General features: G+C 44.2%; 5 protein-coding genes across 14 annotated transcripts; 1 reads left to right on the forward strand and 4 right to left on the reverse strand.

The window, feature by feature from the left end:
* Positions 1 to 3,387: 3,387 nt before the first annotated feature.
* On the reverse strand, positions 3,388 to 97,583 carry NACA (nascent polypeptide associated complex subunit alpha). Of its 10 annotated transcripts, none has more exons than XM_063293726.1 (11): positions 97,580 to 97,583; positions 25,234 to 25,304; positions 19,839 to 19,964; positions 17,708 to 17,785; positions 13,154 to 16,009; positions 10,720 to 10,805; positions 8,845 to 8,922; positions 6,136 to 6,282; positions 5,689 to 5,817; positions 4,105 to 4,227; positions 3,388 to 3,506 (listed from the first exon to the last, which is right to left on the reverse strand). In XM_063293726.1, the coding sequence occupies exons 2-11, from the start codon at positions 25,301 to 25,303 to the stop codon at positions 3,492 to 3,494; spliced, it is 3,708 nt and encodes a 1,235-aa protein (XP_063149796.1). In that variant the 5' UTR covers position 25,304; positions 97,580 to 97,583; the 3' UTR covers positions 3,388 to 3,491. The 10 variants fall into 10 exon arrangements, with proteins under 10 accessions (XP_063149796.1, XP_063149801.1, XP_063149795.1 ...); XM_063293731.1 differs by lacking the exon at positions 97,580 to 97,583 and adding an exon at positions 26,408 to 26,475 and having other exon boundaries at positions 13,154 to 14,209; positions 25,234 to 25,305; XM_063293725.1 differs by lacking the exon at positions 97,580 to 97,583 and adding an exon at positions 26,408 to 26,475 and having other exon boundaries at positions 13,154 to 16,006; positions 25,234 to 25,305.
* PRIM1 (DNA primase subunit 1) lies at positions 32,582 to 47,881 on the reverse strand. The gene is made up of 12 exons (XM_063293738.1): positions 47,707 to 47,881; positions 46,327 to 46,484; positions 44,769 to 44,875; positions 43,822 to 43,895; positions 41,800 to 41,936; positions 39,927 to 39,988; positions 38,755 to 38,864; positions 37,288 to 37,364; positions 36,435 to 36,555; positions 34,385 to 34,454; positions 33,898 to 33,989; positions 32,582 to 32,713 (listed from the first exon to the last, which is right to left on the reverse strand). The coding sequence occupies exons 1-12, from the start codon at positions 47,807 to 47,809 to the stop codon at positions 32,583 to 32,585; spliced, it is 1,242 nt and encodes a 413-aa protein (XP_063149808.1). The 5' UTR covers positions 47,810 to 47,881; the 3' UTR covers position 32,582.
* Positions 50,300 to 54,230, forward strand: HSD17B6 (hydroxysteroid 17-beta dehydrogenase 6). The gene is made up of 4 exons (XM_063293735.1): positions 50,300 to 51,004; positions 51,423 to 51,681; positions 52,301 to 52,464; positions 53,391 to 54,230. The coding sequence occupies exons 1-4, from the start codon at positions 50,692 to 50,694 to the stop codon at positions 53,609 to 53,611; spliced, it is 957 nt and encodes a 318-aa protein (XP_063149805.1). The 5' UTR covers positions 50,300 to 50,691; the 3' UTR covers positions 53,612 to 54,230.
* LOC134490582 (retinol dehydrogenase 16-like) lies at positions 66,685 to 78,884 on the reverse strand. The gene is made up of 4 exons (XM_063293723.1): positions 78,565 to 78,884; positions 70,420 to 70,678; positions 67,768 to 67,925; positions 66,685 to 67,039 (listed from the first exon to the last, which is right to left on the reverse strand). Exons 1-4 carry the CDS (start codon positions 78,875 to 78,877, stop codon positions 66,822 to 66,824), a joined length of 948 nt encoding a protein of 315 aa, XP_063149793.1. The 5' UTR covers positions 78,878 to 78,884; the 3' UTR covers positions 66,685 to 66,821.
* Positions 97,584 to 97,782: 199 nt separating the features above from the next.
* LOC134490586 (retinol dehydrogenase 16-like) lies at positions 97,783 to 104,573 on the reverse strand. The gene is made up of 4 exons (XM_063293736.1): positions 104,255 to 104,573; positions 103,252 to 103,510; positions 98,708 to 98,865; positions 97,783 to 98,263 (listed from the first exon to the last, which is right to left on the reverse strand). The coding sequence occupies exons 1-4, from the start codon at positions 104,565 to 104,567 to the stop codon at positions 98,040 to 98,042; spliced, it is 954 nt and encodes a 317-aa protein (XP_063149806.1). The 5' UTR covers positions 104,568 to 104,573; the 3' UTR covers positions 97,783 to 98,039.
* Positions 104,574 to 122,187: the final 17,614 nt, after the last annotated feature.

The raw sequence follows: 122,187 nt of genomic DNA on the forward strand, positions 1-122,187 counted from the left end.
ATAAATAAAATAAATAAATAAATAAAAATTCTGTCCACTTCTGGACTATGGAATCAATTGGATTAAGCAATTCAATTTTCTATTAAGGTCCAATCTTATTTGGAAAGAATATTCCAGAAATAGGGATAGGGAAGAACATTCCAGAATACCTAATGTGATTCTGCAGTAGTCACATATTTAAGACTCTTGACAACAATATTCCTATAGTTCATTAGAGGTAAATGTTGGCTATAACCTACATCCATTCAAACATCTTTAAAAATATTCTGTGCAAATGTGAACTTCCTGTTAAAAGCTTGTTTTAATTGTTCTGCCCATCCCCCATTTGCATTAATTCTATTTGCATTATCTATGTTTTACCTCAGGATGCAAAATAGTGATGATTTAAGGCAGTTATAATTTCTGCTATAATATTTCTGTCAATTTCCCAAAGGGTGCAGAACACTCTTATCTGGATGGGCATTGATGCAAAGCAAGAGATCCAAAAAATTATTGTAATCTACTCTTTGGTAGAATGTACATAAGCAATCCAGAATTATTAACAGATAAGGATTCAGGAGGTGGTATGATGCTTTGCTAAGGACCACAAAACAAATGGTAATCCTGAAGAGTTGCTGTCCTACCATTTTTTACCAACAGGAAAACAAATGGAACCCTAAATTTGAAGAACAGTCCCCATCATTGCCAAAACCATTCCATAAGTTGCACACTCGTCTGCTCTGCCAGGTGTTTTTTCTATGCAGAATCTCTCTCCTTTTGTGTGACTGTCTCTGAATTTCTTGCAAGTGAACATATAATCTTGAAATGTTTATACCAGCCTTTCTCAACCTTTTGACCCTGGAGGAACCTTTGAAATATTTTTCAGGCCTCAGGGAACACCTGTACATTCAGGCTCAAATATAGGGCAGAAGTTACAAATGATTGTATTCGTTTCACGGGTAGGCCTGTATATATGCATTGACAGCGTCTTAAACTAAAAATAAAGACTGAAACTTACCTCTTTAATGTGAAGTTGCCCAAATTTGAAATAATTTTTTAAATAAATCATGATCTCCCAGGGAACCCATAGTGACATCTCACAGAACCCTAGGGTTCCATGGAAGCCTGGTTGAGAAACCCTGGTTTACACTGTTTATGCATACTATGAATGAACGAACGAATGAACTGCAGACAGCAAAATACCGAAAGCAGCAAGGTTTTTGAAAGGCCAATATACTATACACAGGCCTGTTTTCTAAGAACAACCTGATTTCTAGGGTTATGTATTATATATGTACAGTTGTCTCAACATTTTATCTTCAGATACTCTGATTCTACTGCTAATAATTATATAAGTTTGCTGATTTGGATTACTCTTACAAATGTAAAATCAGAGTCGGTCTTAATGATATGTTCACTAATACAACCACCAACTTCTATAGTTAAGGGCAATTTTACATCACACCGGTTAGAGTGAGTGTAAGATTTAGCTTCATGTTTCCCACACAATTTTCTCTGCTTCATGTAATACGTTTTACAAATAAAGATATGTGGATCCATAATAGCAGTCTTTTTTATGGACTTGCAGATTCTGTTCAGTAATAAAGATTCTCTGTATTTTCCTTGATTACAAAGTTTGAATCATATGTTGGTTACATGAGCCTACTTCACCATTATGACCAAGAGCATCTGTAACAAGCCACAATTGTGCAATTACTGTATGCAATTAACATATAAGTACCAAAATCATGTAATTTGCATATTGACATCTTGATACATGTGTCATTTGCCACCCTGCTCCCCCATGGATGCCTACGATTGTAAGGGTCTGTGCTCAAGAGACCTGGGAACAAATACTGTGTTTGCAGTTCATTCTATCCCAGAATATTAAAAACATGGTTTGAACAAGCCACAGTGACCAAGTCTGCTTATCATCCTAAAGCATACTGGTTTGCTAGACACATACTAAGTCAGAGATAAACCACATTATTACTTAGCTTGATATGGGAACCTACCCATTATAAAAGGGGCTGCCTTCTAAAACATGACAATTTTCTTCAACCCAATGCCAAAGAAAGGTGTTGAATATAGCTCCATCATTATTCATAGCCAGCACAGGACAATGCATATAAGTCAGTATTTCTTTTTCTACTTTGAGTGATTCATTCAGGTAGTGATACTTTACGAAAAATGTGGGTCATTCAGAACTCTAGAAAATGGGATTAGATTACATGTGTACTGAAGCATCAGCTGTTGGAAAGCTCCACTTATTATTTTTCTATAGAAAAATGGATCAACAATATGCTTATAAGGCAGTTATCCCAAATATCACAAAACCATCATATGCATGATAATCAAAAGCACCAAATGCCATACTCTATGCACAATTCACTTTCTTGAGAACCTCAATTTTTTCTATGAATGTCTGTTTATATTAAAGGTTTTTTTCTATTCTTTTTTTCCTATTCTTTATTGCTGCATTTTCAATGTGCCTGAAACATATGTGCAGTTAGTTGAATTATTTTCCAGTGAGTAAAAAGAGGGCATATCCCTTAGCCCTCCAAAAAGAGTGTAAAATGATAAAATTATGCAGGTTTATTCATAGAGGTGACAAAATCTAGTTTTTCTCACTGAAATTTAATTTTTTGTATGACCGCTCAAACCAATGTATGATAAAGAAATATTCAAGATAGGAAAACAAGTGAAGATGTAACTTCCTGCTTCCTCAGCATGAGGAAAGATAAGCTATCTTATGTTCTCATATTCACTGAACAATTATACTGATTAAATTTTAGTTATTTGTAAAATCAGCAGCAATATAGCGAAGATGCAACCTGACTGCTTAAGAGCGTATCTCCTACCCGCTTTTCTGCAGGATTTATTTTTTGGTTCTCTTACAACTTCTCTCTTCACAAACTGGTTCTGCATAAACAAAGTAGGTAGCATTCGCACATAATAGTGCTATTTGCTGAATTTCTAATGAAATGCTATAACGATAGCTATTGTTCGGTTTGCATTTTAGGTACTTCAAATATGTATTAATCAACAGGGACAAACAATGGAAAGAGTCCAAATTATGAATCAGCATTACTTAAGACCAATTGCAACCACAGAAACTAGCAAAAGCTTCTCGTGGATCGCTGAAACAGACAAAATTTCTCTACTGAGTCTGCTTTTAAGTGAGAACATTAATAGCAACGCTGCGGACACAACCACTGTTTCTATGATTGAACTTGCATCTATACAAAAATGATTCACATCAAGCCAGTTCTTTGGCACCCCAGTGAATTTTCAAGGGATTAGTAGAATCTTTCCAGCAAATAATGAATTCAAACCAGAATCATTAACCACTACTATTTTTTCCAATTGGAGGATTCTAACATGTTGTGGAAAGCAAAGATATGTAAAATCTTTTAAACCACAACTTTTATTAACTGATAGAAATAGTACAAATATTCAATTCAGATGCAATTTACTCTTCTCTGTAACACCAAAAAGTCCTTTCTGGATGGCTACATCGTCAATTCCTGGAAAGAAACAGAAAAGAGCGTATTAGAAACAATCTTTTTGTTTGTTCCCTTAGGTGGTGGGATGGGAATGTTCATAGCAAATTGTTTAGCTACCCAGCACAGCCAGGTGACCTTGAGGGCTATTGTTATGACTGTCTGTGAGGTCAAGGAACAGCAAGGGTGCAATTGTAGCTGTGATAAAGGCACAGGCAAAGATACAGTGCCTAGCTCCTGAAGAGTTGCCTAGGATATAACATTGAGCACTAATGCATTCATGTAGCCCCCAAGGAAACAATATTGCTGTATTTGTATTAGAAGCTTAAAGAGGTTTAACTGGACTACTCTCTCCACACTGGAAATGGGAGTTTCTCCTACAAGACACTTCTCTGCTTCACTGTAAAGTTAATCTATAGCAGTTAACCTAATACGGCATCTTGACATCCTTTTCCCTTGTTACTCAAACATACTAAATAAAAACAGAGCATTATTCTTGCCAATGAGTTGGTTAGTCAAGTGAGATAACCATTTAAAATGCCCATGGTCAATTCTCCCAACTATTCTCTAGATTTTGGGGTACAGCAGCCTAGTCACATATGGCTCTCAATTAGGCACTTACCATAATTGCATTTACGATATCGTTACTGTTATTCTTCAGGGCACGAACGGCTTTAGCCCGGGAAACATTTGCTTGGGACATAACTAACTCGATGTCTTTCACCTCAACGCCAGTCTCGTCAACCTGGAAGGAAAAGATGGATAATCTCTCAAGGCATCTGTCAAGTTTTCCTGTCAATCAGGAAAGAAGAGATGCTCTACCAAAGAGGACTCTGTAATACTTGCCTGTTCACAGTAACTATAAGGACTTCCTAAGATGCAAAAAAGATTGCCTAATGAAACCCTATGGATTGCTACAGACATTTTGGTGAACTTAAAAGACTCATCTGTTTCCATTTTTTATCTCATGAGCAGCACTGAATGATGGGCTTTCCTGACACGGGGAAAGGAGAAAAACAAACCAAAATGGAGAGCTTGTTATAAAATCCAGGGAAAACAAAGTAACTATGAGAACGAAATGGAGAACCATTATATCACATACATCTAGGAACTCCAAATATAAACAATGTAATGAACAAAACGCAACAGCTTGGGTAGAATGAATTCTGTGCTATCACATACATAAGAGTGCATTGTTTGATTCTAAGAGAAAAAAGGGTTATTACAGAGTGTTATTACAGTGAGTGTGCTATCTATACATGCTCAAAATTCCAAAGCACTTCCTGGTCTGGGCCTTGCTACAGGCCAGGCCATCCTAGGCATCTGCTACCAATGGCAGAGAAGAGGCCTATGTGCACTGCAGTGATCAGGGCAATCACATAGCTGGTAGCATACAAGCTGTTATCTACATGTCAGGCAGCTCAGTGAATGGCAGCTTGTTCCACAAGAGAAGAAGCCCAAGCACAATTATAGTTATTAGGGATTATGCATGACATGCAAGATCGCTAAGAAATGGATGCCTGTACTGAAAATTCACCCACTGAACCTGTCACTCTCCAGTCAATTACTACCTGAAACTAGAGATAACAACTGGCTCTGTTTTTTTAAAAAAGATACAGTGCTTCATACAATTGCTGGGAGGGAGATACTGAAGGAGATATTCATCAGTAAACAGGTTCGGTTTCTCTCTCCCTGCTGCTTAAACAGAAGAAAATGTTTTTTGAAAATTCAAGAAGCATGTTGAGAAACTGGCAAGGAGCCAGGGGCATGGCACCCCCCTGGTTGCAGGAACCAGAGGTACACGTACACTGTATTTTGAGATACTATCATGACGTAACCATGACAGAAACCTCGAATGAAATATACCACCTGCCTGTTGTAGACCTAGGGACATAAAGGAAACTGGATGTTTACAAGAGATGACAGAGATCAGCACAGGCTGGCCAGCAGACATAAACAGGATACAAAGCAGTACTAGGCTCAGTACTAGGCTGTACTTCTCAGTGCCATTTCAGTTTTACACCTCTTTCTAGCCTGATACTAGGCTAAGCCCCAGTAAGTAACTTTATATCTGCAGGGAGGTCCTTCTGACCGTACATGTCTCAAGCAGACAAGATCAGCAGCACAGATTTAGCAGAGCCTACTAGCTGCATGCCTTAAGCTTCCTGGAAGGTCCAGCTCACACATTTGTAAGAGCAAAGCTTACCTCCTCCTCTTCGCTTTCTTCTTGTACAGTAGGAGTCTGTGTGTTTTCCTGAATGTTTGAAATAGCTTCTCCTTGCACTTTGAATTTCTCAGCAGCAGCCAGCTGTGCTTGCTGAGAGAGATCTTCAATCTGGTAGAAATGGATGAGGGGGAAAAAAAAAACCAGTCAGTTAATTTACAACTGACCAGATTAACGGTAAGCAAAGAAAGCAGACCAGAGAACTTTACAAATACTACTACGACAGGTGCTGCAGCTTTAGAAAGAACTCTTGCCTTTCATGAAAATTTTAATCTCTCCCCACGAAACAAACCACGTTCAGGGAAGTTCTGCAGAGCGTTCTTTGTTTGAATTGTAAGCCCGAAGTTCTAACTGGTAGCAAATCTACTGACTGTTGCAAAAATAAATGGTTAAGATTCCCTTGCTGGGGATTCTCTAAATTCAACTTACCTTTGCTTCTCCAAATACTATATAGGTATCTGATGCAGGACTTTTATATACATCTGGCTTGGTGATGACAAAGAGAATGTTTTTGGATTTCCTGATGGTAACTCTGGTTACACCTGTGACCTGACGAAGGCCAAGTTTGGACATTGCCTTAAAAACAAAACATAATTGTTTGGGGGGAAAGGTTAAATACCAAGCACCTGAGCTAGACTAGTAAATGCATTGCAGAAGTGAGCATAGTGAGATCAGAACACTGGACTTACCGTGAAGGTTCCTTTTCTATAGTGGGTGACCCAGTTTTCAGAATTCCTTTCTCCATGTGGGAAAAAGTCTAATTCATGGCAAAATCGCACCAAGTATCTTATTTTATTATTTATTTGACTTACATAGCCGCCTATCTCACATACACGACTCTGGGCGGCTTACAATAAAACGGATAAAAACAAACTACTAACATAAAAATAAAAACACATGGCAGCTGAGCTTCATAAAATAACCATCAACAAAGCCAAGAGATAGGCTCTATCACACTCCTGGGGTCCCAGGCCTGGGCAGAAAACCAAGGGCCTTGCAAAAGGCCAACAGGGTCAAAGCTAACCCAATCTCAGGGGGAGCACTGTTGCACACAGCAGGCACCCTGGCAAAAAAGGCCCTCCACCTGGGCCCCACCAGCCAACACTCCTTGGTTGATGGCACCTGGAGCATGCCCCTCCTTCAGACCGGGTGGGATGGGTAGAAACAATTGGGGAAAGACGGCCCCATAAGTAGCCAAGTCCCAGGTTATGGCTTTAAAGGTAACTATCCGGGACATTAACATCTCTGGTTCTGGATGGGGTTGCACTGCCCCAGACCCGGTGCGTAACTTGGGGGTCCTCCTGGACTCACGGCTCCTGCTCGAAGAGCAGGTGGCAGCCGTGGCCAGGAGAGCCTTTGTGCAGCTACGTGCTGTGGACCAGTTACGCCCCTTCCTGGACCAGGAGGCCCTTCGAACAGTCACTCATGCCCTTGTTATCTCTCATATAGACTATTGCAATGCGCTCTACATGGGGCTACCCTTGAAAAGTATCCGGAAGCTTCAGCTGGTCCAGAATGCAGCTGCGCGAGCTGTTTTTGGTGCCCCCAGAAGGGCACATGTAACACCACTGCTGCGCGAGCTGCATTGGGTACCAGTTTGCTTCCGGGTCCAATTCAAGGTGTTGGTTATCACCTTTAAAGCCCTACATGGCATGGGACCAGGTTACCTGAGGGACCGCCTCTTCCCCATTACATCAACCCGTCCCACCCGATCGTGCAGAGAGGACATGCTACGGACCCCGTCTGTAAAAGAATTTCATCTGGCGGGGTCCAGGAAGTGGGCCTTCTCCGCAGTAGCTCCCGCCCTGTGGACCATGCTGCCCCCGGGGGTGAGATTGGCCCCATCGCTCCTGGCCTTTTGGCAGAGTCTGAAGACCTGGCTCTGCTGCCTCGCTTGGGGTGGAGAGGGGAATAGAGTTACATGGGGATGGTTGTTATAGACCACTCCTCCCACACTTGGACTGTTTTAGATGTTTAATCGCTTGGATTTTTTATTTTTTATTTCTATTTATAGTATTTTTACTGTATTTTATTTTTTGTATTATTGTGATGGTTTTAATCACTTGTTGTAAACCGCCCAGAGGCCTCCGACAGGAGGAGATGGGCGGGGATAAATTAGATAGATAGATAGATAGATAGATAGATAGATAGATAGATAGATAGATAGATAGATAGATAAACTACCAGCACCTTGAATTGTGCTCAGAAGCCAATGCAGCTCACGGAGCAGTGGTGTCACATGCGTCAAAAAACAAAACAAAACAAAACAAAACAAAACAAAACAAAACAAAACAAAACAAAACAAAACAAAACAAAACAAAACAAAACAACCCACGCCATTAGCTGCCCGCGCCACTGCATTCTATACCACTTGAAGCTTCCGAATGCTGCTCAAGGGCAGCCCCACGTAGGGTGCGTTGCAGTAGTCCAATCTGGAGGTCACAAGGGCTATAAGATGGCCTATGTAATGCAAGACACATTCTTTCTATTTGATGAACGTAGAACAACCTATGCAATCTTTTTCTGAAAGGGAAGTGGCACCCCCCGCAAAACCCAACCCGGAGTTTCAAGTCTGTGCCAATGATGCTGTCAACTATGGGTTATCTCTTCTTCGGCTTCTTCTGTAAAACAATGACTGCACTTCTGGAACAGCGAACAGAACAGAGCTTGACTCTTCTTAGAGTAAAACTTCTCTGGACACAAAAACATCTCTGATGGGAAGCCAACAGGCTCATCAGACCCAAATATTTATTCCAATATATTCTTTTCTGTGATATTATGCAGTTTCAGGATTTTTGACAAGTTGACTGTAAAAGCTTATCTCCATACCCTACATTTCCCAGTAGGACAAGCAGGATCTTTGTGGAAAGAAAAAAAAGGAACGGGTTCATTTCTGACTTTGTTAACTTTCCCTACGCCCTCTCTTTCCTTCAACAGCTTTTGCAAAATGAGGATGTGCTGTAAGAAATGACTTGCAAAAACAGCAACAAAAAATCAAATCAAACTTTTGCTGGTTGCAGTAGAACAGGTGTTGCAAGACAACCCTAAGTGGTATGTTCACTTGATTAAAGATTCAAGGACGATGACTTTTGCTGGCTGAATCAAGCAAGCCACCAGGAATTGTTAAATTGGTCTTACCTTTCGTGCTTTCTTTTCACTCCGGCTCTGTTTTGCTTTGCTAACTGGTTCTTCATCTATCTCAGCTGCTGCTGCAAGCTGCCAAGAACACCACATACAGGCCTATTTAAAAACTGTAGCAATCAAGAAAAACAGAACTGCAATATGCACATTTAAAATACAGGGCCAGAGTTTTGCCAGACAGCTCCCAGCTTGCTTAATTACTCCCATCTTCTTGCATGACTTCAAATACCGAACGGGGACACTCAAATGTTATTTTTGTACCAACTCAGGATCACAATGATCTGTGGAGAAGCATTTTTAGTAGTTACTGTCCCCTGACTTTGGAATTTCTCCTGTGTGCCCTTCAGAAGAGAAACATTCTTAGTGAAACTGAGTGATGGTCAGAGATAGGATAACAAACATTACAATCCACAGCAGGGAAATTCCTTATTTAGCTCTACAATTACAACATTCAAACTCTCTTCTTCAGGTCAAATGTTAAACAAAGCAAAACAAGGAAAAAGTGAATGGAAGGGAAAGGAAGCAGGGCATGATGAAAAACCCGCAGAAGTCTCTCAGCAAGAGCTGGCCCTCTGTATTTTGGAAAAAAATGTATCTTGCAGAAACTGATTCAAGAAACTGCTCAGTTTAATTCTGAAAATGTAAATGAGCATCTACTGTAGCTTCTCTAACTCCTGAATGTTCTGTTCTTAGCATGATTTATCGCAAGTATATCCAAACTCTGGATGTTTTGGATTGTAAACCCCATAATCTTTGCTCCATGCTAGTTGTGACCCAAGGAATGCAGATATTTCATCATATTATACTTCCTCCTGCTTTATTATTTTACTATTACTTTATTAACTATCTACCTTGCAGAAAATTCAAAAGGTAAGCAACCCCCTTTTCAAAATGTATTACATTTACAGGATATTTTCCCCCTAGTTTTATGTTTGGAAATTGTAGTATACCAATTTCAGATACCATATGCATCATATCTACCATTTCTCTATCTGGTATACACAAGGACATGGATGAAAAATCATCTTATAACCAAGGCACAAGTTGGAATGTACACTGATGTGCAAAACTAATGTTGCAAATCAGGGTGCTCAACTTTTTTTTAAACCGAGGGCTGCACATCGCCTTTGAGGGCTATGCCTTTGAGTGCAATGTTGGGGGATGGGTACAACAAAAGCTAGGGAGGTCCAGGACAAAAACTCAGATGCTTCACTGGGCTGTTCATGGCTCACTTTTCATAATACCCATCATCATGCTAGGGCAGGAGGTAAACTGTGAGAAGAATGGAGATGTAGAATGAGTAAGCATTTCCCAAACCTGCTGGTGATATTGTTGATCCTGACTGGGTAGCTATGCAATTCGCTTTATATTTCACAGTATTTTTAAAAAGTAGCAGAAAGCGTCAGCATCTCAGCAGCTAGGGGTCCATCAAAGATGGCCACCTCCCATCTGACCAGGATATCTATGAACATCTATTGCTGAAGTAGGGGATCAATGTTTACCCTCAGCTAGAAGCACAACTGCACTTGTGTCATGGTTAACAGTATCATCTCCTTATGTATTCAATATTTTTCTCCTTCTATCGTGATAAAAATTACAATATGGTGGCAATTTCTGGAGGGTGCCAGGGCTACATTCCAGGATTTAGGGAGTGGTGGTCATATGCAGTCTAGATCTCAAGTTGTGATCACCAGTTGTAAATGATGTCTTGAATATTGTGGTGTCAGATCTTCGCTGCTCTAAATTATGTATTTACTATTGCTGTGTGAGATTTTTGAAGTTTAAATATACTTACTTCAAGACTTCAATGTTTTACAGCCCTGCCCAAGCACATTAAATATAGTGCATGGTGTTCTTCTTTCCATTTCTCACCTGTGCCTGCTGTGTAGTGGCCTGCGTGGAGTCCTGTTCTTCAAGTTCTGGCACTGATTCATCACTGTCGGATTCCGTCCCAGAACCTACAGAAATCAACATGCATAATTCAACTTGGCCTATCTTGGGAGTGGCAGGCAGGCCCAGGCAAAACATGCTGAGCTTTGCTGCTTGGTCAGAAACTTTCATTCTTTTATTGTGCCAATGTTGTTAAAAAATAATTACAAGCCAACAAACTTCAGAAATATCTGGTAGTAAAGGAATATATTCCCAACATTCTCAACAGACGCAGAAAAAAATTAATTTACAGACAACAAAATTCTGAAATGGCAGGGATTTAATGTAATAGTGGTTTAACTTATGTGGCAATATGACAGGTGGTTTATGTTTGTTCAATCAAGGCTAGTCTAAATCACGGGTTCCCAGGAAGAACAAGTTTCCTCAGAGCAAAGTTTTGATCACATTCTCAGGATTAGGATGTCATCTGATTTGAATAGTATTTTTTAAAGACAGAACATAGCAGTTTCATTCCAGCATAATTTAGCCCATGACTGGAGACTAGGAATATGCTATGGATCTGAACACCTTTCCCCATTTTATGCGGATTCTGTTCCCTTTCACAATTTGTGAGAGCTAAGGTTTAACATGATGTCTACACAGGGTAAACAATAGCTAGCACTAATTAAGACTGCTTCAAAGTGGATTCAGAACCACACTAATCCATGTTTTAATTATGAGTTATTGTTCATAGTGGCCTGAAGCAGCTGGGTACAAACATGGTAAGCCAAAGGAAATAACATTATTGTTTTGTATAATATGTGAACCAGAAGCATGGTTTAAATTTTTTTGTCAAACTAGTAATCCTGCATCATGGAACAAAGGATGCTGAGCAAGAGAGAGAAAGATAAAGAAAGACTGCTCAAGTTCATGGCACATTCCCAAGGTTTTAAAACAACCAAATGTGAGAAAGATGTTTGCAAGGACTAAGTGCACACTAAACAATCCCTCACTTATAAAGTAATAGAAAGGCATAAGTTTAAAAAGTACTTCCTGTATCATAGCTTGTCTTTGCGTCTTTCGGAGAGATAATCACAAGACAATCCTCCCCACCACCACATGACTGCCATCTCTGGATGCAGGTTTCAGTGGACTGCTAGCTCACATGCCTGCCTGCTGTAACATTGGTGTGATTGCAATGCAAGAAGGGAACATATGTGACTACTGTCAAGAAAGCATATCTAGGGCACAGTTTTTCTGGAACAAGCACAACTGACGTCCCTGTCTGTCTCGCTAATAATACATTAATCCAGCTGATGCAAAATCCTGACACCTCTCCCTCAAACTGCACATGCATGAGACTACATCTAAGTGACTAGTAACTGGACAGAAACACTAGACTGCTCATTTCTACTCTCTGGCAGACACCCAAATTTAATGTACAGTATATAGAAGTATGTCATAGAGAGCTTCATTCATACACACCCACACACCTTCCAAATGCAGTTGCAAATACAGACACTGCACAATAAACTGGAGAGGGACATTAACATTACATCACAAACTCTCCTTCTAGAATGAGGGTAAAATATTACCTCGTTACACAGAACATTTCATTAAATGCAACTGCAATTAACAACATCTACTAGATACAGGTAGTCCTTGCTTAATGACCACTCATTTAATGACAGTCTGAAGTTATGACAGCCTTGGAAAAGGTGCTTTATGACCTGTACTCACACTTAAGACCATCACATCACCCCCGTGGCCAAGTGATTGCAATTTGGGCACTTGGCAGTCGGCTCACATTTACAACCAGTTGCAGCATCCTGTGGTCACGTGATCGCAATTTGAGACCTTTTTTTGCCAGTTCCTAGGAAAAAGAAGGTCCATTGGGGAAGCTGGATTTGCTTAATGGCTGTCGTAAAAATGGTCATAAAATCGGATCTGGTCATGTGGTGACTCACTTAATGACCGCACTGCTCAGCAACCAATTTCCAGTCCCATTGTGGTCGTTAAGTGAGGACTACCCATCTGCAACCACAAGCAAAATGCTAGAAATAAAGAAAGCAGGCTGAAAGGACAGTAAGTGCTCGGATTACAGTTTCTAGGTTAGTTCTCTTCCAGAAATAGCTCAGGCAAGGCTTATGCCACATCCTCTATTAAAACACACACATCATGCTCAGTGATTCAACTCTCTCATTAGTAGCATATATTCTTATACATAAATCATGAGTCACAGTGTGCACAATGAGTTCAACTATGACAGCTTAACCTAGATTTATTTTGACTTAGTGAATCTTAAATTCTAAATGGTGTTTTTCTAGTCTAACAGTTAAAGCAGAGGGAATTCACACACCCTGCCTGTGTAGCTAAGTTAGTATTCCGTGAGTGGCCTTTGATATCCATGCACACAGCAAACTGAAGAGGCAAATACCCTTGTCATTCTTCGGGGAAGGCTGTTTGGCAGGAGGAGGAGGTAAAGGAGCAGTTGCTGGAACCTCAGCAAGGGGCACAGCTGGTTTAGGAGAGAAGTCCACCAGGACTGGTTGCAGGGGTGACTCCTCAACATGTGCCTCTGGAGGGATCAAAGGTGGCAGCTCATCGTCTTCAAGGGTAGTAGAGATAGGGCTGGGAGTCACTTCAGGTGCTAAACCAGGTGCAACTGGGGATGGCTTGGGAAGCACAGAGGAAGGATCTAGCTTTTTCACAGGGGTAGAAGGGGAGGGTGCAGGAGAAGCAGGCTGAGTGAGACTGCTTGCAACAGGAGGAATAGAAACAGAGAGATCGGCAGGTGCAAGAGGCAAAGGTGCCATTTTCTGGGAAGGCATCACATCGCCAGCTGAAATGGAAACCTGGGTCATGTCCAAGGCTGAGATAGTGGAACTAACAGGGACAGCTGGCAATTTGGGGCTAGAGACAGAACTAAGTGTCACTGGAACAGAAAACACTGCTGCAGATGAAATGGGAGAAGCCAATGGGGAAGACAGAGCTGCAATGCCAGGAGGAGGGATGACAGAGGCTACTGGGTCAGGAGAGGCAAATTGTTTAACAGAAGCAGCAGGGGTTCCAGGAAGGGTCACTGGTGCAGACACCACAGAAGGCACTGTAGAGGGTGCAGGGTGAGAAACTGGCATTGCTGGGCCCACAGGAAAAGTTGTGGGGGCAGCAGCAGCAGGTGTCACTGGAGTAGAAGCAGTCTCTGCTACAACCATAGGTGATGCCTGATATTCAGAAAGAGGTTCCTGAGCAGCTGCTGCTGGATGGGAGGCAGGTACCAATGAGCTAGGAGTAACCCCTGCTGAGGCCACAGGAAGGGTGGTAGATCCAGAAACAGGTGCAGGAGTATGGGCAGCAGATGTTACAGGACTAGAAACAGGCTCTGTCATAGCCAAAGAGCCAGAAGCAAGTTCAGAAGTTGGAAATGATTTCACAGCAGGTGCCAATGAGACAAGAGCAGACTCTACTGCAGCCACGGGGCCGGAAACAGCTGAAGGTTGGGAAACAGGTACCCCTGGAATTACACACCCAGAAGCAGATACTGAAGGAGCAGGAGCTAGTTCCAAAACAGATGGACCCACCGTGGAAACAGTGGGTGAAGGGCCAGTGGGAGGGATTATTGGACTAGAAACAGATGCTGAAAGGGAAGCAGGTTCCACAGGGGGTCTTGTAGGAGCCACAGGACTAGAAACAGTTTTCACAGGGTGCCCTTCAGGTAGCAGTGGGGCAGAGATAAGTGCTGCTGGTGTTGCAGAAGTGACGATGGGCTCAGGGAGAGGCACTGAAGAAGTAGATTTCATGGGGGGCACTGGAGGTAGAGGAACAGAACCTGTTGAGGACACATCAGAAACAGGTTCTGAAGGGGAAGCAGGTTTCACAGAGGAAAGTACTGTACCCAGTTCTTTAGGTTTAGACACTGCCGTGCCTAGAGAAGTAGAGCCAGAAATAGGAGTTGAAAAAGGACTCTCTGGCTCTGAAGAAAGTGGCACAAAACTAGAAACAAGGCCTACTGGGACTCCAGAAGGGGATACAGACTCAGAAGCGGGCTTCATTATTGGACCTGCTGTGGCTATAGGACTAGCAGCACATTCTGAAGGAGGAGGAGGAGGTTTCACAGGGGATTTCGCAGGGGCCACTTGTTTAGAAGCTGGCACTGCTTTGTCTAGAGAAGTAGTCACAGAGTTGGAAACAGGTGCCAAAACAGGAGTCTCTGGCTGGGAAGAAAGAGATAGTGGACCAGACACAGGGCATAATTCTGGGGCTGCAGGAGCAGAAGCCAATTTCACAGGTGGTAGAAGACCGGAAACAGGTGCAATAAGTTTGCCAGGAGGACCTTCAGGTAACAATGGTGTAGAAGCAGGCCTTGCTGGGGCCATGAGATTGGATTCAGGACTGGAAATAGACTTTACAGGTTGTACTGCAGGAGCAAGCTCTACTAGAGACAAAGGATCAGCCCCAGAAACTTTAGGGAAGGAAGCGGGGATCTCAGAGTTGGAAATAGGTGCCAAAGGAGTCACAGGATGACAAACAGATTCTGTAGGTGACCCTGCAGGGTATACAGGAATTGATACAGGCATTGGAGAAATGATGGGACTTTGAGTGGTCATGGAGTCAGGAAGAGGAGGAAGAGATGTGGGTATGGAAGAAACTGACTGATGAGAGGGAATAGAGGATGAAGCGTCAGCCACTGGACCAAGAGCAGGGGTTGCCGTGTTAAGGACAGAAAGTGCTGGTGAAAAGGCAGGAGCACTTGCAGAATTTAGGGGGGAAGGAGTGGTAGTAGAAGGTGAGGCCAGAGTGGCAGGACCTGGCACTTCAGCAGTAACAGAGGCAACAATGGGAGCTGTAGCCATAGAAGGAGAAACAGGAGCAACTGGGAGAATGAAAGGAGCTGGGACAGAAGGAGATGATGGAATTGGAGAAACTGAGGCTGCAGAAGTTGTCCCTACTGAGCTTATAGGGGATGGTGATGAAGCAGAAGTAAGAGATTCAGAGGAGATTACTGGGACTGGGGGAGAAGCTACAGGCTCTAAAGAAATGCTCGGAGATGGGGATGAATCAACAGGTACTGTATCAGCCAAAACTGGTGGTTTCAAGGGAGAAAGGGTCTGAGGCAACATAACTGAGTCAGCAGAAGACAAGGCAGCACCAGGAGTGGCTAGCACTGAAGAGACAGAAGGAACCAGTTCCGGTGGGGTAGTAAAAGGACAGACGCCAGCAAGGGGAGAGTTAGCATCATGGCATGAAGAGGAAGGGTGGACACTGTTATTAATAGAGGAGCTGGAAACAGCTGCTAAAGGAGAAAAAGTAAATCAGCATTGGAAAAAGAACATGGAGGAAGAAAAAACAAGTTATCTATAAAGCCTCCCACATGGAAGTGCTGTTACTTGTAGGGGAGAAATGATTACAACTGCTGCCAAAAATATCAAATTGTTCCCCACTCCTGAGCATCTTTACTTGGATACTTATTTATTTTTAGCCATTATATCATTGGTTTGCTCTTGTGTACTGTACTGTGTTACTCTTTATTCATTATGTAGAACGTTATTGTACTTTAGTGTGTTCTAAGCTGCCTAAAAGTCTAGAGAATTTGGCAGCATACACATTTGATTAATAAAACAAAATTATGTCTTTGCACCCACAATGCTTCAGAAAGAGTCAACATTTCCCATGAGGATGCATGCAGAATTAAGCCACTTGAAAGGCAAAAGTATAGTCTTTGAGTTGAACTCATTTCCTAAACTCATGTCCTAGTGATTTTATGGACATATCCATGTAATTCTTGGCAACAATACAGAAATAGTTTTCCACTCCTTTTTTCCAAGGTATTATTTTCTCATTCTAGCCATTTCCCATGATCTCCCACCCAACCCTACTTAGCTTTTTGAGATCAGACTAGGTCAGCTAATGCTGCCAAATAGCTGGCCAAGCCACCACATGATAGGTGGTCCTTCGGTTAACAACTGCCCCATTCAGCATCTGTTCAAACTTACGATGGTGCTGAAACAGAAGATTTACAACCAACCCTCGAACTTATGGCTGTTGCAGGATCCCCACAGTCATGTGATCATGATTCAGGCATTTTGCAACTGGCACACATTTACAATGGTCGCAGCATCCCATGACTGCCATTTGTGACCTTCACAGCTGGCTTCCAACAAGCAAAGTCAATAGGGAAGCTAGCAGTAAGTTGCAAGTCGTGTTCATGTGATGTCACACTTAACTACTGTGGGTGATTCGCTTAATGACCACAGCAGAAATGCGCAAGTTGTAAGTCGGGTGCAGTCACATGTTTCACTTAACAACCATGCTGCCAGGCCCAACTGCGGTCATTAAGTGAGAACTATCTGTAGTTATTACTATTGGCCAAGTGAGTCTTACCATAAATCCAACTATGTTATCCAAACATCTATTTCTCCTTTAAGTCCTTTAAACTAATAATCTTTTCTTTCTCCCTCCCTCATTTCAAGATGGCAAAGCTGCTAGTTCAGGAAACAAGTTGCTGCATTTTAAACTTGAAGCATCCCGTCCTCTGTGGTGCACTGGAATGTCTTGTTTGGCAATTTGCTCCATAGACCAGTAGAGATTCCATCTGTAATACCAAAGGATCATACTCCAGTTGGCTACAGGAATGAAATTGGGAAAACTGGTTTGCCATCTATTTTAATGAGGGAAACCTCTGTGTGCCCTTAAATGAAGTTTATTGCAGAGATGCTTACAGCAAAAGCCTCAAGCAAGTCAAATCATACTGTATCAATGTGATGCAACCACACTTCAGGCAAACCATTTAATATATGAACCCAAGCATTTCATAACCTAAACTTACCAAGGTCAGCACTTGAACATAGTTCTGGAGCCTGGCCTTCAAGTGCAGTGATAACTACTACTATCCACCCCCAGCTGATTGTATGCCATATTGATGTAATTGCATCAATCCAACACTGCAAAAATCCTGTTTGAGATGACGCATGCTAAGATTAAGAACAAATACCTGATGCTAGAATGGGAGGCTGAGGACAGACTGGAGGTGCTTCAGTAGCACCAGGGGAAGAAGCAGGAATGGCTGATGCTAAATGAGCAAAATCAACAGTTATTAAACAGCAGATCAAAATAACAGGCGCTAGAATAATCCAGAAAACTCCATTCTTGTGGCTTGATCAAGACAACCAATAAGACCTTCACAATTAAAGGACTTCGTTATTATTCACACTTAGATGGAACTTGAATTAAACCTACTTAAAGAAGATGCAATTTTCATCTTTTATTTTCACTGCATCAACACATGGTGTGTGGTTTGAGGCGCCCCAGCATGCCCCCTTCAATCTGAATTGATGTGGACAGCATCAACTGCTGATTCTAAGAGTTATTCCAACGATCTCTTTAGAGGGCAGTTTGATTAACCTTACAATATTTCATAAAGTGGACAAGGAAAAGCTATTTTCCCTTTCCCAAAATATTAGAACCAGAGGTCCCCCAATGAAATTGAATACTAGAAGAATCAGGACAAATGCATAATTAAACTTGGGAATTCACTATCACAAGATGTGGTGCTGACTTCGAGTACAGGTCAGATCAGTTCATGGAAGTCACGGATCCAGGGCTATTAGCTTTGATGGCAGTGTAAATGCCTCTGAAGGCCATCTGCTGAGAGACTAGTGGGCTTCCTTGTGCAACTGGTTGGCCGCTGTGAGAACAGACTGCTGGACTAGCTGGGCCAGGGTCTGATCCAACAGGGCACTGCCTATGTTCTTATGTACTGCATATGCCTCAGAAAAGCAAATAGCTGCGTTAGAAGGACCTGCCATTCTCCTGGGATGAAGTCAACTATTTAGAGAAAGCCAGAGGCAGAAGCTCAGAGGGGTCATATAGAAGGAAGATATATTTGTCTGATTGCCTGGGACAAGGAATCTCATGCAACCTAAGTGGTTTGACCGGTTCAAATCTTCCTCTAGTTTATACATTACATTGGATTGACTTTCCCAAACTAAGGCAGAAAAAAACTGAGAGAAAATGATGTTGCAATATGGACTTGCAATGTATTTTGATACAATCAAGAGTCTTTTACTCCTTCATCTGGACTAATGGGTAAGTTGGGTAAAACCTTTTGCTAGCGTAGTAACTCGAACAGTGGGCTGTTGACAGCAGGACTGGGATGACATCCAGAATTCAAGGCAAATATAGCAAAAAGGTGATGTAAAAGCTAGATTAAGCAAGTGCTCAGACCACACCGATCCTGTCTGCAGTATGGAAACCAAATCTGTGAAACTCAATCCTACTCCATTTTAAAGTTTATGCCTTTCTGCTGCTTGCACTTAAAGCTCATGTCTTAATTCAAAGTATTCCAGAAAAAAATGCTGGAACCCATGGACTGGAGGGGATTAATCTCAATCCTGTCATAATTGGCTGTTTTATGAACTAGGAACTGACCTGGCTGCAATCCAATATTTTCCATTAGGCAAATGTAAGAGAGAAGGCAAAGGAACATTTAACTCCTGCTTAAAAGCCCACTTAATAAGGAAAACAGTCACATTAAAAGATTAGTGCTTCATGTCAATTCCTGTACATCAAATCTTGGCAAAACTGGAGATGCAGTTGTAACACATGACTGTAGGAGAGAACTGAACATACGATCCAAAATAAGAGTTAAAAAAAAAGGTTCTAGAAGAAGGTAGAGAAACAGCCCAGGATACAGTCAGAAAGTGATAAGGTTCATGCTAAGGAAGCAGAACCATTTCTCTGTGGAAGACTGTACACAACCATTAGTCTAACATTAATTTGAAAGGATTATTGTTGCTTCCATCACCAGAAACATTTTAGAAAGATTACTAAGATGCAACATTTCACCTGACTTTCCAAATAAAATACATATCGGGAATGAGAAAGCAAACCTAGTAATGCTTTAGGAAAGCTAAGAGGAAAGGGTTAAACACATCACTGGCCAGCTGAAGAGAGTCTACTTGTTTTTCAAATTTCTGCTGTTTAAGAGAGGGAATCAAACCTAAGGCCTCAGATTAAACAGAGCTGGCACTTCAGAAACACCGGTGTGTTGCAACGCTCTTCTTTATTTTTAAATCAGACATATGCATGGCAATTCCAGCCTGCTGTTTCAACCTCAGACCTACCTGAACATTCTAAAGCGGTCCCAGCCTGAGAATCCTTGCCTGCTACCTCAGGATTCTTGGTGTCAACTGGTCTGGACTCCTCAACTGCCAGCATCGCTTCCACCGGGGCCCCAGGAGCTGGAGCTACTGCAATAGTTTCAACATTCAGAAACCCTACAAGGCCTGTACACCCCCCTTGAGGTGGTCAGCAGTTCAAGAGGAAATACATCCGATCAGGCAGAAAAATGTGAGTTATCCTCAGTAGCCACAGACAAACAGCACAGGAATACAAAAGCATTAGAGCAAATGTCAATTTCGTTTATATTTGAAATGCAATTGACAAATCAAATCATCCTCCTGGCCAAATTGGTATCATCACACTGGCAAATTTGATTGAAATGCCTACTTTCGTGGCTCCTTCGGATTGTGGCACCACGTTCATCTGCACTCATTTGAACTCCATTAACGGCAGCTGCTGAATGCTGGTAACGGTGCACCAAAAGCCAATCTAGGTGAATTCATGGTGCATTAGCAGTCATGAATACAACCACCTCACCATAGGGTAAAAGCCAGTAAAGAATAACTTTTAAAAAATGGAGCTGTCAAAAACCGCTTACTGTAATAAATACTGAAAACCAAAGTAGATGTGCTTAGATTTAAATTGTCAGCAAGAATTGCATTTTGGATTTATCATGAGGTTTCCCCCCCCCCTATACTGGAGACAGGGCATTCTAAAATGGGTCTCTCTCTCCCACTACTCCAGAGATAGGGCTAGACAGATTTCTTTCCCAGTTTCAGAATTACAAGCCAGCTTACAAGCTTAGATAAATAAAACCTGAAGCAATTGGAATATGGTAGAGGCAGGTTAGACTCCATAGTTGTGAATACAGGTAGTGCTTGTCTAGGAGACTGCCTTGTTTAGCGACTGTTCACAGTTACGATGGTGATAAAAAGTAACTTTGTGACCAATCCTTAAATTTATCTTTGCAGGTCTGTAAAGCAAAGGAAAGCTGAAGTAAGATCATAACAACAGTTGCAGTTTCACTTAGCAACTGCTTCACTTAATGGCTGAGTTACTGGTCCCAACTGTGGTAGCTAAAAGAGGACTGCCTGTACTGGCAGGTCAGGTCCCCTGATCGCTCTCTCCCCCACTCCCAATACTTGGGTGTTCTGGACACCCTGTCTCCATTATAGAAAAAGGTAAGTCCAATGCGCCATTTTCCTATACTGGGGTCAGGACATTTTGAAGAGTGACAAACAGAGGTGTTCTGGGGTGGGAGTGGGGGATAGAAGCCCATCTGTGGGGAAGGGGTGGGAAAAAATCCTTGCTGGGAACTATTTTCCGCAGTTACTCTTTTGCTAAACCAAGCTTTTGATAAACGGTAAGAATTAACAGTTCTTTACAAAGGAAGACCTGGAGGAACACGTGGAACACTAATCCTCCTAGCGGGGCTTAGCGTAGGGTGGCTTGATGGCTACAGCCTTATTGGAGTGAGCTATCATTTCCTGTGAGGCTGGCTTATTCTGAGTTTCACAGGCTAGTTTGATGTAGATCCTGATCCACCTAGAGATGATGGTTGGGAAGACTTTGGAGTGCTTGTTGAAAGGAAACTAGGAGACTGCTGAGAATGCGGAATCCCTCTATTCTCTAAAGGTAGAGCTTGATGACCTGCCATTCAATTTGTGCCAGTTCTTCTCTAACTTGGATTTAGGGCAGAAGGGAGGATTGTTTCCTGGCTCCAGTCGAAACACATTTATTCCATTTAAAGAGGTGGATCTAAGCGTACAGCAATTATGTCTGGCGGGATGATGCAGAACTCCTTTTTGGCCGAGAGTACATCTGGGTCTGATTTCCACTGGACAGACATTATAACCTTTAGGAACATCATTTTCCAAGTCAAATGATGCAGGGATGATTTGCACAAGAGTCTGAATAAGGCTTGGGTGAATATTTGTAGTATTAGCCGAAGTTCTGATCATGGACATTCATAGATAGCCAGTGGTCTTAGTAGAGAAAACCTCCTTAAAAATATCTTGATGTGAGGTGGGCAAAAAACTCTTCACTGCCCCTCAGTGCTAGAACTGAGGAGAGGGACAATTCCTATATGTAGAGGGCTTGGTTACTGTTTGTTGCCCAGTGCAAGACTGTGCCTTCTTCATCAGCTTTGATCTGCTACGCTTTGGTGGTCATGTTGTCTGTTAAGAGGGAGAGCTGCTACCTTTTTAGAAGGCTCTGGAACTTGCTCACATATAGAGTCCCAGAAGATCTATGCTGCTTTGTGATTCTTCTTTTTCCAGACTTCATGGGCTATTTATCAAGGGCAGTACAGCCCCCATCCTGAGGCTGGTGTCTATGATTAGCAAAACTTGGTCAGAGAGCCACATTTTCCTTTTCCAAGAGACACAACTTGAGGGATATCCTCACCTTCACTGGAATTTCCAAGTGTCTTTTTGAATATTTGGGCTATTAGGTTCTCGAAGGGAGAAGCGCTTACTTCAGGGAAAGGAACTCCCAATAATACTAAGCTGATGCAGGCAATCATCTAGCCCTGGAGACTGGTGAAGATCATGATTTCCAGGCAGCTGGTCTGAAGGAGTTACATGACAAGCTGTTGGATGGTCTCTTTTCTCTTCTGTGCCAGGGAGATCAGGTCTCTGGTGTCCGAGATGATGCCCAGGTGCTGTAGGGCATGGGCTGGCTGAAGTATGCTCTTGCCTCTGTAAGGGTCATGATCCATACATCCCTCTTTCCCTGTTTAGTCAAAGGGAACCTGAGAAACAGGTTATTTACATAGAGGTACACATGTACTCCCTATGATTTGAAGTGGACTATGATAGTTACTATTTCCTTCATGTATATTCTGGGAGCTGACAGGCTAAATGGGAACACCTTAAATTCCCTGATGCTCAAACCTGAGGAAAGTCCTGTGGGATGGATAGATTGGACTATGTAAATAGGCCACCTGAAAGTCTAGCAAGCTAATGGCATTTTTTTTCTGAACACATACTCACTGGATACCAGGGTTTCCATCTGGAACATGCAGTATTTGATATGGTTCCAGAGGTCCAAGATAGCATGCTATTCCCTATTCTTTTTGGATATTATTAATATGGAGTAGGAACCGCAGATTCTCTCACCCATGTGACCTCTAAGACCATTGAAGAGGTCACATGGATGAGAGTGCCTGAGGCTTGAAGATAGCTTATAGCTAATGTTTGGGTTCTGTGTGACCAGGAAGAGGTGACACACTCTTGCAAGGAGAGGGCCCGGTAAATGTGATGGCATAACTGTGAGAGACCATCTTTAGGATCCATGTTACGTGAATTCAAAGGTAGGCCAGTGTACAGGCAATCTCGTTCCCTAAAGGAACAATGATGAATTCTCTGGCTGCTAAGAGGCATATGGCTAGGGAGTTGAGCTGAATCCTCTTGAAAAATTTACAACATGGAGGTGAGGGTGTGCAATGCTGCAGTTAGAAGAAAGTAAACCACTTGTCTGGCCTCATCATAGAAAGTTCCAAGGAATCTCCAGACAGTATGTTGCTGTCCATTAGATTGCTGACTAGTAGGTTAAGGGCTCCCAAAAAGGAAGGTGAAAGCCAAGAAAGTTAAAGGAAGTAAAAGGAAAAACTGTGATCAGGGTGATTCTAGCCATGCTGGCTTGCAGGCTTGTGTACTCTCCAGAGCAAGCCAGGACCAGACCTGGGGTACTCCTGCTTCCAAAGGAAGGGACATCAGAACCCTTTCTAGATCTGCTTCTGGAATCCGTGGGAAGGATATATCCATTTCAGAATGCCCTGGCTCTGGTGTAGGAGTAGAAACAGGCACTTGCTAGCTGCCTGGACGAACACCACCTCTGCTGCCCAGAGCACTCTTCACAGAACACCCAGTGGAGCCCACAGTCTCCCTGAGTTTTCAAATCACATCTGTCCACCCTTGGGACAGAAGTCACTGTATTAGCAATCCAGCAGTGGACAATAAAATAATGCATTTTAGGTTTTATGATGATTGTAAATCCTATGTTTATTTATTGGTATTTTACTCTATCCACTAGGTCTCTTTCTATCTTTTGTAGCTATTGGTTTCTTAAACGATTTAACAAATAAATTATTAATTAAAAAAAAGAAAAGAAATAACAATCCAGCAGTGGACAACAGCCCCATGCATATGTGTGTATAGGGAAAACCAAGTCATAAAGTCATGCAGTATCCCCTAAGCTTCCAGATAGAAATGTGGCAAATAATGACATCTAATTATTTGCTATCCAACATCCAAAATGCCCTCAGGACAGACCACTGGAAACGTAACAGGTAGTAGAGCTGAAAGTTAGTAAATCCAATGTAGAAAGGTATGCACGCATACAATGCACATAACACACCCAAATGCACTCTAAAACACAACCAGGGTTTTTAAAAGCATAACAGCTCACAATTCTAATCCATCAAAATGAGGCACACTCACTGCCAATCTCATGTGTAGCCAGGCACAGCATGCTTAATAAATGCCAATCTCAGATGCAACTCTTTGAAGTGGAGTTACTAGAACCCCTGATTTCTTAAAGGTTTAAGAATATGATGGTTATATCCTCCAAAACTAATATTCTTCTTTCCTGAAAAAAATCTCAGACAAATTTACTAGTAATATTACTTCAAAGCACCCCAATTATTCTGTAAGTTTACTCTGATATAAAAGCCAAAATATTAACCAAGTATCTAGTATCTCATTGTGTTACAACACCTAAGAGCAACAGCTCTAATATTTCATCTGATAACCTCAACAAATAAATACATTAAGGAAAAAATCCAGTAGCTTAGTTATTAGTATTGTCAGTACAACATACTTTAAAACAGCCTAATGTCTTCCTGATGTTCTTTCTGAATTATAGCACAAATTAACACTCAGCCAACAAATAAACGTATTAAGGAAAAAATCCAGTAGCTTAATTATTGGTATTGTCAGTACAACCATACTTTAAAACAGCCTAATGTCTTCCTGATGTTCTTCCTGAATTACAGCACAAATTAACACTCAGCCAGCACATCTGAGTGTGAGGAAAGCTGCTCCAGAATCTCAACAAAGCTGAGCATTTACAGTAGTTCCAGTCTTTGGTTTACTGCAATCATACAGTTGCTCACTCTAAAACATTGTATTTTATTCCCAAAACATTTATAGTCATTCCTAAAATCCCAGATTGTTTCCTGTAAATTCTTATTTAACCATACAACAGCCCTACAAGGTAGATCCGTATTTTTAATACCGATACTACAGATAGGGGGATGAAGATAACAGATGATGATTTCCTTAAGGCTACTGGGCAAACTCATGGCAGACAGTATGGAACTCCCTCCAGAGAAGACTTCCATGGGTTTCCATGCTGATGTATTCTAAAAGTATATAAATCACCCAAAACACTAACCTGTCTCAGCCTGAGGCTGGGGCAGCTCCTGTTCTGTTGCTGGGACTGTTTCTGTGGCTTCTCCAGGCATTCCTGACAGAAGACGGGAAAAAAAAGTAAGACAGGTGTTTTTTTCCTATATTGGTCTACTTTAACATTGCAGAATACTTTACTAAAGTCTTGATCTGTTACAGTCACACTACCCAGGCAATACTTCTACCCTTACCTAATAACACTTGGTTCTGATTTAGCAAAGCTTGTTTATATTTTATCACACCTCCATCAATGTGGACCTTCCGTATACCTTTGACAAAGCCAACATCCCTTCACGTGTCGCTTCATTAGAGGCATGAACCGAATGAAGGGACAGACTTCAGCACTCTTCCTTCCACTAAATATATTATGCCTGTCTGCTGACACTACCACCATCGCTATTCCACTTATCGTCTTGAAAGTTTTATTATTAATCTTTGCTCAGTGCCTTGATTTTACGGAAGATTCTTCCAAGAACAACGTTTGTATGTGCGGGGAGCAAGGATTTCACCCTCCTGCCAAATCCTGTTGCTGTACGTGACCACATGGAGTCGACCCCGACTTGATGGCACATAATAATATTAATTATAATTAGGAAGCTCTGGCGTGGGCTGGTCCATGAAGTCACGAAGAGTCGGAAGCGACTAAACGAATAAACAACAATAATATTAATAATACCTGACCACAGCCCCTTCATTTCCTTATATCACAGTATCCAGGGAAAACGAGGGAACGTTTAGCCGAGATCGTCCAGCCACCTACCACGATTAACAAAACACAAGGGCCAATCCAAATACATCAGGTCTCCTGTTTCTGAGGAGACCTCCTGCCTTACTACGGAACAGCGGAGTCCTCCTCCTAAGCGACGTCCTTCTCCCTGTGCGTTCATTACCGAACATCATCTTCCGTCCCCAAACTCCAGTGATCCTCTCCTCTTGAACCGAAGACTTTCCAAGGCCGCCCTGACGCCGCATAACCCAGAGCAAATGGCCCAAGCGGCCTATTGGCAGCCCCCGCTGAATCTAACCGTCCCAGGTCGCCCCACCGCCAGCGGCGCATCCCCTTGAGCGACTCCAGCTTTTCCCACTTGGGCGGCTTTCCGCCAGCCGGGCTACAAAGCGATCAGTGGCAGATGCCGGCGGATAGAAACGATGAAACTTACTGTACAAGATCATTCGGGCGCAAGATGGCGGAAGAAAAAGACAGAGAGGTGAAAAGAAGCTGACTTCCGGTATGCGTCAGAACAGCTTCCGGTTTCTAAGGTGCTTTTCCACCACGTGCTGCTTAGGGAGTGCTTCCTGATTCTTTAGAAGGTTGCTTCTTAAAACTTTGGATGCGGCATGCAAAGGTTGGTAGGGGTTTCCTGACCCACCGAGGGAGGAAAAAAAACCTCAGTCATCGACAGTAGGAAAAATAAAGACGAATGCCTTTAGTGAATTTCTTTACGAATAGATGGTTCTTAATATTTGCTTTATTGTGTGGTATTTCGAACATGGTCAGTTACAGCGGTGATGAGTGCACCGTTGGGAGGCTTGAAAGACGAGGTTAGGGATAGATCGTTGTGGAGAAAATCTAGGTGGTTGTTAGGAGTCGAAAACGACTTGATGGCACATAATCAACCAATCAATTTCCAAGATTGAGGCTGTCCCTTGTTCTGGCTGGGAATGATGAAAAGTTGTAGCTCACCATCTCTGGTGGCGTCCTAGTTGGCGGAAGCTGGGCTAGGGCGTCTAGAAGATGTGCTTAGCTCGAGAAGATCGGCAGGGATAGTAGCTGGATCGGCGGAGAAAATCCTAATTTATTTTACAATGCGGCTGAGAGGATAGGAAAAAAAAGCGGGAAGACGTAATACATCGCTCCCCTACGCTTGAAGTACAGCCGTAAGACTTCAGCAAGAGTTGCTATCAATTTCAGGGCGGAAAGGCTTGTTTCAGTTACGACCGAACCAGCCTCAGGGATCTAAGTGGGAGAGCCCTAAAGTGGGCCCTGCTGCACCTTAAGCGAAATTTGGCACCCGGGAGAACTGTACAGGAGGGGCTAGGGGATGCTGCCATGTTGGCTCTCCTGATACTAAAGAAATGTGTTTGCATTACTTTATTAGAGACTTTTGTGTGTGAGCCGTCCGCCTCAGTCACTTGATCTCACAAATTCTCACCCCCCCCTTTAAAAGCTTTTGTTTTAAACACAACCTTGGAGTAAGGGGATGTGTGTGAGATCTAGATTGGAAGTGTTACAGCCGACAAGATTGTATGTAGAGATCAAACAGCAATATGGAGGAAATAGTGGGCAAGAGGTTTTAAATTTTGGCCTCTGATATATTTTATCTTGCTGCTGCTTTTAACTCCAGGTCTAGCAGCAAAGTGGGTAGAAAAAGAAAAAGTTAAAGATGTAAGATAGATGGGGCAATATTGGTGGAAGATGTCCTTTTTTTGCTTTACACGTGAACAAGACTGTTAAAATCATACAATTACCTTAATTGTCTAATTTAGTTCCCAGACATTTAAAAACAATTTAATGTAAGCCTACAGTCTGAAACCTGTATTTTGACCCGCCCCTTAATTTTTTTTTTAGTCCAAAACACACAATATAACAAGTTCTTTGAATCAATGGAGACCTGTATTGGACTTGATAGGACACAAGTCCTATCAAGAGTAATGATATAGATAACGTGTGCTGTAAGTGTTGTATTCTTGAACTCAGTGGGAATTAATTCCAAGTAAACATGCATAGGATTAAGTTGCAAGTAAGACCCTTTTCAATAGGCTGGCATGGCATGACCTATCCCTGTTTTACACATTACTCTGTGTGAAACTTTTCCATGTGTGCTAACCATGGCACATATCAATAGTAGTGTAAGAACTGACACCATTAGTCCCAAAATATAACCTGACTCATGCACAATTGAAAAATGCAGAATTCAGATTTATTGAGAACCAGTGTACAGAACAAGGAAAAAGCTGATTGAAAGAAAGTGTGCCAAAAGCCGTTCATTAAAATATTCCAGTACCCGGTACTCCCCCCTCATAAACCTTCTCATCCTTCTCTCAATGGTCAGCCATGCCAGCTGCAGACATCTCTGAAGATAGGACCTTGGCTCTCCCCGCTTAGTCCAAACAACTTGGATTTGCACTCCTTGCAAGTCCCCCCTCCCATCTCCTGGCTCGACATGCGTTGACTCAATCATGGCAGATGAACACGATCAGATGATTGAGCGATCTTTTGATCGTTGAGTCTGACAAATAGCTTCCATAATCTTGAGTGTCCTACACCTATGGATAATGTACTGCTCTTCCATTCTTCCAAAATAGGATGTTTTTGTTGTGTTCTAAACCACAGTGAAAATACAAGCATTATTTCCCCAACTTGCTGTCCCCTAGGTGTGTTGGGGACTGTAACTCCCAGAATATTAAGCAGGCATGGCTAATGCCTAAATATGGTGGGACCACTGGGAACTAAGGCACTTGGCTTGTGAGGGGAGCACCTCCCTATATCATCACACAAAGCAGTGCAGCTGTTCAAAGGCTTAGTGTGGCTGCTTCATGGTCATCCTGAGGTCTTCTGTGCACACACAGATGTTTCCATTGGGATAGCTGGTGAAGCAGCTGCTTTGGCCAACTATCCTAGCGGACAGTGTTCTCTATGTGCAGATACACAAGCTGAACCTTTCAGTGGCTGTGGCTGCTTTGCATGGTGGTGTCCGAAGAATCTGCACAGGCCTTGTATCTAATGCTTATTGCCCCAAAGCCCCAACTACACACAGCTGAGGCAATCAGGCAAGAAATTGTTGGTCAACTAGATCCCTTCCAGGTACATGCTTCAGACTGTTGTATAATCTACAAGCAACTCCTATGGGTATGTAAGGGTTAAGCCAGCTCATCATTTTTCAAAACTTTCATTTTTTAATGAAACATTTTATTTTTATAAATTTTAAAGACTGTTGCTGCTTAAATATAAAAGAAAACAAAGCCGACGAAACAAAATGAATTAAAGTGAAAGAAAAGGAAATTAATGTAAGAATGCAGCAGGGACAGGACATAGTTTTTACAGACATTTAGAGAACCACCTTTTACAGCAGCCGTCTCTAGCAGAGAAGGGAACACTTCAGGGCGTCAGGCCAATTCTCATCTGGCTAGCGGATTACAAAGCTAAAGGACAAGCTGCGCTAGAGGTTAGGGAGGGTTGCTTTATTGGCAGTAAAATGGAGCTGAAAAGACCAAGTTTTGTCTATTTAATTAGCGGACTGCATTCTACTCTTGTATTGTACTTGATTTTAAACCATGGACAGGTTTTATACTATACCATGGTTATGTGCCATCCCAGCAAAGACTGCCTCTGTGTTTGTGGGCATGTGGATATAATTTTTTAAAGACAGTGTTTAGTTTTTACTGTGAACCTCCAGTTTTTTTCCCCCCTTCTGGAGTATAGTATATATAAAAACTGTCAATGAATAAAATTACATCTGACTTTATGTGTAAAGAATCCTGCATAGGTGGGTTTCATACAGTATATATGCATGCAATGCATCCTTCTCAACAGTTTCCTGAGTTCTCCCAGAGGCTTATCGGTCCTCCTCCTGCTTTATGATAATCACTGGAATTACAGGACAGAATGTCCAAATTTAATTTTTTCCTTATTAGTAACTGCATTTGAGTATCATTTCATCTTAATTGCCACATAACATCACATTCAGCTTAAAAGCTATTCAATAACCAGGTAAAAGGTAACAGACTCACTCAACCAATTACAACAAGGATGGTATCACCTGAAAGCCATAGCTTGCAATACTTGTATGTTTTGGTTTTAGAAATCCCTGACAGTTTTACTTTGAAAAAGTGAAAGCCACACAGCAAAGAGGTAAAACCCATCTAAAAGTGGGCTGCTTTAGCTTTTCAGTAAGGTAGTAAAGGTAAAGGTTTCCCTTGACATTAAGTCCAGTCGTGTCCGACTCTAGGGGGCGGTACTCATCATTTCAAAGCCGAAGAGCCAGCGTTTCTCCGTAGACACTTCCGTGGTCATGTGGCTGGCATGACTAAACAGAACGCCGTTATCTGCCCGCCAAAGCAGTACCTATTAATCTACTCACATTTGCATGTTTTTGAACTGCTAGGTTGGCAGGAGCTGGGACTAGCAGCGGGAGCTCACCCCGTCACGCGGATTCGAACCACTGACCTTCTGATTGGCCAGCTCAGCAGTTTAACCCACAGCGCCACCGCGTCCCTATTTTCAGTAAGGTACTGGATGGTAAAAATCAAGGTCTATAGGTAGTCCTCAATCTATGACCATTTGTTCAGTGACCGTTCAACGGTACGATGGCACTGAACAAATGGTGGTTATGACCAGTCCTTGGAGTTCCAGCTGTCCCAGCACCCCATGTTAATGCGATCGTGATCTGGGTGCTTGGCAACCGGTTCGCACTTACAACCGGTTGCAGCTCCCCATGACCACCATTTGCAACCTTCCCTGCCAGAAAGTCAGTGGGGAAGCCAGCAGGGAAGGCCATAAGTCTCTGGGGTAAGTCTCCCCCACCTGCACACCCTCCTCCAGCCCCTCTGCGCTTGCACCTCGTGCACCCCCTCCCCAACGCTTGCTGCATCTCCTCGTGCACCCTCCCCGACCCATATCTCTTGCACATCCCCATGCACCCTCCCCAACCCGCATCATGCCTCTTGCGCATCCATGTGCACCCACTCGCTCCCTTCCCCCCCCCCACCTGGCAGCAGCCACTTACCTGCCTGCCAGCCTGGGACTTGCAACTTGGGAAGCCGGCAGGAAGTTGCCTTGCCTAGTGACCATGGGATTCAGTTAATGACAACAAGCGGGACTGCAGGGATTGCTGGGGCAACTGGCAACCAGGACTGCAGGGGTCGCACTTTATGACCCCTTAGTGACGGAAACTGCTGTAAGTTGAGGACTACCTGTAATCCTTAAAAACCATAGGCACTAGTCAAAGCTACCTGTTATTTCTTTGGAACTTCATGTCAAATAAAGCATACACGTGTACGTTAACGTAATATGCAATATAAACCCTTCTTGTCTCCTGTCTGACAAATATGTATCCCACTGATTTCACTCCTGTGTTATGCAAAATCAAATATTTATTGTATGTTGTGCTCAATTGTTGGTATCTGAATGGCCATTACTCTTTTATCACCTCTTCTTCAGCAAGGAAAGCCAGTTTTGACTGTGTTTGTAAATGGCTGCTTTGTGCACAAATCTAGCAAAGCAGTCAAAAAAGTTCTGCTGCAGTTCAACTCAATTATATGGCCACATGAAATTGCACTGTGACAATGCATCATGTCTTCAAAACTTCAGAAATCCATCTGTATGTCTTTAAAAAAAAAAAAAAAGGAAAATCAATTTTAAGCACTTTTAAGATGTACTGTGAAGATACTTCATATGTTGTACAACAGATTATATCAGGCATCCCCAATCTGCAGATGTGTTAACTACAATTCCTTTCCTGTATGGAAATACAAGTGGCTGCTGATGGGAGTTATAGTCCAACATATCTAGAAAGGCTGTTTCAGATGGTCGTTAATATGGAAGGCAGTGGGGGAGGGGAGGAATGTTCTGCAAAAGACTTTTCTTTAAACTTGAAAACACAAATGATTTGAAGATGTCTACAATTTCCTCACAATAGGCAATAAGTGGCAACCAGAGTGTATTTAGGCCCTGGGTGTAAGTGCTTGTCACTTGAAGCCAAAATATATACACAATGACTGTACAATGCTTTGGATTAAATTCCAAAAATGTGCTTTAGTGTGTGCAGGGTTGGAAATATAGCACCAGTTTGCAACTCTTTAAAGCAGATCCACCCTTTCCTGAGATTATACAGCTGCCCTCTCTTGATTTATTTAATTATCCAAATGTTCTGAGCTAACATAACACTGAACCATAAACTGATCATATGATTTACACAACCCACACAGCTACAAAGTTGACTATTTGTGATTCAGCATGTCTTGCATACACAAGCTATGAGTTTCTACCCCAAATAACCTCAAGGTACCATTCTTGCTCTGTAATACATAATCCAGTGTTTCCTGACATTGCTACACAGCTACCCAGTTCACACCTTGAAGTAAGTCCTAGACTGCTTAACCAAGTTTCATTACAGAAGCCACAGTTGCTGGATTCCCACATCATACCGTTTACAAAGTACAATGCCGAGTTCAAAAAAGCTACTTCATACTTATTGCAATGTGTGAATGCAGCCTATCTCTCCATTAGCAATAGCTAATAATGAAGAGAAAAGCAGTTTATTTACTTACTGTGTCAATTTATATATCCCTATCACAACCCTGATGCTACTGAAACCATCTGGAGGGGGGGGGGAGTTAACATCCTTCTGACTCAAGCAAGCCCTTACCGTTACCTTTCAGACGTTGTCCTTTGTAAGATTTCTCCATTTCTTCCACGAACTGTTCAAAGACTTTCACGTACGGAGCGAGACTGGTTTTCTTATAATCTACTTTTTTAAAAAAAGGGGGGAGACAAAAGACTCACCTTATTTTATTTTCAATTCTTTTAAACCTCATCTATTTAAGCAGACCAATGGATGGCTCTGCTTGCTCCATTCAGTGTAAAAAGATTAACCTCATTCCCAGATCAGATACTTTATGCGTACCTGGTTTGACCCCTCGGGTGTGCAGGCTTTAATCCTGATTGTGTGCCTGTTGCATTTTTCTATTTGTAAACATTCCAGAAATCTGATCTCTGTTCCATCTCAAGAAACCATCTGCCTTGCTATGCTGCTTATTACTATTACTATTTCATTTTTATACTGCCTTATTACCATGCCCCTCAAAGAGTTCACAAAATAAAGAGACTGGAAATGGCGAGGTGATAAGCCTTTGCATCTGTCTGAGAATTACAGTCATCCTTACTTCTGTTAACCTGAAAAAAATCCCTGATTTTTTTGTAGAAACAACTTATGAGTTGTTTCTACAAGAAAAACAAGTGGGATTCCCTTCATCAAATGTCTACCCTTTACTCTTCCCAGAAAAGCAAACTTCTTTTCTTCACACAAGGAATGCTTGCTTCCCCTTCAATCCAACATCTGGATACACAGGAGAGGAAACCGACCATGGTATTCCTTATACCGAATCAAGGGTGGGTGCCCCTGGACCTCCTGCTCTTCTTTTTTTGCAGTGAAACTGCACTGCTGATACTCAGCCGCTAATCACCAAATAATGACAGCATGATGTTCTACCAGCTTGGGGCAGGAGAAAGGAAGTGCGTTAAAACCCAAGTAGGCTTGATGCACTTAAAAAGCTTGGCTTTATTTGCTCCTTATGCAGAGGGGAAAACCATCTAAAAATCACAGTTCCAATGACATACGGTATTATCAATAATTTGCTGATTGGAGCCCTTGGCAATCTGAAAATAAATTTAGTAAGTGCTGCAGTTTGCTTCAAAAAGCTCTGCACTAAAAGCATCTCCAGACTGCAATTTTGCAGGGTCTATGATTTATTTTATACAGCGGTGTAAAATAAGACAAATGAGGTACAACTGCAGAATTTAGTGGGACCAATGCAGCATCTCGACCTGTTCCTCCCCATGTGTACCCATGCATCATTGTCCCCAGTGACAACAGAACAGGACTGCAGTTGGCTGAAGATTTGTCTGGCTGTCTTCCACTACAGTACTCACCTCTGCTTTTACGAGAGCTTTCCTGCGGGCCTTCAGTTTCCTTTCCATTCCCTTCACCTTTCCCAATCATATCCAGCTCATGACAGAGGTGGCTAAGGAATAGAGCAAAAACACTGGAAATCCCACAGAATTTGGCCAGCCTGAATTGATCATGATTATTTCATTCTGAGTTTGGGTCCAGTGAATTGACAATTTCTGCAGTAGAGGTGATCAGACTGTTCTTGATTTGTGTTTGAAGAGACTGGCTGGGCACACCTATCACAATAAGTGATACTGTGCTGGGTTTTATGTTGCTTGAACCACTGAGCAAACTTAGCCACTGTGATGTGTAAACCAGAGGTATGGTTTAATCCAGCCAACTGATTATTCAACAAACTGTGGATAAGGAAACCATAGCTTAATGTGTGATGTGTGAACCTAGGCACTATACAATTCCTACATCTTCTAGATGCAAATTTGTTATTGCCCCCAGTGAGATGACCCATACCTTACAGTGGGAACAGCAAATGGATCGAAGTCATCCAATTTCTTCAGGTCAATTGGAACTGAAATGCGTCCTGAAAGAGGACAAAAGCAGCATCACTACAGCTCCCCTTAAAGGCTACTGGTGGGAAGCAAAAAAGCCTGCAGCAAGGGACTGTTTCTGAACAGTTCCATGGACTGGTCAAATCTCCACATGGAAACTTCTCTAGAACTTGGAAAGCTGGCCATACTTTCAGTATCCTTGGTGTCTAAATGTCTCTATTTTCCTGCCACAGGTATTCAAAGTAAACCCTGGGCATCAGTGGGGAGAAGGCAGGACTCCACAACCCTTTCCTATTAATACAAGAAGATGACTCGTCGAGTCTTCCGTGTTGGAGACAGCATTAGAATTAGTTATAATTGGAAAATGTAATAGTATCAAATTTAAAAAAAACACATGACCTTTGATCTCTGTCTTTCACTGAAGATTCCCTGCCTATTAATCCATCTTTTCAATCAATTTAGAACCTAGTAATTAAGAGAGCAATCTTGGCCTTTGGAGCTTTTTCCGGTAGTGTCACAGTACCACTTGCTTATAAAAAAGGATTTCAAGGACATGTGAAGCTTAAAACTACCCAAACCAAAATCCCCTGGTTTCTCCAAAATGCTCCCAGAAAGGTGAAAAACATTCCACTTTGGCTTGGTCAATGGGAGGGAATATACTTAAAAGGCCAGACCTAGAAATGAGGGGAATGAGATGGGGAGATCGGAAAATCTGCCTTATTTTCTGCTTTTGGTGGTACAAGTTAACAAAACTTAATAAGTGGCTAGCAGTAAGATTGCTCTGTAACTCTATTGCTCCACTAAGAATTCCAGCTCTGTTCCTTATCATGAATAAATCTGTCTCCTCATCCAGACAAATAATTGAACTATCAGGCATATGGAGACATTGGTAGCAGCTGTACTTGAAGGATGGTTGGAGGTGATATTTTAATATTGTACTATACCCAAAGCACAAGCTAAAGCATCACTCCAGAGCATTTTGGGAAACTCAAAACAGCAGCTCCAAGATCTAGCCTCTTAACATCAAAGAGCCAAAACGTGCTTAAGCCCATGGATTCTGACTGCTCTTCCTAAGATGACATGCTAATATTAGGACTTACTAAATGCCTAATAGGATTCTCACTTTAAAGTATTGTTTTATATTTATTAAAACTCATGAACCCCCACACAGACAGCTTGCCCATTCTATAGTTATCATTATATCTTATCATATATGCAGGACCATAGACAATTTTTCCACAAAATGGCACTTTTAGGTATCAAACCACATTTGATTATTTCAGCATTATTTCTTCCAACTGCTCATGACTGAAAACACAAACAGGGAAATGAACATTTCAGAAGTAGCAGAAGGAATAACCGGTACGTTGGACAAAGCAATATATTGCTACTAATGATGCTTAAATCCTCCCTGTTTTCTGTGCTCAGGATTGCATAGATAGCATTACCTTATTTTATCTTCCAATAAGCCTAAAAGTAAGCCAGGCTGAGAGAGAACTTGCAGAGATGGCTAAATTGACTTTTTGATTAGAGAAAAGACAGTATCTACATTTATGGCTAACTGGAAACCCCTTAACAGACTTTTTGCATGAAATAGAAAAAAATGCACTTATGACTTATGGATGACTTGATTAGGAAAAAAAAAGACAATAGAAAAAAGTGAGCTTTTTTTGTAATCATAATGTAAGAGATAACTTTGAAATCACACTTATATTTGCTACATAGGAAATCAGAAGCTTTTTCTATTTATCTTCTCTTTTTGCACTTTTGTCTTTTTCTTTGGTTTCTTTATTCTGTATTAGTTTGTGTTAGTTTTTATGTTCTCTCTAAAACTTTCAATAACATTTATTAAAAACAAAACAAAACAAGAGGCTCCGTATCAAGCAGTGATCTTCATGGGCAAAATTAATTCCCTGAATATCCACATCCAGCTTCAACATTCCCTGTCATTATATGCCCCTACTGGATTCCCATCGAAAGGAAATACGCAGGAGAATGGATCAGCAACTGACCTGTCTTTGGGTGGACGCTAAAAGGACTCTTCAACAAATGATTGATGCCTTTGCTAACATTCATATCCAGGCGGGGAAAGCAGTACTGCAGCATAATCTCCCTTTCAGTGTGGACCATTTTCTTCAGAATGAGAGAGAGAGAAAGGGGTTAATGCAGAGGAAACTGCCCTAGATCAAGACACCGCCTGGTCTAGCTAACTCAGTAATGCCCAGGCAAACCAGCTTGCTGCCTTTCTAGGAACTCAAGTCTGAGTCTTTCTCGTCTCATCTGCCTGGAGACCCTGCAGACTGAACCTTTTGTGTTTTGCATACCAAGCAACAACTTCCTGTACTAGGACATATAATAATAATTTTACCTATTTATACATCATCATCATTTATTAAATTTATATACTGCCCGACTCCCAATGACTCTTCTCCAATCACCTTTTGTAATTCAGCAGCCAAAAGGCTTTCTGAATAACTGCAGCTCCCTCTTCAGGTGCCCCATTTTCAATAAACTACAAATAAACTTAGCAGTTTTATGGTAGAAGAGAGTGGAGTAGGAAGGGAGAATCAGCATTCCAAAAACAGAAAATGTAAGTTTTTCTTCTGAATATGCCAACTTTGTTTTACCTACTCTCATTTTATCTTCACTTATTGGTTTCCAAAGGCCCACATGTGCCCCTTGACTCAAAAAGTCTGCACCCAAAATCCAGGGCACCTTCACAAGGCAGAAGCACCACGGTTTAATAGCAAAGCATTCCCTGGTCTTGAGTTACTGGCCTTTTCAGCACTACAACTAAAGTTGGAGTTTCACCTATTAACAAAGCTCTACCCCCACTGTCAATTAAGTATATACTGTTTTCCTCACCTTTTTTTGCAGAACTTCCCAGCGCTGTACTGAATTGGTCTTTTTACAGAATTCCATCCGAAGAAAATCTCGATCTGGTGGCAGAATTGCTAAGGACTTTCAAGGTTAGGCTCTGAAGCAAAATAGCTAATGTGTGCCCTCCCCCAGAGGAACAGCTCTGCCTTCTTTCAAAAAGACCCACACGTAAGTCTTCCGTGCTTTAGGTAGGTCAGATGTGCCCACTTCAGAAGCCAATTGGTTTTCTCTAATTGGTCAGTTATCAGGACAAGACGATGCATGTCAGGTGTCCTTCGGATATGACCGTGACATGCTCGTTCCAACACCCCTCTAGCGGACGTGCAAATACTTCCACCTAAGCAGAACCTGCCTGCAAGTGCAGTAAGATTCCTCACTGCAGACCACCACGCTGTAAGTGTGGAGATTATTTCTTCACTTTAAGAGGATGGGCTGCTCACTGATCCTTGAGTTTTTGGCTAAACAGACAAAGGTCGTGCTTAAACAGGTCTCATGATGCATCTGGATCCTCATGCCCATTTCCATGGGACTTCCTTGCAGTTACCTCCCCTTTGAACTGATGCTTTAAACTGTACAGAAACCTTCTCTACTTGTGTTACTGAAGAACAAGATGGGAAGAATAAGGCAGAGTGCTGAGGTGGCAGAACAGACTGTGCTATTTCCTGTGCAAGTGGGTATGTCTCATTTTGGAGCAGCCCCCCTGGAAAAACTCTCTTCAGGAAGAAAATTCAACCAGCAGGAAAAGGACAGGCCTGATTATTCCTGACCCTTTCTATTTGAACATTCTGTTCTACTGCCACAAATAATTTGGGAAAAGGTTATCTTAGGAGCTGATTCCTTCTAGGACACGGGTAGGGAACCATCAGTCCCCCAGTCGTCGCCAAAATACAATTCCCAGCATCTCTCACCACTGGCTATGCCAGCTTGCGGCTGCTGGGAGTTGTAGTTCGTCATATGGAAGGTAACAGGTTTCCCGACCTATTGCAACTGAACCTTTGTCTATCCTCTTTTCAAGCACTGATGAGTTCTCACTATGCATCCTCCTTCCATCTTAACCTTCCCTGCTGCCTCTCAGAAATGATGTCACAACCAACCTGGCATTATCTATTTGGGGGAGGGGGAGGAGGAGGAGGAGAAGTAGCAGCCCAAGAAGCTTGCTTTGTCCTGCCTGGCCTGCCGGAAAGAAGCCTTGGCCAGGGATTAATAGTTAATGGGTTCTGTGTTGATGAGGATTTTTTGAGGAAGTGGGGGTTTATTACACTCTGTTAGAAATCATTCTACTTCCTGGTTACTGCAGCAACCCAGATGCTGGTCTGTAGATATCTGGGTTACGTTTTACCCATTGTCTTGACTGTTTACGGGTAGTGCGGCCAGATGGTCATACAAAACTGCTGTTTGCCTATTTTTCTACAACCTGTACTCCTTAGGTCTTTCACTGTCCCAAAAAGATATCCTCTGGAATCAAAGCTAACACTTTTTCACACTTGTCTTTATCCCCCAGTATGTCCTGACCAACGAGAGCATATTCCTTGAAGTAACGTGTCACCACATCCAATGAGGCTCTGAAAAAGAAGAGAGGAGACCATCAAAGAGGCAAATGGCTCCTGAATGTTTTAAGACTTTGTAAGAGAGGGAACTTCAGGCAGATGCAACTTTCTCATGCAGAGAAAAACAAAACAGCTTCCGCTGAAATCCCCTCATTAGCGTTTAGTCTGCTCCTGCTTGAAACTGGAGACTTTATAGCATTTCAGGGTCTACAGAGTAGCATGGCCTCTCTACAGCAAAACGGCCTTCAGATATGAGGGCGAGAAGGCATGGAAAGAGCAAGACTTCCTTCTGCAGATTTTGCCAGTATGCTAAGCACTTCTTTCAGGGCCTGCGTGCATATGCAATGAAGTGACGTAAGTAGTGCTAAACAGTACATATGATCTGAAAATCCAAAATGTAAGTCTAAGGGGAAGGGCTAGTTTCTTCATCTCAGCACTGGGAAAATTAGAAGATTTTAACCAGCACATTCATATCCTTGCCTGGAGACCTGTATCGACCTGCTCATTCAAATCAGGGTTATCATCAGGACAGCATTAAGTCAGTCACCCTTTTTGGTTACTAGGAATAGCCAACAAACTTTCCTGTGGTTAAAGACTTCAGAATCTACCCTAAGCTTTGTCAGTGCTTCCTCTAGAAAGCAGAAGCTGAGTCGGAAAACAGACCGCCGCAGTAGGTGGTCTGTTCTTTAGCCACATCAAGAATCGCGCCTGTCCTTCTTCATGCAGCCACAATGCAGTTCTTTCTTTCTTTCTATTTATTTATTCGGTTTGATGCCACTGGACTCCAAACAAGACTAAGCTCCTGCTTAGGCCACACTTCCTTATCCCTTAGTGACTCTCGGTTCAGTTCAAAACTGCTTCAGCCTGGAGTGGGGCATCAACAGCCTCTCAGCATTCTTGAACAATACCAGGTATCATTGCCCCAACAGAGGAAGTTGTAATTCACCCACATCTGGAAGGCTTGTGGCTCCCCACTCCTAGTGTCGTTAAATAGCTTTTAATTGGAAGCTGGAAGGCACAAAGTTCCACTTCATAGCACTTGCACACGACGCAAACCCAAACGTTACGTTAACTGACCTGATGAAAGGGTGAACGTGGTTATCCGAAAGGGTCACCTTCTTGATGGTTCCTTCACCACCCTAGAAATGTTGGAGGAGCAAGGTTAGAGCCTGTTTATGCCTGCCTTCCTCTCCTTTGGAGGTGAGACTCTCAACGGCTCTTCTGGCTACGCATGTCACAGAATTGGGACACCGTGCTGAATCTTCTGCCTCACTTGCCTCTCTTCCCAACATTTCAGTTGCCCCTCCTGGCACCACCAACCTAGTCCAGCATCAGGATCAACATTAAAAAACCTTCACACTGGCCTGGAGGAAGAGCTGAGGGTAAACTTCAGCCAGCCAGCATTTCCTTAGTTTGGAAACTGATTCCTGAATAGAGAGAACACATTGAACGGACTCATATTGCTTCCCCCTAGGAAGATCAAGAAACGGCAGCCCCAGGCACCAGATTAACAATGATCAATGCACTTAATTATTTGCTGGTGGGGTGAGTAGTACTGGAAGCATCTGTTGGAGTCCTGTACCTTTAACAGGGACAGGGAAGACGAAATATTTAAAATGCATCCTTTCTGATTTGTGCAAGTGCTGAGAATGCCCTGCTCCGCCCCATTATTGAAAATACTGGAGCTTCATCTTCCTGAGCATCTGGTCAGCCTGACAGGGCACGCAACTGCCTTTCATTTAAAGGGTAGCACTAAGAGCTAAGCAAACTGTGTTTTGCACTGAGAAATCTAAACAACCTATGCAGGGAGTGGGAGCAAACAGGAAAGACCTACATTGGTTCCTGAACATGGAGAGCACACTGAACTGGTTCATACATTGTGCTAAGCCTTGATTCGTTGAATAAACTGGCCGGAGTCACACACTGCCCTGTATAGAACTATACCAGTGGTTTCCAAACTAGACTTGGCTAGATTCACACTGTGCTAAGGCAAAACTAAACAAACCACATTGGCCTAGCACGTTCCGTGCTATTTCTCTATGTCTTGGAGGGGGGGGGGAGAAAAAAAGGCTTACACGACAGCCGTATAAGCAAGCACCCAAGCTGTGCAACTGCGCTCACACAGGCAGCTGCTTCGCAATCTTATCGCCCCTTCTCGAGGTTCTCGCATTTTCTATTGACTTTTTATTGTTCTGCCAACGCCCCAGGATTTCAAGAGGTCATTTCTGGCTCCATTTTACTGATTCTCTGCTTCTCCCTTTGAACAACCGAAGAGGCAGAAAACCTCTCCTTGGATGATTTCCATCCTAAGCAGCTGTGATAGGAACACCAGCCAACGCGTGCCTTATTGCAGCAGGCAATTATGTTGCAACGTTGCTATCTTAAGAATTCTCTTCTCTCGTTTTCTCTCCTCTCCCACTTTTTGTGCGCTTTCTTTTCAGTTTGAAAGAGTGAGGACAGGAAGTGCATGGTTTTCGCAGCTCCACGATCCACTCTGGGAATCTTTGTGGCTGAACAGTGGATTAAAAATAACGTAAGGAAAGCCATGGCATTTCCACTCGCTGTCTTTTCTCTTTCCAGATGCACACCCTGATATAACAGCATGTTACCAAGATTATACTCACAGGTGATGAATTCCCCTACCCTTTCAGCAAGGAAAACCTACCTAGTTCCCTCTGTAAATGGTGGATGGGTAATCTGGGCCCCAAAGCCACAGGTAGCTCCCAGGCTGCTGTTCCGTGCCTCCTGGCACCCACTCTATTTGCACTGACAAAAATTGGTGCCAGTCGGAAATCGACAGTGCAGATGGTAAAACCTGCCACTTCAGAGCCGGGGAACTGACTTTCTGAGCTGGGGAGGTTTTGCCCCGCCCCGCCCCAGTGCAGATCTCACTGCCAGGGTCAGCCACGCTCTGTGCCAAGAGGACGTCCCCCTGGCTACAGGGTCACACCTTGACCAGGAAGAGATATTCCACCACTGCAGAGCGGAGAGTCGAAGACCACTTCCTGACGGGATCGTCACACGCCCAGCAGTGGACCCCTCTGCGCCCTGAGTACACCCACAGTCTATGCTGAATGCCAAAGTCCTCTGCAGGGGCAGAAGAAAAGCAAAAAACACACCATTTAGGTTACCAAAGGAAAAATTCAATCAAAACTTAAGAGCTATAAACATTTACTGTACATCTATTTTGTTCAGTACAATCTGTGAATTTGTAAACTATGACTTATGATGGGATGAGTTGCATAGCCCGACAATTATGGCTTATTCATGGTTACAACCATGGCTTAGTGCAGCGTATAAGAGCAGGTCAAGGAAAACAGCGGCTGGCTTACAACGACAGCAACGAGGCTGTATCTCTGGCCCAAAACAATGCTGGATTCCTAATAGCAGAAATGAACACAAATGCTAGCAGCCGGCTTACCATTTATTTACAGCCTGTCTGATTTTGTATATTGCTGCAACATTTTACTGTGTATTTTATCTTCTGTTTTAATTGTCTGAGTTTTATTATAAACTGCTGCAAGATTTTTTTTAAAAATGGGAAGCAGTAGAAAAATGCCTGAATAAATAAAATTAAGACTCAGTATTAATGATGATTACCAGACCACTAAATATGGCTATCTAAAAGAATACCTGCTTTGTTCTCTGCTGTGAAACCTGTGAGGAGAGTCAATGGGAGGACACTACACAGCTCTTTATAAATCTGAAAGGTAGCAGCACCTAACTGACTCTGGCTGAACCTGAAAACCTAAGCAGAGTTGGACCTTATTAGTACTTGGATGGGAGGCCACCAGGAAATCCTGCAACTAATCTGGGAAGACAAAATAGTCCTAGAAGGTGGCAATGAAATATTGTTGCCAAGCGAATTATGTACACTGACATTTTCACATAGTCACCACTCAAAAACAGGCAGAAGCATTTTCCTTCAGATGGGAGCTAAGATTATATGATCTGAAGGATACAACAGCTGAGAACTGCAAAGAAAACTCAGGGAACACACCAAACTGAAGACTACTTGGCACATGTCTACTAAACTAAAGAGGAATGGACCCATCCATCTTTCCTATTGTAAAGCGATAGATTAGGTCAACCCTACTCAACCTGGTGCACTCCAGATATTTTAGGCCTTCTCCAATATTCTCCAGCCAGCATGACTACAGAAGCTGAAATCCCACAGTTCCAAAGAGTGCCAACCTAGGGAAACGCAGATTAGCCACTCTCCAAGAACATCATGCCAGTTCATGATGACTCTGATGGCCATGAGCCAAAACCTATTCTTACTTATTTTATTTACTTATACTTCAAATTTCATCACCGCCCATCTCACATGAAGCGACTCTTCCTTTCTCATATATAATGGGCATGTAACTTTCTATAGGTTTCTCCTAAAATTGTGCAGGACCAAGATTAAGGAGTGGGAGGCTAGGAATAAATTAACCTTGATCTAATTTTACAATAGATTAAAGAAACACAGTTCATCAGATTACTCCCCTTGCAGTTAATAATTTTCCTACCATATTAAAAATTGCACTTGGACAGTAACATGTTTTGGAGGGATGTCTGGGGGAGACCAGGTCATCCATTGCTGCAATACGTAAGGGGACGATAGTACCAGTATACTTTATTGATTAGTCAATTGACTGTATCAAAGTAAGTGAACTATAGAGCGTAGCATCTGTGCATCCATCAATAATCTCCGACGTTTCCATGACTCACCATTGATGTCAACTTGCAGCATGGAACACAGTTTAAAATGTTTACCATAGATATATTTAATTTTCCCCATCTTCTCTCTTTAGGATGGGAATTTCTTGAGACAAAGACACATCTTCTTTTTTCCTTAGGCTAAGCACCTTCAGCAAACAAGAGAGCTGAAGAAATCAAATAATTTCTGAAATACTTCTAGGCTTCCCATAGGCAGGCATGCTCTAACTTTGGTACCATAGTGGTTAGATGGCTATAAGTCACTTACCTACGAGGGTTCGGTCTATGATGTGGATGGCCATTGTCATGAGAGTCCAGCACTTGGAGCAGATTTCTGCAGAGCTGAAGAAGATAAGATGATTCCTAGTTGTGTCATAAAGGGAACTTCCAAGATCATGTAAACATTACAGACAGTACAGTCTTGAATTCTCCTCCAGCCTGTCAGTATGGCCCATGTTGAGGATGGGATTTGCAGTGCCACGTTATAGTTTAGGCAATTCATGCTATACTGTTAGGCACGCTTACCTACAAGTGCACTAATTAGAACGAGCTTTATTTCCAAGTACGCATGCACTGGTTTGGGTTGCATATGTTGCTTAAAACATGTTGCTTAAAAAAAAAAAAGAAAAGCAGAAAAAGAATGTCTTCACACAAATTCCAATTAATCACAGCATTACGATTTTTTTGGAATTACAGACAAATACTTCCATTATTTTCAAGCTGCCTTGGACAATGTGGGGCAGAATTGTTACCTTGAGATTTTAAAAATAAACACGGATAAACGTAGCTGGGGATGAGAACGCTCTGTTCAGAACGGGAAGATCTGAGATTCCTAGGTGCTACTGGCAATACAGGCAGTCATTTTTATCTTGCCCTCTGGAAATCTTCCCTGTGTGTTATCATAAAATTAAAATAAATCATAAAATTTGGAATCAGATACATCAATCCCTTTTAGGTTTGCTTGAAAATAAGGCCCATTATGTGCAGTGGGGCCTACTTTTGAGAAGTATTTACAAGACTGTGGCCCAGAGGACTCTTTACTGTTCAGAGAACCAACCTTCTTGTAGCTCAGAGGAATAGACACTTTGCTAGGAAGGGCCATTTCAAAGATCTGTAGACCCAAGTACAGTACATCACACTCTTTGTGTACAACACTCTCCCCATTACAAACTGGCTAATGAATATCAAATCATTATCTCCAAAAAGCAAAGGTACCTGCAGCATTGCCTAACATCATCATAATCTGTCAGGTCTATATCAAACACCAGTTCTTTCTCCTGGGCTTGAAAAGCACCCATGTGCACAGTGTTATGCTGGATAGGCTGCAAAGAAGCAACTAGAATTAGCTCAAGTAATAGCGTCTTACTGTAATTTATAATCTAAATGTCACTGCTTCGTAACACTTCAGGCTTCTGCAACTTTTTGTCAAATAATGCTTGGCCACTGGTATGCTCTCAAGTCATTTTTAGCCACTCAAATAGCAAATCTCAGAGGAAAGGCTTGAGGTCTGGATAGGCAGCATTCAGGAATGGCTGCAAGGTTTTTTCAGAGCCATTGGCTCATTGGATAGCAGTTGTTTGAGAAAACTGTTCCCTCCAACTGAAATAGAGGAATAAATTGTCATAAGGAATGATAAATATTGCAAGATTACACATGATAGCTGCAAAGCCTTTTCTAAATTCTTGTATTAAGATTATAAAAGTTTAATTAGGGGACTATCAAATGCCTGCATTCTCTGTGTCCTAATAGATTTGTAAGTTATACACACACAGCTGTTCTGGCAACACACAGGGACAGCGTTCATCTTTTAATCACCACAGATTTAACATATTAGTAACGTCAACAAAGGAAGTAAAAGGCAAGAACTGTAAGGTTAATTCTGTGGTTTGTTCTGGTTTAGCATTATGTTCAAATGGGCTTCCTGAATGGCTTACTTTAGGATAGTAAATCACAGTTTATTGCTGGCTACTAATACAACTGTGGTTTAATGTGATGAACTCATTATGGTAGTTTTTGATTTTCTGATTTGTCTTGATCCATCCAAATCTCAAAATAATCCATAAGAAGTACAAGAGTGGAGCAAAAATAAAGCCAGAATTGGTTAAACAAGCATTGCTACACCAAGACTTAATGTGATGCTTGAATATAACAAAGAAATCTGTCAGAAACACCATATATTGTATACTCATTATAAAGCCATCCGCAGATAAGCCAGCTCTCAAAATTTTCTTAAGTTTAATTTTCACAATTGGCTTATCCACAGATGGCACATTTTTCATGGTATTTGCTCTCTGAGTGAGATGGGTGGTGACTAAATTTGATAAATAAATAAATAACAAAATTTTGGTTAAAAATTCGAGGGTCTGCTTATCCGCAGATGGGCTTATCTGGGAGTACATACAGTATGTACCGGTACTTTTAAAAAGCTGAGGGACAAACCTACCATATATAATAATGGATAAGACATCTGTGGATAAGCCAAACCCAAGTGTTTGGGTGTATTTTGGCACCTAAAATTCTTAGCTTATCTGCGAGAATATATGGTAGTTTCAAAATAGTACTGATAGCACCTGAGGAACAGACAAAGTCTGTTGGTGTTAAATATCCTTTACAGACCATCAATAACTCTATTGTGCAACAACAGCCTTCCTTAAATGCTACCCTTCAGATACACTGGGATGCTCTAGGGACTTCTGGGAGTCATAGTCTGAATAGATTTTGTAGGCATCAGGCTGACGACTGTTTTGTATCAGACTAGTATTCCATTCCATACCTTGTGTGAATACACGGCTCCAATGTCAATTTTATATGGACATGTGTTTTGGATCTCTTTCTCCAATTCCTGTGGAGAGTTGAAAGACTGGTACCGCACATAGATATCATCATGGAGTGTGAATGAGAACTCCCGTCGCTGAAAATAGTTCTTTGACACTACAAAAGGAAAACAAACACTCCCATCTTGGTTTCATGGTAGAACATAATAGAGTTCTTGCTTACATCTCAGTTCTTCCACAAATCCATGAGATGGTGAGTCACTAAGCATGAGACTGACTACATCAAACCTTCTTTAGAGGGCTGTTTTAAGAATACAGGCCAATACATATGAAGCATAGCGAATGCTCTGAAAAATGCTATGTATCTTAATTATCCCAGGTTAGCCCTTTGAGATTGGCCAAGTCAGGAAACAGACTCTACAGGAAATACTAGAACTCTACGTTACTGATATACCTGTAGACTATAATAACAGAACCTTGAAATCCTGACAGCGCTTACACCAAAGAGTCCAGTGGGGCAAGTTTCTTTCTCATGCTTTCTTATTGTTCAGACCGAGCTCACATTTTGTTAATGGTCTCCGTATATCTTCTCCAAAGTCATCTCTGTACTCCTCTACATGCTGGCTGATAATGATAAAGAAGGCACACTGGAAAAGCTGTATTACAGTAGAGGAGAACTGATCATACCTGTACTTTAAACTCAGCTGAGAGACCAGATTGTTTGGGTTCCTGTTTCTGAGTTGCTTCCAATCCAGCCTTACAACTTTTCAAAGTTACAAAAACCCTTGTAAAACGCTTTACAATTGCTGACCAACTTTGCTTCCCCCTCACATTTGATTTTTCTTTTGCAGCATATGCGTTTAAATGTTCTTCCTAAATAGTGTCTGTAAAATCCAGCTTAAATGGCATGCCTTTCTATCTGGTGTGCATCCAGTACCTGGTAGTCAAAAGATACAGTGCCTCCAAATCTGGAGGATACTTCGTTCCTGCTTCATGACTCAATTTAAGTATTTTGGAAAAAGCCACCAGCATATCTTGCAGTACTGAATTCATCCACCGTGTAAAGAAATCTGGTCTGTACTTGTTGCAAAACACCCTCATTCCTAGACCCACTAGCCTGCTGCTCCAACATCAACGCCCATGTCCCCATCCTTACCATAAAAGATGACAAAAAGAGTATTAATGCCCCTTGGCCTTCCTAAACCTCGAGCCCTAAAGCTCCTCCCTCCCAATCTCACAGCAGTAGCCGAATTCTGCCCATGCACAGAGGCTCGCGTGCTCCAAGCGGTCGAGCAGCTTCCCGCGGACCTTCCCTTTGGCTCCTCCTCCGCCTCGCACGCCCTCCCATGGGGTCCCGAAGCGCCTCGCCCCTTCCTCACCGTCGCCGTAGCGCAGCCACCGGCCGTAAAGGCCGAAGGGGAAGAGGCGGCGGTAATAAAGGCGCAGCAAGTCAGGCAAGGAGCCGGGATCGAAACCTGCCATGGTCACAGCGAGCGGGAGAGCGCGGGAGAAATTAGGCACCACCCCTTGCCGCTCCAGAGCCAATCCGAACGGCGGACGCCTGTCGTCACGGGACGTCTTGGTGCTTCTGGGAGTTGTGGTTCCAGAGAAAAGTCGGACGGGAGGAGCTTGCTGAGTGTAAAGTGGCCTCTGACGACCTCTAGTGGCTTCTTTTCCTTTTTTCCAGTGTTATCGTGGATTTTGCACGAGAGCTTATTTATTCATTTATACCCTGTCTACTTCAGCAAGTACGCAGATAGGTAGGGTAGCAATAAGTAAAATAAAGAACATGTTTAGATACACATACATTTATAGAAAAAGAAAAGATACACATTTATAGAAAAGGAACCGTGGTTTATTCGAGGACTTTAGAAATGTAGCCGGAAGGAAGAGTACGCGCAGGACCGCCGCACTTTCCTTCTATGTGTGACAGAGCCTCCCCAATGCCAGCATGATTTGCTGTATACTCTAGCTCAGCAGTCCCCAACCTTGGCAACTTTATGATGTCTGGACTTCAACTCCCGGAATTCCCCAGCCAGCATGGCTGGCTGGGGAATTCTGGGAGTTGAAATTCACTTATCTTAGCGTTGCCAAGTTTGAGAAATACCGCTCTAGCTGATCTCTACTCTGCCTTGATACAAGGCTGGCTGGCAGCACATGTTAAAGTGCAGTGATAGGTGGATTTTTTCTGGTGGGAAAATCATCCACCCATCCCTCTTCCCCTCCTTAAGCAATTCTGACAGAGAGAAATAAAATCACTGGCATTTTTTAAAAAAGACCTTTGCTGTATTCTATGGGCATTTTCCTGCTTGCACCTAATCACAGCACAAACATTCTCTGGCAACTTTTTTTTGCTTTGTCCCTCTGGCACTGCCTTCATCTCATTCCCAGCCAATGAGTGAGTCAGGCTGAAGTCATCCTAACCCAAATACCTTCAATGTTAGCTATTCTTGACTTAAGGATGATTGTTTTTGCACATGGTAACTGCAGCAAGATTATTATATGCACAAAGATGGAAAGACTTTTAAATTCCCACAATGGAGGAATGGTTGGTGAAGATAAAAAAAACCCCAAACTTGTGATATATGGATTTGATGATTAGAAAGAGTAGAATATGGAAAGAAGGGAATCATGATGTAAGCTTAGAGAGAGAGAGAATAAAACACAAGTGTGTTTATAACTGCTGTAAAGAAGATCAGAAGCCACTCCTTTATATCTTTTTCTTTTTTTCTTTTTTGTCCTTTTTCCATTTCTTTCCTACTTCCTTATCACTTTTTCTTTACTTACTTTTTTCTTTAAATCTGCATTGTTTGTACTTTGTAAAAAAGTCTTTAATGAAAATTAGTTTAAAAAATGTTAGCTATTCTTACAGTATGTAGATTAGACTATTGGCACAACAGGATTATTTTAATTTTAGTACTGAATGTAAATGAGTTGGTCATTGACCAAAGTAGATGATGATGATGATGATGATGATGACGACGACGACAACGACAACGACGACATTTGAATACCAGGTACCTGTTAAAGTGATGTTTTCCTCTTTTATTCTGCTACCACCCAAGTGAAGCCTCAAGGTGTGTATTAATTTGCTGAGCATTGTCCCACATTGCTTTGGAGAGAAGTTGAGGGATTGCAGTGACTTGAAACAAAAGCAGAATAGGGATTAGCAAGGGGTCAGCAAATCCTATGCAGGTATGGTTTTTTGCCAGCTCAAGGATGACTTAGCTATTGGGAAAGGTTCAAAGTCTGGTGGCAGATTGTTGAGGCTTTCTGCCAAAACTGGACTTTCAGAGCTACTGTACAATGAGGCAGCAGGGAAAACCAAACTGGCAAATTTCCATCCACATTGAAAAAGTACATGGGATTATGAAACTGGAAAGAATGAGTTGTGAAATGTACTACTGATGTAATTGGAATCTACTTAAGTAAGCTTAAGAACCAGGATGTAGAGTTTGATAGAGTAAAACAACTAGCCATAAAAAGGGTGACTTGTGCATTTTTGCTAAGTGCACAAATTCTGAAGTGTAAATTGTCTTTTTCTAACCCACCTTTCTACTCTAGCAAGCATTCAGGCCCCAGACAAAGTTTAAAAACAAAATAATATAAAAAGTTAAAAATATAGGTTAAATATAAAAATAAAATGAATACTAAAGTCATATAACAGTGAAAGTCAGATTGCAGAGATGCCTATTTACAGATCTCCTAAATACTGAGAAAGTGCTGGCCAAACACGGTTCTTGAGGAAGTCTGCTCCATGGCTTGGGAGCAATGCCAGAGAACCTCTCCAAGTGCCAGAGTGACATGTCTCTGACAGCGCAGTCATCTTCAAGGGGGTTATTTCTGCTGAGCTAAACATCCAGATTGGTATCAGGAGAGGCAGAGCATGGGGTGGTGTGTTTCTTCTTTAGCTACAACCTGCGCATTATGAAGATGGATAATAGTGAGATCTACACACCTACAAAAGTACCAAATTTCCTGACATGGGATGGTCGTTCATTTCTAGCAGGGAGACAGTGAAAATTCACCTCTAGAAATTTTTCAACCTTAACTGTGCTGGTTTATTCCAGCCAAAGTTAGAGAGACAGAATTGGCCTCACTGCTGAGGAGATAATTTGCTAAAGGAAAGGTGCAATGAACTGCTAAGCAGCTATAGTAAACATGACTTCATTAACTATTAATCCATGGTGTGTTTCTTAACCAGTTGGATGTTCCAGACAATTCTCCTGGAGATGCATTGCTGCCCATCAACATCAGAAGGACGGTAGATAGAAGAAATAAAACCAGGAAAATTGGCTTAAAAAAAAAAGAACAGGAAACCCAAGCACCCTAAATCTTGCCTTTCATTTTAATACACAGCAAGCATGTGGTTCTATCTGGCATTGGCAGTTCTGCTGTACTTTGTGATACGATACTATCGGGAAAGACAGGAAGTGGAGAACCTGACAGAGAAATACATCTTCATCACGGGCTGCGATTCTGGTTTTGGGAACCAGCTGGCCAGGCAGCTGGACACCCAGGGTCTGCGGGTGCTGGCCGCTTGCCTCACCCAGAAGGGAGCACAGCAACTGGAGAAACTCACATCTGATCGTTTGAAAACCACCCTGCTGGATGTCACCAGCAGCGAGAGCATTGAGGCAGCAACCGAGTGGGTGAAAGAATGTGTGGGGAATAAAGGTACAGTGGCTTAGTTGTAAACAGTCTTCTCAGTAAACTGGGACAGATTATAATTTGACTATGAAGTTCTCTGTATTTGTGCATGGGACATTTAATCCTTGATCAAGAGTTTATGTAGCTAGTGCTGGTTAAACCAATGTTCCTCCAAATTGAAAGCAGAGTGACGTGGCTGCCTTCCTAGGTGTGTTTTGGCTCTTGGTTGAATTTGTATTCAAGGAAATTTCCCCTTAGCCTACAAAACAAGCACACTAGACTTTTGAGAACTCCCAGTTAAACTAAAGGTATTGATATGACAGGGGAAAATAAATCTGCTTTTATATTAACTGATTCCTTCCCAGCTCTGCTCAGCCTGGGCCAGGTTTTCAGTCCCCCTTTTTCTTATGTAAAGTTTTGCATACTTGCTGTCTTTTCTCTGCAGGACTCTGGGGCTTGGTAAATAATGCTGGAATTGTGCACCCGGGATCCCCCAATGAATGGTTGACCAAAGACGATTATGTGAAAGTGCTGAACGTCAATCTAATTGGGCTGATCGATGTGACACTGCATATGTTGCCCTTGGTGAAGAAGGCCAGGGGAAGAGTGGTCAACATGTCCAGCATCATGGGTCGACTGAGTACCCTTGGAGGTGGCTACTGTCTCTCAAAGTATGGAGTGGAGGCTTTCTCTGACAGCCTCAGGTAAACTCATACCACTTCAACAGATGGCTGAAAAGGAGCAAATGTTTTCAAGTTCCTGGTCTAGATAAATCAGGAGGAGGAAAGTGGAACTCAATCAAGGGCTTTGCTAGCTGTTTCTATTATCACATCTGATATAACACAGGAAAAATGGGCCAAGTTAAACTTATTATTTGGTTAAACTGATGAGGAAAAGAGTTTATCCTCTGAAAACCAATCTGGTTTGAAAAGTTTAGCAATATATTTTATGTATTTATTTACTCATCTTTTGAACATATAACTTGTCTTTCCTCCAGGAACTTAAACTGGTATATGTAGTACCCCAATATTATCATCGTAATGACTCTATGAGATAGGCAAAGCTGAGAAAGATATAGTGGGTGGCTTTAGCTCAGTATCTGCTTGCCGAAATAGCAGAACGTCTGCCATTAAATCCCATGGAGAGAGCAATAATTTATTAGTACTCATTAATAATCAAGTGAAACAAAAGGTGGGAATTGCTTAAGTGGCAAAGAGAGCATTTCCAGGATTGACATGGAAATGGAATTTTCTCACAGACTGAAAACGATCAGATTTCTTGAAATCTCTCATGATCTGCTTTGAACCCATCATTTCTTTCTAGGCGTGAGATCCACCCATTTGGAGTGAAAGTAGCCATCATCGAGCCAGGCTACTTCCGCACGTCCATGACTGATATCCAAAACAACCTTGAGAGTGTGGAACAGCAATGGATCAAAGCCCCAGAAGAAGTCAGAGAAAGCTACGGCCAGCCTTATTTTGACAAGTGTGAGTCTTTAAGTGGTTTGCGGGGTAATTGGGAGAACTTTACCAGGGGGCAGAAGCTGGGAGGGACCATTGATTTGCTCAGCATCCACCATGGGGGTGATTGAAACCCCGCCCCTTTTGTCACATGCGTTGGAGTCCGTTTTTTGGACCTCCTGGTGAGTGTCACTGCTCAGCTGTATCAACTTCACTGATCTACGGCTGTCCTGTTTTCCACCAGTTCTGAAAGGATCTGCCCTGCCCACAGAATGGAAAGCAGTTGGCCCTTATTTTCCTGATATACAGTAGGTGTGCATGTAGGGGAAGAAGCAGGGGAATCCACCAATCAGGGGCCATGTTAACTCAGAGCTGGACAGAAGCCCTAGACTTCATGGTGGCCAAAGTAGGTGAATGGGTTGAAATCTGGAGGGGATTTCTCATACTGTCTTAATTTCCAGATGCTCTATAAGGCTGCAGTGGGGAGAATTCCTGTTGGCCAGTGGGTGAGGCAGCAATGCAGCCTGGGAGAGGCAGCCAAGAATGACTTGAATTGCTCAATGTCTTGACCCTTGTTGCTAAGGCAAGGCACAGCTGGATCACGCATGGGCTGGACTTTTGTCCTGGCCTGAAAGTCTTCTAAAACCCACTCCTGCTTTTCTATGCAGGGCTGTAGAAACAGAGCTCATGGAGCTTATCTGTGCTTTGATTTTTCTAATAACTCAGGGGAGAGGCTGACTTTTCCCATCTCAGAATCTTCTTCTGAGAGTGAGAGAAAACTGTGCATAGATTGACAGTAAAAGCGGTTATTGCTTCACTCATGTAGTAAGAGGGGAACTATTTTATTTCTTGACATTCTCTCTGGTATTTTGGATCATGCATCTCCATACTGACTTCCTTCCTTTCCCTCCTACCTGCACTCTCTCTCTCTCTCTCTCTCTCTCTCTCTTCAGTTTACAAGAAGTTCAAAGACACTCTTGCAACACATTGCTGCCCAGACCTCTACATGGTGACAGACTGCATGGCGCATGCTTTGATATCCAGGCACCCCCGTACACGCTATTCTGCCGGCTGGGATTCCCAGTTCATCTTCATTCCTATCTCTTACTTGCCCACTTCCATGATAGATTTTTTGCTGACTCGATCTTGGCCTAAACCTGCCCAGGCTTTGTAAAAGGAGTGAGAGGAAAGAGGTCTATGAATAGAAGTTCCAGCTGCCATGTTTTGTCAACACACACGCAGTGTGCCAATGCCAGGCTTTGCCCATTGTAAGAGTGCTTCCAGAGCAAGGGGACTTAGCTCTTCCAATCCAGTGACACTGAGGTCTGTCACATCTTCCTATTGACCAATCATTCACAAGACCGGTCTTCACCATTTGCAGATCCCCAGTGCTTTAAACATAGCGGCATCCATAGACATGTGTGTCTGGTCTGGAGCCTGCTGAGAATATCTTCAGGCAACTGTAGCTCTCACTTTCTCCATCCAAACTAGCCAAGGTCAGAGAATGCCAGCTAATCAATGTTTGAAGTTTGTCTTCTAATATTCAGTCCCTGAGATCCTGCCCCTGAGCTTCCAGTGGTCCATGAATTAACAAATATCCCTTTCTCCTTCCTTCACAAAAAAGAGAAACAGGTAAAATTTCTGGCATCTTTCCTTACACACAAATGCTGTCCATGTATTTCTGCATGTACATTTATATGGTTTGCAGAACATACGTTCTAATAGCCTGATATGAGAGTGGCTGCAAGGCAAGACTGATTGTTAAAAGTGCTAATAAACAACACTGAAAAGTATGTCTTTCCTGACTCTTTAAACCTTCTTATGCAATCCTATGTGTCTGTTCAAAGTACATCCCATCAAGTTCAGTAGGGCTTATTCCCAAATAAATAACTATAGGATTGCCACCTTTACTTGTATCTGTTACCATTACTTAATCAATGAATATATTCCTGAAAAAAGTATTTTCTTCTGTTTATCCTTCCAGCCATTTCCAGCTCCACTGCATTGCCTCATATTAGATTGCAAATACTTTATATAGAGATGGTGTGGCAGAGATGATACTGTACAAATACTTAGTAATACCTCAACCACACCTAAACTAGTTACCCTACTTAACCCTGGCAACAGATTTCTAAGGTTCATAAGGCTCAGAGATAACAACTTATACAAGACTTCATACACCCTCATGATAATATGGAATTAAATATAGAGAAACCAGCTATCTCTAGCCCAAGTTCATAGATAAACTAAGTTCCCACATTGCATTAAGCCCAAATGTAGTTTGTTTGGCTTTTTCCTTATACTATGGGATATGTGTGTGTTTGGTGATCAGCTGAGCAGTGGGGGGTGTTTGTGTTAGACTGCTTTCGCTCCCACTCTGCCTGTGCTGCACAGGGATACGGGGAGTATGGGCTTAGCTATGGGTCAAAAGTCACTCCTGTTTAGGCAAAGCCGGGAAGAAGTTTTGACACACGGCTAAAGCTATCGATCTAGCCAACCGTCAGAACTATTACCCACAGAGAGGACTTAGCCAATAGGTTTGCTTAATATACGCTGCACACCCAAAATCAATATGCCACCATTCAGTGGCAAGCCAGACCAGAGAAGCAAGGGATATGCAATTTATTCAAATTTGAGATTTGAAAGCAGCAAATTTTGACTTGAAACTTCAGATGCATTTTGATGAAAGATTTAACCATAGACTATAATGGAAAGTATCAAAATCCCAGCACTTGCTTCATTTTTTGGCAGAATAAGATGAAAATAGTAGGGATAGTGGTCCTTAAGAGGTTATCCAATTAAATGCTGCCATCTTGCAGGATTGAAGAAACATGCCTTCTCTGTTGCAGCCCCCCACTCTCTGGAACCACTCCCTCCCCCCAAGATTTGGACAGCACCCTCTCTCCTGGGATTCTGGAAAGTCCTTAAGACCTGGATCTGTTCCCGGGCCTGGGGTTAATGTGGGTGTAATTTATTGGTTGAGCCCCTGTTGTATGGTTTTTTGGTACTATTTTTTGTTTTAGTTGTTAGTTTTGTTTTTTGTTTTTGTTTTAGACTCTGGGCTACCTGTTTTTGTGAGTTTAAAATGTTTTTAATTATTTTTGGATTTTTAAGGGATTTTGTAAGCTGCCCAGAGTCTGCTGGAGTGGGCAGCCATATTAAATTAAATACATTAAATTAAATATTAACTCCGGCAATTTTTCTAGATACGTGTAAGGTTGGAGAACCCAGAAGCAATAGCTAATTGCGACTGGGTGCTCCAACATTACACATCAAGGGGAATGAAAGAGAGAGGAGAAACAATGGAGGGGCGAGGGATGAGAAGAGAGCAGCTAGCAACAACCCCAGTCACAACTGAGAGACTGCGAAGCCACCATCACGCAAGCTGTCAACGCAGAGGAAGGGGTGGGACAAAGAAAAGGCAGGAGGCTTAAGAAGGGAGGTGGGAGGAAGTGGGGCCAGTCGTGGCTTTGACAGACTGAGAGAAAGACCTAATAAAGAACTTCACATATCCATTGTGCTTGTGCTGCCAATATGGAGACCTTACTGGAGGGAACGGAATGCCCCAACAATGACATGGGGTAACGACATGGGGAGGTAACAACATGGGGAGACATCACAGACAACCCGGAAGGCCGGCCATCACAACTGTGGGGAGAATGGGGGAGGCTAGCTGACAGAATTACAGCAGCCTACCCAGAGCAACCCCTGAGGCAACTAGAAGCCTCTCACATGCCGCTGAGTGAAGCGTGGATCCCAAGCAACCTGCAGACCCCGGAAACACCATGGCGGGCGAGTGGAGAGGGGGAAAAGGCAGAAAACCCCAGCCCTAGAATGAGAGATTCACCCACAAGATTGGAGAGCAGAGTGGCAAGGCTGGAACGGGACATGTCTGTCCTATGCGAGGCAGTAGAATGCCTGCTCTGGAGGTTTGACCCTGGAACTGGGAACCAAGCAGCAAGGAAGGAAAAACAGCGTGAGTGGCTACTGCAGGCATGACAGGGGGGTAAGTGATGGGGGAAAGGGTGGCAGTAGACCCCTGGAAGCAATGGATCCCGAGCCCTGAACAGCAGAGCATGCGAGACGGGAGGGCCCCAAGCCTCAGAGAGAGCACTTGAGCGAGCGGAATGCAGGAGAGGGCAGAACTACCCAAAGGTGGCAGATCTAAATCAGGGAACAGAGCTGACATGAACAGCGCTGCAGCAATAGGGAGAGGGGTGTGACCCAGCCAGGCATTTAGGGAAGAGGCACTTAGAAGAGGAGGACTACCCACCTGGGGGGAGACTACATGGGGTTCTGAGGAAGCAACAGACCTGACCCTAAGAGAGGTGTGTAGAGCGCGTGCAGAGAGAGAGCTGGCTGAAGTCAGAACACCCGACAATCGAAATGAGACAGCAGTGGCCATTGCTGCATTACAAGGGAGATGGGCACCCTCTACAGAGGAAAACGAAATAAGCCCCAACACAGCAAAGAGGCGCACAGGCTGGGAAGGTGTCACACAGATCACCTGGCAGTTAGAACCACCAGTCACTATGGGGCTGAGTAGCCCAAGAATGAGGGAGGAGTTTTTTGGGGACAGAGGCCTCAGTGTCAAATTCACTGGAGACCCCAAGCAACTTGCATGTTTCCTAACACATGTCAGGGGGTTTATGAGTGAATTTGAAGGAACATTCCGATCAGAGGACGCCAAAGTGCACTATGTATCGGGGCGCCTCAGGGCAGAAACAGCTGAATGGCTTGAGGGACTACATGAGGCAGCAGTCCCTGAACTCCAAAACTTCCAGGACTTCATGAAGGCACTAAAAGAATGCTTCGAGGACTCGCTGGCAACAATGAGAGCCAGAGCCAGCATGCAAACCATAAGGCAAGGGAGCAAGTCGGTATCTGACTATGCTATAGAGTTTAAAACCCTAGCTGGAAGGCTAACTGAGTGGCCTGAATCCTTAAAGATTGAATATTTCAAGGGAGGCTTGCGCCCTGAAATCCTAGAGTGGTCTCTAGTGCGAGGAAACCCTAAGTCGCTAAGGGACTGGATATGCCTAGCGGGAGAGGTAGAGGAAGTACGGGCCCAAGTGAGGCACCAACAATGATCATACACCACGGGACGGCATCACACTATGACAAAGGACCCCAACGGACAATGGACAGCGGATCGGCCATGGGTCAAAGAAAGAGAACGAAGAGTACATAGAAGATTGTGCTTTCAATGTGGGAAAGAGGGACACCGAGCAGCCACCTGTCCAGGCTCCACAAAGCAGAGGCAATCCAAGACCAATACGAGCAACCCAAAGGCCCCGGCTAAAAAACTCAAAGTACCGGCAGCGGCTGCCTCAGAGAAGAGTCATCACAAGTCATATGAGGACTTGGAGGCATCTACCGAAGATGAACTCCCCCTGCCAGGAAACAATGTGAGCCTGCTCTGAACAGCGCTGAAGGGCAGGCATGGAAGGATGGGTGCAAGGATCCCATGGTAAGTGGGAAGTACCCAGTAGTGACGGTGTGCACACAATTGAAAACACTAAGTGGTGGGGGCCCCATTCCAATAGCTGGATCACTAGACTCAGGGTGCACGTGCAACTTACTACACCCCGCCATAGTGGCCAGGCTGAAGCTATGGGTGGATAAACTAGACGACCCCATCATCTTCACCCAGCTTGATGGGGGGAGGGATATGAAAGGGGGCCCTGTCAAATACTATACCGAGCCAGTACTTATGCAGGTGGGGAAGCATAAGGAAGTCCTGAGATTCCTTGTAACCCCAATCGCCCACCACCCCATGGTCCTCGGGCTCGCCTGGCTCTGAGAACACAATCTCCAAGTAGATTGGAGGTCAGGCCAAATCTATTTCCCCAATGGGGGCCACAACCAATTATCCATAGTGCCACTGAACACACAATCTGAACTCACAGGAGCACACGAGGAATTGGCAAAAAGGGAAACCATGAAAGAGGAACCCCGCATTCCCAGACAATACAGACACCTGAAAGATGTCTTCGGTGAAACTGAGTCGGACCAGCTACCCCCCCAATGGAAGTCAGATTGTGCCATAGAATGTATCCCAGGGGCGGAGCTCCCCAAGGCAAAACTATGACTAGAGAACTCGAAGTTCTTCAGGAGTTCATCAATAAAAACTTACAACGGGGCTTCATCTGCCCTGCTACTTCATCTATGGCCGCACCCATACTATTCAGAACTAAAAAGGACGGGTCCTTATGGCTCTGCATGGACTATAGGGGCTTAAACACAGTCTGTACTTCAAACAGATACCCTCTCCCCCTAATGAGGGACATGCTGACCCATCTCTCGAAGGGCAAGATTTTCACCAAACTTGACCTACGGGAGGCATATTACAGGGTGCGTATAAGAGAGGGGGACAAGTGGAAGACCGCCTTCAACTGCCAGCTAGGGTCATTCAAATATCTGGTGATGCCATTTGGACTGCAGGGGGTGCCGGGCACCGGGGCATCCTCGTGTATCTAGACAATATCCTCTTCTATTCTGAAACAATGAAGGACCATGTGGTGCTTGTTAAAGAAGTCCTAATGCGACTGCTGAACAATCACTTGTATGTCAAGCTCTTGAAATGCAAATTTCATAAGATGCAGTTGGGATACAGAATCTCCAGTGACGGGGTTGGATGGACCCGGCTAAAGTCAGAGACATTATTGCCTGGGAACCCCCTCGAACCAGAAGACAACCGCAGACCTTCTTAGGATTCGCTAACCTCTATAGACACTTCATCCCACATTTTGCGTGGGTGGCTTTGCCGCTCACCAATTTACTGAAGACGAAGGAGGGAGGGAATTTGAAGGCAGCAAAAAGGCCTGGAGCTCTGATCCAATGGACTGCTGAGTGCCAGAATGCATTCGACCATCTAAAAGTGTTGTTCATGTCCGAACCGATTCTGCATCATCCCGACCCTGCATGCCCCCTAATAGTCCAGGCGGATGCTTCGGATGTAGCAATTGGTGCCATCTTGCTACAGAAGGATGATGCTGGTGAATTGAAACCATGTGCTTACCTCTCACGAAAATTTTCAGACACTGAATGATGCTGGCACATTTGAGAGAAGGAAGCATTTGCAGTTCGATGGGCACTGGTTACCTGGTGACACCTGCTAGAAGGGGGTCCTCACCTGTTCAAGGTTTGGACAGACCACAAGAACCTAAAGGCTCTGAAATCCCCACAGAAACTTAACCCCATGCAGGTATGTTGGGCACAATTTTTCTGACGTTTTAACTTCACGCTGAAATACTTACTGGGAGGCAGGAACTTCTTGGCGGATGCCCTGTCTCGCCTAACTCAGCACAACAGCCTACGGGAAGAGGTAGTAATCATCCTACCTACCCAATTTGGGCTGATGGCTATGACGTGGAGTCAAACAGCAGCAACAAAAGTGGACAAGAACTTGAAAGCCAAGCTCCAGTTCATCTCTCAACAAGATACCTGGTTGAGGTCCAACAAAACTTTCCTTGTTGGAAGAATGGGACTGTGGTGAAAGGGGGAGAAATTGTACATCCCAGAGACCCTGCAAAAGAACATTCTAGAGCGTTGCCATGATGCCAAAGTGGCGGGACATTTCGGGTTTGTGAAAACCCTCCATCTAGTAAGAAGACAATTTTGGTGGCTGACCTTGAGAAAAGACGTGGAGGAGTACACAGCATCTTGCACTATCTGTGCCACAGCGAAATGCATCAGAAGCAAACCTAGGGGCGTCTTACAAAATGTAGTGAGTCCAAACCGTCCATGGAAACAAATTGCCATGGACTTCATCACTGAACTCTCAGAGAGCAAGAGGAAAACAGTCATATGGGTAGTCACCGACTTTTTCTCAAAACAGACTCATTTCATCCCACGTGCCGGACTTCCCACAGCCAGTCAACTGGCCAAAGTGTTCATTCATCACATCTATTGCCTTCACGGAGCCCCTGAATGTATAATAAGTGATCGAGGAACTCAATTCACTTCCAGATTCTGGAAGCAATTTCTCAAGTTGATCAGTGTCGACCAAGGGCTAAGCTCTGCCCACCAGCCAGAAACTGACGGGGCAAGTGAACGGAGGAATCAGGTCCTCGAGCAATACTTGCAGTGTTACATCAGCCACCAACAAGACAATTGGGTTGATTTACTCCTGTTCGCCAAGGTAGCATACAACAATGCGGTACATGTGAGCACAGGATTTACTCCCTTTCAGGTTGCTAACGGGCAAGACTTCGTGGCTATCTTGGAACTCCCATGAACTCACACCAAAATACTCTCTTTGGATGACTGGATTGCACAACTACGTGACAGCTGGCCAGCGATTGTTAAGGCCCTGGATGACGCCAAGGCCGATTACAAAAAGTATGCTGATCGGAAGAGGTCCATTCAGTGGCCCTTAAAAGTGGGAGACATGGTTTATCTCTCTACTAAATATTTGAAATCCAATCACCCATCAAAGAAACTTGGCCCAAAGTATGTCAGCCCCTTTCCAATCACACGACTTATAAATGATGTCACTGTACAACTTCAGCTTCCAAAAACATTACGCAATATTCACCTGGTCTCCCATTGCTGTCTACTTAAGCCAGCACAAACTTCAGCATGATGGCACCCCAAACCACCTCCACCCACCCCCACTCTAATTGAGGGTGAACAACACTTCGAAATCCAGGAAATCTTAGACTCCAGACTAAGATGGGGGAAATTACAATACTTAGTACACTGGAAACACCTACCAGCGGCTGAGTGGGTGGTGAGCCACCATGTCCACATGCCCCAACTGGCCAGGGCATTCCATAAACAATATCCCACTAAGCCTAATGTAGGATACACTGGTTGCCTTCTCATATTTATCTCCTAATTGGTTTTTTTTCTTCTAGGTACCTCCCGGTCCAGGGGATGGAACGGGGGGGAGGCCATCTTTCCAAAGGAGGGCGGCATGTAAGGTTGGAGAACCCAGAAGCAATAGCTAATTGCAACTGGGTGCTCCAACCTTACATATCAAGGGGAATGAAAGAGAGAGCAGAAACAATGGAGGGGCGAGGGATGAGAAGAGAGCAGCTAGCAACAACCCCAGTCACAACTGAGAGACTGCGAAGCCACCATCATGCAAGCTGTCAATGCAGAGGAAGGGGTGGGACAAAGAAAAGGCAGGAGGCTTAAGAAGGGAGGCGGGAGGAAGTGGGGGCAGTCGTGGCTTTGACAGACTGAGAGAAAGACCTAATAAAGAACTTTGTGTATCCATTGTGCTTGTGCTGTGAGTTTCTAAAATTAGGCCTTAAAATCAAAATCCTCACAATATGTTCAAGAATATCATCACAATAAACATTGAAACTATTCCCCCTGTATCTGTTTTAAGGATGAGACAGTGAGAATGAGGAAAGGATTATCCAAACTGCCCTCCAAATTATCCAGCAGAGCCTATACACATTGTGCTGAACCAATGCAGAAAGCATCCATCTATCTATATACTACCAAAACTCTCTTGCTTGTCTGTTTGTAACCTTCAATTAGGAGAAATGGTGCATCATAGGGCAACAATTTTTGAATCAACATACTTCAAATGGGCTAACTTAAAGAATCCCAAAATTTGGGATCCCTTACTCATGTGGAATTGAAATTTAGAAAAGTTGCGGCTGCTTCAGTGCCGCGCATGCTGCCTTGCTACTGCAGTCAGCCGTGGTCATGTGATTGTCATTTGCAATGCTTCTCACCAGCTTCCAGCAAGTCATGGGGAAGCCAGCAGGAAGTGTGAACTCTTCTGAGGTGATGACAGCACCGTACAGCATTGTGGTAAAAAACAAAACAAAACAAAACAAAACAAAACAAAACAAAACATAAAATAAAAATAATAAAAATAATAAAAATAATAAAAATAATAAAAGTAAAATTAAAAAATATCATCAGCCTAATTATGCCACATGGAAAGAGGGAGGATGTCATGGTCAACAGATGTCACCAAACATCATTGGGAAGCAGCAAGGAGGAGGAGAGAACAAGAATTGGATGAGGCCAGGGTTGCAAGACTCCAGGATTAAACAGTCAGGATGAATAACATGAGAGAAGCAGAGACAGAGGAGGAGAGGCATGCACATCTCCAGAATGACAACAAGAGGCACAGAAGAAGAGAGGAAGAGACAAAGGAACAGAGAAATGTATGTCTCCAGATCAGAGACAAATAGCAAAAGATATGAACAAGTGGAGGATGAAAGGGCTGTGCATCTCCAGAATGACAACGAAAGCCACAGAATGAGACAAGAAGAGATAGAGGAGGAAAGGGAAGATCAAGTCAAGAATATGTCACAAACAGCAATTACTGTGAGAGCTCCTCAACATGACAATACCTGCCTTCGACGACAAGACCCCAACAGAGAAAGAGCAAGGGAAAATGCATGACTCGCACAGCGTAATGTTTCTGCTGATGTTGGCACGATGGCCAAAGTCTGCCCTCACTGTCATGCTTTCCTGTTCCCTGGAGAAACCACCAATTCCTGCTGTATGAAGGGAGAGGTCAGGATAGGCAGTGTGCAACCTCTACCTAATTAACTCCTCAATTTCTACAGCAATGATTAACCTAACAAGTTCAGGAAGAACTTCAGACAATACAACTGCCTCTTCCAAATGACATCCTTTGGTGCCAAAGAAGTCCTTCCAAGATATTCCAACATAGTCAGCTGTATGTTGCTTTAAGCTGGGGAGAAAGAAGTGAAAACATTAGAGTATTCTTAAAGGATGACAGATCAACCAGAGATGTCATCAAAAGCAAACCAAAAAAATCTATATTTCTCTTGCTATGCATCTTTCTTCTTTAATAAACTGATGTTTTCTTCTTTAATTTTTCAAACCAAACCAATAGCAATCTGCCCGTGGTCATTCTGTATCTCTGTTTAGGTAAGGAATATTTCTGAAATGATGACCCAACGAGTCACGGGTTGTTTAGTTCCAAATTAAAAACAAAACTTTTTAAAGAACTGTTTTTTAAAAAAACAACTCATTTACCTCTGACTACCTGTATTCTGATTTGACAGGCTTATTGGTATGGATCATTGGCAAAGTTAACCTCTTCTGAGGATGACATGTTGTTTGCTGTTTGTGCAACAGTTGAAAACAACCTTAGAATTATATATGGTGCCACTATTGTGATAATACACAGAAGGAGTGTCCATTACATGCAGTAATCTAACAGCAACCACAATATCCCAGATCCTCTCATGCATGAAGAAAACTCACTTGGTATAGGCAAGACAGATAAATAAACATCAAACAGGCTTTTAAAATTATTATTTTGGGAGAATGAAAAGAGCTGAAGAACTGTATACAGGCTGGATTCAGTGAATAACAGTACTACAGGTAGTCCTTGACTTACGACCACAATTGGGACTGGAACTTCTGTTGCTAAGTGAGGTGGTTGTTAAGTGAGTCACACCCAATTTTACGACCTTTTTTGCTGCAGTCATTAAGCAACTCACTGTGATCGTTAAGTGAATCACTGCAGTCATTAAGCAAATTGGGCTTCCCACATTGACTTTGCTTGTCAGAAGCCAGCTGGGAAGGTTACAAATGGCGATCATGTGACCCCGGAGTGCAAACGTCATAAGTGTCAGATCCCCCCGATCAAAGGTTTCACAGAAACCCTTATTGGAGCATCTCCCATCATTTCCTTCTCCCATGTTGCCAGATGGGAGGGGGTGTGAAGCTGGAGTGTGAAGTGGTTTATTATGGCTATAGAGCACATCAAGGACACAGGGTTGAGATATGCCAGGAATACCATCTGGAGGGGGAGTGACATAGTTTCATGGGAAAGGGGACTAAGGGAATGTAGTTTTATGTTAGGTTTGAGCAGGAAATCTTTATTCGCAGCTTGCCTTCTGTACTGTTCATTACGCTTCATTAAAACAGTTAAAGGAATCCCAGCCTCCTGACTGTGATTGTGTGAATGCCTGAATGATCAGGTGCTGACAATAAGTGTGAGCTGGTTGCCAAACACCTGAATTTTGATCATATGACTGCAGGGTTTCTGTGATGGTAATAAGTGTGAGGACTGGTCACAAGTCACTATTTTCAGCACTGTCATAACTTTGAACGGTCGCTAAACAAATGGTCGTAAGTTGAGGACTACCTGTACACTATAGGTCAGATAAACAGACTGACAGTTGAGGAAGAATAAGGATAAAAGGGTGTAGATTTGGGGAAACAGAATCACACACACACACACACACACAAGAGGAGCTGAACCTCCAAATGAATCTGCCTAAACAAACTCTAGCAGAAAACTGATACACTTAATCCTCCGATAGGCAGAATTAATGTAGGTAAAACTCACTGTCTGGTTATTCTTGTCAATATCAGAGAGCACCCTATAGCACTTATCTACCAGACAACTTTGCTGACATATAGAAGGAAAGCCTTGAAGATGAATAGCATGAAAGTCCATTAAATCTCTGAATCACCCTTGAGTCTTTTTGAAGCAATCCCAGGTCACCTGATTCAATCCAAAGATTTGAAATAATGATTTGTACAAATACAAGAGGCTAAAAGTAGGTAGAGGCTAAAAGGAATTACTGAGCAAAGCAAAGCAAAATAATAATTTTAACTGCAAAGCATAATACAGACAGGAAATATACACAGGCAAGGTAATATTCTATGATGGAAATACAAAACAGAATCTCACATAGCTCTATTCTTTTCAAAGGCAACAGCAACAATCCTCCAGTTTATCCTGATTAATGCATAACAACTGTTCCTAAAATGGCCTATGCTGAAGATCATCCCTACAAGGGGTTTCAGAATTTATCTGGCATTCTGTTGCAATTATTCATCCTTCCAATTAAGCACACTTATTGTTTATATTGTTTATATTCTCTCAGCTAGCAAAAGTTTATGTAAAACAAAACCCTTCTTGCCACAGGGAGTATGGATGACTTCAATAAAGCATTTCTAAAAAGAAGAGGTAACACTCTTGATCCAGGTTGCATCAGAAGATGAGAAAACAATTAGATAGTCCTCAATTTACGACCACAATAGGGACTGGAAAATTCATTGTTAAGCAGTGTGGTAGTTAAGTGAGGCATCACATGACCACACTCAATTTTATGACCGTTTTTGCCCTGGTTGTTAAGCAAATCACCTGTAGTCGTTAAGCAAGATATTAATCAAAGAGAATATCTGTAGCTCAGCGTTGAACTGTGGAATCCTTGGTACTCTCTGAGCCTTGTTGTTTTCTTGCAGACATTTTGTTGCCTGACTAGGCAACATCTTCAGTGCTAGAAGGAAGTGGGGTTTGCTCTCTGTTTATATACAGTAGCTTGCCCTGACAGTGTTGGGGGGGGGTTGTTCTTTCCTTAATTAGGCTGTTGTTTACTGCTTGATTGTTTGACTGAATTGGTCATTCCTTGATTAGGGTATTGTATTCTGCTTGATTGTTCATCTGTTGTTAATCCTGGTGTTAATCTTTGCTTATCTGGGTGTTGACTGCTGGCAAGGAGGTCTTTTTGTTTCCTTTTTAGCTTTTTTGTTGTCTCTTTTGAATGGTATGTAAATGTTGTTTACCTCTATGTGCCTGTTGATGGCTGACTTCAGCAGACAGCACTTTTGCTCTGTCCGCTTAACGACCCGGGAGATTGCTTAATGACTGCAACTGGGAGTGCTGGGATTGCGGTCACTGAGCGAAGCAGTCACATGGGCATCCTGCTTAACGATCACTTTGCTCAATGACCAGCATTCCAGTCCCAATTGTGGTTGTTAATCAAAGACTACCTGTAATGTGGTTTATCCCACCTCAGCCTCCCAATTAGGTCTGCGGTATTCCCAGAAAAATAAAGAAACTGAAGGGAAGGGGAAGAAAATTTTGCCAAGGTCATTCAGAGCTGTAAAATAGACTGCAGCCCAAATGGTTTGGGAGACTAATTTAGCCATTAAACTGCTGTCATGCAGCCTCTGCCTGCCCCATGCTTTCCTGCTTGATCAGTTCAAATATTTTATCTCACTACATACCCACTTGGCCTCTGGGTAAATGGGCTTGTTTTCTCAGGCTGTTCATGGCCTTGTTGATGATCATCCCATGTACTAGTCTGGCATGTTTGCAAATGTACCTCACTTCCTAGAATCACATGGGCCATTCAGGCCATCTATTCCAACAACCACTCTGTCCAGAAATCCAAATGACAGCATACGAGATAGATGGCTTCCTGGCCTCTGGTTTTACAAGGAATAAACAAACATAACTTTTTGCAAATCTTTCTGCTCCTTTACTTCAAAGATTGAAGACTTTTAAGCTCTTGAACAATCAGTTGGAAGTATGTATTATTCCTGTATTGGTGAAACGGTCTTACCAGTTTTCACTATAATTGAAATTAGTTTGTTTGCACATTTGGACAACTGTAATACTTTTTTTGTAATGGAATCTACACTGCTTGTGCAGGCTTTGGAAAAAGGCAGCCCAATATGTAATCTGTTACTGCAGCTGGCAAATAAGAGACAGGCAGGAAGAAGAGTTTTGCTTCCCAGCCAGCAGAGTAGCGAGTACGAGGATGGTGGGATGTCAAAGCATGTTCTATGCAATCGGTAACCAAGCAGAGGTTCTTGCTGCTTTTTTTCACCAAGCTACAAATAAATCTGTAATCTAAGAAAAAGGAAGCAAAGGAAAAATCAGTCAATGGATTACCTACCTATAGTAGTTTTATATTTTATATAGAAAAAACTATGAGGATTCCAACACTCTGTTCTTGAAGAAGGGCACAGTGGGGGATAGGTAGCCTTGTTTTGTGCAAACAATGAAGAGCAACAGAGAAGCTCTCCCCGGTACTCAACCCAAACAGGTAGCTGGAAATATTTATGATGCTTCAAAAGGGGAATGGCTATGGCAGTGTTTCTCAATCTCATCAACTTTAAAACATGTGGACTTCAACTCCCATGCTGGCTGGGGAAATTTTGGGAGTTGTAGTCCACACGTCTTAAAGTTGATGAGGTTGAGAAACACTGGACTATAAGATTGGTGGGGACTCTCAACCCAAGTGTCAGCCCTGTCATGAGGTAAACTGAGGTAGCTGCTTCAAGCAGGATGCATTAAGCACCATGAAAGGTAGCAAATGATTAATTATTTACTGTGTTATTTTATTTGTACTATCCCAAGATGGAGAAACATGGGATTTTCTACCTGATGTGGGAAAATAACTTGGCTAGTTTGCATCTTGACCACCAGTGAGGGGATGAAGGGCAACCCTTGCAGATTTACTTCAAGCAGCAAAATGTCTTGTGATGGTTTTGGTAACCTTTTTGGTTCCTCCCCCTGCTGCTTCTGGATAACTCATACACAGAAAAAATCCCTTCTATGGTTCTCCTTTTACTCACAGGCATCCAAATATAGTTGTCCATAACATTCTTTGACGTGCGGAGGTATTTGGTTGAACACATCCTGTAAGTGCTTTTCTGGGTCATTGAGCATATATGTGGCAAAGCCCCCAGGCTCAATGATGCTGGTTCGGATTCCAAAAGGAGAAAGCTCTCGCCTGTATTGGAACAAAAGGATTGGAGCCTTTGCACATGGAGACCCAGTGAGGTGGAGTGATTAAGGTTGCTTATTCCCTCTTACCCAGCCTACCCAATATTGGAAGTCCTGGCAAATCCAGCATGCCTCATTAGCATGTGAATTAGCATGTAAATTGAGTTGTCCCACAATGCAACTCTGAGGAAGCTGTTTGTTGCCACTCCCACTTCCTGTCTCTTTTTTTCCCTCCTTCTTCCACCCAGGGAGAAGCAAGCATGCTGCTCTGCTCACCGTTCATCAGGGCCATGTGCTCGGGCCTTGATGAAGGATTCTGCCCCTTTCTTCCACACAGCACTTGGCAGCAAATAGGGCTGAGGGTTTAGGGCAAACTAAGTATTTAGAAAGAAAAGAAGAACAAAGGAACTTCATCTTTTCCACCAAGATGGATGTAGCAGAAGCAACAATAAAGTTAGTAAGAAATTCTTTTACTTCTTAACCTAATCTAAGCATGTGATTCTTTATGCTTGGGAGGGCTGAGTGTGTAAGATCAATAATCTGTGTTTCTCTGGCATGCTCACTGAAACTATCTAAGATAATTTTCTGTGCCAGCTTCTCCACTGTGTTACAAGCTCTGCTCCATTTCAGTGGTTCTAGAAGGCCACTAAACTGGTTTCACCCAACCTACGAGCCAAGGTTGTTGTTGTGGGAAAAATAGGAGGATGAAGCAATATGTACTCTGCCTTGAGCTCTTGAATGAGCAGTAGGAAAGGAAGGAAGGAAGGAAAAAAAGGTTAAAAGTTACAAAATGGAATGGGTCCATACAAAGAGGATGCAAGAGACCAAAATGTGACAGGAAACCCCAACTGTTTAGACAAAAGATTCCCTTCAGACTTAATCAGAGACCTTGTGAGACAAAAGGTTGCTCCTTCACAGGGATTAGCAGAGCCCATCCAGGTAGACCTTCTCCCCCAGCCAAACAGATCTCCACAATCCAATCACAAAAGATCCCTCCCAAGGTGAACATTCCAGGCTAGTAGACAAAGCCACGGCCCCACAGGGAACCCGGACCACCAGAACAGAGGCACAAAGGGCGGGGAGCCTGACCACGGAGCGCCTCCTCTCTGAACTCCGGTAAACTGCACTTTCCTAGAATTCCTAGAGAGCGCCCCCTGCCAAGCAACCGGCTAAGTGCGCCTTCTCAGAAGTTCCTAGAGGGCGGGAACACTTTTGCACTAACAATGGCCAAGCTCCCCTGTATAAAGAGCTTGTGGGGAAAATACAAGCATGGCCAGCTCCGACAGCTGATTCCTTTGTACTTCATGCTATCAGACAATAAAACTTATCTCTGTTCAAGCAATTGCCTAAGAACTTTCATTCCTGGCTCTGAACAGACCTGATAAGATTTCCTTCCAATGAAAGAAAGAAAGAGGGAAGGGGAAGGGGAAGATGAGATGGAAATCCCACTTCTTTCATCTGAGAAACATGCATATAGGATTGCAAATGTCATAATTTCTACCTTCCCACAGTATACCTAATTCTGTCATCTTCACCAGCCATTCCTCCACTGTGGATATTTCAGAGTCTTTCCATCTTTGTGCATATAATAATCTCATAGCAGTTATCATATATAAAAACTATCTTCCATAACTCTTTTCTAATTGTCTATCCATTAGTCCCAACAAGAAAAAGTTATGGTTTCAATTGAATATTAATCTTTAAAATTCTTTGTATCACTGTGTGTATTTGAACCAAAATTTTCTGGCTTTTTTGTAAGTCCACCAGGCATGATAAATTGACATTTCATGTTTTCCACATTTCCACCATAGATTTCAAGTACCTTTATCCATTCTAGTTAATTTTTCTGGAGATATATACCAACAGTACATCCTTTCATAAAAATTCTCTTTTAACTTGTAACATAAGGTAAATTTCAGTCCTTTCAGCTACATATTTTCCCATTGTTCCATCAGTCCAAAGTTCTTGGCCCATTTTATCATACGCTCCTTCACATGTTCTTCTTCCATTTCAAATTTCAACAAAAGTTTTTACATTTTAGCAATTACATGTTCATAATTTGTACATAGTTCAATTTCAAATTCTGTCTTGTGATGATCAATGCGAAATGTCCTGTTATCTACCATGAATCTTTCTCTTAACTGTGCATATGCAACTGCTTGAATGTTTTGAGAGCTGCTGGCAGGCCTGCAACTAGGGTCTGTGTCACCGGGGGCAAACATGGATTCCATGCCCATTTTGGCACCCCCCCGCTCTCATTTTGGCGCCCCCCCCAGGCGCGGCGCCCGGGGCACATGCCCCACTTGCACCCCCGCCCCCCAGTTGCAGCCCTGGCTGCTGGTAGTCAGAGTGTAAGGCAGGACTGCACCAGATGGGCCAAGGGTCTATCTCAAACTTGTTCCCACTAAATGCAGGCCAGAAAGACTAAGTGCCTCAAATGTAGTGGGGGGAAAAACATTTGCTCCTAAACAAGTAAAATAGCTACTAAGTTTGCATTTTACCTCAGAGTGTCTGAGAAGGCTTCCACAGCAAACTTGGATAGGCAATACCCACCTCCGGGGACTGGCAGTCTTCCCACCACACTGGACAAGTTGACCACCCTCCCTCTGGCTCTCCTCACCAGGGGCAGCATGTGCAGCGTCACGTCAATCAGCCCAAGCAGGTTGACGTTCAGCACCTTGGCAAAGTCCTCCTTGGTCAGCCACTCATTGGGAGCAACTGGATGATTAATGCCTGCGTTGTTTACTAGCCCCCAAAGTCCTGGGAGGGAAAAAAAAGTGGTATTTAGGTAACTTTATATTATAACAATATTTATATTATAACTTTATATTCTAAAAATATTTATATTTTTCTATTTATGTTTTATTGTAAACCTCTCAGAGTCTCTTTTGGGAGATGAGATAAATTTGATTAATAAACAAACAGACAAACAAACAAACTTGTTCAAAACACGGAGTACTCAAAATAACTGTTCTCAAAACCATTAACATTCAGAATGCATTTCCCCTGGGAAATGGCCCTGAATGAATAAAATAGGTGTACATAGAAAAAACAAAAAAGCATAGAGAACTTGCATTGGTAATTTAGATTACTGGATCTAAAGATACAATACAGTATATTGGAAAAGCTTTGCATAATAATACTGAAGGCAAAAGGAAGAGGGGCCGACCAAGGGCAAGAGGGATGGATGACATTCTAGAGGTGACGGACTCATCCTTGGGGGAGCTGGGGGTGGTGACGACTGACAGGAAGCTCTGGCGTGGGCTGATCCATGAAGTCACTAAACAAATAAACAACAAACTGTTTTTACTACTGTATGTAAAAGGTGAAAGGTCCCCTGTGCAAGCACCGAGTCACGTCTGACCCTTTGGGGGGATGCCGCTTTCGCGATGTCTTCTTGGCAGACTATAGCGGGGTGGTTTGCCATTGCCTTCCCCAGTCGTCACCTTCCCCACAAGGTGGGTACTCGTTTTACCGACCTCGGAAGGATGGAAGACGGAGTCGACCTGAGTCGGCTACCTGAGAGAGAATGCAGCTTCCACTGGGATCGAACTTGGGTCATGGGGAGAGTTTCGGTTGCAATACTGCCGCCTACCACTCTGCGCCACACGAGGCTCTTTTACTACTGTATATTTTAATGAAATATTTATGGTGGCATAGGCACTTTTATTTAAATATCGAAGGATTTATTGCTTTCTTAGATAGGAAAAAAGAAGAATAACACTTTATGACAAAACTATCCAATGCAGAAAATTTACAGTGTTTTTTGTTATTCCTATTTGAATTGAATTTATGGTAGCATTACCATAATTTATGGAATTATTAAAGACTAATACTAGTGTTTAGGTGGCTAATAATTTATACAAATTACTAAGCAAAGAAATGTCAGTAACTTTTCTGGGTACAGGAGGCAGGGCTGGGGATGACAACTTGACACCAGAGTGAGTCAGGCAATAATAAACAGGCTTGTGGGGGGGTGTTAAAGGACAAAATAGGTTTCTAAAGCCCTGCAGAGGCTTTTTTTTTAATTTGTTCAATTGTGTCTGATTCTCACAGACTGCCTGGACAAGTCCCTGCAATTTTCTTGACAAGGTTTTTAGAAGTGGTTTGCCATTGCCTCCTTCTTAGGGCTGAGAGAGAGAGACTGCCTAAGGTTGGACTAGAAGTAGGTTTCTAGCCTGGTGCTTAATCACTACATCATACTAGCTCTCTAAAGCCCTGCAGAGGCTTATTGTACCTTTATTTATTTATTTATATTTATATTGCTACCCATCTCACAAAGACATGACTCTGGGCAGTGTACAAACATAGCAACAGTTAAAAGCTACATAACAATCTAAAGACAGTCAAACATAAATAATCATATAAAAAACCCAATATTGTGGGAGAACAAACATCACGTAATCTCACGCAGCCACCTTGCAGGGTCCCCATGGGATCCCCAATGCTGATGGAAAAAACCCTGTTTTATGGCCTTCCGGAAGGCTAACGGAGATGGGGCTAACCTCACCTTGGCGGGACTGATGTTCCAGGGGGCAGGGGCCATAGCAGGAAAGGCACGCTGCCTGGGTCCTGCCAGATGTTGCTCCTTTGGAGATGGGACCTGCAGCATACCCCTCCTGCCTGACTTGGTGGGACAGGTACTGTAGGAGTAACCAGGAGAGGCGGTCCCTCAAATATCCTGGCCCATGCCATGTAGGGCTTTGAAGGTCAAAAACAGCACCTTGAATTGCACCCAGAAGCAAACCAAAAAAAAAAAAAAGCCTCCTAGGGCCCTCTAAAACTGGAAAATTAACCCCAAATCTTTGTGGATTGGGCTTTTTAAAACAGCTGAAATCGGCTCTTTCCACTTCTGCAAGGCTTAAGGCACATATTTCTCCTCTTAACCCTCCCACCCACAAGTCCCCACGGAGCTAAACAGAACTCTCCAAATGTCACTGAATTTGCCCAGCTCAGTCGGATGGGGGTGGGCACTGTTAACAGGAAATGTACCAAAAGTGGTGTTAGAGGAAATGGATCTCTTTGCAAAGGAAATGGAATTCTTACAGGTGATGGAAACTCTCTCGCTTGACCTGTTGGCTGGCTTTGTACAATACGTTAGACTAGATTAGTATATTGGTCTATTAGATTAAAAATAGCATTGTTTATTTGTTTGGTTATAGTGTGTTATATGAAAAGGTTTGTTTCTTGAACCTGGTTCAGGTGGAGCACTGAGATGGACAAAGCTGAGTCAGGTCAAATTCAACCAACTCATCCATCCAGGCTGCAGGAATGTTCACCTGGTGGGCTTCCTCACCCCAAACAGGTCACTGCTTTGGTATGGATTTGCCTGGAATTCATCAGGCCACCCACAGAGCAAAAAGAAAATTGTCAGGATGACCAAGATGTTTAGAACTGAAGGAAGGATGAAAACACAAGATAGACGGTGCTGGTGGTGAACGGCGAATCTGATGTTCTAAGGATCAACACACCATTGGAACCTGGAATGTCAGATCTATGAGCCAGAGCAAATTGGATGTGCTTATTGGTGAGATGTCAAGATTAAAGATAGACATTTTGGGCGTCAGATAAACTGAAATGGACTGGAATGGGCCACTTCACATCAAATGACAACCAGATCTACTACTGTGGACAAGAGGACCACAGAAGAAATGGAGTAGCCTTCATAATTAATAGTAAAGTGACTAAAGCAGTGCTTGGATACAACCCAAAAAACGAAAGAATGATCTCAATTCGAATTCAGGACAAGCCATCTAACATCACAGTGATCCAAATATATGCCCCAACCACAGATGCTGAAGAAGCTGAAGTAGAGCAGTTCTATGAGGATCTGCAGCACCTACTGGACAACATGCCTAAAAGAGATGTTATTTTCATCACAGGAGACTGGAATGCTAAGGTGGGCAGTCAAATGACACCTGGAATTACAGGTAAGTATGGCCTGGGAGAACAAAACGAAGCAGGACATAGGCTGATAGAATTTTGCCAAGACAACTCACTCTGCATAACAAACACTCTCTTCCAACAACCTAAGAGACGGCTTTATACATGGACTTCACCAGATGGACGACACCGAAATCAGATTGATTACATCCTTTGCAGCCAAAGGTGGCGGACATCTGTACAGTCGGTAAAAACAAGGCCTGGAGCTGACTGTAGTTCAGATCACGAACTTCTTCTTGCACAATTTAGGATCAGACTAAAGAGATTAGGGAAGACCCACAGATCAGCTAGATATGAGCTCACTAATATTCCTAAGGAATATGCAGTGGAGGTGAAGAATAGATTTAAGGGACTGGACTTAGTAGATAGGGTCCCGGAAGAACTATGGACAGAAGTTGGCAGCATTGTTCAGGAGGCGGCAACAAAATACATCCCAAAGAAAGAGAAAACCAAGAAGGCAAAGTGGTTGTCTGCTGAGACACTAGAAGTAGCCCAAGAAAGAAGGAAAGCAAAAGGCAACAGTGATAGGGGGAGATATGCCCAATTAAATGCAAAATTCCAGAGGTTAGCCAGAAGAGATAAGGAATTATTTTTAAACAAGCAATGCGCGGAAGTGGAAGAAGACAATAGAATAGGAAGGACAAGAGACCTCTTCCAGAAAATTAGAAACATCGGAGGTAAATTCCAGGCAAAAATGGGTATGATCAAAAAGAAAGATGGCAAGGACCTAACAGAAGAAGAAGAGATCAAGAAAAGGTGGCAAGAATATACGGAAGACCTGTATAGGAAGGATAACAATATCGGGGATAGCTTTGACGGTGTGGTCAGTGAGCTAGAGCCAGACATCCTGAAGAGTGAGGTTGAATGGGCCTTAAGAAGCATTGCTAATAACAAGGCAGCAGGAGACGACAGCATCCCAGCTGAACTGTTCAAAATCTTGCAAGATGATGCTGTCAAGGTAATGCATGCTATATGCCAGCAAATTTGGAAAACACAAGAATGGCCATCAGATTGGAAAAAATCAACTTATATCCCCATACCAAAAAAAGGAAACACTAAAGAATGTTCAAACTATCGAACAGTGGCACTCATTTCACATGCCAGTAAGGTAATGTTCAAGATTCTGCAAGGTAGACTTCAGCAACTCATGGAGCGAGAATTGCCAGATGTACAAGCTGGGTTTAGAAAAGGCAGAGGAAGTAGAGACCAAATTGCCAATATCCGCTGGATAATGGAAAAAGCCAGGGAGTTTCAGAAAAACATCTATTTCTGTTTTATTGACTATTCTAAAGCCTTTGACTGTGTGGACCATAACAAATTGTGGCAAGTTCTTAGCGGTATGGGGATACCAAGTCATCTTGTATGCCTCCTGAAGAATCTGTATAACGACCAAGTAGCAACAGTAAGAACAGACCACGGAACAACGGACTGGTTTAAGATTGGGAAAGGAGTACGGCAGGGCTGTATACTCTCACCCTACCTATTCAACTTGTACGCAGAACACATCATGCGACAAGCTGGGCTTGAGGAATCCAAGGCTGGAGTTAAAATCTCTGGAAGAAACATTAACAATCTCAGATATGCAGATGACACCACTTTGATGGCTGAAAGTGAAGAGGAACTGAGGAGCCTTATGATGAAGGTGAAAGAAGAAAGTGCAAAAGTTGGTTTGCAGCTAAACCTCAAAAAAACCAAGATTATGGCAACCAGCTTGATTGATAACTGGCAAATAGAGGGAGAAAATGTAGAAGCAGTGAAAGACTTTGTATTCCTAGGTGCAAAGATTACTGCAGATGCTGACTGCAGTCAGGAAATCAGAAGACGCTTAATCCTTGGGAGAAGAGCAATGACAAATCTCAATAAAATCATTAAGAGCAGAGACATCACACTGACAACAAAGGCCCGCATAGTTAAAGCAATGGTGTTCCCTGTAGTAACATATGGCTGCGAGAGCTGGACCATAAGGAAGGCTGAGCGAAGGAAGATCGATGCTTTTGAACTGGGGTGTTGGAGGAAAATTCTGAGAGTGCCTTGGACTGCAAGAAGATCAAACCAGTCCATCCTCCAGGAAATAAAGCCAGACTGCTCACTTGAGGGAATGATATTAAAGGCCAAACTGAAATACTTTGGCCACATAATGAGAAGACAGGACACCCTGGAGAAGATGCTGATGCTAGGGAGAGTGGAAGGCAAAAGGAAGAGGGGCCAACCAAGGGCAAGATGAATGGATGATATTCTAGAGGTGACGGACTCGTTCCTGGGGGAGCTGGGGGTGTTGACGACCGACAGGAAGCTCTGGCGTGGGCTGGTCCATGAAGTCACGAAGAGTTGGAAGCAACTAGACGAATAAACAACAAATCCTCTCTTATTCTCACTTGTCAAGCCCTCTTTTCATCCCTTCTTGGCACATAATCAGTCAATCTGCCCAAGATTACACCAGCAGAGGCATCTCAGTATCTCCTCTCCCCTTGTCATCTCCCAGAAACATACACCAGCATGCTGTATGCAAGGCCAGTGGCAGAGTCCAAATTTATATATGCCAGCTTTAACTAGCATATATAAAAAGACAAGATGTAAATTGCAAGCGCAGAGTGCTGGACCCATTCTATGGGACAGCTTCATAAATCTGGCAGTAACAACTGGGAACAGCTTAAACAGCTTAAACAGTCTCAAAGAACAGAGCATCAGTAAGGCCATCACCCAGTAGAAGCATTTATTCAACCCTTTCTCCTGAAATCAAGGTACTCAGATTTACCCAAATATCTCCCAAAGTTATTCCTTCCAGTCTCTAATTTCAGCAGAGATTTTTTAGACATAATCACTAGTATTTTCTCCCATCTACATATCACTGTAGGTGGTGGTATTATCCACCCAACAGCCTTTGAAGGGGCTGTAACCCGCAACTTCTCCTATAGTCATGAACCCCCATGACTTTCCTACTCACTTCAGGTCACAGCTTTGTAGCTGAGGTTAATTGGCTCTGCTTTTCTCTTCCCCATCCCTGAATAATGAACGAAAAGATGTAAGAGAATCCAACAGATCTTAATTCTTCAGTGCTGAAGATTTGCAAGCCATCAGTTCAGTAAGAAGGAATAGCCCTCTGGGTCAAAATCTGATTTCTCCTAAAGTGGGCACAATAATCATTTCACCTCTATAGCTTTGTTTGTAATAGAGCTATTAGATAATGCATACTTCAAATTCCATGAAATGCTTCATTTGCAAATGTGTCAGATCAAGCTGTTGTAAAGAGCCAGCTGAGGTGCTTTTCTCTTCATTTCTTTTGTTAGCATTTTTTGGCTGCCAGTCGCAAATCATGCCCATTTGGCTTTAAAATCCCTCTTTTCTGTTTTCATGTGTTTTGCACACTCTGGACACCTTGCTGAGTCATTCTTAACTTAAATCCTTAAGTGGAATGTTGTCCATATCCCATAGGATACATTGAAAAATAGGAGATACAAGTGTGATCCACTTTTACAACCTGTTGTTTCTGCCCTTTTCTCTTTATGGTTTGTTTCCTGTAATCTCATGATCAGTTACACGCCATTTTAATTATCTAGCATATATTTATATTATTGTAGAGTAACTATGGGGGCACAAAAGAGATTCAACCTGCCCTCTAGGTCCTTCATTTCTAAAACTTTCCTCCAGCTCCTTCATTTCTCTGCTTCCAACACAGGGAAGTTAGAACCTTATTTTGTTGGTGCTATGAGGGGTTTCTTTTTTTATATATATATTTCATTCAGATTGGCTGTGTTCCCATGATACATTTCATCAGGTTTTGGGCAATGTTAATAGGACATGAGAACACATAAATCTAGTCAGCTGTGTGATTAGGGAAATGCTGTTTTAACCCAAAATATCTCCAAGTTTAGGGGCATAAAAAGCCCTATTTTGGTCAGTTGGGTTATAATTAGTTGCCCAGCTTCACCTAATCAATCTTCCAAGAAAATAAAAAGCTGGGTCTAGAAAGAAGTTGGGAAAAACAGTCTAGAGCATCATCTCATTGTTAGCCCATCCCTGAGGCAGTTAATGTCATGCTTTCAAATCATGCTATCCCTCTTACCCTGACATATTTTTACTTTTTCTTCCTTTTGTAACTAATATTTAATGTTGACAATTAACATATCTTCAATTCAAATGTACAATTTCAGCTTCCACATACTGTAACCAAAAAATGGTATCCTGCTACAGAAGGCTAGACATAATATTATACTACTATTGCTACACAGTAGGATGAAGCAACTGACTTGGATTGTTCTTGCCTTAAAAAATACAATTTATTCTATTAATTTTATGAACTCATCATTATATACAACAGCACAATACATTTAGAACTATAAAGAAATAATACAGGAAAGATGTAGCAATCGCACCATTAAAAATAGCTTGTCTTGCAAAGAAATGATGTACAGAAAGAAAAAGAATACACCTACTCACATTCATAAGATAATCTAAAAACTAAAATTAATTATTTTCCATTGTCTAATTGAGAGGCATATACTGGGGTACCCAACTCCAATTTAAATGATTAATAAATCAATAGTGTGCCTTAATAAATCCACTTAATTAATGAAATTAATAATACATAATGAGAAAATGTATTATTTCTCCTAGACAGGTAAACCTGATGGCCTGAAACAAGCGTTTTCAGCTCTGCAACCCACAAAATGCACTCTGGATAGTAAATAGAGAGAGTCAACCACCTTTGTTCCCCACGCATGTTTTCACCCACTCAGCGGCTGCTGCCACTCTCTCAGTGCTGGTGACATCCAACAGGGTGGTTTTTAACCGGTCAGAAGTGACTTTTTCCAGACGCTCTGCCCCTTCCGGAGTGAAGCAAGCAGCCAGCACCCGCAGACCCCGAGCATCCAGCTGCCTGGCCAGCTGGTTCCCAAAGCCAGTGTCGCAGCCGGTGATGAAGACGTATTTCTCCGTCAGGCTCTCCACCGTCTGTCTCTCCCGGTACCAGCGACGAAGGAGGTAAAGCCCCACCAGGACAGCCAGGTAGAGCCACATAGCTGTAACCTGTCAGGAAGAATGAGATAGAATGGAGGAACTAGATGTCCTTAAATCCAGGAGCAGATCATAAAATAACCTATCCTCATCCAGAGTAGAACATCAGATAATATTTCATCAAAACAGGCTTATCTCAAGATGATTTGTTATTCAGTCTTAGAAGATTGTGATATCCTTATTGCCCAATTTTTTAGCCACTGGTATTTAACTCTACTGAAGAAGACTAAGACTACATGACTAAGATTTCTTGTGAGTCTTAGAAACCAGTTTGGTAGGCTTATAAATCTGGAAGAGGCCATTTATGTCATGAAGTCTAGCCCTTTCTTCCGTGAAGGACTCCAAATTAAATCAGTTAAAAAACGAGCAACCACCAAATTTAAGCTAATGTTTAAACCTATGCTATTCATTTCTTTAAATATTAGTGTGGTAAATACTAAAGTTTTATAAATCTGTACAACATCATTTACAACTTTCCCTTACATCATTTGTCTTCATCTGCAGGTCTTGGCCAATACATTAAGTGGGTACTAGATTATCTTACCTGCTTAACTTCTTAAAAAGTTTTGTCAGGTCTCTTCCTCAGAGCCCACTAACTATGGCACAGTGATACCTCCCTAACCATTGTTAAGAAACATCTTCTCTTGACTTTGCCCTCTTTTCATCTCCAGCCCACCACAGAGGCAGCCTAAAGTTGCATTCAGGTCTTGGTTAAATGACTGTTTTTCCTGTTCTCATGACACAGCTCTTGCTTAGAAACAAACCATGATGCTTCCCTAATACTGCTGGGGATGATGGTCAGGGCTTAGGGTCTGTTCAGCTCATATTGACCCCCTTAGGCTGCTGCAGACAGGCCCTCTCCCCCTGGTAGTGCAGCACTGTCCCTGTTAACTTAGTCTGGGCTACAGGGGAGACCAGACATCTAACTTCAAATTCCTGGGTTTCAAGTTGCCAGCTCCACATCTGTCTCCTGTTTTGAGTCTGGCAGGAGAAATGGATGATGCTACTTTTAAACATGGATCCTGTAGTCTTCCAGAAAACTGAGAAGATACTTAAAACAACCATTATTGCCTAAGTAGTAGTGGGTCAGCATTCCACGAGAAAACGAAACTATGGCCAACCTTATTTTGATGAGTGTGAGTTCTATACAAACTTTGCCAAAGGTAGATGCAGATCTGTGTATATATGCTATTTGCAAGGTAAACCTAGAGTGACTGTATCTTGGTGAACCTGCTCAGCTGTGAATATTAGTTTCACAAATCTACTTGGCATTAGGAATAGCTCTGCCAACACCACCTCCTTGTCCAGTTGAGTGCTGGATATGTGTTCTTGGGTTGGTTAAGAGCAGCTCAGTAACTCATGCTGGCAGATGGGTAACAGAACAACAAAAAGAGATATATGTAACAAAGAAGGAGGATTGCTTCTGGCTTTCACAATGCAAAGGCAATCCTCCATACGTGCTCTGCATGTGGCAAGGCATCAGATAGTGTAGATACACCCATCAGTCCACTTCTGATTTACCATTCTGGAGAGGCAGGATCTGGCTTACAATGCCTCACCGTCCCCCGCATATATCTCAGAGGACTTGCAGTGGCTTGTAATGCATCCATGCCTACAGTGTTGGAATACATCTCTCACCAAACCCACATTTCCCCCCAGCTCCCCTGTATGGCACCTTCAGGATCGTCTTATGCTCGTACAGTATTTTCACCCTTTAATTGCAGGTATACATGCTGTTTCAGAGCTCACCACGTTCTGGAGCTCTGGCATCCAGACTGGCATTGCTCCTGGTGTACCCCTGAAGGGAGGCCAGGAGCAACATCCAGATAAATTATTCTGTGGCAAGCATGGCAGAGACTCATTCAGGACTCCATGTCAGGCATCAGGCCCAACACCCAACATGGATGAAATGCAAAGACCAGGAAGCTGCTGCTCGTCAGATGAGCCAGTATTGATCCCAAGCATGGAGACAGGCCACTATCTATGTGGGGCATGCCTACATGAACCCCAATGATAGTTTCTCACAGCGTACATATCAGCTGAGTCTACAGGACTGAATTCATTCATGGGGGAGTTTTCAGGGTCAGACGTGGGGCAGGAGAACGAGCACAGGGATCCCAGGACTAGTACCAGTACCTCTTGAGCGAGAGGCTGACCATCCTCCATCAAAGACAGCAAGGACCATGTCTGCAGGCAAGAAGCAGAGCAGAAACCAGGGTGACTTGCTAAATGATGCTCCTGAATTCAGAGGGCCACAGGAACACAGGGCGGGAGGTTGTATAGACAGCACAATCTCATCACCACCAAGTGCACACAAAGCAGTAGGGCAGGCTTCAGTGTGACTACAGGCTACTGTTCTACCCACATAAAGATGTGGATTGGCCTTTGCCTCTGCTGACTTGGCTTGCCAGCCCAGAACAGCTGCCTCATAACCATGCCTACCCCACTGCGCTATGAACACTCAGGTATCCGAGAGGAGGGGGGTGGAATTAGCCCTGGACACACAACAGGCCTGTTCCAGGCTACCTCTTTTCCCCTTGGGGGGAAGCAAAGGAATGTGAGGGTGGAACCCGGGAAGTGATGCATACCTGATCCTCCCCGGCTCCCCTGGACTCTTGCTTCCTCGGCCAGGTGAGGACTCACTAGCAGAAGCAGACCTGTTCCTGCCAGAGAGTCAGCCCGTCCTGCCTTGTGTGAGCCTTCCAGTAGCACTGTGTGTTGGCCATGGAATCTCCTCTGCTTCTGGGCCAGAGCACCTGACAGGTGTTCTCATGGATGCTAATATAGCCAAGAAAAGGCTGCTTGATACCATTCAGCTACAAATATTTTTCAGCCCCGACTCATGACATCTAAACCTAGAGGACAGCTGGGCCGTAGGGGATGTTACTTTGACTTTCTGGATCAGGGTTTCTCAACCAGGGAGCCATCGAACCCTCGCGTTCCAAAAGAGGTTACTAAGGGTTCCCTGGGATATCACGATTTAATTCTTTTTTTCAAATTTGGGCAACTTCACATTAAAGAGGTCCGTTTCATCCTTCATTTTTAGTTTAAGAACACTGTTAATGTATATATACAGGCCTACACATGAAACGAATATAACGATTTTGTAACTTCCAGCCTATTTTGAGCCTGAATGTGCAGAGATTCTCCGAGGCCTTAAAATTATTTCAGAATGGTCAAAAAGTTGAGAAAGGCTGACTTTCAGTGGCAGATTGACAACCTGAGATGTGTTTCTGCAAGCTCCGTGGTTGACCTGGCAATATGGACTTTTTTGGGCTCAGGCAGGATTTTCTAGAGCCCAGAAGCATTCTCTGGATTAAGGAGAACCCCAGGAATTACCCCATTTGTCCCCTGGACGGCTGGAAGAAGCCAGAAGACCGCAAAGCAGCGTTTTGCAATCGACTGGTAACCTAGCAGCTGGGAGGCAGGGATTGCCATCATTTCCTAAGCTGTGTTGAAGCCTTAAACAGACTCAAAAGCTATTTCTAAAATACCAAGTTTTTTCTTTTTAAATTATTATTAAGGAGAGGCTCTTTGCAACAAAGAAATGCAGAATCTCTTGGTGGTTTTCATTATTTTTGGAAGTTACTAATTTGTTAATTTGGCTTTTTTTTCTAAATATATTTTTTCTCTCCTTTTTCTTTTTAAATTGTATTGTTGGATTTAAAGACTTTCGCCTGTTTAGTGTTACTTTTTTCAAAGTCTGAAGGATTACAAAAGAATTACCCACTTCATTGAATTTGCGGAGCTGAGCTTTGATCTATCTGCTTTCCCGTGAGAGACGGCTTTGTTCACCTTTATTTTTCCACCCCCGCTGATTAACACTTTCTTTCTGAAAGACAGCCTTTTGTCTAATATCCTCAGGCAGTAGAGGGCGCCATAACGTTCCGTGGAGGGATATGGAAGATTTTAAAGATGTTTTTAAGCAGCTGTACCTGAAGGTTCCTTATGCTTTGAACCATCTCTTAGAGAGTTACTTGGAAAATAAAGTCCCGGTCTCAAAGAAAAAAAGTGAGGAGTAACGTCCCAAAGCCAAAAAGTGAAGGGAAGAAGATTCACCTCTGGAATGTAAATTTTAAAGCAGGAAAAGCTGTGGGTGTAAAAGGAACAGAAATGGCTGCATTTTTAGAATATTGAGATCAAAGACAAGATTTAAGCCTCAAGGGACGGAAGGTCCTTGGAGATGAGTTGCACTTTACAAGGCAAGTCGAGGACTGCAAGGAGAAAGCCTGGTGTGTAACGGTGAGATACATCAATGCCTAAGTTTACTCTGAAGTGGGTTTACTGTTTAATTGTGCTTATTAGGGTGGTCTTTTAAAGGTTTAGACTGATGTTTTTGCTTTTGGGATAATGAGCTTACCTTGGGTAAAAGGATATTAGTAAGGTTATTGTTTAAATTTGTAATGGTGGAGATATAATGTTTAACTATATAAATATTTTGGTTAGGAGTAAAATTGCAATGAGGAAGGATAATATTTATTTATCTGTCTATTAAGGGGGGACTTTTTATGTTATAAAATGTTTTTTATATATATACCCATTTCAAGGGGAAAATAGTGTTTTAGAGGAAACGTTATATTGAGAACGGAAATGTTTTATAGAAGTAATGCTCATTCCGGTTTGAACTAGAGGAGGAGATTGATATTCACCTACTCATATCTTTGCTGTAGGAAGTTGGAGGTTAGTATGGATGTAGTATGTAGTAGTCTTTTTTTGTATTTTCATGCTTTTTAGTTCTTTTTTTCTTGTAGTATACTTTATTTCAACTCTTGTAGTTTTATGTATTTGTTGAACAACTTAATAACGAAGTTATGAGAGGCTGTTCTGGATGCTTGCCAGGCTCAAGTAAAAGCCACATCTTCTATAGTATTATCATGGGAATGGAGACAAAAGTCATCATCCATCCAGCAGAACTCAAAAAGCCAAGGAGGACTGATAGTCCACAGTTCCCCAGACGATTTTTTTGACATCCCCAGGAGAGTTCTCTATCCATTTTTTCCCATGGAGGTCTTGGGGCTCAGTAACAATCTGGAAGAGCAATCAGAGTAAGAGTTGAGCAATGGCAGCGAGAACTTGGTACTGCCTCTGAATGTGGGTGGTTTCCCGGTTTCACTGCTCTTAATCTAGGTTAGCAACCACGCCAAAAGCCAACAGGAGAGATTAGCTGCATCTGGGAACCAGCCCATATCTCATACCTGATTTACCCCAGATAGTGCAACTACTTCGTCTTGCTGCATCCAATATTAGAGAAGCACTGCTGAGGCTTCTGGGGGAGGTGGGGTGAACTGAAGATGGCTCTGTGGAAGTGGAGTCAACGACAGTGGCAAAGACCAAGGAATCAGTGAGTTAGACCAGTTTCTTGGAACCTCCCTGGATAAGGGGAGATGGGAAATCGCCCACATGTACTCCAGACAGCTGCTCCCCACAAGGAGACGGCTCACTTTCTAATCACTTTCAGAAATTGCTCATTAAGTACTTTTTAAATTAATTTTATTTAAGTTTTTAATAAACATAGGAAAAACTAATATAAACTAAACTAGAAGAAAAAAGAAAAAGAAAAGTTCACAAGGTGCAGGAAAAAGAAAAGAAAAAGGCAAAAAAGACAATATTAAAGAAGTGGCTTCCAACCTTCATCACACTGAGCATAAGCTAACGTATTACCTTTTCACTTTCTTTTAAAGTTACAAATAAAAAAAAAACTCTTCTCCCCATAGCCTAACGTTTATCTATATGCAATCCAGAAATCATCATCTTTTCAGCAAAAAGTCCATTAGGAGTTATCAGAAATATCAAACAAATAGTTTGTCCCTGGTCAAATAGTCCAACTTTATATTCCTTGTTTTTGCTCTGCACAATCTTGACCTTTAAATCATTCCAATGGCATTGCAGGATTTGATCTTTCATCACTCTTTGATACTTAAAAGAAGTCTTCAAAGCTTTCACCAACCTACTTTGTAAATTCCATAAAGAGGCATTGACCAGGATTTCTTGTTGCAGCTGTTTCGTATCCATATCCATTTCTTTCCATAAAGAAGCATCATCCAGAATTTCTTGTCACAGCTATTTCATGTCCAGATCCTTTTCTTAATTTGTCTTTTGTATTCCCATTTTGGTAATCTCAATTTTATTGTCTTCCATGCCTTCAAATTATGTAATGTCTATGTCAGGCAAAATTTTTAAAAAGTTTTTCTTGTCTTCTAAAAGTTCATCCACTGAAATCTGTATCCCTTCTGAGATGTTAGTTATTAATATTTCAGCCCATGTAAAAAACTCTTTCAGGTAAGAAAAAATTATAGCTGGCACCCATTTTAACTCTTTTCTGCCTGGTCTGTTCGTTCCCTCTAGTGTCCATTTGTGTCAGGGCCAGCCTCGCTTCACAATAAGACACAGACTCACTTAATGGGTATTAAGGATTTCTGGTTTATTGGAATGATAGCTGACAGAACGAAAAACGGGAACGGGGTAGGTAGTGTGGGGGCGCCCCTTTTATACCCTCCTGTATTGCCCCGGGCTTCCCCATCCCTCAATGCCCCGATCCCTCTTGACGGGACCCTTGATGGCTGCTTGGGCGTTTTCCCCGGGGTCTTCTTTGTCTCCCTGCGACGGTTGTGTCCTCCGGGGCACCATGTGCGTCTTATCTTCATTCCTCTGACGTCTCTCTTTTCAGTTGCTTATGGGTCCATGGGTGTGGGTGCCTTTGGGTGCTTGTGTTAATCCCTGGTTTGATTATCTCCTTCCCCTTTTCCTTAATGATCATGATCCACGTTGTGAGGCTCTTTATGCCTTGCAACGAGGTCATGACATGCTGCCCCCCCAAAGATGTTCTATGGTGCTGGTTTCTCCGGGTATGCCTCATGGAACTGTCTTGTTAGTTGTCTAGCCATGACGTGTCATGCCTGGACCCACTCTGGGTGTGAGAAATGTTTCCATTTCACGAGGTATTGTAGTGTTCCTCTTTGCTTTCTTGAGTCCAGTATTTCTTTTACTTCAAAATGTTGTTGGTTGTCTATCATTATGGGTGGGGGTGGAGGTTCTTCCGTATGCCATTTGGATGTGCTCGTTGGCTTCAGTAGTGCACAGTGAAACACTGGGTGGACCCGTCTCAAATTGTAAGGCAGTTCCAGTTTGAAAGTAACTGGGTTGATTACCTGTATGATTTTAAAAGGTCCAATGAATTTCGGTGCCAATTTCTTCGAGGGTTGCGAGGTCTTTATGAACTTAGTGGAGAGGTAGACCCTATCTCCCACTTTGTAGTTCGGTGCCTCCGCCCTGTGGTTGTCCGCATATTTTTTGTACGTTGTTTGTGCGTCTGCTAGGGCCGTTTGGATGATTGGCCAGGTTGTTGCCAGCTGTGCCGCCCAATCGTCTGGTGAGCAGGGCAGGGTTTCAGGTTGCGGCAATTCTGGTATCGGTACAAAGTCCCTTCCGTAGTCCACCTTAAATGGAGTGTGGCCAGTGCTCTGGTGTACCGCGTTATTATAGGCCACCTCTGCAAAAGGTAGTAGGTCTACCCAGTTGTCCTGTTGATAATTTATGAATGCCCTCAGGAACTGTTCAAGTGTTGAGTTTAGGATCTCTGTAGATCCGTCCGTGTGTGGATGCCACGCAGTGGACAGTGCTTGCTTGGTTCCGATTAGTTTTAAAAATTCCCACCAAAACTTTGACGTGAATTGTGTTCCTCTGTCGGTCACCAACCTGTAGGGGGCGCCGTGGATCCTGTATATGTGTGTTAGAAACAAACGTGCCAGCTGTTGTGCGGAGGGGATAGTTGCGCACGGGATGAAGTGTGCCTGTTTTGAGAAATAGTCTTTTACCACCCATATCACAGTTTTTCTTTGGCTGGGTGGGAGGTCCACAATGAAATCCATGGAAATTTCTTCCCATGGCCGGGAGGGGCTGGCTACCGCCTGTAGCAGCCCGTGGGGTTTCCCTCCTTTCCATTTGGTGGTGGCACATATGGGGCAGTTGGCTACGTAGTCTTTTATGTCCTTTCTGAGGTTTGGCCACCAAAATTGCCTCCTCGTTAGGTGGAGGGTTTTTACAAACCCAAAATGCCCTGCAGATTTGTCATCGTGCGCTCTATGTAAGATTTCCCCCCGCAGTGATTCGGGCACGTACAAGGCTTTCTCTTTCCAGGCGATGTTGTCTTTGAAAGATACATGTTGTCGGTTATTCTGCAACCATGTATCTTGCTGTAGTGCTTGTGTGAGTCTTTGTTGCCAGTTCGGTGAAATTGAGCGCCGGCTCCGATCGCTCCCCGCCGTTCGTGCTGGCGTGCGCTGATTCCTTGTCTGGCTCCGCGTGACAGCTGGGCAGCCGAGCTGTTTCTCAGTCCATACTGTCCCCACGATGTCGGAGGCTTGCGTGTCGTCCTGTGGCCGTCGGGAAAGGGTGTCTGCCAAGAAGTTTTTCTTGCCCGGTATGAATTTCAGCGTGAAATTGAACCGGCTGAAAAACTGAGCCCATCGCACCTGCTTCGGGCTGAGCCGTTTTGGCGTGCTGAGTGCCTCCAGGTTCTTGTGGTCCGTCCAGACCTCGAAGGGGCAGGAGGCCCCCTCCAGCAGGTGCCGCCATGTTCCCAAGGCTGTCTTTACTGCAAACGCCTCCTTTTCCCATACGTGCCATCTCTGCTCCGTTTCGGAGAATTTGCGGGAAAGGTAGGCGCAGGGCTTTAGGTGGTTGTCGGAGCCCTTTTGGAGCAGGATGGCTCCGATGGAAAAGTCGGAGGCATCTGCCTGCACCACAAAAGGCTTGGTGGGGTTGGGGTGTTGTAGCACTGGTTCAGCTGTGAAGAGAGTTTTCAGTCTCTCGAATGCCGTTTGACAGTCAGCTGTCCAATTCAGTAGCGCCCCCGGGTTCCTCGATTTGCGCGTGTCCCCCAAGCCCTTAGTCTTTAGCAGGTTAGTTAGGGGCAAAATAGTCTCTGCCAGCCTGGGCGTGAACCCCCTGTAGAAATTAGTGAATCCCAGGAGGCTTTGCAGCTGTCTCCTCGTGCGTGGGCGTTCCCACGCCAGGATGGCTTGGACCTTGCTGGGGTCCATTTCTATCCCTTTTGCTGAAATCCTATACCCTAGGTAGTCAATTTGTTTTTTGTGAAACTCGCACTTGGAGAGCTTAACGAACAGCTCTGCCTTGCGAAGTTTCTTGAGCACGTCCTTTACCAAGCGTTCGTGCTCACGTTCTGTTTCTGTGTAGATCAATACATCATCCAGGTAAACCAAACCCCCCTTAAAAAGGTGGTCACGCAGGACCTCATTAATTAACTGCATGAATACCCCCGGTGCTCCTGCCAGTCCGAATGGGAGTACTTTATATTGAAACGCCCCCAATGGGCAATTGAAAGCAGTCTTCCACTCATCCCCCTCCCGTATCCGTATGCGGTAGTAGGCTTCCCTTATGTCCAGTTTGGAGAATACCTTACCCTTTACCAGGTGGGACAAAATGTCCTTTATTAAGGGTAAAGGGTATTTATTTGAAATGCTTGCTGTGTTTAATCCGCGGTAGTCCGTACAGAGCCGCAATGACCCATCCTTTTTCTCGCAAAAGAGGACTGGCGCTCCCACTGGAGAGTTTGCTGGCTCGATAAAACCTCTCGCCAGGTTTTTATCTATGAAGTCCCTTAATGCTGCTAGCTCTCGCTGGGTCATAGCATATATTTTTGGTTTGGGTAGGGGTACCCCCGGGACCAGTTCAATGGTGCAGTCCGTCTTTCTGTGGGGGGGGGGAGTTTGTCCGCCTCTTTCTCACCGAAAATGTCGGCAAAATCCCCGTATTTGGTTGGCAGTCCCTCTGGCAGTGCTGTCTCTCTGTGTTCCGCAGTCGTCGTCACCCCCCCCATGGCTGCTCGGGGAACCCTGTTCCCTGAAGGTGCTTGGTAACGCCCGTCAGCAAACTTAATCTCTCTGGTTCTCCAGTTGATGACTGGGTTTTGCTGCACGAGCCATGGGATCCCCAGTATGAGTCGGGGTTGCCCCACCGGTGCCACGATGAAAGTCAATTTTTCCTCGTGGCTGCCGAGCCGTAGCGCGGTTTCTCTGGTGTATTGGGTGACCGGGCCCCCTCCCGCTGCAGATCCATCGAGCTGCGAGAACACCAGGTGGTGCTGAAGTGGATAGCAGCGGAGGTCGAGTGCGGCTGCCAGGTCAGGGTGCATCAGGCTTTTGGAGCAACCCGAATCAATGAGTGCCCAGACCTTTTCGGTTTTATTTTGATGGGTGAGGGTGACATGGATGTAGAGGGTGGGGCATTCCTCACTCACCCCTTTGTCGAAGCGCCTGTCAGTGTCCTCCACCTGTCCTTCGGCGCCCCTTAGGCCAGGTGGTTGTCGTTTCCCGCCGCCTCATCGGGGTTGCTTTCCTCCTCCTCTGAACTGTAGGGGACGTGTCTGCGTCGGTACTCCCCCTTCGCCGCTGGTCGCTTTCTTGGCGCTGGGGTTGGTGCTGTTTGTGCCCTCCTCGTGCTCTCTCTGGGCGTCGTTTTGGGGCATGCGGCTGCTTTGTGATCTTCCCTGCCGCACGTGAAGCATTGCCCTTTTGCGAAGCGTCTGTCCCGTTCCTCCTTCCAGGGTTGGGGTCTCGCCCTCACCTGCCTTGCGCTGGTGCGTGGGGGTCTCGCTGTCTCCATCTGCTGCGTTTCCCTCCTTGTGTGGAGGAACGTGTCGTGGGCATTCTCCGCTTCTGCTGCCAGCTGGATCCAACCCGTGAGGGAGCTGGGGTTGTCACGGCCGAGTGCCCACCGGAGGACGTTTAAGTTGAGTCCGTGTTTGAACTTCTCAATCAGTGTCGATTGAGACCAAGTGTCCACTTTTCCGGCTAGGGCTTGGAACTCCATGGCATACTCTGCCACGGAGTGCGGGCTTTGTCTGAGTGTCTCTAGCGCCCTTTTCGCCTTTTCTTGCTCCAGGGGGTCCCTGAAGTGCCGTTCCAGCGCCTGCAGGAATTCAGTGCTGTCCTGCAGCGCCCGGGTGCCTGATTGGCACAATTGGACGTACCAATCGGCAGCCCGCCCTTTTAATTTTATGGCCAGGGCATTGATTTTGCCCCGCTCAGTTCTGAAGCAGGGACCCCATTCTTCGAGGTAGTACCTCGCGTTAGTCAAAAAAGAGAGTTTCGAGGGGTCCCCGTCAAACTTTATGCCAAAGTCCTTGGCGGGTGTCCTGGTCTGGCTCCTGGCCCCCTCTACGTCGTTCCTCAGGCTCTGCGGGAGCTGCTGCGGGTCGGGGTGTCTCCAGTTCTCTTGCGGCATTGGTGCCTCTCTCTGGGTCTCCTCGCAAGGTCATCGTCCCGTCGCTCGGGGAGGGCGGGGTGTTCTCCCTCGGTCGGGCTCCTGGATCCAGGCTCCGCCGTCGCCGTCGCCGCCCGCCGGGTCGTCCCTCCGCCTCTCAGCCTGGCGCGTCTCCTGTCGTGGGGTGGGCTCCTGGGACTGGGCACCGCCGCTGCCGAGGTTGTCCCGCCGTCTCACGTCCGGGCGCGCCTCCGATTGTTGGGTGGTCTCCTGGGGTCGGGTCCCGCCGTGGTCGCCGCCGTCCACTGGGTCTCCACCCCGTCTCTCGTCCCGGTGCGCCTCCGATCGTTGGGTGGGCTCCTTGGGCCGGGTTCCGCAGTCACCGCCGCCCCGCTCGCCCCGCCGCCTTTCGTCCGGGGGTGCCTCTGCGCCGCCTCCACCGCGGAGTCCCTGCGCCGCCGTCAGCTGTTGGAGCATCTGCCGCACCGCCTGCATCCCTTCCTCCAACGCGTCGAGCCTCTCCGCCATCCCCGGCTTCCCGCCGAGGTGTTCGCTGCTCTGCTCGCCCTCGCCGTTGGCCGTGGTGGAGGACGGATCGTCCCTCGTTCCCGCCGCGGTGCCAGGTGCGCCCTCGCCTTTGGGTGCCCAGGGTGGCGGTTCGCCTCGCGCTTCCTCCGGGGTTGCCTGCGGGCCTGGAGAGGGTCCCCTTATCTCGCCCCCGGTGCCTCGCGAGCTCCAGGGCTCCAGGGCGCCAGGGTGGGTCCCTCCCCCGCCGCTTCCCCCCAGCTGGGTCCCATACTTACCGGGGCGTTGCATTGCCCGGACCTCAGCTGCATCCCGCCCTGCGAGAGCGGGGCTTCGTCGCCGGGCGCTGAAGGGTTGCGCCTCCTCGGTTCCTGGTTCTCCATGCCTGGCTGGGTCCCTCACAAGCTTGTTGGATAGGTACCAGGTGGAAAAAAAAATTTGGGGGTTCCCGTTTTTATGTCAGGGCCAGCCTCGCTTCACAATAAGACACAGACTCACTTAATGGGTATTAAGGATTTCTGGTTTATTGGAATGATAGCTGACAGAACGAAAAACGGGAACGGGGTAGGTAGTGTGGGGGCGCCCCTTTTATACCCTCCTGTATTGCCCCGGGCTTCCCCACCCCTCAATGCCCCGATCCCTCTTGACGGGACCCTTGATGGCTGCCTGGGCGTTTTCCCCGGGGTCTTCTTTGTCTCCCTGCGACGGTTGTGTCCTCCGGGGCACCATGTGTGTCTTATCTTCATTCCTCTGATGTCTCTCTTTTCAGTTGCTTATGGGTCCATGGGTGTGGGTGCCTTTGGGTGCTTGTGTTAATCCCTGGTTTGATTATCTCCTTCCCCTTTTCCTTAATGATCATGATCCACGTTGTGAGGCTCTTTATGCCTTGCAACGAGGTCATGACAATTTGCGACCTTCATCAAGCCTCAATTCCTAATACGGGTTTTGTTCTGTTTCAGTCATTTCCCACGGGTATATTATTTAATTATATACTTGTTTTTTAAACCTTACAGCAAAGATAACCAATATTCTAAATCTCTCTGGTCTCCCAATCTGTTTAAAACGTTCTTAAATCAAAATCCTTCTCTTTTTTTTGCTTTTTGCCAACTGTGTATTATTTTAAATTCTTAAGGCTCTATTTAAAATTCCTTAAACCCCAAGAAGTTAAAACTCACCAGATGTTAAGCTTGCTGCTGTTTTGAAGGTCTCCAATATCCATGAGGTGGTTAAATTGAACATTACCAAGAAGTGATTAGAAAGTGAGTTCAGGTGGCTTATGAAATGCGGTGCTGCTGCTGAGAGCAAAGGTGAGTTCTCCCTTGACGCCTTGTGCTCAGACTCTTGAGAGACTGCTGCTGCTTCATGGTCTCCTCATGAGGAGCTGCCAAGCAGAGCACTTGTGGGTAATCTCCCAATCTCTCCTTCTCGGGAAAAACTCAAAGGACTGGTCTACTTGCTGGTCTTTCATTCTTCACAGTGGTTGTCATCTCCACTTGTTCAGAGACGTCTTCAGCCAGCCATGACTCACACCAGAAGCCCCGCTCATAACTACTTCTAAGCTCTTAGAGACCTTTGGAATGACAAGTTGGAAAACAGCAGTGAATCTGTCTGTGCGAGTCAGCCTGCTCAGGTGGGTTCAAAGGGGAGAAAACTGTATCAAGTGGCCTTTAATAGCAGGGGAAGAGGAAGGCGCCAAAGACCTGCTAAATAAGCAGAGATATTCAATAACACATAAAGATTCCAGTGCATGCAAACAAGTATTGACTTCATCTCCATCTACCAAATTGTTTCCTTCATGGTGCAGAATAGAGGCGGCATCACCCGGTGTCCTCCTTTCCATCTGCATTCCACTGTGGTTATGTACATATAAGGGGTAAGGTTGGAATAAACACAGGCCATTCCCTTTGGGGCTGTCCATGTTAATTACCCACAGCCTGGTTTCCAGTGGCTCTGGACAGCTCTGTGCCTTTTGATAGAGGTATCTAGTGAGACTGTAGAGTCCTCGGCTCGTTTACTGTCTATCTTGCCTGTTATTCATGTTTCTTTCTCTCATTTCTGCCTTCCTTTTATCTCCTTTTGCCAGTTAACTTTTGTTAATATGTGCTGGTCTTTAATAAGCAAACATCAAACTATCTTTTTTGCTAACTGCACTGAGCAGCAAGTGTGCTCGCTCAGACCTGGATACAGGGATTGCCTGGGAATGTGCTGGATGCAAACCGATCTGGAAATAACCCACAACAATGTCCAACAAGAGTGTCATTACTTCTCCATGACAAACAGGAGCGGATAGAAGTTCTGGCCTGCTGTTTTGAGGACTCTGCTGAGGTACTTTACAGAAGTGCTCCTGAGCTGCAGACCGAGGTCACCAATGGAAACTGGTTGGGTGACACTTCTGAACCTCTCTCGTGACAGTGTGCCTATAAAACTGGAAAGAGATTAACTGCCGTAAGTTACCCAGGAATCGCATTTTGATCGGAGGAGGGACTGAGGTACCCACGAGTTTTTTCTCCAACAGAGCTCAACCATGAAGTGCTGCACAGCCCTGTGGCTGCTTTTGGGGAGCAGGTGCTGCTTGAACACACAGTTGTGTTCTGTTCCTTTAACGTGTGCAAATCCAGCATTTGTGTCACCTCCTCTTGCCCTTACCAAAAAAACAAAAACAACGGGAGCAAAACCCAGTGTAAGCCTGTGCCCTCTGCCCAGGTGCCGGCATCCACGGGTCATTGTCCATTTCCTCAGATTTCTGTAGTGTGGCTGCTGCACTTCAAGGCAAGAGCAGCAGCTGTTGGAATCCAGCAATGGGGCACTGTGGAGCAGGTTTTGGCTGCACGAATCTGGGATGCACTGCAGGAAAGGCTCAGGTAGCAGCAGCAGCGGCAGCAGCGAGATTTCACCCCCGTTTGTCTCTGCTGTTCCCAGGGTGTAGCTGGTCAGGTACGATTGTGAGAGGTGCGTCTTCTCTCGAATGGAGCAACCTGTTCCAGCAAAGGCCAATGCCTCTTCAAGCCACAAGATTATCCCAAGACAACAGGATCAGATATGGTTCTTCAGTAATGCTGTTGGAGATCTGAAATTAGCAGGAGCCCTTGTGCTCCTGAGCATATGCAGAGTGCTGCAAGAATCCCAGGTAATTAAGTCACAGCAGGTCCCATTCAGAAAGGAAAATGATCATAATACTGTTGCCGTGGATGCAGCAAAGAGGCTCAGCTCATCTATTAGTGAACGCTGAGACATTCGTTCTATTTAACATTTAAAAAAACAGGTTTATTAAGAGATGACTGACAGGAAAGACTCACATCTATATTTAGACTACAACTTGAAGAGAGAATTGGGGGGAGGCTTGGTTTTGGCTCTTCAACACACCTCCCACTTAACTAGCAAGCACCTAGGTGAGAGACAGACACCAGGACAGCCTGTGAAGGCCCTTCCTTCCTCTGCTGTCTTTGCTGTCTTGTTCTAGTGGTCAAAGGCTTGTGCATCCCTATGCCGCCACCCACAAAGCCTTCTTTTTCTTCAGTACTTTCCCCTTTCAACTTTCCACCCAGGGTTTCTGTACAAAAGCCATGCAAATCAGGGTGCACTGCTCATCCCAACCAATCGTCCCCCACCATGTCTCCTTTAGCTTTACACCACACTATATAAATGCAGGCAGTGAGGAGACATTTTCACATCTGTGTCACATTGACCTATCTGAGGACAGGAACAGGGGATTTAAGTAACACTGCCACAATGGCAACAGAAAAGCAACTCTTCGAAGGCCTTGAAGCAGTGGGTTAGCCTCTTTGCAGAACTTTGTAATTGGCAGGTTTAACTTCTCTAGATACATTTGCAGGTGTTGCTTGCCTCCATTTTCCCCTCTCTGATGCCTGACTTGATTCAGTTGATCAGCCTTAGGATAAAACAACATTCTGCTCTTTGTTACAGGCTGTTTCTGCTTGCTGTACTTCCTTTTGTTGAGTCCGGATGCGCTCCTGGATGTATCTGTACCAGTACTAGCTCAGAAGTAAATCTGAAATAAATCCATCATCACCAGTGCTTTATTTTGCCTAATTTGTACATAACTTATACATAAAACATTTAGTCAGTAACTATTAGTTACTGACCAGCACAGATGGACACAAGAACAGAAATTTAATTCTTAACAATGTTACAGGAGAGCTACAAAGAAATACATTTACGAACTTAAAGAAACCCATAGTAGCACTCCAGTTATAAGCATAATCTCAACATTGCTAAGTCCGAGATTCTACTCTAACTCGCCATGTAACGATACCCTCTAGAGCTGTTGCATGTCCCAACAAGTATTAAATCAAGTTAACCTTATGTAATATTTCACCATGCTGTGCCCCATACTATAAATGGTGTTATATGCATAAAAAGGACTAGCTATGGAAGCTGGATTGCGTAAGCAGAATGAAAGAACCCTTTTAAGCAAATCCTATGAAAGCCACCATCACTGCCTTTCTTTCACAGCCACATCCACAGCAAACCATGATGATGCAAAAATAATGACATGAGCACAAAGACATTACCATGCAAATGTCACCCTTAGATACTTGTGTCCCAGTATCTGACACAAGTACAGCATTGTAGCACTCAGGCAACGATACAGTCATGCACACCATGTGTTCCCCTCTTCCCCCTGTGGATACTCCTGGGCCATGAGCACGGTGTAAATACTGTTACTTGAGCATTTGTGTCAACCGTTGGGACTCAAGTATGAAAGGATGGCATTCTTTTATGACTTCGACTTGTAGACTTTAATGAAGAGATTCATGTTTAAGCTTTTAAACAGAAAATGTTATCTGGTAGATTAGATTGAAGGTCTGCTGCCATCCTTGCTACTTAGGATTACAGTATCTTATACAAATACAACTCATTTTTACCATTTCAAATATAGTTTTATTCCTGAAAATATTTCTCCCAAGTTCCCTTTAAATCCATTTTAGCAGACAGAAACACTGATCATAAATGTTTTGCGGGAAATCTTTGGTGGTTTCTTGCTTTTCTAACAGCTGCTGCTAGGATTCTGGTATAATTTATGACCCTTTCTAGGCCAGACCATACAACTGCAGAAACGGGTAAAAATGCATCTCCTGTTGCAATTTCTAGGAGACCCACTGAGTTCAGTACAGCAAGACAGCTTAAGCTATCTGACCCAACAGTTCAGAGCTGATGAAATACTACTGGCTCTCTTTCCAGATATTGATGATTAGGGCAAAGGTTTCTATGACCTAAAAATGTTAGAAATATGCAAGCATTTATGACCTTCAAACCGTTTAAATATGACCAATTAAAGCAAAAATATGACTTTTAAAGCAAAAATATGACTTTACAATTTTTCTGAAATTAGCACCCAATTTTTAAAAATCTGTGCTTACACACACACACACACACACACACTAAAAGGTTTATTCTTCTTCACTTCCAGTGCAGAAGTGCTAGTATTGAAGGAATCAGATGAACATTTTGAGAGTAAAATGGTCATCCCTGGATTAGTTTTCATTAACAGCAGAATTGCATTGGATGACCACGTGCATCTTGAGGTTACCAAACTCAAAACTCCTCCTGTTGTCCACCAGTATGTTCTTGTATCTGGAGAAACTGTTCGACATCACAAGAGGTTATAGGAACAAATTTGAAAAAAGCAAACTCATCTGGGGAAAATTCTGGCTCGAAGTCTTCAAATTTTGCTTCGAGTCCATTTAGAATGTTATTTATTTTGCAAAGTGTTGAGCAACCCAGATTAGATTGCAGCACTCTTTGCAGTTTATCACTATTTTTTTCAGCCACTTTCCCCTTGGCTTGCTTTAAATCACTCTCAGTTTGCTTTACAATCTTCAGTGCATCACTGAGTTCCATTCCTACGGTTTCAAGGTGGGTGATTGCTCTTGTAATCCACTGAAGTGAGATCCTATATATGCTAAGTTTACAGCCAAGGTTTCAGAAAAGGAATCTTGCACAATCTTGATGGAGGAAGATTCACAACAGTCAAAGTCTTTAACTATCCGCTGCAAGGAAGCACAATTCGCGAAATAATACATAGGCGCATCCAGCCAAGTCCCCCAATGTGTCACGACAGGTTGGGGAGGGAAAGCCAAAGTAGGAGCAATTTCTCTGAACTTTTGTACTCAAAGTGGAGCTTTAATGAACATTTTTTTCCCATTCAAAATTATCTTATCTACATCAGGATAGTTGCTTCGAATCTCTTCAGCCATTCTGTGTAAACCATGTGCAAGGCATGTGATGTGGATCATTTCTGGATAAAGAAGTTTAAGTCCCTTGGCTGCTTTAGTTATGTATGAAGCAGTATCTGTTACAAAGAGAAGGATATTTCCCCTTTTTACACCATCTGGCCAGAGTAGTTTCATAGAATCATCAAAGAGCGTAGCAATAGTGGAATTGTTTACTTTTTGTAGAGTTTCACATGTTAGAAGAAATACTTCACCAGGCTTGTCACATTTCAGAGTGCCAATAATAACACTGGCTACATATATTCCATTTACATCACTCGTTTCATCTATCGAAACCCATATCTTATTGTTGTCAACAGCAGATCTTATCTTTTCTAACTCAACTTCATAGCAGGCGGAGATGTAATTTTTCTTTATAGTTAATTCATTTGGAATCGGGTGACTGGTGTACTTCTCCAAAAAAATGCCTGAGGCTACCACTACTTAATTTCCTGAAGGGAATATTTGAAGTAACCATCATTGTACAGAGATCCTTACAAAGTTCTGACTGGGTATTTGATGAACCTGCAGTCGAAGAAGAAGCTCTCTCGAAAAGGAGACGTTGCCTGTTCTCAGTGAAGGTAAATCTTGCTAAACAACTCTTGTGTTTCACGGTGTCACAATGGTGTTGAATATTAAAATGCTTTTGGGCCGATACCTTAATTTCACACAATTTACAAAACAAAATATCACCAACGCTACTGAAAATCTGCTCCCCAAATTCTCGAACAAGACGCCGTAATTTCACACTCGCTGAACATCTACTTTTAGGCATGTTGAAATCAGATTGCAACTCTCATGGGATTCCACCACCTTGAACACACACACACCTGAGTTGGGGAGCAAATGAGAAAAAGAAAAAAAAATAGGCAAATTCTCACTTTCTTTGCTGGCTTGAACTTGCTGGCTTATCAGGAGGGTTGCCAATGACCAAAATATGATGTTTATTACAAATTAAGCAGAAATATGACATACACCTTTAAAAAGTCATAATATGACTTTTCAGGCAAAATAAAAAGCATCTAATTCTTACCAGATTACTCTAAAACATGTTTTAACTTACTTATAAATTCAAATAAAGGTTCCAGAAAAAATATGACATGTCATAGAAATCCTCGCCCTATTGATGATTCTGCATTATATCAGGATATTAATCCCTGAACAGGAAGCAATGGCTTGTTGGTTCATCCTGACACTGCTTGTGCTGGTTTTGGCCAAAAGTAGGCCACTATGTAGTCTGCTACTGAGGTTGGCAAGTAGGACAATGGAAGGTAGAAGAACTTGGCATCCCAGCCGCCACTGTAGCGAGCGCGAGGGTAGCAGGAAGTCAGGGCATGTTCTATGCAATCAGTGACCAAGCAGAGGTTCTTGTTTCTAAATTTCATGAGGCTCTGCAAGGTCTTCAAAACTGTGCAAAAAACATAGGAAGAAAAGAAAAAGTTAATTCTACAACTACTTACTAGCAACTTGAACCTGTTGATAGTTCAAGGAACCAGCTACTCCTTGACAGCCAGCCTCTAACCAAGCATTTGCTGACCTGGTGCCATTTCTATCCACAATTATTCAAGAAGGGCGTTTTGACTGAACAGATGGGGACAACCCTGGGTTGTAAAAGACCACTATAAACCATGGTCACATGTCAATGCCTTATAATTACAAATATGGAGTCAGATTTCACATTACTGTCTTATTTTCTCATTTAAGGCAGGCAATATGCTTCTTATCTAGTCTTCTGACACAGATATCTTCTTCCATGATTGTTGAGCTGTTGTGGGTTCTGCATTTCTGGGACACCCAACCCCAACTAAGCATATATGCAATCTGCAACCCAGTTTCCCAAATTTCAACTCACAGTTGTCAAAGAACAGCTGCCCATAGGCTTTTTTGGTTTCAGAAAGGGTTTTGTTCCATGAAGTCTGGAAGCTGTCTAATGTACGTTGGAGAATGCATGTGTTGAAAGCACCAGGCTCAACAATGCTGACCTTTATCCCAAATGGAGAAAGTTCACGTCTGGATGGAACAAAAAGGAAGAATAAGGAGATGCAGAACTAAGAATGTACAGGTTTGCACAAATCTGCTTTGAATGCTAGACTCTAAATGTAGACTTTCTGCCTATGAGGAAATAGCAAAAAAATCATTACGCAACATAGAATAAATCTACACCTTAGTTGCAGTACAATTACATTGTGTTGCTCAACTTCTGGATTTTTTTCAATAAGGGGGCAAGGAAGAGGACGTTCAAGCAAGTAGGTCACATTTTTTGGAACAGCTTTTTTCTTTTTCTCTTTAACTATAATGTTACAACATGTTGGTATCAGTTTTGTGTCTGTATGTGTGCATGTCTGTACGTACATTTGTTTGACCAAGTAAGACATCTACCTACTTACCTATTTCAGTCTCCTTTCCAAGGCAGTACAGGACTTTTTGTGTCCCAAAAAAAGTCCAAAGGTAACTTTTCCAAAACTAGACAGCAAATGCACGTACTTTTGAAATATGTATAGAACAGCCAAGGAATGGCATCCAGTTTACAGCAGCACCAAGCTCCTCTTCCCCTGATGCGTCTTGGAATGACCATGTGACGAAATGCAGTCAGCTTTTTTCAATATTGAAAAAAAAGAAAGCTAGAAGAGCTCCCTTGGTCATCTGCTACTTTAAAAAAATGGTTTAGTGTAACATGCCAGATTCTCTGTGGATTTGTTAGCTGGATCTTCCTCATGGCTGCTGTTGGTCCCAAAATTAATCCCTCTGAGGATGAACGCCCTGCCCAATTATTCCAACAGGCAGGAAGCAGGGAATGCAGCATTTGTGGAAACCCAATGCCCAGGGAAGGCAGGAGGGAAGGAGCCTGTGGTGTGCATGGCAGGGGTTCAAATAGAGAGGAGAGGCCCAGTGTCCTCTGAGATCTGGGAGGAGGGTATGGTGCCAAGTTCACCACTTTGGGTAGGCACTGGTAAAAACAGCAGGCTCACCTGGCCACTGTGAGACAGCTGTTGCAGTTCATGGACTGTAGTGAGCACAGAGGATGGCCCTGAAGGACAGAGGGAAGTCTGTTACTAAGTCAACAATCGGATAAACGAGGCTTGAGCCAGACCCAGAAAGGGGTTTACAAAAACCCCTCAAACAGCAACCCCCACCCCACCCCAGTTCACATGAAAAGAGGAAGAAAGGAAGCACATTCTGACTTGCAAGATTCTGCTGCTATAGCTGTTCTAATAAAAGTAGCTTTAGGCCTATACGTCTGTTTCTTGGTCTGGGCTCCAGCCTCCTATATCCAACTGTTGCCATAGTAACAGATCTTCCCTCTCTCCTTCAAGACTATCCTCTACACTCACTATATGGACCCACCCTGAAGGATAGAAACCCTCTCTCCTCCCTGTGTCTCAAGGGCGTTTGCATCCTTTGGGAATCCTTTGCCCGCTGCCACACCACTGGAGGTGGCTGGCCTTTTCAGCTGTGAGAGAATGCTGTAGCTTTCCTACAAATTGGGTTACTTTCTGGAGGGAGGGGTCCAGATTGCATTGTCCCCAACCAGCTGATTGAGGGAGATGGGAATTGGGGGTCTAACTGGAGCAGGACAGGACAAACATTAGCAGGCAGAGATGAAAAACAAAGAACTCTTGATGTTTTGATTTGGTATTGATGGCTTCAGTGACATGAGATGGAGATACAAAATGGGGATCTAGTTAAATATTTGTGTCTTCAAATTCAACACAACCAGAAAATTCCTCCAGCAGCTACTGATCTCCACTTCTGTTTACTTAGTATTCAGGGGATCATGACACTGCCAAATTGGTAAGAACCTCTGGTCCAGGTTCTCTCTGCTACTCATTAAAGCAGCCTGCCATCTTCCAGGCTTTTATGTCAGCTGGAAAAAGGTTGTGGCTGCTTTAAATGGCATCTTGACTAAGAAGAGGGCAACAAAGAGATTGTTAAGTTTGAAGCTGGTAATCAGCTTCTTTTCTCAAAGGCACATTATGCATTGTTCTGAACAAAAATATTCTGAATTTAATCAAAGCTCTCAGCATTGTATAAGGATGAGACAGGGATAGAAGCAGCATTAAAAGCAGCAGCTTTCTTTATGGATTTTTTCCAGTTTGCTATAAAAGTAGTTGTAGAGCTGTTAAGGCTCCTCTTTTCAGAAAGAGACGATATGAAACCAACATTTCATGGGGAAGCAGTATTAAGGATTCTGCCTTTTAGTTTTAACATATAGCTATGAAGGCTATATAGGGACGCGGTGGCGCTGCGGGTTAAACCGCTGAGCTGTCGATCGGAAGGTCGGCGGTTCAAAACCGCACAGCGGGGTGAGCTCCCGTTGTTAATCCCAGCTCCTGCTCACCTAGCAGTTCGAAAACATGCAAATGTGAGTAGATCAATAGGTACCGCTTCGGCGGGAAGGTAACAGCGTTCCGTGTCGTCATGCTGGCCACATGACCTGGAAGTGTCCTATGGACAACGCCGGCTCCAAGGCTTAGAAACGGAGAGGCTTCCCTAGAGTCGGACTCGACTGGACTTTACGTCAAGGGAAACCTTTACCTTTACCTATGAAGGCTATAATAATGTGCAGCTTATTTTATTATTAAAATCCGTTGTCACACTGGGGAATGTTTACTTCATATTCTGAACCTCCCCAAAGTCTGGCTGAGGAAATGTGGAAGAGGACCTCCATTAGAAAGCTCCAAAGTTTGCAGGACACACACAGGAGGCTCTGCATGTGTTCTGCTGGCACTGATTGTCAAGGAATGGGATGCTTTTATTGATCTATTTAACAATACTTGTAACCTGCCCCAACTATCAGACTTTGGGCAAGATACAACAAACATAAAATCAACAGGAATACAATGAAAAACAACATCAATATAATAGCGTAATACTCAGTTTAACCTTTTCCAGAACCACTGGGAATGGTCTCCGTATAGGTGTATCTCCTTTCCTCCTGTGTGTCTTGATCCCTAGCACCTGATTTGAAGCTTCTCACAATTTATTTTGGTTTTCAACAAGCACAACCAAAATAGAAAAGCCCCCAAGTGTAGGGATAACAGCTCCAGATTGCAAAAATCAGGATGACCATTATGTGGCAGCATGGAGATATAAAACTCAAATTATCTGCTTGCGTCTAACTGTTATCAGATAACATAGCTTGTTTATTTTGGCTTAACATCTTCCACGAACCAAGCTATTCCTGTTTACAATAAATAGAATAGAATAGGAATAGAATAGAATAGAATAGAATAAGCTTTTATTGTCATTCCACTATACACCAAGGTGCACATTAAAATGAAATTTCATTGCAATTGGCTCACAAAAAATAATTTCTATAATCTATAATCTATATTCTTTACCATTGTACTCCCCTAATCATTATCCCTAATAAATATCACGGTCCTACATACAACATGTACTCCTATGAAGTAAGAGGGGATTATTAAGAGTCCAGGAGTCTAATAGCCCAGGGGACAAAACTATTACCTAATCTAGCTGTTCTGCATTGAAACCTCTTCCAGAGGGTAACAAGGAAAACAAGCCACAATGAGGGTGGGAGGGGTCCCTGACAATATTTTGGGCCCTAGACAGACATCGTGTATGCGCTATATCCTGAGTGGGAGGAAGTGAAATCCCAGTTATCCTCTCTGCTACCCTCACCACCCTCTGCACAGACTTCTTATTCTTAATGTATAGCTTATTCAACAAACCACAGCACACAAACCATGGTTTAGGGCAGAAGTGCAGAAGGGGAGGCCCTAAGTCACACACAGTATGAAAGTCTTAACCGTGGTCCCCAGGGACTGGCTGACTGACTGCCTGATTTATTTATTTATTTATACTTCAAAATTAGTCACTGCCCACCTCTCTCAGGGAGCGACTCTGGGACTTCCCCAAATCAGTGCTAAATTATGATTTTGATATAACAGGCGAAAATACTAAAGGCATGCCTGAATAGTAGTCATCTTTCTATATTTCATTTTAATTAGCTTTATTTACCTTAGATAAAGTAAAACACATCTAATTTTTCTATCAGTCCCGTCTATTACTATTTGGACAGTACGCTATTCAAATGTTGAGACTGGGCCATGCCTAGATAACTTGTCCATTCCTGTCTGGCCTACCCATCCATTTCTTTGTAAATTGTTCCTATTTATTATTGCACATAATATTGCTAGCTACTGAGACATTCCCTGGCCACCAAAAGATTGTCACTCCAGCACCGCTTTTATCTCAAGCAAAGTTAAGTGTGCGTTCAGATCTTTGGGACAGTCCTTAATAGCCACAACCATATTTCACAGCATCTGCTAGAAATCACTGCAGCTCAGACTATCTGTGTATCTATTTGCTCCAGATTAAAGTGGAAAAGGATCCATGGACCTTAACTAATTAATAGAGAAAGTTAAAGTTTACCTCAGAGTGTCTGAGAAGGCTTCCACAGCGTACTTGGATGGGCAATACCCTCCTCCAAAGCATGCCAGTCTTCCCATCACACTGCTCACATTGACCACCCTCCCTTTGGCTTTCCTCACCAGGGGCAACGTGTGCAACGTCACATCAATCAGCCCAAGCAGGTTGATGTTCAGCACCTTGGCGAAGTCCTCCTTAGTCAGCCATTCATTGATAGCTACAGGGTCAGCTGTACCTGCGTTGTTGACCAAGCCCCAGAGCCCTGAGTAAGGAGAAAGAATACATGTTTATGATGTCCCTGTCATTCTAGGTCTCCACTTCTGTTCAAAACTGGAGGATTACCACTGCTTCAAGGGTTGCATGAAGTATATTTGTTGTTACAACCCAAATAGCCCATCTTCCCAAGACAGAAAGAAGGAGGGAGAAAAGTAGGAAAAACAATATAGGCTTTGGGGGTATCTGCTTGCGGGGAGGGAAGTGATGACACATATGTCATGACAACAGCAGAGGAAGGACAAGGATTACATATTGCACTGCTTATTTGCACCAGTATCATGAAGAACGCTTTATCATTTTGACAACATTGTGGGGTCTATCAGATACCTATGTTGGTCCTCCACTGGCTGAAACAGCTTTAGAGAATTATTGAGGACGAAAATATTGCATGGGTGGGATAAATGGTTTACTCCTGTTCTCCAGAACTGCTTAGATTAAAGTAGAATTTCCCAACAACTGCTTTTAAAGTACAATTAAATGAGGGAAGTCTATCTTCACTGTATCTTCACATCTATCTCTTTAGCTCCATACATACTTTAATCATGACTTGGTAAGAAAATGCTGAATTCTCATGCCATGGAAAACTCCACTTTCTGCCAAAGACATAAAACACTTTATCCTAGTCTACTGGTAATCCTAGCTGCTAATATTTGAAGTGAAGTGTCCAAGTCCCTTGACCCACATACACAGGTATGGCCAGTGCATACTATAAACAGAAGGAGTTGCTTACCTTTGTTCCCCACGCATGTTTTCACCCACTCAGCGGCTGCTGCCACTCTCTCAGTGCTGGTGACATCCAGCAGGGTGGTTTTTAACCGGTCGGAAGTGACTTTTTCCAGATGCTCTGCCCCTTCCGGAGTGAGGCAAGCGGCCAGCACCCGCAGACCCCGAGCATCCAGCTGCCTGGCCAGCTGGTTCCCAAAGCCAGTGTCGCAGCCGGTGATGAAGACGTATTTCTCCGTCAGGCTCTCCACTGTCTGTCTCTCCCGGTACCAGCGACGAAGGAGGTAAAGCCCCACCAGGACAGCCAGGTAGAGCCACATAGCTGTAACCTGTCAGGAAGAATGAGATAGAATGGAGGAACTAGATGTCCTTAAATCCAGGAGCAGATCATAAAATAACCTATCCTCATCCAGAATAGAACATCAGATAATATTTCATCAAAACAGGCTTATCTCAAGATGATTTGTTATTCAGTCTTAGAAGATTGTGATATCCTTATTGCCCAATTTTTTAGCCACTGGTATTTAACTCTACTGAAGAAGACTAAGACTACATGACTAAGATTTCTTGTGAGTCTTAGAAACCAGTTTGGTAGGCTTATAAATCTGGAAGAGGCCATTTATGTCATGAAGTCTAGCCCTTTCTTCCATGAAGGACTCCAAATTAAATCAGTTAAAAAATGAGCAACCACCAAATTTAAGCTAATGTTTAAACCTATGCTATTCATTTCTTTAAATATTAGTGTGGTAAATACTAAAGTTTTATAAATCTGTACAACATCATTTACAACTTTCCCTTACATCATTCGTCTTCATCTGCAGGTCTTGGCCAATACATTAAGTGGGTACTAGATTATCGTACCTGCTTAACTTCTTAAAAAGTTTTGTCAGGTCTCTTCCTCAGAGCCCACTAACTATGGCACAGTGATACCTCCCTAACCATTGTTAAGAAACATTTTCTCTTGACTTTGCCCTCTTTTCATCTCCAGCCCACCACAGAGGCAGTGTCATGCGCTGCCTACCGCTGAGTAAAACACAGACGCTGATTCAGAGAAGAGCAGGTTCAGGTTTATTCAAACTTAGAGTTGCGCGAAAAAAGCTGAGGGTGAAGGGAGCGTGCCGGTGCGGGGTTTAAATACCCCGCGCCGGTCAGCACCCCCTCACCTTGGGTTGCGTCATCCCCCCTTTGTCCTGCCTGCTTTCGTGCCGGTAGGTGAAGGGTTGCGGGGCCCCAGCTGGTGCCCCGGGATTGCCCATAATCGGTTTCCTCCTTCAGCCGGTGATTGCTGTCAGCTGGGCGATCTCCGTTGCGCTTTTGCTAACAGCTTGGGTGTGCCTCGTGATCCGCCTTGTCTTTGTCTTTCCTTCTTCCTCTTTTGTGTCCTGATGGCTGAATCATCCGGCCGGGGTCTGTGTCTGTTGTTGTGCGTGCTATGCTTATCTTAAGTCCCTTCCTCTGCTTCCTCATTATTGTCATGTGTGCCGTTGTGCTGATGTCTTCAGCTCAACGGCACTCATGACATACTGACCCCTGTCCAATAGTGCCCCCCCCCGGCCTTCCGGTTTTCTCCAGGAGAGCTGTCAAAAATGGTTTTTTTTTTTTTTTTAAATTTCCCGCCGGAGTGTTTTCGCCCCTCCCTCTGTTCCGCCTTCTACCTCGTGTCCATCTTTAGGGTGTGTTCCAGGTGCGCATGCCCCGACCACACCCTGGGCGTGCACATGCCCCGGCCACACCCTGCTTGTTTGGCTCAGTTCGTCGAGGGAAGAGGCATGGCTGGTCGGGTGCTTTTCAGCTCCAGGTAGGAACCTTATCTTTATGTGTTGTGCGAATGCCATTGTATGTGTGCATCCTGGGCATTGCCCCCAGGCATGCACTGGTGACCAATCGTCGCTCTCTTGTGGGCTCGGGGCGGGGGGAGGGTGAGTCCCGGGGGGGAGGAGGTCTACTCAAGTCGCGGGCTTGGGGGGCCCTTTCCCCTGGGGGCATGGTGGGTGGGGGGGGGGCGGCCCGCGGGGGAAAGGGTGTTCAGGGGCCGGTTCGGCTTGGCGACCCTTCGGCTTGTCGGGGTACGTCCTGTGGAATGCCCGGGCCAGGTCTGGCGCCTTAACGTGTTGCGCCGCCACCCATTCTGGGTGGGGGAAGTGTTTCCACCTTACTAGGTAGTGTAGTGTTCCCCGTTGACGGTGAGAGTCGAGTATGTCTCTTAGTTCAAAATGTTGTTGGCCGTCGATCATCACTGGGGAGGGCAGTGCCGTGCTTGGGTGCCATCGAGAGGTGGTTGCAGGTTTCAGGAGGCTGGTGTGAAATACCGGGTGGAGTCTCCATAGATTGTGCAGCAGGTCCAGGCGTATTGCCACCGGGTTCACTACCTGTGTCTCTCGAAGCGGCCCGATATACTTAGGCCCCAGTTTTTTCGAGGGTTGCGGTGACTTCAGGAATTTGGTGGATAGGTAGACCATATCCCCTGCCTGGAACGTCGGTTGCTGGCGCCGGTGCTTGTCGGCCTGCTCTTTGTAGGCCGCCTGTGCTTCCTTCAGTGCTGCCGTGATTATTGGCCACGATTCCACTATCTTCCGTCCCCAGTCACTAGCGTCCACTTGGGGTCCCGGGGGTTGCGGTAGCTCCGGTATGGGTACGAAGTCGCGCCCAGAGACTACTTCGAACGGGGTTTTCCCTGTGCTCGTGTGGACGGCGTTATTGTATGCGAATTCTGCGAACGGGAGCAGTTCGACCCAGTCGTCTTGGTGGTAGTTGGTGTATGAGCGTATGAATTGTTCCAGGGTGGCATTGAGGACCTCTGTGGCTCCGTCCGTCTGGGGGTGCCAGGCCGTGGATAGGGCTTGTTGGGTCCCCGTCAGCTTTAGGAAGGCCCGCCAGAATTTCGAGGTGAATTGTGTGCCCCTGTCGGTCACCACACGTGCGGGACATCCGTGTAGCCTGTACACGTGTATAAGGAAGAGTTTGGCTAGTTGTTGGGCGGACGGGACCGATGAGCAGGGGATGAAGTGGGCCTGTTTCGAAAAGTAGTCTTTCACCACCCAAATGGCCGTTTTCTTCTGGCTGGGTGGGAGATCTACTATGAAATCCATGGAGATTTCCTCCCATGGGTGGGAGGGCTCCGCCACCGTTTGTAAAAGTCCCGGGGGCTTACCTGGTGCCCGTTTGGCCCTGGCGCATGTCGGGCAGGATGCTACATAGGCTTTCACGTCCCGTCTCAGCGCGGGCCACCAGAATTGACGTCGTGTTAGGTGCAGGGTCTTTAGGAACCCGAAGTGTCCCGCTTGCTTGGTGTCGTGGGATCTGCGCAAGATCGCCTGGCGTTGCGAGTCCGGGACATATATTCTGCCTTCCCCCCATGCCAGGTCCTGTGCCATCGTCACCTTGTCGGGGTTTGCTAGTAGCCAAGGGTCGGCTTTGAGGGCGGCGGTGAGGTCTGCGCGTATCCCCCCTGGCAGTTGTGGTTGGCGCCGTCTGGTCACTGGTTGCCCCACCGTCGGTTGCGCCGTGGGGTTGGGCTGCCTCCGAGCGCTGCTCCGGGTGGTCACAGTCATCCCCAGCTGGGAAGCGGATAGGACCGTCCCGATCATGTCTGGGGCGGGCTCCTCGTCTTGGGGCAGTCGGGAGAGGGCGTCAGCCAGGAAGTTCTTTTTACCCAGCGTGAACTTCAGCTGAAAGTTGAAGCGGCTGAAGAATTGGGCCCATCTGACCTGTTTTGGGCTGAGGCGCCTGGGCGTCCGGAGGGCCTCGAGGTTCCGGTGGTCTGTCCAGACCTCGAATGGTTGGGTGGCTCCTTCCAGTAGGTGCCTCCATGTTTCCAACGCTGATTTTACTGCGAAGGCTTCCTTCTCCCAGACGTGCCAACGCCTTTCTGTCTCAGAGAATTTCCTCGACAGGTAGGCGCATGGTTTCAGGAGTCCCGTGGGGTCCTTTTGGAGTAGGATGGCCCCCAGGGAGAAGTCTGAGGCGCTGGCTTGGACCACGAACGGCCGTTCTGGGTCCGGGTGCGCAAGGATTGGCTCCGTGGTGAACAGCGCTTTCAGCCTGTTGAATGCGGTTTGGCACGCGGGAGTCCAATTTAGTACTGTCCCCGGGTTCTTGGCTCGTCGTGTGTCCCCCACCCCTTTAGTTTTGAGGAGGTCTGTTAGGGGGAGGGCTATCTCCGCGAACCCCCGTGCGAATGACCTGTAAAAATTCGCGAAGCCGAGGAAGCTCTGGAGTTGGCGCCTGTTACGGGGGCGTTCCCAATTCACCACCGCCTCGACTTTTGCAGGGTCCATCTCTATGCCTTCTCCGGAGATTAGGTACCCCAGGTAGTCTAGGCGTGCTTTATGGAATTCGCACTTTGAGGGTTTGGCATAGAGTTTCGCCCTTTTTAGCTTATCGAGGACTTGTCTGACTAGGGTCACGTGTTCCTCGTGCGTTTTGGAGTAGATAAGGACGTCGTCTATGTAGACCAGGACCCCTTTGAACAGGTGTTCATGCAGAACCTCATTGATGAGCTGCATGAACACCCCCGGGGCCCCTGCTAGTCCGAAGGGCAGCACTTTGTACTGAAAGGTGCCTAGGGGGCAGTTGAAAGCAGTTTTCCATTCGTCCCCCTCCCTGATTTGGATTCGGTAGTACGCCTCGCGAAGGTCCAGCTTGGAGAATACTCTGCCCGTGGACAGGTGGGCGAGCATGTCTTTCACGAGGGGTAAGGGGTATTTATTGGATAGGGAAGCTGCGTTGAGGCCCCGGTAGTCGGTGCAGAGCCGTAGGGTGCCGTCTTTTTTCTCTCGGAATAAGACGGGCGCTCCGACCGGTGAGCATGCCAGCTCTATGAATCCCCTCTCTAGGTTTTTGTCGATGAACTCCCGGAGGGTTGTCATCTCCTTCGGGGTCATCGAGTAAATCTTCGGCCTAGGTAAGGGGACATCGGGCAGCAGGTCAATCCTACAGTCCGTCTTGCGGTGGGGGGGTAGTTGATCAGCTTCCGCCTCTCCGGAGACCTCTGAGAAGTCAGCGTATTGCTCAGGTAGGTCTTCTGGGGTAGCTGTGTTGTCCTGGGTTGCCGCCTCTGCCCGTCCCACAGTGGGGTTGGTCCTGCCCACCGGAACTGGCGCCCGGTACTCGCCGTCGTCGAATTGGAAGGTGCGGGTCTTCCAGTTGATGCGCGGGTTGTTTGTCGCGAGCCATGGTATTCCCAAGACTACGATGGGCCATCCTATGTGGGTTACCACGAACGATGTTCGTTCGGTGTGGGTGCCCATTTGTAGGGTGACCGGCTCGGTCTGCATCGTGGCTGGTTTCCCTCCCGCTGTTGAGCTGTCCAGCTGGTGAAATGCCAGCGGCGTGGGGAGAGGGAGGCAGCATAGGTCGAGTTTGGCGACTATGTCGGGGTGGATCAGGTTTTTCGAGCACCCCGAGTCCACTAGTGCCGCGGCCATGGTGGCTCCGTTGCCCACAGAGAGCTTGATTGCCGCCATTATTACGGAGCTTTCGCCGCTCTGTTGAAGTGATCCGCGCCTCTGTCCCACCACCTGCCTCGCGGCGCGTTTTAGGGCAGGCGGGGAGCGTTTCCCGCCGGCTGGTCTGGGTCTACGGCGTCCTCTCCCCCCAAGTAAGCATCCCAGCCTTCGTCCAGTGTCACTGTGGCTCCGGTCATTCGGCGGTGGGGGGGCGGCGGCGGGTTCGTTGGTTTGAGGCTAGGTTTCAGTGCGGGTTTGGGAGCGCTAGCTAGGGTTCGGTTGGAGAAGCAATCTGCCGTTTTGTGCCCCATTTTTCCGCACCTCCCGCAGGGCCCGCGAGTAAATTTCTTCCTTTGATATGTGGGACCGGCCGGCCCCACGTGTGGCGCGGGTACCTTTGGGCTGGTGTTGGTTTTGTCTTCCGTCGTTGCCATTAGGAAGGTGCGGTGTGCGTGTTTCGCTCTCCCCGCGAGGTGGATCCAGCCTTGCAGAGTCTCCGGGTCGTCCCGGTAGAGAGCCCATTGGAGTACCTCGCGGTTGAGGCCCCTTTTGAACATTTCTAGCAGGGTGGTCTCGGACCAGTCGTTGATCTTCCCTGCGAGGGCTTTAAATTCGAGGGCGTAGTCCGGGACAGTGCGTGCGCCCTGTTTGAGGCTTTGGAGTGCGCTTTTAGCCCTCTCTTTGGCTAGCGGGTCCTCAAAGTAGCGCTTCATCTCGGTGATGAAGGCATGGAAGTCAGAGAGGGCGGGGGAGTTGGACTCGTACATTTGGATGTACCAGTCCGCCGCCCGGTCTTGTAGTTTGATCGCCACGGCTGCGATCTTGTCCGCTTCTGAGTTAAAGGAGTGTCCGTGCCGCCCCATGAACTCCCTGGCGTTCGTGATGAAGAACGACAGTTTCGCGGGGTTCCTGTCGAAGAAAATGGGGAAGTCCTTTGGGGCCCGGGCGTTCTGTGAGTCCCCTCTTCTCGCTTCCCGACCCATGGCTTCGTCCGCCTGGGCCGCTTGTTGATTAGCATTTGGCCCATGGGAGTGCGACGACCCGCTCGGGGTGTGGATCGGGGTGTGTACCTGCACGGGAACGTTGTTGTGCGGCGCGGGGGACATCAGTGATTGCAGCATGGTCCTGAGGTCCTTTAGCTGGGCCTCCATGGCCGCGAGTCTGGCTTGTGTTTCTCCGTCCGAGATCCGCGCCGCAGCTGGGGTCGGGTCTATCGGTGTTTCCGCAGGGTTGAGCCGCCGGTGGGGTTCAGGTGTTCCCGTCCACTGGTCAGCTTCCTCCGTTTGGGAGTGCATCGGCTGGGTTGCCTGTCCGTCCTCCACCGTGCTTGCCGCAGTTGGGCTGACGCTCCACACCCGTGGCTGGGGTGCGATGTGGGGCGGGGGGGTCTCCGCGGGTCTCAGGAGGTATGTTGCTCCCTCCCGTGGCCGGGTCGCCTCCGCCTCCGTCTCCCTCTGGGGTTGGAGCTGAGGCTCGGGGTGGGCCGGGAGGGTGTCCGTGGCTCCTGGGGTCCGCGGTGCCTCTGGCCTCGATCGGTCCTCCTCCGCTTCTTGCCGTGTGGTTCGCCCGCCTTGGCTGCGATGCGTTGGCCCCATCGCTCTTGTTCTTCTTGCCGTCTATTCCTCCCGTGGCTCGTTGTTGTCCGGTGGGGCTCGGCGAGGCTGAGTTTGTGACTCTCAGCTTTATGTCATGCGCTGCCTACCGCTGAGTAAAACACAGACGCTGATTCAGAGAAGAGCAGGTTCAGGTTTATTCAAACTTAGAGTTGCGCGAAAAAAGCTGAGAGTGAAGGGAGCGCGCCGGTGCGGGGTTTAAATACCCCGCGCCGGTCAGTGCCCCCTCACCTTGGGTTGCGTCATCCCCCCTTTGTCCTGCCTGCTTTCGTGCCGGTAGGTGAAGGGTTGCGGGGCCCCAGCTCGTGCCCCGGGATTGCCCATAATCGGTTTCCTCCTTCAGCCGGTGATTGCTGTCAGCTGGGCGATCTCCGTTGCGCTTTTGCTAACAGCTTGGGTGTGCCTCGTGATCCGCCTTGTCTTTGTCTTTCCTTCTTCCTCTTTTGTGTCCTGATGGCTGAATCATCCGGCCGGGGTCTGTGTCTGTTGTTGTGCGTGCTATGCTTATCTTAAGTCCCTTCCTCTGCTTCCTCGTTATTGTCATGTGTGCCGTTGTGCTGGTGTCTTCAGCTCAACGGCACTCATGACAGTCAGCCTAAAGTTGCATTCAGGTCTTGGTTAAATGACTGTTTTTCCTGTTCTCATGACACAGCTCTTGCTTAGAAACAAACCATGATGCTTCCCTAATACTGCTGAGGATGATGGTCAGGGCTTAGGGTCTGTTCAGCTCATATTGACCCCCTTAGGCTGCTGCAGACAGGCCCTCTCCCCCTGGTAGTGCCGCACTGTCCCTGTTAACTTAGTCTGGGCTACAGGGGAGACCAGACATCTAACTTCAAATTCCTGGGTTTCAAGTTGCCAGCTCCACATCTGTCTCCTGTTTTGAGTCTGGCAGGAGAAATGGATGATGCTACTTTTAAACATGGATCCTGTAGTCTTCCAGAAAACTGAGAAGATACTTAAAACAACCATTATTGCCTAAGTAGTAGTGGGTCAGCATTCCACGAGAAAACGAAACTATGGCCAACCTTATTTTGATGAGTGTGAGTTCTATACAAACTTTGCCAAAGGTAGATGCAGATCTGTGTATATATGCTATTTGCAAGGTAAACCTAGAGTGACTGTATCTTGGTGAACCTGCTCAGCTGTGAATATTAGTTTCACAAATCTACTTGGCATTAGGAATAGCTCTGCCAACACCACCTCCTTGTCCAGTTGAGTGCTGGATATGTGTTCTTGGGTTGGTTAAGAGCAGCTCAGTAACTCATGCTGGCAGATGGGTAACAGAACAACAAAAAGAGATATATGTAACAAAGAAGGAGGATTGCTTCTGGCTTTCACAATGCAAAGGCAATCCTCCATACGTGCTCTGCATGTGGCAAGGCATCAGATAGTGTAGATACACCCATCAGTCCACTTCTGATTTACCATTCTGGAGAGGCAGGATCTGGCTTACAATGCCTCACCGTCCCCCGCATATATCTCAGAGGACTTGCAGTGGCTTGTAATGCATCCATGCCTACAGTGTTGGAATACATCTCTCACCAAACCCACATTTCCCCCCAGCTCCCCTGTATGGCACCTTCAGGATCGTCTTATGCTCGTACAGTATTTTCACCCTTTAATTGCAGGTATACATGCTGTTTCAGAGCTCACCACGTTCTGGAGCTCTGGCATCCAGACTGGCATTGCTCCTGGTGTACCCCTGAAGGGAGGCCAGGAGCAACATCCAGATAAATTATTCTGTGGCAAGCATGGCAGAGACTCATTCAGGACTCCATGTCAGGCATCAGGCCCAACACCCAACATGGATGAAATGCAAAGACCAGGAAGCTGCTGCTCGTCAGATGAGCCAGTATTGATCCCAAGCATGGAGACAGGCCACTATCTATGTGGGGCATGCCTACATGAACCCCAATGATAGTTTCTCACAGCGTACATATCAGCTGAGTCTACAGGACTGAATTCATTCATGGGGGAGTTTTCAGGGTCAGACGTGGGGCAGGAGAACGAGCACAGGGATCCCAGGACTAGTACCAGTACCTCTTGAGCGAGAGGCTGACCATCCTCCATCAAAGACAGCAAGGACCATGTCTGCAGGCAAGAAGCAGAGCAGAAACCAGGGTGACTTGCTAAATGATGCTCCTGAATTCAGAGGGCCACAGGAACACAGGGCGGGAGGTTGTATAGACAGCACAATCTCATCACCACCAAGTGCACACAAAGCAGTAGGGCAGGCTTCAGTGTGACTACAGGCTACTGTTCTACCCACATAAAGATGTGGATTGGCCTTTGCCTCTGCTGACTTGGCTTGCCAGCCCAGAACAGCTGCCTCATAACCATGCCTACCCCACTGCGCTATGAACACTCAGGTATCCGAGAGGAGGGGGGTGGAATTAGCCCTGGACACACAACAGGCCTGTTCCAGGCTACCTCTTTTCCCCTTGGGGGGAAGCAAAGGAATGTGAGGGTGGAACCCGGGAAGTGATGCATACCTGATCCTCCCCGGCTCCCCTGGACTCTTGCTTCCTCGGCCAGGTGAGGACTCACTAGCAGAAGCAGACCTGTTCCTGCCAGAGAGTCAGCCCGTCCTGCCTTGTGTGAGCCTTCCAGTAGCACTGTGTGTTGGCCATGGAATCTCCTCTGCTTCTGGGCCAGAGCACCTGACAGGTGTTCTCATGGATGCTAATATAGCCAAGAAAAGGCTGCTTGATACCATTCAGCTACAAATATTTTTCAGCCCCGACTCATGACATCTAAACCTAGAGGACAGCTGGGCCGTAGGGGATGTTACTTTGACTTTCTGGATCAGGGTTTCTCAACCAGGGAGCCATCGAACCCTCGCGTTCCAAAAGAGGTTACTAAGGGTTCCCTGGGATATCACGATTTAATTCTTTTTTTCAAATTTGGGCAACTTCACATTAAAGAGGTCCGTTTCATCCTTCATTTTTAGTTTAAGAACACTGTTAATGTATATATACAGGCCTACACATGAAACGAATATAACGATTTTGTAACTTCCAGCCTATTTTGAGCCTGAATGTGCAGAGATTCTCCGAGGCCTTAAAATTATTTCAGAATGGTCAAAAAGTTGAGAAAGGCTGACTTTCAGTGGCAGATTGACAACCTGAGATGTGTTTCTGCAAGCTCCGTGGTTGACCTGGCAATATGGACTTTTTTGGGCTCAGGCAGGATTTTCTAGAGCCCAGAAGCATTCTCTGGATTAAGGAGAACCCCAGGAATTACCCCATTTGTCCCCTGGACGGCTGGAAGAAGCCAGAAGACCGCAAAGCAGCGTTTTGCAATCGACTGGTAACCTAGCAGCTGGGAGGCAGGGATTGCCATCATTTCCTAAGCTGTGTTGAAGCCTTAAACAGACTCAAAAGCTATTTCTAAAATACCAAGTTTTTTCTTTTTAAATTATTATTAAGGAGAGGCTCTTTGCAACAAAGAAATGCAGAATCTCTTGGTGGTTTTCATTATTTTTGGAAGTTACTAATTTGTTAATTTGGCTTTTTTTTCTAAATATATTTTTTCTCTCCTTTTTCTTTTTAAATTGTATTGTTGGATTTAAAGACTTTCGCCTGTTTAGTGTTACTTTTTTCAAAGTCTGAAGGATTACAAAAGAATTACCCACTTCATTGAATTTGCGGAGCTGAGCTTTGATCTATCTGCTTTCCCGTGAGAGACGGCTTTGTTCACCTTTATTTTTCCACCCCCGCTGATTAACACTTTCTTTCTGAAAGACAGCCTTTTGTCTAATATCCTCAGGCAGTAGAGGGCGCCATAACGTTCCGTGGAGGGATATGGAAGATTTTAAAGATGTTTTTAAGCAGCTGTACCTGAAGGTTCCTTATGCTTTGAACCATCTCTTAGAGAGTTACTTGGAAAATAAAGTCCCGGTCTCAAAGAAAAAAAGTGAGGAGTAACGTCCCAAAGCCAAAAAGTGAAGGGAAGAAGATTCACCTCTGGAATGTAAATTTTAAAGCAGGAAAAGCTGTGGGTGTAAAAGGAACAGAAATGGCTGCATTTTTAGAATATTGAGATCAAAGACAAGATTTAAGCCTCAAGGGACAGAAGGTCCTTGGAGATGAGTTGCACTTTACAAGGCAAGTCGAGGACTGCAAGGAGAAAGCCTGGTGTGTAACGGTGAGATACATCAATGCCTAAGTTTACTCTGAAGTGGGTTTACTGTTTAATTGTGCTTATTAGGGTGGTCTTTTAAAGGTTTAGACTGATGTTTTTGCTTTTGGGATAATGAGCTTACCTTGGGTAAAAGGATATTAGTAAGGTTATTGTTTAAATTTGTAATGGTGGAGATATAATGTTTAACTATATAAATATTTTGGTTAGGAGTAAAATTGCAATGAGGAAGGATAATATTTATTTATCTGTCTATTAAGGGGGGACTTTTTATGTTATAAAATGTTTTTTATATATATACCCATTTCAAGGGGAAAATAGTGTTTTAGAGGAAACGTTATATTGAGAACGGAAATGTTTTATAGAAGTAATGCTCATTCCAGTTTGAACTAGAGGAGGAGATTGATATTCACCTACTCATATCTTTGCTGTAGGAAGTTGGAGGTTAGTATGGATGTAGTATGTAGTAGTCTTTTTTTGTATTTTCATGCTTTTTAGTTCTTTTTTTCTTGTAGTATACTTTATTTCAACTCTTGTAGTTTTATGTATTTGTTGAACAACTTAATAACGAAGTTATGAGAGGCTGTTCTGGATGCTTGCCAGGCTCAAGTAAAAGCCACATCTTCTATAGTATTATCATGGGAATGGAGACAAAAGTCATCATCCATCCAGCAGAACTCAAAAAGCCAAGGAGGACTGATAGTCCACAGTTCCCCAGACGATTTTTTTGACATCCCCAGGAGAGTTCTCTATCCATTTTTTCCCATGGAGGTCTTGGGGCTCAGTAACAATCTGGAAGAGCAATCAGAGTAAGAGTTGAGCAATGGCAGCGAGAACTTGGTACTGCCTCTGAATGTGGGTGGTTTCCCGGTTTCACTGCTCTTAATCTAGGTTAGCAACCACGCCAAAAGCCAACAGGAGAGATTAGCTGCATCTGGGAACCAGCCCATATCTCATACCTGATTTACCCCAGATAGTGCAACTACTTCGTCTTGCTGCATCCAATATTAGAGAAGCACTGCTGAGGCTTCTGGGGGAGGTGGGGTGAACTGAAGATGGCTCTGTGGAAGTGGAGTCAACGACAGTGGCAAAGACCAAGGAATCAGTGAGTTAGACCAGTTTCTTGGAACCTCCCTGGATAAGGGGAGATGGGAAATCGCCCACATGTACTCCAGACAGCTGCTCCCCACAAGGAGACGGCTCACTTTCTAATCACTTTCAGAAATTGCTCATTAAGTACTTTTTAAATTAATTTTATTTAAGTTTTTAATAAACATAGGAAAAACTAATATAAACTAAACTAGAAGAAAAAAGAAAAAGAAAAGTTCACAAGGTGCAGGAAAAAGAAAAGAAAAAGGCAAAAAAGACAATATTAAAGAAGTGGCTTCCAACCTTCATCACACTGAGCATAAGCTAACGTATTACCTTTTCACTTTCTTTTAAAGTTACAAATAAAAAAAAAACTCTTCTCCCCATAGCCTAACGTTTATCTATATGCAATCCAGAAATCATCATCTTTTCAGCAAAAAGTCCATTAGGAGTTATCAGAAATATCAAACAAATAGTTTGTCCCTGGTCAAATAGTCCAACTTTATATTCCTTGTTTTTGCTCTGCACAATCTTGACCTTTAAATCATTCCAATGGCATTGCAGGATTTGATCTTTCATCACTCTTTGATACTTAAAAGAAGTCTTCAAAGCTTTCACCAACCTACTTTGTAAATTCCATAAAGAGGCATTGACCAGGATTTCTTGTTGCAGCTGTTTCGTATCCATATCCATTTCTTTCCATAAAGAAGCATCATCCAGAATTTCTTGTCACAGCTATTTCATGTCCAGATCCTTTTCTTAATTTGTCTTTTGTATTCCCATTTTGGTAATCTCAATTTTATTGTCTTCCATGCCTTCAAATTATGTAATGTCTATGTCAGGCAAAATTTTTAAAAAGTTTTTCTTGTCTTCTAAAAGTTCATCCACTGAAATCTGTATCCCTTCTGAGATGTTAGTTATTAATATTTCAGCCCATGTAAAAAACTCTTTCAGGTAAGAAAAAATTATAGCTGGCACCCATTTTAACTCTTTTCTGCCTGGTCTGTTCGTTCTCTCTAGTGTCCATTTGCGACCTTCATCAAGCCTCAATTCCTAATACGGGTTTCGTTCTGTTTCAGTCATTTCCCACGGGCATATTATTTAATTATATACTTGTTTTTTAAACCTTACAGCAAAGATAACCAATATTCTAAATCTCTCTGGTCTCCCAATCTGTTTAAAACGTTCTTAAATCAAAATCCTTCTCTTTTTTTTGCTTTTTGCCAACTGTGTATTATTTTAAATTCTTAAGGCTCTATTTAAAATTCCTTAAACCCCAAGAAGTTAAAACTCACCAGATGTTAAGCTTGCTGCTGTTTTGAAGGTCTCCAATATCCATGAGGTGGTTAAATTGAACATTACCAAGAAGTGATTAGAAAGTGAGTTCAGGTGGCTTATGAAATGCGGTGCTGCTGCTGAGAGCAAAGGTGAGTTCTCCCTTGACGCCTTGTGCTCAGACTCTTGAGAGACTGCTGCTGCTTCATGGTCTCCTCATGAGGAGCTGCCAAGCAGAGCACTTGTGAGTAATCTCCCAATCTCTCCTTCTCGGGAAAAACTCAAAGGATTGGTCTACTTGCTGGTCTTTCATTCTTCACAGTGGTTGTCATCTCCACTTGTTCAGAGACGTCTTCAGCCAGCCATGACTCACACCAGAAGCCCCGCTCATAACTACTTCTAAGCTCTTAGAGACCTTTGGAATGACAAGTTGGAAAACAGCAGTGAATCTGTCTGTGCGAGTCAGCCTGCTCAGGTGGGTTCAAAGGGGAGAAAACTGTATCAAGTGGCCTTTAATAGCAGGGGAAGAGGAAGGCGCCAAAGACCTGCTAAATAAGCAGAGATATTCAATAACACATAAAGATTCCAGTGCATGCAAACAAGTATTGACTTCATCTCCATCTACCAAATTGTTTCCTTCATGGTGCAGAATAGAGGCGGCATCACCCGGTGTCCTCCTTTCCATCTGCATTCCACTGTGGTTATGTACATATAAGGGGTAAGGTTGGAATAAACACAGGCCATTCCCTTTGGGGCTGTCCATGTTAATTACCCACAGCCTGGTTTCCAGTGGCTCTGGACAGCTCTGTGCCTTTTGATAGAGGTATCTAGTGAGACTGTAGAGTCCTCGGCTCGTTTACTGTCTATCTTGCCTGTTATTCATGTTTCTTTCTCTCATTTCTGCCTTCCTTTTATCTCCTTTTGCCAGTTAACTTTTGTTAATATGTGCTGGTCTTTAATAAGCAAACATCAAACTATCTTTTTTGCTAACTGCACTGAGCAGCAAGTGTGCTCGCTCAGACCTGGATACAGGGATTGCCTGGGAATGTGCTGGATGCAAACCGATCTGGAAATAACCCACAACAATGTCCAACAAGAGTGTCATTACTTCTCCATGACAAACAGGAGCGGATAGAAGTTCTGGCCTGCTGTTTTGAGGACTCTGCTGAGGTACTTTACAGAAGTGCTCCTGAGCTGCAGACCGAGGTCACCAATGGAAACTGGTTGGGTGACACTTCTGAACCTCTCTCGTGACAGTGTGCCTATAAAACTGGAAAGAGATTAACTGCCGTAAGTTACCCAGGAATCGCATTTTGATCGGAGGAGGGACTGAGGTACCCACGAGTTTTTTCTCCAACAGAGCTCAACCATGAAGTGCTGCACAGCCCTGTGGCTGCTTTTGGGGAGCAGGTGCTGCTTGAACACACAGTTGTGTTCTGTTCCTTTAACGTGTGCAAATCCAGCATTTGTGTCACCTCCTCTTGCCCTTACCAAAAAAAACAAAAACAACGGGAGCAAAACCCAGTGTAAGCCTGTGCCCTCTGCCCAGGTGCCGGCATCCACGGGTCATTGTCCATTTCCTCAGATTTCTGTAGTGTGGCTGCTGCACTTCAAGGCAAGAGCAGCAGCTGTTGGAATCCAGCAATGGGGCACTGTGGAGCAGGTTTTGGCTGCACGAATCTGGGATGCACTGCAGGAAAGGCTCAGGCAGCAGCAGCAGCGGCAGCAGCGAGATTTCACCCCCGTTTGTCTCTGCTGTTCCCAGGGTGTAGCTGGCCAGGTACGATTGTGAGAGGTGCGTCTTCTCTCGAATGGAGCAACCTGTTCCAGCAAAGGCCAATGCCTCTTCAAGCCACAAGATTATCCCAAGACAACAGGATCAGATATGGTTCTTCAGTAATGCTGTTGGAGATCTGAAATTAGCAGGAGCCCTTGTGCTCCTGAGCATATGCAGAGTGCTGCAAGAATCCCAGGTAATTAAGTCACAGCAGGTCCCATTCAGAAAGGAAAATGATCATAATACTGTTGCCGTGGATGCAGCAAAGAGGCTCAGCTCATCTATTAGTGAACGCTGAGACATTCGTTCTATTTAACATTTAAAAAAACAGGTTTATTAAGAGATGACTGACAGGAAAGACTCACATCTATATTTAGACTACAACTTGAAGAGAGAATTGGGGGGAGGCTTGGTTTTGGCTCTTCAACACACCTCCCACTTAACTAGCAAGCACCTAGGTGAGAGACAGACACCAGGACAGCCTGTGAAGGCCCTTCCTTCCTCTGCTGTCTTTGCTGTCTTGTTCTAGTGGTCAAAGGCTTGTGCATCCCTATGCCGCCACCCACAAAGCCTTCTTTTTCTTCAGTACTTTCCCCTTTCAACTTTCCACCCAGGGTTTCTGTACAAAAGCCATGCAAATCAGGGTGCACTGCTCATCCCAACCAATCGTCCCCCACCATGTCTCCTTTAGCTTTACACCACACTATATAAATGCAGGCAGTGAGGAGACATTTTCACATCTGTGTCACATTGACCTATCTGAGGACAGGAACGGGATTTAAGTAACACTGCCACAATGGCAACAGAAAAGCAACTCTTCGAAGGCCTTGAAGCAGTGGGTTAGCCTCTTTGCAGAACTTTGTAATTGGCAGGTTTAACTTCTCTAGATACATTTGCAGGTGTTGCTTGCCTCCATTTTCCCCTCTCTGATGCCTGACTTGATTCAGTTGATCAGCCTTAGGATAAAACAACATTCTGCTCTTTGTTACAGGCTGTTTCTGCTTGCTGTACTTCCTTTTGTTGAGTCCGGATGCGCTCCTGGATGTATCTGTACCAGTACTAGCTCAGAAGTAAATCTGAAATAAATCCATCATCACCAGTGCTTTATTTTGCCTAATTTGTACATAACTTATACATAAAACATTTAGTCAGTAACTATTAGTTACTGACCAGCACAGATGGACACAATAACAGAAATTTAATTCTTAACGATGTTACAGGAGAGCTACAAAGAAATACATTTACGAACTTAAAGAAACCCATAGTAGCACTCCAGTTATAAGCATAATCTCAACATTGCTAAGTCCGAGATTCTACTCTAACTCGCCATGTAACGATACCCTCTAGAGCTGTTGCATGTCCCAACAAGTATTAAATCAAGTTAACCTTATGTAATATTTCACCATGCTGTGCCCCATACTATAAATGGTGTTATATGCATAAAAAGGACTAGCTATGGAAGCTGGATTGCGTAAGCAGAATGAAAGAACCCTTTTAAGCAAATCCTATGAAAGCCACCATCACTGCCTTTCTTTCACAGCCACATCCACAGCAAACCATGATGATGCAAAAATAATGACATGAGCACAAAGACATTACCATGCAAATGTCACCCTTAGATACTTGTGTCCCAGTATCTGACACAAGTACAGCATTGCAGCACTCAGGCAACGATACAGTCATGCACACCATGTGTTCCCCTCTTCCCCCTGTGGATACTCCTGGGCCATGAGCACGGTGTAAATACTGTTACTTGAGCATTTGTGTCAACCGTTGGGACTCAAGTATGAAAGGATGGCATTCTTTTATGACTTCGACTTGTAGACTTTAATGAAGAGATTCATGTTTAAGCTTTTAAACAGAAAATGTTATCTGGTAGATTAGATTGAAGGTCTGCTGCCATCCTTGCTACTTAGGATTACAGTATCTTATACAAATACAACTCATTTTTACCATTTCAAATATAGTTTTATTCCTGAAAATATTTCTCCCAAGTTCCCTTTAAATCTATTTTAGCAGACAGAAACACTGATCATAAAAGTTTTGTGGGAAATCTTTGGTGGTTTCTTGCTTTTCTAACAGCTGCTGCTAGGATTCTGGTATAATTTATGACCCTTTCTAGGCCAGACCATACAACTGCAGAAACGGGTAAAAATGCATCTCCTGTTGCAATTTCTAGGAGACCCACTGAGTTCAGTACAGCAAGACAGCTTAAGCTATCTGACCCAACAGTTCAGAGCTGATGAAATACTACTGGCTCTCTTTCCAGATATTGATGATTAGGGCAAAGGTTTCTATGACCTAAAAATGTTAGAAATATGCAAGCATTTATGACCTTCAAACCGTTTAAATATGACCAATTAAAGCAAAAATATGACTTTTAAAGCAAAAATATGACTTTACAATTTTTCTGAAATTAGCACCCAATTTTTAAAAATCTGTGCTTACACACACACACACACACACACACACACACTAAAAGGTTTATTCTTCTTCACTTCCAGTGCAGAAGTGCTAGTATTGAAGGAATCAGATGAACATTTTGAGAGTAAAATGGTCATCCCTGGATTAGTTTTCATTAACAGCAGAATTGCAT

Source organism: Candoia aspera, chromosome 2 (assembly GCF_035149785.1).
Source record: "Candoia aspera isolate rCanAsp1 chromosome 2, rCanAsp1.hap2, whole genome shotgun sequence".
Lineage (NCBI taxonomy): Eukaryota > Metazoa > Chordata > Lepidosauria > Squamata > Boidae > Candoia > Candoia aspera.

What these genes read in the sequence shown, in the direction of transcription:
- NACA (XM_063293724.1), bottom strand. An exon ending in CCAGCCTCAGGCTGAGACAG is followed by an intron (nt 19,965 to 25,233) that starts GTTAGTGTTTTG and finishes AAACTATTGCAG; the next exon opens with TAGCTCCAGCTCCTGGGGCC. An exon ending in GTGAAAAGAAAGCACGAAAG is followed by an intron (nt 6,283 to 8,844) that starts GTAAGACCAATT and finishes TTTGTTTTTAAG; the next exon opens with GCAATGTCCAAACTTGGCCT.
- PRIM1 (XM_063293738.1), bottom strand. Translation starts at nt 47,809, where the DNA reads ATGGCAGGTTTCGATCCCGGCTCCTTGCCTGACTTGCTGCGCCTTTAT. An exon ending in AATATCTCTTCCTGGTCAAG is followed by an intron (nt 39,989 to 41,799) that starts GTGTGACCCTGT and finishes CAACATTTCTAG; the next exon opens with GGTGGTGAAGGAACCATCAA. An exon ending in CACGTTCACCCTTTCATCAG is followed by an intron (nt 38,865 to 39,926) that starts GTCAGTTAACGT and finishes CTTCTTTTTCAG; the next exon opens with AGCCTCATTGGATGTGGTGA.
- HSD17B6 (XM_063293735.1), top strand. Translation starts at nt 50,692, where the DNA reads ATGTGGTTCTATCTGGCATTGGCAGTTCTGCTGTACTTTGTGATACGA. An exon ending in AGAATGTGTGGGGAATAAAG is followed by an intron (nt 51,005 to 51,422) that starts GTACAGTGGCTT and finishes TTTTCTCTGCAG; the next exon opens with GACTCTGGGGCTTGGTAAAT. An exon ending in CCAGCCTTATTTTGACAAGT is followed by an intron (nt 52,465 to 53,390) that starts GTGAGTCTTTAA and finishes CTCTCTCTTCAG; the next exon opens with TTTACAAGAAGTTCAAAGAC.
- LOC134490582 (XM_063293723.1), bottom strand. Translation starts at nt 78,877, where the DNA reads ATGTGGCTCTACCTGGCTGTCCTGGTGGGGCTTTACCTCCTTCGTCGC. An exon ending in AACATGCGTGGGGAACAAAG is followed by an intron (nt 70,679 to 78,564) that starts GTGGTTGACTCT and finishes TTTCCCTCCCAG; the next exon opens with GACTTTGGGGGCTAGTAAAC. An exon ending in GCCTTCTCAGACACTCTGAG is followed by an intron (nt 67,926 to 70,419) that starts GTAAAATGCAAA and finishes GTTCCAATACAG; the next exon opens with GCGAGAGCTTTCTCCTTTTG.
- LOC134490586 (XM_063293736.1), bottom strand. Translation starts at nt 104,567, where the DNA reads ATGTGGCTCTACCTGGCTGTCCTGGTGGGGCTTTACCTCCTTCGTCGC. An exon ending in AACATGCGTGGGGAACAAAG is followed by an intron (nt 103,511 to 104,254) that starts GTAAGCAACTCC and finishes CTCCTTACTCAG; the next exon opens with GGCTCTGGGGCTTGGTCAAC. An exon ending in GCCTTCTCAGACACTCTGAG is followed by an intron (nt 98,866 to 103,251) that starts GTAAACTTTAAC and finishes TGTTCCATCCAG; the next exon opens with ACGTGAACTTTCTCCATTTG.